Raw genomic sequence first — 144,179 nt, forward strand, 5'->3', positions numbered from 1 at the left:
GACAGTCAGAGAGCTATCAGCTCTCACCCCGGCCAGCAACTTCGACAATGCAGTGGCTGTGGAACAAAGATAGAAAATAACCCTAGAAAGAACATACTAGTCAGGAGACAGGCTATGAGGAAAAAAGAAATCAAACTGTTACACATGTATCTTTCCCACTACTGATTCAATAAATGCTACAAGTTTCCCTGTTGATAGTACAGTAATAAGTAAACTATGGACACTTTTCATAGATAGTTTTGACACATAGTATCATACTTGCTCACACAAGATTAGGGAAACTGCAAGAAGCAGAGGTATTACAATCCTGAGGCTCAAAAATGCAAGCTAATTCTAAAAAGAGAGATATAAAATTAGTGCTGCCATTCTGTAACAAGCATAATCTTTTTTTGTTTTTGTACAAAAACATGGTCTTCTGTGTTGAAGTTTAAAGAAAAATACTAAAATATTTGGTGCTGTTTTCAAAGCACTTATAAGAGTACACAAGACCCTCTAAATCTGGGTTTCTAAAGTTATGTCAGAGGCAAACACAAGAAGAGATTCAGGTAAAACCTTAAATTCTTCAGCTCCTGTTTTCATATTCTCAAATTCAAGCTTCTCATTGATGACTGAATTATGACTACTACCCCTATTCTTACAAATAGGTGTTTTCTCATTGACTTCAGAAAAAAAAAATAGTTCCTATGTGATTTCATCTTAAATATTTTAGGGGCTATCTGAAATAGGCCAAGTATTTAATTTCTGGTCTGCTACAGGTAATTCTTCTGTAAATGTGTTATCATTCCATAGAAAGGGTTCACTTCAAAGTGTATTTTCAACTGTTTCAAAGTTTAGGAATCCTACTTTACAAATTCACTGTATGTGGTGAGGATTATGTAGAGTTCATCCCTTCCTTTTCACAAAGAGTTTTGAATTGTATTAGCTTTCAGATAAAAGGTAGGCAGGAGAATTAAGTGAGATGCTGGCAGTTTGCATGAGCAGCTCGTTAAACATCTGATAATGGAACAGTCTCTCCGTGTCACTTACAAAGCCTTCCTCATTAACTCTGTAAGCCAGGCTGATGCTTCCAATAAGCACCTAGTTTTGCATTTTCTACATTTACTTCTAAGAACTCGTAGACAAAGAAAACATATATAATTATAGGGCTAGACATTTACACAGTGGCTCACATTTTATTACCTGCTATATTTTCTTCAATTTTCCTTGCTAATGCTATGATTTGCATCTCAACATCCATGTACATACCCATTACAGACAGAAAATATGCTGTACTTCTCTTAATTAACCAGCAGTCCAATAAACCTACAGAGGCTGGTATTATTTCAGTGTTTTGGAGGAATACAGATTAATCAGTAGCCAAGAATAGAAGAGCCCAGCCCATGCAAAACTGGAAGTAAATCATTGGGCAATGTTTTTTGCATCACCTGATCCTTCAAAACGTTTGATGATAGATGTCTCAGAGACGCCTGTGAACTTTGGCAGAAAAGATTGTTAAGGAATTACACTAAGAGGTAGCACTGTGTCCATACAAGACTCTCCTCATACTGCAATGAATCCAGGCTGTCTTAAGAAATCTTTATCCATGGGAATTTGATTTCCAGAAAGTGTACCGACAGAGTCACCGACAAGTTCTGACAGCTCCAGCCTATGATGAGCATTTCCTCTTGTGGAGTAAGAATCATCTGGCGTTGCCTGCCTCACACATACCGGCAGTCCACTATCTCATTAATTACTTCAGTGTTGAGTCATGCCAAACGACACTCCTAAGGGTAATATGGTAGCAGGAACTCAGCTGTCAGCAACATCACTGCATCACTTGTGATGCATCGATTATTCTTCAGATGACTGTCAGTAATGTATCTGGTGAGGCACAACATCCAGACAAATCCTGAAACCCCCAATTAGTCATACATATCATTTACACTCAGCTCAATACACTACAGGCACTGTGGTATTTTTATTTCCACTCTTTTGACATTTATAAACACAAATTCATTATTATTAGTGAAAGAAGAGGTAGGAAGCTTTCAAAATCTCAATTAAAAACTCTAAAAATCATTCCATTTGTGTGACTCCCCTGAGGATGTTCTCAAAAATCTCTTTGACGGCTATCGATCTCAAGGGTCCTACCCCTGCATAATACTCTGTTCAACAAGTTTTTCACAAAAAAGGAAAAAAAATACAAACCCTTGACATTCAGACAGTCTTTAAAAAAAACAATAGCTTAATGCAGTTCCAAATATATTCTAACTTCAGTCAAAATTAAACAAGAAAATTACAATTGTTCCTTTTATTCCTGTTACAAGTGTCTGTAGTAAAAATTCCTTTTCCCTTGCAAAGCTGCAGTTTTGTAAGCTGACTCACAATCACCAAGTTACATGGTGTTGCAGAAATAATTTCCAGCAGTATATCCTTTAGCCACAGTCACAGCCAAAGACAGAACACTTGCCAGAATCAAAAACTGGACTAACACCACCAGCAAGCCACCACTGCAGCTGTGCTCACCCACAGCAAAGTTTCATCAGCTCTAGTACCAATTGTGAACAGAGCATCACAAGTGTGACATGAAGACTTCACAGCACTTTCCCTAATGTTCGTGTGTTGTTACACATCGCTCATCTGCGTCACTCTGCTCACCCCTGGTACTGACAGGTTGTGTCACCACTATGAGAGTTCTTCGCCTTATTTTCTCATTATACAGCTCTTGCCAGTTCCATAGCATGTTTTCCTATCATTCCAGGATTTCCTCTCACCTTTCAACAGAGGACTAGGCCATTATAAATGTTTCCAAGTGGAAGAAAATTTCCCGTATGTATGTCACTTTCAAAAGTCAAGTTCACTTTTAGTGACAGGCGTGGTTTCCCTTTCAGAAAGACCCTTTCTGAAGCTAAATCCAGATTACTTATTAACTTCCCTCTATCCACCTCCCTACATGGTCATCTGCAGTGTGTGCCTGGGATATTTCTTGTTTACTCTGCCCTTGTTGACGTCAACTGGCAGGACAACAGATGTGACACAAAGTCAGATGTCACTGCTGTCCTGTTGGGAGAACTGATCTGTGAGTGAAACATGACCTTCAGATCCACACTTCTGAACACACCCAATAACCTCCTTTTCCGCCACTAACCACCTCTTGGTGTTTTCCAGCTTCACAGGACAAGCATGGGGTGCCTATCTGCACCCAAAGGATTAAGTTTCATACTTCCTTCATTCCAGGGCAGGGATGGGTAACAATTCAGAGCTGAATTTCCGCACAGTGCATTTGAAAAAACATAGTTTGAGAATCAAACCTTTCCATGCTCACTACTGCAAATCAGGCAAAGCACCAAAGCAGATGTAGAATAGCATATTGTCCCAGGTTAATGAATATATATGCTGTCAGTTAAAATGCAGAGAGGAAGATGACAGTAGAGAAGAAATCAAACCAAAGACAGTCACTGCAAATTCAGTTAAATTCTTTGCACAACTTAATCTGCATTGGAATAGAAACTGGGGAGTAACTCTATAAGCATCACTTCACTACACAAGTGTTTCCGTATCAGAGAAAACCACATCACATCTGGAGTCAAAAGAAAGTGTGAGACCAGTTATGAGAAATTCTAAATAGTCTGCAGGCTTTTTTCTTTACAAAACTTTGGTAGTAACAAGGTCACAAATCTATAATATATACTTATATGTGGTAAATAAGCATGAACTGCACTGGTGATAGCATTTATGCACTTGTTTCTTTTTTGTTGGGAGAAAAACCAACAAAACCCCCAGGAATGAGGGTAAGGTCCCATTTGGAAACTCACTGACACAATGTTTCAAGTTCTTCCTTCAGAAAACCGTAACAGCTGGTTTAGCTCTTCCTTTTTATGACAAGCTTGTGTTGATCCCAGATTTTCATGTAGATTTCCAAGCAGTAATAATATTGCTGATACAATATTGGTTTTTGAACAATTACACAATGAGGCTTTATTCCAGAAAAACAAGAAGTTGTTACATGTATGCAATAAATAACTGTGCTTACAGATAAGCATAAAGATTCGCTCTTAATACATAAAAATATTTATTAATACAAATCCCCAACAAGCAGCATCATACACAATGCCAACATTTACATACAAGGATATCAAATCATGTTTTGGAGCAGTTAAAGGCATATATTGGTTTACTATATTTTATTGCATATAAACTCTTGTATAAACATAACATTCTAGATCTCTGTTGCTTCAAAATTCATACTTTTAAATCGTTCTTCAAGCACATCAGAATCTTCATCACTGTCTGCACTACGGAAATTGGTATCAAAATCCAGCTCATCCTTCAATCTACTGCTCTCTTGGCCATTTTTAGTAGTCTCAGTGCTGTCTTGTCCTTTATCAATCCTGTAGAAAGCAAGGGGGATGTTATCACCACCCACTTCTGGAATGTAAACAAGAATGGGATGGAGAATAGAACATTCTCCCAACACTCCATCTCAATATAGGATGGAAGATGGCGGGAGGTGGGAAGAAGGAGGAGAGGGACAATAAAAGTTGCAACTTCCCTGAAAGTTGCTTTCACACCGAATAGGAAGGATATAAAACACAGTAAAGTATGCATTAAAAAAGTATTTAGTACAGAAAAAACTGTAAAGAAAGAAAAATAGATATTTGAACAGCTTGACCAACAAAGCAACTGCTGGGCAGTTGTCACGAACCAGTAAATAGATGCTTATCATTATCATTTATCATTATCATTTATTAAGCATGATACATTTATCATGTATCATCTTAATAAAGACAGAACTCTAGTAAAAGAAAAAAAAAAGCCAAAAGCCTGCTAAATATACTGTGGTAACTGTGCTCAGTATCAGTCCTTGTTTAGTTCTTCTGTTCACTAGTAACTGAATCATCAAGTGGCAGACAAAACGCAAACAGTAAATTGGCTTAGGCATATTTTATGATGCTTTACACCAAAATCCATTTTGAAGTGCTTAGTTCTTAAGGAACATATATAATGTACCCTATGGTGTTAAAGTGTCTTATCCAAGTAGGACTTCTTTTGGCTCAGTCCCAAAAACATCAACAAGCATTTCACCCCTAGTTTCATCTGAATAAAGGGAGGAAAATTACTCCCACTGATTCCTGTTGGGATTACTGAGAATATGACATAAAGTACAACAGCTTCTTGGCCGTTTCCAAACAAGGGTTATTAAAAAGGGAATGAACAGGGCAGGACTAAAACTGTGTACCCTATGAGCTACTTACGGAATTACTATTTCTTCTTCTTTCCCACATTTAGCACAAATTTCTAGTTTACCAGCACATGGTCGACAAATAATATGATAAGGATCTTTTACAGTCTTTTGGAGGCACTTCACACTGTGAAGAGGAAAAAAACATTATTGAAATAGTATTGTGGACACTTATTAAATATTCTGTGTTCAAATATAATATAGACACACCCTACAAAAGGAACAACATGCTTTAGGCTCGTTTAAAATTAAAAACTTGGTGTTTTAACAAGTAGCACTATCAAAATCATTGCTATTCACCCCCCAACCCTTATCTTTTTCAGGAACTTATTAAAACAAGTACTGAAAAAGAAACATTAAATCAGGATTTTTATATTACAGTTGACAAAAGAAAGGTTTCCATTCATTTTTGCAGGCAGTTTTTACTTTAAAAGTTGTAAAACTTCTGGTTTAATAATAAAAGTATATGGTATAAAAAAGAACATGGATTTTTGCAAATAAAACGCCTTCAGTTCAAAAACTGCAATGACTTCCTCTTGAAATTCTCAGAGTATAAACCGAGTCAGTGCTAGAATTTGTTTTCTATGAACACAAGCCTGTATGGAACAGTATTCTCAACACACCAAACCTAATTATGTAGACAGCTTGGGCTACTGTTTTTCAAAATATGACAAAATCCTGTGGATTTAGCAATTTCCAAAATGCTGCAGCTTAACATTCAGCTGACATTACTAAAGCCCTGTAACTATCTGCAGAACATAGCCCAGAACAATATACCCCATGTAATGCTGCTGTCTTAAAAGTAATTTTCTTGGTTCTAATGCCCTCAAAAGCTCTTCCCAGACACATCATACCAAACAGGGGCACTACCAATGCAAGGCAGATTTACATTTTTTAAAAAATAGTTTAATTTCTAATAATTAAATACTTAAAATAGAAGTAGGGTGAACTTGTGCTTGTACTAACACTTGCAATTTTAAAGATGTTAAAAAACTAAAAATAAGTTGAGGTACAGAGAAGTCCTTCATTCCCAAGTTTTGCAACAGAAAGAATTAATTTTTTAAAAAATTGTCACATTTTTAATGTCTATTATGCTTTTACTTCACCCAGAAACTTCATCTGTTGAAAATTTTCAGTGTCTTATCCTTTCAGAACAGTGGCTCACCCAGCCATTGTACTGCTGGTCTAGAAATCATCACCTGTAAAGCTAGAATGCTCTGAAGCACAACTTCCTTGTTCAAAAATATGACAGAGAAGATCACATATTCTGTTATAAGCAGCTGTTCTACAATGTCACTTTTTCTATTTCCAACGCATCCCTTATTTACATGGGGTTTTTGCCTGCCTTCTTCCCTTTAGGGAAAAAAAGCCAGGATGCACATAGTTATTTGAGTAAGAGTTAAAAAACCACAAAACCCAACTTCACCCATGGTGCAGAGAACCCAGAATTTTTTTATTCAGCAAGCCTCCTACCTAATAATTTATATTTTGCATGAAAGGGTGAAACTGATTACTAAAACCAAAATACTTGTTGCACATATGTTTGCATTTTAAAAAGTGAAACTTCACACAAGTGGGGGATGTAGTATGAATAAACATTTCTTCCCTTTTGGTCTACTGAAAATTAAAATAAAATACACCATCAACTCGGGGAGCTGCACACAGACATTTGCAGAAGCTCTTCAATCAGTTTCTGAGTACTTCAGAAGTTTGTAACTGAGAGAAACACACAGATGCTGAGCGAGCTACTGCAATAAACCTGGCTGTATTGTGCACCACAGCCCAGCTGTGGTTTCTCTGAGTTCAGTGTCTCGTTGCTGAAACACTGTCTGTGTCTGCTAACACAGGAGGTAAGGACCTCTGCAACTGAGCAAATAAGAGGGAAGCAGACAGCATCTCCTTCAGAAAATCAAAATAATTTGTAAGTTTGTGACAGGTTAAAATATTCATCATCTTTGTTATAACAAAGATTTGTTATTCTGTATAATACAAATTCTGTTATTCTGTATAATACAAATTCTGTATTACTTTTGTATATACTTATGCAAAAGTAATACAGAATTGTATGCAAACAATGCCAACATTTACTACTTAGGATTATAGTTTCTTACAGAAAAGGAGCAAACATGCTAAGAGGTAATGAAATGCTGGTATTGCAAACATCTGTGAAGTACAAGAGATGTGCAGATTCCTCTAATACAGACTTGAAGGGAGGACACACTGGCAGTCTTGAAAACTTACAGCTCGACACTTCAACAATTTTTAACAGCAAAGAGAGAAGCTGTTGCTTTCCCTCTCTGTCTTCTCTTCAAAAGTTTAAGATAAAAGACTTATGAATTAGAAACTTAAAATCATCTATATATTGTCATAGCAGACTCCAAATATGATAGATGTTACATAATAGCAGCTTCTTCTTGTGAGTTTCCAAAGCCAGAATATTTTCCAAAAGCTCACAAACTACACAATCAACAATTAACACAAAGTATCTTAACTCACCATTTTTTAGGTTTTGTCAGTAGTTTGTACTTTCTGAATTTTACTCGCCACTCCAAGATACCTTTGCAATGCTGACACACTCCATCATGAAGTTTAGCATTTATTTTCTGAAAAAATAAATGAAAATAAAAACACATTAATGATTTCCTACTGTAATGAGTATAATCTTGCTTAGAAAGCATCTTTGCCCATCATATGTTTGCTTGACATTAACATTAAGCATTTCCTATACATTTATGTCTAGCAATTTTCTTCAATGGAAAGAGTACCTTGAAGTTAAAGACTACTTTACTAATTATTATTATATTCTAAATAGTTATACTTATGTTTTAATATTATTGATAATATATTACTATATGTATTTCATTCTTTTCATCTCCAGAAATTTTACAAAAGTGATTTAAGAAGAAATGAGCCCTGAAGTACACAGTTTTTGTCCGAAGAAGACAGCTTATAATACTTAACATTTAACTTACTGTTGCTCACACAGTCACCGTAACACATAGTTTAAATGTCTCAGGATTTTTCTCAAATAACAATAAAGTAGAATCCACACACTATTCGCAGTCAAATTATTCAATCTCTCTCTAATCCTAGCCTTCCTTTATGAAAAACATTTTTGCTCTCTCATACCTAAGATAAAATCCTTAAAATGGTAATTTAAACCACGGTATATTTTTAAGACAATGCAAAATTTACCTTAATATATCCTACAACATTTTGTGTTTAGCTTTCTCAGAAGCACAAAATATCAACTGGCCAGTCATATTTGCACAAGAGAAGTTATTCTGCGATGGCAAAAGGTACCAAAGCACATTCTTACCTTACATAACAAGCAACATCCTTGTGTACTCAAACTAATTTTATTTCTTCTCTAAGAATGCCAGCAGTATTCAGTTCACATTCATTCAGATGTTCATATTCATTCAGAAATTTAAAAATAGAAATTTCACAATTAAAAAATGTGAAATTTTTAATTTCAAAATTAAAAATTAATAAAAAACCATATTTTTAAGATCATTTAAAAATGGCTACCATATCGACACTGCATTATTAAAATAGTTTAAACTACATCTACTTCTTAGCATACCTAAAAGGAGTGATTCTGTATTAATCTGGATTACAGTTTATGTTATTCTTTCACAAATAAACTGAAAAGAAGTTATTCTATGAATACAGCATCTTCTGAAGTAATTTCTTGCTTTTGTGACCCACAAGAGTTTCTTGCTACTCCAGAAAGGGCTACTTCAACATACAAGACAAAAACACAAGCCAAGCTTTACTCATTCTATTCCAAAAAACATATGTTGCAACAGAAACACTACTTTTAACTGAAACAATACACTGGAACTTGTGTTTCATTGTCTCCTTTTTCATTAAACTTCCACCATTCAGTATGAGTTTTCCCATGGTGTGGTTAACTGAAGGCATAGTGCTTTCTGCCCGTTTCAGTTAGAAGAAAATTATTTTCTAAATGATCAAATTGAGACTTGGCATATTAAGAAACCAACCAAACAAGGTTTTGCATACTGCTTGAGTAATGAATATAGAAAGCTGTGGTTCTAATGCATTACGAATATATTTTCCAAGCAATACAAGCAATTAGTTAATGTGCAAAATTTCTGAGAGAAGAAAATCACTGGTAAGTTCTCAGCAGATATCTGTTAAAGGCAATTTGATATCTCACAATTCAGTATCTTGAAATTCAAACTGCTGTGAGCAGTGCCTGTGCTCTGTCTTTTAAAAATCAAGCAGTTCAAAGCTAAGCATTCTTTTCAGTGCTTGACCAGCACAAATTAAATCTCCAAGCAGCACAGCCCAAGTAAGCTTATAACAACCTGCAAATTAACCTGAACTTCCCAGTTCTCCTCCTCACTCGCCTGACTTGCATTGATTAGTAATGCAGGACGGGAGTAAGACACAAACACTGTAATTTGTATTTCCAGGTGGGAATACATCTGTTGTTACCAGCTATTTTTAATTGTACTAAGGCAGAGCCCAATGACCGTCGAAAGACTGCAGTAGCTCAAGCTGAAGACAGGTGGTTGTCTCTCCAAAGAAGCAGTTAGCTTCCTAGATAAAAACCACCTCGTTTCCTTTACCACGGGCAGGGTCGAGTGACGCAGGGACAGGCTCAGCAATGCCTAAGGCACTTGGGATGCAAGAGCCCTTGCTCAGGACTGCATGTGGCATACCCAGCGTAGAAGAATGAAACAGAAACTACTTCAGAAATATCTCATTTCAAGCAAATCCAAAGTTCATCAAACAGGCAGCCTATTACAGATTCTGCTAAGTATTTGCTATGGAACAAAGAAATACGCCTAGTTATTATTAATGAAGCTTTATAAAGCTCTTCCCCATCCCAATATGATTATCATCTGGCTCCACAATAGACAACAATCACACAGTGATGCATTTATTTTTTTCTTTTTTTTAATCAAACTGAAACGCTGACCATCACAAACGCCAAAAATGCCAAAGATGAAGAGGCAGTGCAACAGGGCATAGGTAATTCAGGAGGCTCCCAGCATACACTGATGACAAACAACTGCCTCCTCCAAGTGATAGAAGAGCCAACAAGCAGAGACGCTGTGCTGGACATTTTTTTCACCAAAAATGAGGAGCTGGTGAATGTGAAGCTCAAGGGGCTGCAGTGACATGAAGCAGTGGAGTTTAAGATCATTGGAGCAGTGAGGAGTGCGGGATGATCACTGCCCTTCAGGACTTCAGGAAGGCAGATTTTGGCATCTTCAAGGATCTCCTCAGTAGACTGCCATGAGACAGAACCTTGGAGGGAAGGACAGGCCCAACAGACCTGGATGACATTGAAGGGCTATCTCCTTCAAGTTCAAGAACAATGCATTCCTACAAAGAGGAGACGAATAAAGAAAACCAGGAGACCTGCATGGATGAACGAAGAGCTTCTGGGGAAACTTAAACACAAACAGGTAGCTTGCAGGGGGTGGAAGCAGGGAAAAGTAGCTATTCCTCCTGGGAGGAATACAAAGAAATTGCACAAAAGGAGATGGTTAGGAAAGCTACAGTACTGGTACAAATAAATCTGGCTAAAGACATCAAGGGTAACAAAAGAAAGGCTCTTTAGGTACGTCAGTGATAAAACACAGACTCAGGAAAATGTGGGTCCTCTCAGGAAGAATACAGGATACAGAAGACCTGGTTATCCAGGACATGGAGAAGGCATTTAGACTGTGGAACTGACAGCAAGTTTGCCAATGACAGCAAACCTGAATAATGTGGTCAACACACTGGAGGGAAGCGATGCTGTACAAAGGGACCTGAACAGGTTTGAGAGGTTGACCTGTACAAATCTCATTAAGTTCAACAAAGCCAAGTGAAAGGTCCTGCACCTGGGTTGTGGCAATCCCAAGCACAAATGCAGGGTGGGTGGAGAATGGACAGAGAGCACTCTGAGGAGAAGACCTTTGTAGGTGTTGGTGGTTGAGAAGCTCAATGTGAGCTGGCAGTGTGTGCCATAAAGCTGGCCCGTAAAGCTGGCCAGCAGGGCAAGGGAGGGGATTCTGCCCCTTCACACTGCTCTTGTGAGACACCACATAAGCATTCAGCTCTGGGACCCCCAACGTAAGAAAGACATGGACATGTTGGAACAAGCCAAAGGAGGGCCACTAAATAGATCACAGGACTAGAGCACCTCTCCTATGAAGGCAGCCTGAGACTTGGGGTTGTTCAGCCTGGAAAAGAGAAAGACCTTAGAGCACCTCCCAGTACCTAAAGAGGGCTACAAGAGAGCTGGAGAGGGACTTTTTACAAGAGGACGAAAGAGTGTAGGTTTAGATCAGGTCTCAGAAAAAGATATTTTACTGTGATGGTGTTGAGATACTAGAATAGGTTGCCCAGAGAAGCTGTGGAGGCCCCAGCCCTGGCAGCATTTATCACCAGGCTGGATGGGGCTCTGAGCAACCTGTTCTAGTGCAAAATGTCCCTGCTCATGACAGGGAGATTGGAACTAGATGGTCTGTAAGGTCCCTTTCAACCCAAACCATTATATGATTCTCACAACCACATCGATGTGTGTCAAAAACCACATTTAGCATCTAATCCAGGCATAAAGATGCCTAAACTTTTCAACATAGTAGGACCACAGATCTTACACAGCTACTCAAAGAAATCACATTGCATCTACTCAGGAGGTCACAAACTGGAAGAAAGACAATAGCTTTGAAGCTCTAATTCTTTCCTTCTAAGAGGCACACATACAGCATCTTCCTCCCCTTCAGCAACTTCCTGTCCTTTTTACTCAATTTTCATACTTCAAATATGGGGAGGTGTTGTTAATCATTGGCTCAGCACATCTCTATGGCTCTACAACCAGCCTGTTGTTTTAAAATGTCAACAGAGAATGACACAAGCAGTTACAGAGTTTGTATTTGTCTTTTAGATTTATTTTGCTCAGAAAAAAAGCATATTTAAATGCTACTGTTACTAAAATAAGTTGCTAGTTTACTGATTTTTACACTAAATTCAACATTTCCTCTGACCAAAAAAACCCATAACATACCACTTCCAAAAGCCATGCAGACTTGAAGGGTGTAAATAAAGCTGTCCCTAAAGAAAGATTTGAATAATCCATTATTTAAGATTTCTGAAATTGCTAAAAAACATGTGAGAGAAGTTCTTCTAAGAAACTGGAAGACAAACTTTTCTTGTTTCTCAGTTCCCAATTAGCATGGGGAAGTCACTAGTAAAATCAAATAAACCCCTTCTGGTACTTACTTTTCCTACCAATATTTACTTTCTAATATATTATGTTTATTGTTTAAACTTTCACGTACTCATATTTTCTTCCTTTTGCCCATTTAATAGCTTTCTCTTAAGGGTACAAAAAAAACCTCAACAACCCACAAAAACACCTGAACAAGGCTTGTAAACTTCATTACTCTCCACCAACTTTTCTACCCAGCTTTTATGCACACAGTCAGCCCTCACAGACAGGAGGTAGCACTTATGTCTTGGATTGATGATAAATCCAAGAAATTTATCTTGTGACCTGAAATTAATTTCTTGGTGTGAAAACCACTCCAGTATGTTAGATTATGTTTCTGTCCCAACAGTTTCTCTGGGGTTTTCTTTATGCTTATTTCCCTGTTTTAGTCAATAGCTCTCTCTTTTCTTCAGCATACTTTTCTCCAAGGACAAGTGCATTTCATGCAGTGCTTACAGTACGTCTACACATTCTCCATGGAAATTAGTTATGCAATACAGATATACCTAAACAGTCTTAAAGCATGAAGCCACAGAATATTTCATGTGCACACTATGCAGTCAGTTGTACATTAACGAACCAATGTCCTCTGCTCATGTAACCTAATATTAAGTCACCTAACAACCTGCCAAAAGCAGTTCAGAACATATTAAAGTAAACGAATGCACCTACACCTACTAACTTGGCACACAAAATAATCCCTAGCTAAAACTAGCATTAAAGCACCCACAGGCAAGAGGTAATGACAGGGCTTCAAAGAAGCTTCACCATCTGTTTGTAAGCTTCTAATTATGTGTGAACCCATGGGTATTTTGATTTCCTCTATTGAAAGCAGATTCCTGCTACTGAGTACATATCAGTGGTCTATTCTGCTGTAAATGAGTGTAATGTTAATGCCACCCATAAACTTCCTTGTCAGAAAAACAGGTGACACTGCTTCAGTCAGCAAGGATGAAGGCAGCACATGGATGAATGCAGCAATTCTGAGCAACTGCACCTCTCTGAAAAACAAAACTCCACAGCATCTCCAGCACATGACTGTGAAGCAGTTAGAGTAGGTCAGTGAAGACTGACAAATGTGAAACTGAGCTACCAGATACCAGATTTCAGGCATTTCACATTACACTGAAATTGTAAGCTGAAATTGTAGGCTAAAATTGTCCCCCCACAGAGCTTCATTTGCTCACATATTGTATCAGTATTACTTGAAATTCCTTTTTCTACAGGTATTTTCTCATCAGTTGTATTTCAAAAGTTAAACAGCATATGGATATAGCATTTAAGAGAGCTCTAGAAGGAGTCTCACCATCTCCTTCAGAAAGAATGGAAAATACACAAAGATACATACACACACACACACACACATATATCAGACACACCTCCTGCACCTACCCACACATTCTTTCTCTTACTCTCTGCCCCACCTCAGCTGGGTTAGAGTCCAGAGCAGATGTTTTATTTGCTCCTATTCTCCCTACACAAAAGACTACAACCCAAGTCTGAACGCACTTCTGAACCCAGATTAACAGGAGTGGCTAGAGAGTAGACTTCAGCCTACCAAGCTACTCTATGTTGCAGCAAGAACATAATCTAAAAAAACTGCAATACGGTTATCTAGCAATTCCAGTCAGCCACTGGCTTATCTCTATCTCCCTTCTGTGCTTCAAAACATTATCACTGACTCAGCACTTAAGCTCTACATTCAGCTGTTCTGTACCTAGTGCTTTCCCATGCTCAACCAGTGTTTCCACTGAAACAAGTGATTTATCCACGCACCCAGCTAAAAAGTAACTGACATCAACACTGTGGTAAAGCTGAGGTTCAGAGTTAATAACCCCTGAAATTTAGGGAAATGTGGATTATCATCTTGGGCGTACTTAATGAAAGGAAAGAAATGGAGAAACAAATCAGTCATTTAAGTGTAAATATGAATCACTTTGTGGTTTACCATCTTACTACAATGGAATTCTAAATATTCTCATTGAATGATATTTGCTTTCATTTCTAGAACTACTGTAGCTTCCAAGATGACTTATGTAATGTACTTCATGTAAAATGTATATTCATATAACATAATGTATATTCCTCAGCTCGGTGCTGCACAGAGGTGCTCTGGAATAGACCATGTAATGCAAATACCATAAACAAATTCTAAGATTCAATAACTAACAAGACAGTGTCTTACCCTGCCCTGGCTATTCCTTCTTCAGATCATCCTAAGATGCAAACCCTTTCAGCACTGCTGCAGGTAGGCTTTTTCCCAAATACAGCAGAAAGGGAGTATACTTTTTTGCTACCTATGGCCTTTAAGATTAGAAAACGGACCACATAGCCAGTGTCAGACAAGGAGCATAAAACATTAAAAAACCAACTGAATAACAACTTCCAGCAGAGAAAAGTCAAAATACTATTAGATCAATTTCCTTTGCAGCTACTGCTTCACTGAGAGAAGCAGCAATAACACCATAATTAACTACCTCAACTCCACCCACTGTACAACCTGAAGCTACTGTAGTAAATATTCAACATGGCTAATGCAGTGAGCAATTGCAGCAGGATTCAAATTTTAAGTTGGTAAGAATTTTGCAGCCTTTCTAGACAGTATTACATTGGACAGTGCACAACAGTAGACTGGCCATATACAAAAAACCCCCATATCTTTTAACAGCGATTTGCAGGAGATCCACTCTCAGGAGCTTTAAGCATTCCTCTGATCTACTGAGCTAATGAGAGGCAGAAAGGAAGGAAGCCTCACTCCTGTATCAGTCCCTGTGATCAAATTTCTATGATTTCTTCCTTTTTCTCATCACACCATGACCATCCAGGACTACACAAGACAGAGATGCATTCAGCATAGTCTGTATCTAAACTGTGACATTAAGCACCACTTTGCTAGTCTAACTTCTTTGCAAATTTCACAAACAGCAGCAATGGAGCTAGTAATCACTACAATGACCCCTGTGTATCCCTGTCCTGGTTCTGGCCAAGAGAAGGTTAATTTTTCCAGTAGTCAGTAGCGGCATGGCTTGGACACTGAGGTTTTTCTATACCACCTCACATCATTTTCCAAGAGGGGTGCCTTCCAGGTGACATGGCATGGTGTGGTCTGGTATTGCCATGGCTCCCTCACAGTGAGCACTTGTGTGAACCATCCCTTCTACACTGTTATCAATATTATTGCTGTTACTGGTTGTTTTCTTATCGCATCTGCTGTTTCCACCAAATTGTCCTCATCTCAATCTGTGATCTTTGCCTTTTGTGCCTCCAATTCTCTCCAGGGCTATGCAGGGAGAGAGGCAGGGAGAGGGGGAGTGAGTGAGTGAGTGGTGCATGGTTTAGTGTTTCAGTGGGAACAATAAACTGGGGAATATCCTAAGATATGACAATATCTTATGACTTGTACTTGTACATGACAGTATGCCAAAAGAAAAAGGAAGGCATCCTTTCCCCTTACCACACATTATCTAACCACAGAACAGGAAGCACATTCTTCAGGATGCTTCTTCCACATGCTCAGCCCCTTCCATGAACTGCCAGGCATAGAGAGAAAAGAAATTATTTGCTTGTAATGAAAAGTAAAAAGAGACAAGTTGACGTCCATAGCAAACCTTGGCTATATCAAAAAACTAGATTTATTTGTGTGCATGGTATTGTGTAGCCAGGTCTACAGGGATATAAACTATTTTTAAAGGAAAGAAAAACAGCCACGTGAGTATTGAAGTGATTATTTCAACTACAAAACGGATCCCAGTTTCTCTTTGAAGACTTCTCTGATAGACCAACTCTCTAGGATACTTCCCTGTGTGTGTGTGTTTGTATCCAGATAGGAAAACACTCTTGTATCAGAGATCATGCAGTGACTCACACAACAAACAATACTGTCACTGCTTAGAATCCTAGGAAAGCAGCCTGTTCAGCTCGCAGAACCAGTCCTACAACATCTAAAAAACCAACCAAAACAAACTCACAAAACCCCCAAACCTCCCTCTTTGGCATCATGGCTTTAACTTACTACTTTGCTCCCCTCCTCCCAGCTCTTTTTGGCAACCCAGTCAGGTTCAGCTAAAGGGATACTGAGATGACAGCAATAGCACCAGATAAACTCTACTAGATTGTTCATCCTCTGTTTTGTTCTATCCACCTTCTCAGTTTAGCCTGCAAGATGAAATGTCTCACTTCGTTGGTGTTACTGCTCAGGCACTCTGTGTGCTCTTCAGCCCCTCCCATGCATTATGTTACCAAAACTACAAGCACAGGGTGAGTTTCAAGAATATATTGTGGACCATTTCTGTTTCCTTGCTTAGAATCAAAAGACAAAACAGTCTTCTGAAACAACAGAGTGAAGATAACAACGTCTGTAGCAAAAGTGCTGATAGAATAGTGAAGACACCTTTCTATCTAACTAATCAGAAAAGCCCCTTAAAAAAATAAAATTAAAGCACACATGAGTCTTTTAAAAGTTGTCTCAGAAGTATGCAAATTGAAGCTAGATATTTATATGTCTGACGGCGGGAAGCTGTTCACACTAAACTCTCAAAGCATCAGGATGTCTGAGTTATGACCACATAGCCAAATACTCGAGAGGACCAAACACCTTTCAAGAAGTCACATGGATAGCGCACCATGGAGGATTTAATTACTGCACTCACTGCACAACTGTAAGTACTTTATTTCAGCACGCCTCTCAATAATTCTTTAGTTTAACTAGGTCCTTTCATGCCATAAATGCAACCCAAGTTTCACGTTGGCGTACTTCAGTCAGTGACAGCTGACTGAAATGTCCTGTTGCGCTGCTCCCTCAGCAGCACTGTCCCTGGTGCGGGCTGACCGGCCCAAAGGCATCTCCACCACCGAAACCAAGCCTCGGCAGCCACTGCCGCCTCTGCGACCCCGAAGCCTTTCAGGACCGGGCACCAGACCTCACTGGGACAGGGCTTGGCTTCAGAGGCCGCAGAGGGACCTGTCCATGCTGCAGGAAACCCCTCCCACCGCTCCGGCCCCATCGCCCCATCGCCCCCGGCGGGGCAGCTTCTGGCGGCGGGACAACCCCGGGCCCGCCCCCGCCTACCTTGCGCCGGGCGCTGGTGTCGTACTTGTCGTTCTGGAAGGCGCGCACGTTCTGGTGGCGCTGCGGCCGCGTGCGCGACACGTTCCCCCGCTCGGAGCTCATGCCGGCCGGCGCCCCGTGCCCCGGAACCGCTCGGCGCTGGGCGGGGCGCCGCGGCTGCTCCCATCGGCCCCGGCCCCGCCCCCGGCCGCCCCCGGCCGCCCGGCAGCCGCCGCGCGGTGCAGTCTGCGGGCGAGGCGAGGCCGGCGCCGCTCCCGAGGCTGCGCGGGGCGGGCTCAGCGCTGCCAGGGCCGCGCGTTCTGCGGCCGGGGCCGGGGAGCCGAGCCGCCTGCCGCCGCGCCGTTACTCAGCACAGCCGGCGTCCGCACAGCCCGCCGACCCGGCGGTCGGGAGAGCGCGGGGCCGCCGAGCGGAGCGCCTGGTGCAGGTATGGGCTGCCCTCCCGGGCTCTGCGGGTATGGGCGGTGTGCGGCTGACCCGCTGGGGCAGTGTGTGGGCGAGTTGTTTCCTCCTCGCGGGTCCGTCCGCGTCTCTCGCCCCGCTCGGACCCGCGGCCCGTCGTGCGGCGGCCCCGGGGCGAGCGGAAAGGCCCGCGGCAGCTCCGGCGTGCCCTCAGAGAGGCGGGCGGCGGGGCTCCGGGCTCCGGTACAGCCGGGCGGGGAGCTGCCGGGCCCGGCCACCCTCCCGCCCGCCAGCCTGTGTCGCTGGGCTCGGGGGACTCTGCGGGTGTCGTGTGCCTCAGGGGCTGGGGTGCTGTGGGCGGTCAGTCCCGGCGCTTCAGTCTCCGTGGTCCTGCCCTGGGCGCCTTTGTTGGAAATGGGCGCCCTGACTCCTGAAGCGCTTGTTAAAGTCTGGCGTTTCGCGGCTCCAAACAGTGCCGTTGAGTCACTGCTGTGGACTTCGGTGCAGCCCTTCCCAGATGCAGACACCTGAGGACTTAATTTAGTTCCCGCCAGCCTGGCTAAATGTATTCCTTCAGCTTCTGCTGTCGAGGGTGGGAGTGACGCTGGCCTCCACATTGCTCTCAGGTATTATTAATTTAAAAATTCCAAGTATTTGCTTAGAAATGTGCCCGGAAAGTTCACGACTGCGGAAATGGGAAGCGAGCCCCCTGACCGCAGAGCGGGGTTAAGGGCGGAGCTCCGTGCCGTGGCCGGCCGCTCTGCGCGCTGGGACACGGGCTGGGCGGCTGAGGCACAGCGGGGCTTCAGCGGAGCTCCGCCGGGCTGCTGAGTCTTGCTGCGAGCTTGCAAGGCATTATGTAATCCACTTAATCCCGCAGTTGTCTATCTGGAGCCTTTAGAGGGTTAGTTTGTTCTTCAGGTGATAAGGAATGTCTGGATTTCTCAGTTGGTGTTTCCTGTATTCCCTTTGTTCTTGCAACTGTGCCATTAGTTTTTGATGCCTGCGAAGTAACCAACAGAGGACAAATAATGTCTCTGTATGCAAGTTAAGATAGAATTTGTGAGACTAGCAGAGCTGTTTATTTTTTTATAATGAAATAACCAAGATGAGGTTTTAGTTCCGTCAGGCTTCTCTGTTTCCATGTGGGATGCTTTTTTCTGTGGAAACTACCTTAAATAATTACTTCACAGTGTTTCTTGGTTTGGCTTTTTCATAATTGAGTAACTTCCCTTGTGTTGTTTTCTGGACTTACTGTGTGTTCTTTTTTAATATTCTTTTAATCTTTCTGTGTGATACTTAATCAGACACTAGTACCTTCTTTCTCACTACGCATTTGTTGCTTCAACTATTGAACTAGTTAAAGGATGTTCACATCCTTCTGTTCCATTTTTAATATAACACAGATGTTGAAATAAATACGTGTACTTCAGCTATGGCTTGAACTCAGGTTTTCATTGCATTGTGTTCAATGACCGTGTGAAGGAAAATGCTTTAGAATTTCTTGTTTCAGCAGTATATAATGACACAAACAACAAACCCACAACTGAAACATACACACAAACAGCAACTGAACAAAAAACCCCAACAATTTTAATATCTTGCCCGTTATGGTTAGAAAAACACTTACATTTCCAAACCAGCAGCAATATTTATTGACTTTGTTCTTGTGAATAGTTTGTATGAAATAGGCAATTTAATTTTAAATGTAAAATTAGAATAATTTATATTTAATGTAAATATAAGATTTCTAGATAAGCATTTACAAGGGTTGGGCTGCTTTTGAGACTAATGCATAGTGAAGTACTCCAAGATGTGAATAATAGATTCCATGTTCTTGTTATGATTTACTTAGATAGGAGGATAGGAATAATTGCTTATATGAGAAAACTACATTTATGTTATCCTAGGAATCACAAGATAAATACTTGAGGCATTCTTTAAGATTAAATAGATATTTCCCCCCTTCTTCTGTCAGCCTTTATGAGAAGGCTAATTGCAAAGAATGAACTGAAATTACTGCCTGTGGGCAATTTTACATTTGTAATTTTATATGTTAGTTCTTTATTCATAAGAGAATTAAAGAGATAAAATTGATAAAATGCTCTGACCTTTGTTTTGAAAGCTATCCCAGAAGGGATAAGTGATACTGTGTTATTTCTTAGCCTCTATTGCTGCAATAGCAAGGTTCTCTGCAGTTTCTTGCACAGAATTTTTGTGCTTAATTACTATGAAAAACGCAGTATAATTTTAAAGGGGATGTATATTTCTTTATTGTGTACTTTCATTGTTAGTGTATTTTACCAGCAGTAGGAACTATGTTTGCAGAACAGCACTGGCATTTTTATTGCTACTGAAATGTCCAGTAGAAGGTGAGATAGTTGTGTTGTTGGGATGTGTTGATCTCTGAATCTGATGATGCTGTAATGAGCACAGAGATTTACATCATGCATGCTCAGAAGTCATTAGACTGTACCTTAGGTATTCCCAACATATCTTAGTCAAATGAGTCCCATTTAAGTTACTCATCTGTACTTGTGGAACCATGTGCTTAAGGTAATCTGTGGTCAGAGTTGTTTTTACCTCAGCTTCACTAAGAGCCCAGATAAAGCACACATCCAGAGCATTCACACACTCATGTGAATACAATCCATCACAGTGAATGACAAACCAGTTCTAGTATAATAGAAACATTGTTTGCATTTAGTTGGAACTGTTCTCCTGTGTAAATTTAGGTGTTTTGTGTCAAGTTGGTTCAGTTTGTGACCTGCTGTTTTTCTTGGGTCTTGTGAGTGAAAAAAGTAGCACATATTTGTTTTAAAGAAAAGAATTGTTCTTATGATTTAGTTGGAAAATGACCCTGGAATCAGAATCTTTAGTTTCAGTAGACATATTTTCCATTAGATTAAAAGATCAATATATAAAGCCTGCATTAGTCTAGCACAGGGGAGAAATAATACTTCATCTGTGGTCTTCAGCATGTTGTTTGCCATATCTGGTGACAGCCCATTTTTAGCACATTTAAGCTATCTTGGGGGACAGTGCCACCATATGAGCTGATTAACTGTGGTTTACTGCAGTGCTGCCCTGTGTGTGGATCCCACAGGCCAGCTTTCAGTCTTCTGAAATTACTTTGACAAATAGCAAATATTTTCTGAGTGAGATCATATTCGTAGTGTTGCTGGGCTGTTGATACATACAAATAATGTAAACTCTTGTCCTAATTATTTCTGACAAGTGTATTGGGAAGAAATATGAAATTCTGTAGCTATCGTGGTATGCGGGTATAGAGTGCAATCTGATGTTCCTGGGCAGAACAAGCTATTTATATCTCACTTTTGGAGGTAGATATTATTTTAATTTTTTCACAAAAGAATAATAAACACCCTCTTAAATAAAGTAAAATATCCCTACTTTGCCTTCAGCTTTTCTGAAAAGGTGGGAAAACACACTCGGAACAGATCTATTTAATACTTTCTGATGGAAATGTAAGTAGTTTTGTGTATTAGGTCATGAGTACTTGGAAAAAAAGCATGTTGAGGCATCACAGGACTCTGGACTGTGAACATGAACTTACTAAGTAGTGGTGAAAGAAGTTGCTTCTTTGGTGCTCAAACCTGTAAGAGAAGCAAAGAAGGAACAAAAAAAACCCACCCCAAAACAATAGAGTTTTTACTGTACATAAGACAACCCAAACCTTTTGCTAATACCTAGACTTCTTCCATAGACTCCTTCCTTATCCTGATTTGTGGGTGTAAATCAAACTTAATGTTCACATAATCTCATTTGACAGGGATAAGTTGTTGCAAATATGAGTGACTAATTATGCTGATTACAGAGATACGTGAGATTGTTACATTTAGCTGGCAAGAATATGGTCTTTTATTCAGGATCTTCTTTAGGAGCCTATCTACCTTCTTATGGGAGCTGATCAGTACTTCCTGCCATCTCCTCTAAACTGGTAATGTTGATCTGCCATATCTAAGCATCTGTGGTTTCCCTCTTTTGAAGAAAAATAGAGACCTGGGGTGAAAATCTTTAGCTGCAGCAGTCTCCTTTTTTGTGTTCTTTTTCTTTGTAGTATTCCAAGAGTGCTCGTGCTGTTTGTCAGACTGTCTCACTGTGCCTGTTTTTGCTGCTCCAAAAGTATGCCCCATGTAACATTGTGTGCAATATGCATTCATACTCTACCATCAGGAAAAGAGCCTTCACGCATCCAAAATATGGATAGTTGTTCTGTGATATATGTTAAAGTGTTTTTGCAGCAGTGTCCTTTAAGCTTTCTTAGAAAGAAATTTATGCATGAACACTATGCTTCTCTACAAATTAAAGGACAAAATTTGAAATATGATCTAAATTTTGTAAGGTATCACAGTCGGAAGTAAGATTTTATTGTTGGATGACCCTAATATTTCTGGAACAGCATGGTACTGTAGACAACTGAAATCTGCTTGTTTTGTAGCTTGAATCAAAACTGGTATGTGAAACTGTGAAAGTGTTTACATTCACAGGGAGCTGTTAGGAGACGAGCTTGAGACCTGTAGATAGATTTGGTGTGAAAAAGTTGTTTAAATTCAGGTGAAATGTCAGATGCCCTAACACAAGAAAAGTAGTGTAAATGCTTATTGTAGGTGAGATGTTTTCCAGCATGGTACTTGTCAGATTTTTATCTCTGAGAAAAAGTATTTCCACAAGGATTTTTCTCCCCCCGTCTCTCTGAATTAAGAAGACACCATGTCTGCTTTAAGGGCAACTGTGTCTTTACATAGCTTGCTTTGGGTATAGGTCCCTTTAGTTTTTTCTTCTCCCCCCACTCTTAAAACCCATGCTTTGAATTGGTACTATAGATAATATTCTGTTAACAAATATCTGTGGTAGAGCATTTAGTTCAGGATGTTTGTCTTAAAGCATGAAAAACCTTCCCAGTTGTGTCATTAATACAAACCCAATTCTTGTGTGCTAAGAATTTCTTTGAAGGCTTTGGAAATATTTATGTCAGCAAGTATGTGGAGCAAAGGTAAGTTTTTGGCTACATTTTAGCAGTACCAAAGCTGTACAGTGTTTGCTAAGCCAGAAGCATCATCCTGTCTTCCAAGTTTTGACCTTCACACACCTTTCGTACTTCTGATAGTGCTTGCAGGGGCCCATACCTCGTGATTGCAACACATATGCTCTGTATTTAGGAAATGATGTAGTGATCTTTGGCTGCAGAAATCTGCATACCCTTAGTATACTGCCACTCTGCAATATATTTTAATCGTTTGTAACATATGCGTTTGTCAATGGGAAGAACACTTTTCTTATTGTCTTAAGATGACGAACTTTATTTCATCCAAAGAAACTCCAAAACTCACGCTTATTCCTTCCCTGGGTAATCATGTTTTACTTTTGCTGTCTGGTGCTTTAGAGTTATTACTCCTCCTTAATTATATGCTCACTGTGAAGTAACTAATAATATCAAATTAGATATTAGATGGAAATGTACATATATTTACTTAAAGCTGTATTTTGTTAAACGTTCAAAAATTATGCATTGTTTTCTAGAGATGTTGTGTTTATATTTTTTATTAAGTTCGGGTTTTTTTAATGTAGGATTGTACCTGGAAACTGATACCATTCTTTCTTCCTGTTTCAGACTAGAAGATGAATAATCTTTCCTTTAGTGAACTGTGTTGCCTGTTCTGTTGTCCACCATGCCCAGGGAAAATTGCCTCCAAGCTGGCATTCTTACCTCCTGATCCCACATACACACTGATGTGTGATGAGAGTGGTAGTCGCTGGACTTTACATCTCTCAGAGCGAGCAGACTGGCAGTATTCTTCCAGAGAAAAAGATGCCATTGAGTGCTTCATGACTAGAACATGTAAAGGCAACAGGATTGCCTGCATGTTTGTGCGTTGCTCACCTAACGCCAAGTACACTTTACTCTTCTCACATGGAAATGCTGTTGACCTGGGTCAGATGAGCAGCTTTTATATAGGACTGGGTTCACGGATTAATTGCAACATATTCTCCTATGATTATTCTGGATATGGTGCAAGTTCTGGGAAGCCAACAGAGAAGAATCTGTACGCTGACATTGATGCTGCTTGGGTGGCTCTTAGAACAAGGTAAGGAATTAGTTGCCATTTTTCTTTCACAGTATGCTTGTCAAATGGTTTTACTTCGTGTGTATCAGTAGTTTAAACAGCGGTGCTGTGTTTTAGAATTAGTGAATTCATATCCAAGCTGAGTGGTGGTGCCTTGTGCTGAAGGCATTGTCAGTGTTAATCAGGATCAGTGTATACTACTTATATACTGGGAAAATTGAAATGGACTTAAATTTATAAGCTGTGGTTTAGTCTTGAATAATTAGAGGATAATCTTTATTGTCACAGTTTGGAATCTTCTCAGCTGCAAAAACTGAAAAGGTGGGAAAAATCTATAATAATTGATTCCCCAGTAACTGACCCACTGTTGTGATGTGGATGTGAGAAATTGCGGGTTGTTTTTTCAGATAATTTCCATCACCTTCTTTTATTGTAGGGAGGGACAGTGTAAAAGCTGGTACAAGAGAATTTGGTGAAACTCTGTATTTCTGTGTGGTGTTGAGATCACCTTTGTTTCAGAATACCAGCTAGCAGCTACAGCATTTCCAAAGAGAGAAACATCTTTTTGCTTTATATAGAAAGCTATCTTCACAAAATATAATGTGCAGGAGAGGTGGTAATGGATCTGTGTAGATACATTACGGAGATAAAAGAAAAGAGGAATTTGGAGCAGTGGTGTTAACTCAAGTAGAATAAAAAGGGACAAGAAAAGATGGAAATGGAAGGACGTTATTTCATCACTTTGTGTGTTTTAAGCCTGTGGGTTTGTGGGTGATAAAATAGTAGAACGCATTCATTGAAACAGGCAACAATCCTGCACCAAATAAATGCAGTTTCTCTAACCTGAGAGCATTTTTCACTGTAATTTGTTCCATTTAGGTCAATATTCTTCTCATGTTGCAAATACCCACACTACAAAGACTATTTTTTTAAATAGTATGCAATCATAAGACTAGCTGCTCACCAAAAAAATCCCAATACATTGTGTATTTTACACCAAAAAGATGTAAAACCATTAAGGGTTTTGTTATGGCTTGATCATTGCAACTGAAGCATCCTGTGTAATAATTATAGTATCAGGGGTATGACTTAGTGTAAGGACATGTTGACTCTAAATCCTGGAGCCTGGTAGTTGTCACAGCGAGTTTAGAACTTCATCAATATAGTATTGAGTGGATTATCCCTTTTCACTGTTTTAAATACACACACTGTCTCACATTTCTTTTATATTATAACAGCAGTATGATACTGCTTTTCAAAGACGCATGTTTTATTCATGTATTAAAGTTGGGGAAAAGCTTATTATCATAAACCTCATTCAACCGCAGGGGACAGGTTTTCAGCCTCATCTATTCAAAAATGCATACTATGTAGTTAGATTAGGTTTTGATGTTTATTTTTATTACAGTGGAAAGGTGACCTATGACTTTTCCATAAGAGAAGAGCTGCAATAGGTGCAGTGCTGACTATAGTTTGTAGGTGGTAGGTAATGTGTAAGTTAGCTACTTGGTGAAATACTCAGTAACATTTACCAGAGGTGGTTTGTGAACAATATAGAAGACAATCTGAATTATTTAAATGTAACAGAAAATGGAAGATAACTAGGAAGTGAAACATGCTATTTTATGTCAGTTTACAGGCTCTGTTTTATAAACTAATTTGTAATTATTGTCTCTTCCTCCTCATAATGAATGTTTGAGCAGAAAACCTACAAGGAAATGTAATTGCAGTTTGAATTCTCACCTCAATTCTTAAACAATGTAGTGTACTTTCTCTAAACAACTTGTTCATAATTCACAGGACATGGGCTAATGGCTTTAAAGTAAAAGAGGATAGATTGAGATTAGAAATAAGAAAGAAATTCTTTTCTGTGAGGGTGATGAGGCACTGGAACAGATTGCCCAGAGAAGTTGCCAAGAAAATAGGTTGCTCAGACAAATTGTGAGCAGCTCCCCCATCCCTGGAAGTGTTCAAGGCCAGATTGAATGGAACTTTCAGCAAATTTGTTTAGTGGAAGGTATCCCTGCCCATGTAGGGAAGGTGGAATTACAGGATCTTTAAAGGTCCCTTCCAACCCAAACTGTTCTACGATCGTAATGCCCTATCTAAGCATGCTCTTTTTTGAGTGCATGAGGGGCCTCTAAATATATCTTACATCTATGAAATATTCTTACATTCAAGAATGACCTCACCTCAGTCCCTTTTTTTTGTCTGCCTTTTTTGGTATCTTCATGACCTATAGAAATTAGGAGTTCTGTAGAGTGTATAAAGTTTGCGTTGGTCTGCCTATCTTGTGGATTTCCCAAATGTGAACTGAATTTGGTCTACTGCTGAAAAGAGATTGGTGTTACTAGTTACACCTGTAGTACTTAGAACAGCCTTCCAATTGGCAGACCTGGTCTCATCCTTGCATCTGAATGCTGGATGTTCAGCACATGACTCTGGATATACTGTCTCACAGTTTGGTTATCCATCCATGCTATTCTCTTGAGCCCTGAGACAGTGCTCTGCTGTATTAAAATACTGTATTAATATCTGGACCAGAATGGAGCCCTTGAGCATTTGCTGCAGCCTTGATTCACTTTCACAGTTATAGCCTATTCTGTCAGTGTCACACTGGCACCATCTTTAACTAATATAACTAATTCTGCAAAAACAAATTAATTCAATGGATTGTTTTCAGGATAAATGTAAGTATAGTTGTAACTCCTTGGAAATTCTTGTTGATGAGATGATATAAGAGAGAGACCCTAGAGTTTTAAACTGTGCCTCACAGTTTGTGACAGGATGAAGAGTGGAGAAGTTACCTTTCAAAGTTGATCACAGTTGCCCATAGCTCCCTGCATTCCTTGTCCTGGAAAATGGGATCTCAGAACCCAGCAATAAAAGGCGTTTCTGGGGTAATTGAACTGCTGATGTGGACTTAATTCTATAGTCAACGAAACTGCTTGTGGTGAAGCCTTGCTAGCATCTTAAGTTTTGTATCTTGAAAGGACAATCTGCTTACTCACCTGTAAATCAGCACAGCTATCCAGTGGGGACTGGACACCCGGGGTCAAATACCCTGGAACTCATATTGAGGGTGATGATGAGATTTTGCTGTGAATATTAGCATTCATGTAAGTGAATACAGAAAGTTAGTTTGGCAGCCCATCAGAAGAGGTAAACAGCAGAAGCTGAGTTGTGTCCCTATTCTTTACCTTCTTTGAGTATTTTAATAGGAAGCAGTTGCTACAGTAGCTGCCTGTGTGGATGATGGCCATGAAAGAAGGCAGTGTGATTCAATGCCTTCAGGAGGTTTGGAAAAGTTGTACATTATTGTATATTCATGTGCATGGGGCAATTTAAAAGCTGCAAGTGAGGACATTCTTTTTCTGACTGTCATAGCTACCAAGTGTTGAAATACCAGAAGTCATTTTGGGATACGCCTGTTCTCTGCTGTTCTGGTCTCTGAAAGCCTTTGATGACACCCTAGCAAGGGTGGAAAGGTTTAACCAGCCCCAGGCAAATACAGGGCAAGTGGCACTCATTCAGAAACCTCTGAAGACTTGCCAGAATTGCTTCATGACCAGATTTACCTGTAAGAAGCCAAACAGTCCTTTCATTATTGTTTATCATGGACAGTAAATAATTGAAAAATTGAGGGGTAAATCTCACCATCAGATGATGTGTCAAAGTGGACAAAATGTCCATAATTTGAACGGCCAGGAATAGGAATAGTATTGAATCTGTTGGGATGTTGTCTAGAAGTGTTCATTTGACAATTCACAAATTACTTTTTTTTCATTCCGAAGTGGCAGGGGTGGAGGGTTCAGCTAGGAGTTGAGGTACTGTAACTTTGTACTTCTGGAGAGAAATTGAGCTTTTATTTAAATTGATGGGAAAAAGTAGCTCAATTATCATGGAAGAGAAATCCTGACAATAGAACAAGTATATTTTAAAGCATTTCAAAGTTGGCATTTTAAAGTTTAGAAAAGGCCAAACTGTCATGAGAGAGTCAGAGAAAGTGCAGTTTGTTGATTACTATGTGGACAATGGGCTTGCCTCGCATAAAACATAGCTCCATTTTTCTTCTCCCAATGTAAAATATTGTGTACACAAGGAGGGGAGTGTGCACATCAGTTGAGGAAGAGCTGTGTGCTCCTGATTTTTATTCATGGCCTGGAATGTTGATAGTTAAAAAGGTGTGGATAATGTTCATGCCTTTCATGTTCTGCAACTTGCAGCTGTAATTTCATGTGTTATGCCCATAATGACAAGAGATTCTGAAGGTGCATTGAAAATTCCCTCAGGATGTCTCCCTTTTTCCACGTGCCCCAAGTGCTACGTCAGTTTTCTAAATGGGTGTGTTGCAATAGCTTCACAAACGGTAGCTTCTCTAGAGCATCTAGTGACTCTTCATTAGTGCAAGCCTGAAAAGGTACCATGAAAAATGTACCTGTTTAAAGTTGACTTTATCGATACTTTATTTCATTATTGTAAAGCAATTGAGTCTTCTAGATCAAGAGCAGTAGCTCAGAAGTAAAAAATAAATTACTTTGTGTCCCTTAGGTATATCCAGATAATAGCAGGTATTTTTTAAGAGCCCAAAGTGTAGCATGGTAATTTCTGCTGGTATTTGTTTCTTAAAGGTAACTGAAGTTAAAAAAAAAGGAAAAAACCAAAGAAACAAAAAACTCTACCTAGCTTGTTACAGCCAGACATGCATTTTATAGTTTGCATATTGCACGTCATAGTAATGTGGTATATATCCAACGAAAATATGAAATAAAGTGAATATCCAATGTAAGTGATGTATATCCAGTTAAAATGTTCAAGGAAAGGTCAGACAGCACTTTGAGCAACTTGGTTTAGTGGAATATTCCCTCCCTACAACAGGGGCCTGGACTATATCATATTCCAATTCAAACTGTTCTTTGATTACATGAAGAGAAAAAAAGAGAATGGAGTGGTAGAGAAAAGGTGGACCACCACTAAGATAAGTGTTTAGCAAAGGGCATTTCTTGTAATATCTAACATCAAAGGAATTGAAATATCAATTGCTCTGGGAAAGAGAAGGATGTTGCAGTCAGCCTTTAAACTGCAGAAAATATCTATCAATTTTTGTACCAGATTCTGCCCAGAACAGCTTGTGCCTGAAAGAGTGCATTCTCTAAAAAGGTATATCTATGCATAGCTACTTTTCAAGATTTTGTTCCAAGGTCCTTTTTGGTAATTATGGCATAAAAAAAAGAAATCCCCAAACCTAAAAACACCCGCCATTACCATCACCTCAAACTGAAGGCATGTCTGTGCTGACAGAAGTTATCTAAGATTACTTAAGTGGACAACAGTGTTTGCATTAGTCCTATTATCAACGTAGCGAGCTTTCAAAGATAGCAACAGTTTTTACAACATGTCTTTGACCCCTTGTAACCAGAAGAACTACTTAAAGCATGTGGCTCTGTAAATGTCACATTCCTCTTCCCCGGAATAGCCTGTAGTTATAAGGCACTGATTAAGAGAACAACGTTACTGCCACTTTTTCTCTTGATACTCCTCCTTTGAGAGACCAAGTGTGTAGTCAACTGCTAATTTGATATAAAACTTCTTGGAGTTTAACAGGCATTTATGAGTCAATCAAAAGGAGTAGACAAATATTATCAATAGGAAACTTAACAATAGTTATCTTTTCAAGAATTTTTCTGTTTCACGTTATAAAGTGATACTTTTGAGAGATAGCAACAGAGAAACAGTTGGGCTCTTTCTTATTCCCAACCGTTTCAGAAGCCTGTTGTATTGGGCTTGCATGGCCAGGCTTTTTAGCAGGGGGCCTACAAGGGCAATTTCTGTGAGAACTTGCCAGAGGTTCTGGCAGAGCCAGTCTCTGCCAGCTCCAAAGATGGATGTGCTGCTGGCCACAGCTGGGCCAGTTAGAAAGGGTGGTAGTGCCTCTGTGACAACGTATTTAAGAAGAAGAGGAAAAAACCAAAATCATTGTGCAGTTATTGCAGCCAGAGAAGAGTGAAGTGAGAACATGTGAGAGTAACAACTCTGCAGACACCAAGGTCAGTGGAGAAGGAGGAGCAGGAGGTGCTCCAGGCTTTGGAGCAGAGATTCCCCTGCAGCCCATGGTGCAGCAGCTGTTTCCCTGCAGCCCTTGGAGGTCCATGGGGATGCACAGATCCACCTGCAGCTTGTGGGGGAGCCCCATACCAGGGCAGACTTACGCCTGAGAGGGGTCTGTGACCCCATGGGAGGCCTGTGGAGGGAGGAGCCCACACTGGATCAGCCTGTCCTTGGAGGACTGCACCCTGTGGTAGAGTGACCCCCACTGCAGACATTTGAGGGATGCTGGTACCTGTGGGATGGGCTCAGGATGAGAAGTTAATGGAGAACTGTCTCCCATGGGAGGGACCCCATGGTGCAGCAGGGGCATGACTCTTCTCCCTCAGCAGTGTAAGTAAGACCATGTGATGAACTGACCAGAATTTCCATTCCCTGTCTCCCTGTGCTGCAGGGGAGGAGGTGGAACTGGGAAGGAGAGGATGTGGGGAGAAGATGTTTTTGAAGTCTGTTTTACTTCTCATTATCCTGCTCTGATTTTGTTAGTAATAAATTCAATTAATATCTCTAATTCTAGCTGGTTTTGCCCATGAAGGTATTTGATGAGGCATATCTCCCAGTCCTTATCTCAACCCATGAACCCTTTGTAAGATTTTCTCTCTCCTGTCCAGCTGTGGAGTGAGAGAAGTGCTTTGGTGGGTGCCTGGCATCCAGTCAGGGTCAGCCCACTACACCTGTTCAAGAGAAGAGGGAAGACTGGAAGCAGCAGATGGTGGTCTCTGTTTTCCAAGCTGCTTGGAGTTTGTTATTTGGGAGGAGGGGGGTTGAATTTTTAGGTTTTTTTTTTTCCTCTTCAAGCCAGAATATTCAGCAGTTTACTTTGAACCACCACTTCTGGTTATTGACCTCATTATTTTAGTTTACAGATTGCAAAACATATAGTTTCTGATGGGCACTGTGAGACCATCTACTTGACTGTGATGGAGAGAGGATTACTTTAATCCAGATATCGTAAATGTTTTTCTTGGCTTATTATTTTGTAGCCATCATTTATCTCTCTTTAGGCTGAAGGAATTTGATCAAAAAATAGGGGAAAGAATAATGAGAGGAGAATATATGTTCCCAAGTATAATTTTAAGTTGTGATTTAAATTCCTGTTCAATGGCCTGTATCTTGTAAAGCTCAAAATCCATAGAAATGCAAGTGAGATAATTGGCAAGGTTAATTATTTGAAAACTGTGTTAAGCTTATTATTTGAAAACTGTGTTATATCATAATGTGCTGTGGAAACAGTATGCCGTACTAATAATGCAAAGTGTCAGGTGTTAATGCAAGTTTTGTTCAGATTATATGGGAAGGTGGGAAGGCCATACTTTCAGAATGGACAACTGTGATGTGACTTGGGAGATTAATTTTAAAAGGATAGGTGCTAAGCTGTTCTCAGGTGTTTCAGAGGAGATGCAGAAACAGTGAAGGCAGCAGATTTCTTTTTGTTTCAAAGCTTTAATTTATTGTGGTTTTGTGTGTAGGAGTTTTGAGAAAATCTTTTTAATGCTTGAAATTGCTTATTCCTTGAGAGCTATTGTGAGGTGGAGGACCTGCTAGTAGTTCCACACTGATAATTGAAACTCAGTGTTTTAGGTGTCCTAATTTGATCATGTTCTAATTATGGCTAGAAACTCTTTCTAGGAAACTCTGGTAGTAATTAAGTAGTCATGATACAGCAAGATTCCTGTGTCAGAGGCTGTCTCTGTGCTAATACTTTAAAAGCTTTTACGTTTTGCTCTGTCAGAACCCAATTTAAATAAAAAGGTGAATATTAAATAGAGTGTTTGATGTGAACAGTGGATTTGAAACCAAATTTAGCAAGTTGTTGGCATGCCTAATGAGTTCTGTTACTGATATGTAACATTTGAGTAATACTACAATCTTGAAATCTTCCTAGATGTATTTTTTTTTTTTATTAACTGTGTATTATATACTGATGCAACTTAGGGGATGTTTTTTAGCTTATTGAAAAGTGCTTGTGGACTTGGGGGGAGCTGTTTTGTTGGTTGGTACACGTGAAACATCCTTTTTCCTTATGTTCCTGATTTTGAGTCTTTTAGACTCTATTGATTTTAGTGTTTGGTTACCTGAACAGTTACTATACATTTATTTACCCATGTTTATAAGGTATTGGAGAATTTTTCATTGCTTCTGGTCCCCTGATAACTGTACTGGAGGTATGCAAAGTACACTAATTTGATAACTTCTGTTTGGGTATGGGTGTTGTTACATAGTGTTCACAGAAAATGTGAATGCATTTATTGTAGATGAGGTAACAGGTGCACTTTCCTACACTTGATTTTTATTTCTTTTTAGTGTTATAGTGGCAAACATCAAACTTACCTCATGCTGTTCTGTTGTGGTTTGGAGGATGTTATAGCAGACCTTGCCTGAGAGCTAGGCTGCTCTTACTTAAAAATTTGAACAGATTTTTGATAATGCATGAGAACAATGGTTTAGGTTTGGGGGTTTTGGCTTAGTTTTGGGGTTTGGGGCTTTTTTTCATGGTTTGTTTGGTGGGTTTTGTGGGTATTTGGGGAGGGCGGTTGTTGTTGGGTTTGCAGGTTTTTGTGTATGGAGTTTTCTTGGTTTTATTTTTAATGCAATGTCGTATCCCTTCCAATTCAAGATACTTTGTGTTCCAAGGAATACACTGTTGCAGTCTGATCTGTGCTAAGAGTACCTGGTTAGTACAGGGCAATGTATCAGCAGCTTATTTCTGTTGCAGGCACTGTTCTGGCCACATTGCTGTTCTCCTTACAGTCTTTTTCCATGTTATTTGGGTAGCAGTTGCTCTTTGTATTCACACTAATGCAGAAAAATACATTAAATATGACTTGTATAACTGTTAACTGGATATGTCTTTTGTTTACCCCTGTTGATTGCTTCTTACTAGGAGGGAAGCTCTGACTTCAATTCTGACAGGAATTCAAATCTGACAGGAATTCTGTATTCCCTGTTGGGCTGTCTTGCTTATGGATTAGGTTGATAAGAACAAGCATCTTGGCTATTGCATGGAATGCACAGTATTATTATACTGACCACACTGAATATGGGCATGCTTTAAGTCTCCCTAAATTTATAAACTATGTTACCAGCTTGCAGGTTTTATCAGGTATCAGAAGAGTAAAGCTGACCAAATTTTTGCAGGCTTGGTTATGCTTCATTTGGTGATAATCAAAGAGCTATTAAGGTTCTAATCAGTTTTGTGTTGTAGGTTCACTGGACTTAGTAGTAAAGACTTTCAACTAGTGTGCAAGTCACCCTGCATTCACAAATCCGTATTTTAAAAAATTAAATCATTATTTCAATATCATTCAGGCATAAGGAACAGAATTACTGCAGAGGGTAAAAAATTGTGTGTTTTATTCAGGAGTGTCATAGAGCAGACTTGCTTGTTCTTCAACCAGCTCCTGTTTCATAGTTGATACCCTTCTGAAAATTTGCATCTTCAGAAATGCTTTTTTTTGCCTTGCTCTGTAGGTTTTGTTTGTTTCACTTTATATGCTACTTTTTAAAACATTTTTTATTTTCTAGGTATGGAATTCGCCCTGAAAATGTGATTATATATGGCCAGAGTATAGGAACCGTACCATCTGTGGATCTTGCTGCTAGGTATGAAAGTGCTGCTGTAATTCTTCATTCTCCATTGACCTCAGGAATGCGAGTAGCTTTTCCTGATACGAAGAAGACGTACTGCTTTGATGCATTCCCAAAGTAAGTTGTAGGATTTTTTTTTAAATTCAACGTGCATTTTTCACTACTGCAGAAGTTTTCAACTAGAAAAAAAGGTAGTTTGGAAAATTCTCCAGAATTTTTTTCTAAGGTTTAATAAAATATCTAGAGAAAAATCAGTGAATAATATCAAAGAGGAACATTTGATTTGAAGAAGTTTACACAACTTTGTAAACCTTCTAGGCACTTCACGTCCCTAATCATTTTAGTGGGTATCTGTAAAGAAGTAATTAATTTTCCTATACATGACACATAAATCCCTAGTTCTAACAAGTAGTTCTATCCAGTGAATTGTTAGTATGGATAACTGTGAACAAAGTCTTTTACAATATGTTTCTGTAAGATGGGAAACCTGAAGAAAATTGCTGCCATGTATTTCAGAGCTATGCCATTGTTTTCATAGATACAATCTTTTTCTTACAGCATTGACAAAATTTCTAAAATAACATCTCCTGTCTTAATAATCCATGGAACTGAAGATGAAGTAATTGACTTTTCACATGGCCTAGCATTATTTGAGCGTTGCCAGAGACCTGTAGAACCACTGTGGGTAGAAGGAGCTGGCCATAATGATGTGGAACTCTATGGACAGTACCTTGAAAGATTAAAAAGGTTTGTGTCACAGGAACTAAAGAACTTGTAACTTTCCTTGTATATTTACATGTTTTTTTCATTTCACTGCAGAACTGCACACTTTGATAAATATGTAACTTAAAACCTGAATGTTGTGTTTTCAAATCATCTTGGTTGCCTTCATTAAATGTACAGGTAATGATTTGTTAACATAATTAATGAAGGTTTTAATGCCAGCGTTATAAACTGGAATTACATGATCATGCATTCAGACTTGGCAGTTCATATTTCTTTGTGTGAGATTTTTTTCTTCCTAGATGTAAAGAAAAAAAATCACAAGGAGTACTGTAAGAAAATTTAATTATATAAAACCAAATGCTGTAAAAGTGTTGCCAAGTGCTTTAGCATATCAAAACCAAGTTTATAAATATTTTTTAAACATCTCAAAGTGTACTGTGACTTACTCTGTTGCACAGGTGTAATTAAAAAACAGACTTCTAAGCAGCTGTTCTGTAAAAATGTAATAGCCATGAAGTTTGAGCATATACTAATGTATGTAATAAGAATACATAGTCACTGGAAATGACTCATGCCCAGTTACAGGGCGAGGGGGATAAAATAGATATCTTTTAATGTATTTTTCATTTCTTTTGCGCTTAGTTTTATTTTAGTTACTTTGTACTCATGTTGTCCCTTAGCTTTCAGGATGATAAAATGTACACACTCGTGTTCTCAGGAGTCCTAATCTTGCCAAAATAATGCCATAAGTTATTGTTGTAATGCAAGTATCACTCACATCATTGCTACTGAGGGCACAAAATACCTCTTTGAAACCAGTAAGACTTTTAAAATGTAGAAGACTTCTTGAACCATGTAGTTTTAAACACTGATTGTCTAGAGACGCAATGTGTCATTAAGAAGAACCTTGAAGTTTATTCAACTTTGTAATAAACAGTTTGCAAGTTTGCAGTTGTCTGATCAAGTTTAATTTTGGATGTTTAGTGTAAAAGCTTATTGTTTTTTGAGTATTGTATGGAAATTTTACTAATCAGGCCTGGGTGGGGTGGGAGCAGTTGTAAGAGGAGAATATTGACATTTTTCTATTAACTCATAATAAAATAAATTAAAGTTGCATTTCCCTTGAATGCATTTTTCCATGAATAAAACTATGAAAGATAAACTTAATTACATGAAGCCTAATTGTAAACAAAATATTCCAACAATACACACTGTGCTTCTAAGGCCTTATGTTGTTTAATTGTTCTGCTTGTTTTTTGTGATTGAGACTATTGTATACTTAAATGTAGCTTCGAGTATTGTGAAAACTTTGGTTAAGATGTGTTGATTAACAGTAAACAATATTCCACAATCTTGGAGTTCTTCCTTTGTTTTTATTTTTGTTCGAAGAAATACAACAATTGCTTGCACTATCAAGAGACTTAGCAACTTCCCATTTATTCTAGGAAATCTGACATCTAAAGCAGTAACCCACTGTTATGAATTGCCAGCACATTTCTTTATCAGCAGCTACTGTTCTGATCACCCTCCCACCCCCATGCCTCACTTTACTGCTATTTGCCATTCAGCATGCAGGCTTTCTGCTGCAAAGCTAATTATAAACTTTTTTCTGTGATGAATTCTATTATTGCCTTCTTTGAAATTAAAAGGATTTGTCTTGTGCACTTTAGTGAATTAATTGAGAAAAAAGAAATTTGTTTTCAAGCAACTGGGTTCTCGTTTGTTTTTTTGATCAAGTATGCTTCAGTGAGTTCTGAAATTCAGAGTATATTCAGGAACAATAACATTAGACTTAAGGATTTTCATCCTAATCCAAGACTTTTGGATACAAGTGTGTAACTCAGCTTTATTACATCATATTTAGTACATAGTTTGATTTCCATCTCTTACTATCTTCAAGTCTCCATCTCTGTTTTAGATGGAAATCATTACAATTTAATGTTTAAGTGCTTTCTCTGTGATGGGTGAAGCCTGTTTTGAGACTCCACTTCATGAATTCACAAATTGCGAGTGTAGAAGTGCAATGTTAAGTGATACGGATTGGCTATTGTTTGGTTTCCTGCAATTTGCAGGCAAATGATCAACTGTCATCACAAGAACCTATCTGATTGTGCCAGGGAATATTATGGCACCCTGTAATTGAAAAAGACAGAAAAGGTGTCATAGCAGTTTTGCTGCTTTTGTTTCTGTGTTTTGTTGAAGCGGAACAAAAGATCTGACTAACAGTGTTTTGTCTTCAGTGTATGCAGCTGTGCTGGATTACACTGGTGAGTCGAGGTTCTGGTCTCTTTTGCACCATTTATGCATGATTAATTATTGCCAGTTTGTTCTGGTTTATGTTTTACACCTGTATTTTTTCAGATGAGTTGTATACTTGAAGGAATTAAAACAGGTTTTAGGCACAGCCTAGCTTGTATTGCAGATTGTAGTATGGCAGAAAACTTGCTACTGACAGAAAGTAGCTCTGAGCTGTTGCAGCGATGAGGAAAACATTTGACATCCTGATTGTTTTATCCTTATACCATCGTTGTGGTGAAATTGACAATGGACTGTTGTTTAATGTTATAGATGCAATTGTCTTCTGGTAAATAAGAGTTTATTCAGCATTCATTGAAAAGACAATGTCTGTATTTTAGACAAAAAGAAAAGAGTGATTTATGAATCTCGTGGTGTCATTCCTAGTTTGTTTTTCTTTCTTTAAGAGATGTATTTGACAGTAAACTGTCTTGATTTCAGTTCTGGGAACCTTGGCAGATCAGCTTTGAAAACAACTTTGTGTATGTAAAATATGAGATTACCTTCTAAAGGTGGGGTCTGTTTGGGACATGTTTTGCTGTTACATCCATGGCTACATGAAACTCCTGTCTCTTTTCTCTCCACTTCTGGTAGCAAAGAATTCAAGTGTATGTGGTTAGCTACTCTTATTGATTGATTTAAAACTTCCTTTCCTTTCAAGACTTTTTTTGATTGGGTAAAAATATTACATGTTTATTTTTGATCTCCTTTAGTTAGGTGACATTGGCCAACAATATACCTCTCATATAGAGCATTCCAGGTCCTACAGATCCTACAGATCCTAATTTTTCTTGCTGTACAGTAGGCATTGTTGATATCTAAAAGTCAGGAAAAAGGCAAATAGTGTAAGGAGTGGGCTGATTGGTTGAAAACTGCAGAAAAGGAGTTGGGGACCCTGGTGGACTGCAAGCAGCCCATGAGCCAGCAGTGCACCCATACACCAGAGGTGACCAACAGCATTCCAGGCTCAATAGGCAGAGATTTGCCATCAGGTCAGGGGACATGATCCTGCCCTCTGCTCTGCACTGTGAGTGAAATGCTGGGTCTAGGTCTGGGTTCTTCCATAAGGAAAATATGGATGTACTGGAGCGAGTCCAGTGCAAGGCTACAGCTATGGCAGAAGGACTGGAGCACCCATCATAGGAGGAGATGCTGACAGAGCTGGGGGTGTTCATCCTGGGGAAGAAAAGGTTTGGCAGGATATTGATACATCTGTATCTTAGGGAGGGAGTGGAGAGAGCTGGACATTCCCCTGTACTGCCCGGTGAGAGGGCAATCTGAAATTAGAAAGCAACTTTTTTTTTTCCCTATGAGGAAGATCAAACAGTGGGACTGACTGTGGAGTTCTCATCTTTACACATAGCCAGAACTCAGCTAAACACAGCTCTAGGCAAACCTGCTGTAGCTGATCCTGCTCTGAGCTCACAAGCCAGAGTAGATAGTCTCAAGGGATTCCTTTCAGCCTGTGTCACCAGCTCAGAAGTGGAGACTGTTTAGTTAAAAGAATTGCCTTCATTTGGTGTTCCCTACTTTTGATGCTTTATTTTTAAGCAACAGGAAGCAACAAGATCTCTATAGGAAGAGCTCATTTTCTTGTAGTCTTGAGACCATCACTATTTGATGCACTGCTGCTGAGGCAGACTAATACCAATTTTTATACCACAACTTTTATATCGGGTTGCTAAAGGTCCTTCTAAAAGGAAGGTTGAAAAGCTAGAAGCAAAGTATAAGCATGCTATCTGGAAAAAAGTACTTGAAAGATATCTTAAACATTGTCAAAGATGGAAATGTTGCTTTCACAACTACTATTATGTTATGAAGTTGGCAAGCAGCAGAGGAGACTGAATGGAGATAGGGTTGTTTTGGGTTATTTCAATTTAATTAGTTAATAAAGTTGGTTCTACAAAAATGAAAAATTGTTTGTGGGGAAGTTTGTCATGAGCTAGTAACTGTGCCAGGTTTGTTGCCCATCACTTACAGAGTTCAAATAATTCTGATTGTTAAAAGTTAGCATGAAAATGCATTCAGATTAAGTACCACCAGATCGAAAGGTCAGCATGATATAACCTTAGAACTGTTGACATATGGAACTTCATAACCAATTTGAGTTGTGAGATTATTAATTGTAAAATAGCCATACAAAGGAGTAATGTTTCCCTAATAAATTCTATTGTATGATGATAATAATTTCTACACTGTATCCTCTTCCCTTTTTTATTTCTGAGTTAAGGTGTCTTCTTTCTGTGAAAGGAAATAAAATCCTAGCAAACTTCTGGTGAAATGGTAAGGAAAATGTGTTAAGAAAGAGGACAATGTAAAAGAAATGGTCTTAAAAACAGATTACTCTTCTAGTGAGGAAGGGCCAACAATAAAAAATTATCTCAGCATCAGCTTTTGCCCAGAGGCATTAGTAAGGTGTCTTAGTCTAATAATATATTTCAAAATAATGAGAAAACCTCAAAACAGTTTTGTTGCTTAGAAGAGGTTTTGTGGTTGGTAAAGCAGACATCATAGAAACAGTTATTTTAATGTTTAATTTTCAATTTCTTTTGCTTAAAGAGGGCAAGTAGCTTTCTAACCTTCAATAAGCACTGTAGAAAAGACATGAAAGAGACGTTGATGAGATAGTTAATATACCTTCATGTTATGCTAGAGGCTGTGTGTGCCTCAAGTAAGTAAGTGTGCCTTGTCTCCTAGAGCACTGGGTATATCCATGTGAACGTAATGAGGCTGTCATGTATTTTTAATTTCCAAAGCCACAGAGGTTTTTGCCTGAAGTTTTCTTCTGGAATCAGGTAAATGGTAGATTGACTAAAATTCTAAAACTGAACTATACCAAAGATCCAAATGAGTCTGAAGCTAGAACAGCATTTCAGGCCATTTGATCAGTAACTCATCTAGTAGCTCAAGGGCACATAATGGCACTGCAAGTCTTTCTCCAGCACCTTAAGTATTGCAAAGGTGCGTGGTTGGGCAACTCATCTGCTTTTAAAGGTCATACAGTCTAAATATGCTTTAAATGTAAATGTTGCAAGTCGTTCTAAGGAGAACAAGGAGTGTGAGTGTGTGGATAAAAATCACCAGCAGCGTTTTGAGAGCATCACAGATTGGGAGATGCATATGATGCATTCTGATTTTGCCCCAAGTATTTATTAAAATAAGTTTGCTAGGTCCATTTGATAGATACTGCTTACCCTTCTGAGCAGGAACAGAACTATCTGGTCTCTGGTTTAAAATGGCCTCCCAGGATGGTGCTGTTTTGTTTTAATTCATTACAAACACATTCACAAAATATTTGAGTGGTAATATCTAAGTGCTGGTGAGGCACTGTGAGTTTCAGACCTTTCTGCTACTCAAGATGGTACTAATAAAATATAGAGTTTACTCCTTTATTTTGTATTTGGACAAGCCTTGTGTAGTGCACTGCACAGAGAAAGGCCAAGTATTGCATGCCTTACCAGAATTCTGTTTGTGTTGTAGTGTTATTTATAGTTAGCAACAAGCTTTAATAAAAGTTGCCCTCTCTCATAGGTTTTGTGGCTTCCGAAGTGGTGGAACACAAACCACCTGCTTGGAGCCAGAACAGAAGGGCAGACAGAATGCTGTCTTGAAAAAATGTATGAGTTCCTGTTCTGCTGTATTTGTAGAGCCCATCATAGCAGGTGTGTAAAAGATAATGTGTCATTTATTACTTATGATTCCTAAACAAAAAGAACGTGTGTCTTGGTTTAAGACAATTTGAAGGAGAACACTCTGGAATGAGTTGCCTCCCTTTGCAGGTTCAGCCAATCCCTTTCCACCAATAAAGAATGAATACAAGTAGATGTAAGTGAAAAAGTAACAGTTTACTAAAAGTAAGTACAGCAACAATCAAAAACTAACAGCAAATAACCACTAGATCCAAAACTGCTTAACCTTGTAGACTCCGCAGAACAGAGAGACCAAAAATACTGGAGACACCCCTCAGGATGATGCTCCACAGCCGAGAGCATGATTCGAAGGACAAAGGGCAAGGTGGTGTCAGTCTTCCCCCACCGTCCCCCTCTGCTCTGCTTTTCTTCAGATGAAGCTCCGGCTGGTGTTCTGCGGATCAAGGGCTAGAAACCCGCGGAGGGACTTCACCCTTCTCTCGGCAGGAGATGGCAGGAGGAGTCAAGGCAAGGTAGCTGCGCTGGGGCGACTCCCTAGTCTCCTCTCCTGGAGCGGGGATGGATGGATCTGGACCAGCTTGCTGGAGTGGGGCTGCCCCCGCTCGGTGCAGCAGCGACAGGCAATTTGTGGAATTTGCCTGCATGGCAGCTCAAAAATGCCAGCTGCAGACTCTGCCAGACGAGGGGAAAAAAGCCAAAAGAGAACCCTGAAAAGAAAGGACTCTGTGTAAGCAAAGACCAGGAAGCCAGCGAGCCAAAAAATCACGTGGCAAAAGGGGATGAGCTTCCAATGAGAGCCAACTTTAAAAGTGCTCACGATAGCATCCCCTGCCCTCACCTCCCCAGCTGCAGGGGCTGAAAGAGACAGCAACAATTTTGGGCACACGTACATACGGAATACAATAACATTTTGGGTTACCAACAACAGTTTGAGTAATGCTTGAAGTTAGGATGATATATAGGCTGTATTTTATGTGTTTCTCTGTAGTCACAAAATCTTGAGGGTTCTGTTTCAAGGCAAAGTTGAGATTCACTTGTCAATAACTAGAACTCTTCAGAGACATGAGATATCACAAGGCTTGATAAAACCGCAAGGACTAGCAAATCTGAGTATGTGGTTCTGGAGGAAACTCCAGAAAACTGTGGATAAGGTAAGCATTAAATTTAAGCCATGGTCATTTCAGACAGTGCTACAATGCATTATTGTCTTGCCATGTTTTCACTTTCTAATGTAAAGAAAAGGATTTTGTGCAAGGCATTGTTCATACATTACAAAATCACATTGTGTTTTCCCATGCGTGCCTGATCTGTGATATTTATGTTTGTTTTCTGCAGAACTTAGCATCAATAGGTTTTTTTACATGGTTTAGTCCCTCCTTATAAGCAGAAAGTGATAGGAAAAGGGAAAATAGCCTCACATTGCACTAGGGTGGGTTTGAATTGGATATTAGCAAAAATTTCCTCTCTGAAGAGGGAAAGGGATTGGAGGGATTGGAGCAGGCAGCATTTAGGGACATGGCTTAGTGGTAGGCCTAGCAGTGCTGTTTTAGTGGTTGGCCTTGATAACCTTAAAGGTCTTTTCCAATCTTAACAATTCTATGAATTCTATGGGGAGTAGCTATTTTAAAAAACAATTATATATAAACAATAGTGTTCATGTGTGAACAAAGCATTATTATTCATTTCTGATTATTGCTTTGTCAGTGTTCAACAGCTATTCTGAGTCAAATTGTCTCTGTTTGTGGCATGACAGGATGTGGCCATGAGAATGTGTGTGTTTAATGGTAATTTTTTTGTCCCTTTTTTAAAGTTTATCACTTGTTCTGAATTGTAATTAGTACAGTATGACTTCAGTAAATAATGAAATAAGTAACCAGGAATCACTAAGGTGTGTTTGTTTAAGTACTTAATTACTGTTTTGAAATATACATTATATCATTTCCATATATCATTACTCTGTTAGACATACAGCTATTGAATAATTGTATAATTTCATTGTAGTCAATCGTGATCATTTATGATAGCCAAAATTTGGATTCTTACTATTAGTGAATCATTCAGCTGGCTGCAGGGCTTTTGTATGCTTCCCTTTTATGGTTCATAGGAGTTTTTTTCCTGTTACAAGGTCTAATTAAATAACCAATTTGGTTATGATGATGGAGGTGATCTACTGCATTAAGCTTACTGGAGACATAGACATATGTTTCCACATCTAAGTTTTACATTGTTGCAGCTTTCTGCACTATATAAACTGCATGTAGAGCAGGGATAGGGGTGTGCAATAATGTTTTTACTTAAGTAAGCATAGGAATTTCTTATATATCAGTTTTCCTGCAATAACCCTGTGACCCATAATAAATTCATGATTACTTATGCTTTAATTGTATCACGTTTGCACATGGCTTAGAACATGCAAACAGGTTAGCAACTAATGCAAAGTAAATGCTTTTCTTACAGTAAATGCTCTTTAAAAGGGCCATAATGTGTCAAGTAAGCTGTCTATCTGTCCTAGTGCTCTGTCAGAGGTGCTAGTGAGAGATGTGATTTAGGAAGAGCTTGTAGACTGGGTACTCTCTGTTGTTGGATTTTTTGTGCTCCACTGGCATCCTAAATTAGAGAACTAGAAACGTAAGGCTACATCCACACCTATGCCCTTTAAAATCATTAGTGTATGGTTGTGTTTATTGCCTTTTTGAACTTCTTGATACTGTTGTCCAATGGCTACAAATCCAACAATTTCATCACTGTAAAAGAAGTACTTTCTTTCCTTTATTTTATAATCAGTCTCCTAAAATTTTCACTCCTAAGTGAATGTCCTCCATTTTGTGTTTGAAGAATTTGATGAACAGTTCTGCTGTCATCTTGCCCAGCTATTCCCTGGTAGATTTCATTATTTTTCTTGATAAAGGATGTGCTCCCTCTCTTTAATCATTTAGTTGTCCTATGCTATGTCCTGTTTGAGAAGTAGTGCACATTTCATGTGCACTAAGAAACTGCATTACTGAAAATATGTGCTCGTGCTTTCAAATAATCTGATAGAGACACAGTATGTATTATATAGAGACTAACATGGTGTATAAATATGTAATTTAGCTGTTGTTATACATTATGGATCAGTATTTCTCTAGAGATTTTTTAATTGACTTTTGAGACCATTAGTTTAGAAAAGGACATGGTATTTATGGGATGCAGGTGCTGGTACTGTTTCTGTGATAAAATATTTTTTAAAAAAACACATTATTAGAAGAAATTACATCTCCAAAGGACTTAGTTGTTTTTTTTTTTTTGGCATAGTTAAAGCAGTGAAGCTATGTACCAGCAAATACTTCAAGAGCTAATTAAAATGGTCACCTTTAACTTGTTAGTGAAGTATCTGATATATGGTATAATACATTGCTGTGATTTTTTTGACAGGAAATGTGCATATAAGTTGATAATTTCTGTAGTGATCCTTTCTTTTAACTCTAAGAGCTTTTCGAAGAGAAAAAACTTTAAGTGTCATAGGTATCTACATTACCTTTTTGGATTATGCTTCACTGTGGTAATTTCTTATGCCATTGTATGTCTTGAAACACCTAGGTTAATAATTTTTTGAGAAGTGCTGCAGCAAATAAGCAACTAAATTAATAATGTCAGACTTCAAAGACTCTTGATCATTAAGTCACACATTGCCAGATTGCTTGTTGTGAAGTTTGCTGCTGTAGGAGTGCTCAGACTGAAGCAATTGCCACATGCTGATGTGCCCAGTCTCCCTTGAGTTTAGATTGTCTTCTTCCTTAGCTACACACACCCATTACCTGCTGCAGGCTCCTTGTTGTCCCTTGCACTCTAGCTCTCCCCATCCTCCTCTCCGTGCTTCCCAAGCCCATACGGCATTTCAGAAATCTGCCAACTTGCTGCCAGAAGTGGCTCCATGAGGCTCCATGGACTGCATGCCACATTCTGCCTGTCAGTGGTGTGGAGGAGTGCAGACAAGAAGGGGCTTGCTGCAGCAAATGTTCAGCTATTCCTGATTTCGTCAGGGGAGGATTGTTGCCAAGTAGCCGGAAGGCCAGAGGAAACAGAGCACTGCAAAAGCATGTCTCTGCTCATAAGTATTTCCCTTCCATCTTGTTGTGGAAAAAGAAAATAACAGGAAAGAGAGGATGTGGAAAACAGGAAGTTCCACTGGGGGGAAAGAAAAAAGGTTAAGGTAAAGGTTTAGCCTGGTGAAGGCCCAAAGATGGATCTGCAGATCAGATGAAAGGAGTTTGTGGTTAGGTAGTGGAGGCCAAAACCAGCAGAATAAGACAGAAAGAGGGGAGATGCTGGGAGAAATAAGAGTTTTTGACTAGGCAAAATGAGTAAAAGGAGAAAGGAAAAGAAAAATACAGAAGGGGCTTAAAGCTTTTGTCCTTATCATAGAAACCATTTTTTGAAAGAAAAATGTGGCTAATCCAAATGGGAATGGAGAAATTAATAGATGGAGAAGTGAGTGGCACATATAATGAAAAACAGAGAGGAAGAAGGAAAATGGAAAAATAAAAGGAAGTGGAAAGGGGGGAAACACCCTACATTACTTCTTGTTTTCCAATTCCTTTGTTTTGTCATACGTCCTTGGGAAATCAGTTTATTGTGATAAAAGAATTTATGTCTAACAATGGCATATCCTCTGCTTTTATTCACTGATACTATTACTGTACTAGGGCTAGACCAGTGGCCTCAAAACATTTTTGATCATGTATCTCTATCTCAGACCTTTTTGAGCATGTGCCCCTAATAGAGGCAAATATATTTGTTTATAAATTGTATACATGTACTATTCTATTTATGTATTATGTACATGATAAAGCTTTTACAAAAATAGAAATTAAATCAGTGTGAGATAAAGATAAAAAAATACTGTTTTGAACAATTTATTTTTTTTTATTTATTTTGTTTTATTTTATTTTGTTTTAATTTTATTTTGTTTTAATTTTATTTGTTAATGCTAAAACCCATATTCCTTCACTACAGTGAATTGTCTGGCACACATCCTGGGGTGTGATTTTCCATGCCACACACATACTTTGGAGGGCACTGGACTAGACCCTAATGCAAAGTCTAAAGCTTTGTGATGAGGTCTTTCCAACTCTATTGTTTACATTTCTGATGGCCTTGGTGAGGAGATAAGGAAGTGGCTTCCTTATCACAAGATGCAGAGCTCCCTCAGCTCTTTGTAAGTGTTTTACAGTACTGCACAGAAACAGATTCTGAAATAGCTGCTTAGGACAGTCAAAATTGCTGATAAAAATGATCATTCACCTGACCACACTTGAATTTTCCAGGTTCTGTTGTCCTATATTACCAGCTACAGTGAAAAAAATCACAGTTTTCAAAAAATATGCACAACTTACTGAAAGCAGTGGCCATGACTTTAGAAGTTTCCAGTCCAGTTACAGCCAAAGTAGACCTAAAACTGTTTGATAAAGACATTGAGAATTTTATTTAGTCTTTTGTATTTTTCTAAGTTCCTTCTCAAAGCAGGATCAGTAAATTGCATTGTGCATGTCCTTTGAATTAGATCTGCAATTGTGCTTTTGCTTGCACAGATAAGATTAGACACACTGCTTCAGGCATAACTTTATTTACATATGTTGACTCTTGGTTTTCAAATGTGTTTAATGTAGCACATTTGAAAGTAGTGTGACATTCAAAACTTTGTTAATAAGTTATATCGGGTTTTCTTGAGAAAGGTAAGTCCACAAGCACCTGTTTTTGTTTTGCTATTTTCCCATGTGCTTTCCTGTGGAAAATCATACATTGGGAAAGTAAAGTCATATATTGGGAAAATCATATTGGGAAAGTAAGAGCTGTAGGAATATAAGCATAGACTTGTATTTAAAGAATTTTTCTTTATATCTGTTTAACAACATTTATACTTAATGTTTGTATAATTAATTTTCTTATACCTAGAAGCAGCAATTTGAAGCACTAACAAAAGGCAAATGTTGATAGTGAGAAAAAACTATGATAAAACAGTGGATTATTTAAAGATATTTTCAGATTAGATTACATTTGAAAACTTTCTGACATTCTTTTTGCCCTCTGCTGACATATATCTGAATTACCAGTACATTTAACATGCTAACCTAAAACATATTTGTTACCAGGACATTATCTAATACAATCTACAGTTCAACAGAAAGACTCTGGGTTTGAGTGCTCTTGAAATGTAGAAATTTGTGCTAGCACAAAGCGTGGAAAATTATATTAACCCATTTTGACGAACTCATGCTTGCATTTCAAATATGTAATTTGATTTTAGTGTTTGGGGGGAGGTTTCTAGCTTTACATGTTTCCTTTGTAAGAATCTGTCTGTGGTATTGACCAGGGATATTAACGACTTAAGGACCAGCATGGGTAGTCCCCAAAAAGATGTATTTAATCTTCCTAGGATTGACCTTTCTGGTGGAAATAGTAGAAAAGACAGTAATGGTTACAAAACAGACACCAGTTTGCATTGAATTGGACTGAGAAGATTGCTTGTCTTCGGTATGCTTCCCCATGGTGGCATCAGGCAATTCCTCTGTACTTTGTTTTCATCTCACTTTATAAACACAAATCCATCATTCTTTTAATCTGCTGGAGTGCTGGTTGAAGTTGACTTGAAGATAAAAGGGTCTGTATCCTGTTGGGTCTCTGCTGTCCTTTGAGTAGTATTTAATGACGGCACTGTTTGTGAGACAATACTGGCAGAGTTGTAGGAAGACCGTACTGCATTGTGAGCTAGATCATTATCAGTCAGATAAACTTAAAAATCAAAAAGAGGCCTACAGAGCTGGTTTTTAGATTTAGTTGTAAATAGAATGCATTCTATGAAGTTTTGTACAAGATCTCTTTTACAGAGGATGTTTATGAGCCTTCTCAAGAAGGAAGGGCCAGTAAACTCTTTAATATACCAGTCCAGTATATTGAAGACATATGTTGGATCACAAGAAGTCTTGAGTTTATCCCTCTCCCACGACACAAACTAACCCAAGTCCTTTTAATTTACCTCCTGTGTTTTGAACCTTCAATGGACACACAAGTTACATCGTCAAACTCCAGCTTCAAAACAGAAGCTAAAGTACTTTATTTTAAAAAGAAAGCTTAGATTCTGATGTAGGTGTAGTATTCTAAAGAGAATAAGAGATCTAGAGACTGAAAGGCAAATGTAATTAAACTTCAAGCTAATGGAAGAATCATGGGAGCTGACAACACCAAATGTGCTTGGGTTTTCACATTGACTTGTGAGCTGCTACTTGCAGGGCCAGCTCTGAGATTCTGCATGCTGGGCCTCGAGGCTGTCAAGGACAGGTACCTGAGGTTGGTGTATATAACACGGGAGATCACAGTTTTGGCCTCTATCCACAGCTTCTCTAAGTGTAACCCATTTGTATTTCAGAAGAGATTAAAGATTAAATGTATTTGTGTCAGCCCGACATCAAATGTAGCAGTCTCCTGCTTTAGACTTACCCAGTCCACGGTAAGATGCAGCTTTTACATTGCTAGTGTTATCTAAATATTTAGGAGAGCCTTAAGCCATGGAGAATTTTGTCCTAAGTTCTGTCCCTTCTAGTTCCTGTGCAAAGTCTAGGAATCATCTCTTTCAGTGCTCTCTTATTCCGTGGCTGTGTTCATATCCAAGAAAGCGGCATTCACTTGGCAGTTCTATTCAGATCTTAACCACTTCTCTAACTTGAGTTCTAGCTCAAGACTAGTTCAAAGAAAGGAACAGGCATCCTGTTTTGGGCACATGGAAAAGTCAGCACGTTATTCACAAAATAAGAAAGTGAAAGGTTGTAGCTATTTGTCTGCCTCATTGAGGGAACATTTGAAATTATGGCTAGTGAAAAGGACAGCCTGTATACCAGGATGAAAGTGAAATTCCTTTAAAGGGAGGAAGAGACTCCATTACCCTGTCAAGCAATTCCAGTTAGCAAGTAAATATTCTACTCCAGGTTTGAATTACCATAAGTCACTAACCAATAGTGGTGAGGATTTACCAGCCACACTAACATTTTCTTCTCCTATTAGTAACAAAGTAATTACTAATATTTCCCTTTAAAACATGATTACTGAATTTCAGGATTAGCGCCCATGAGACCTACAGGAGCCGCTCACATCTTATGTCTTTTTTTTGTACCAGTCAGCAATCTCTGTTATCAAGTTGATATGCATACTTTGAAACTTAATTGTAGATCTGCAGGCTTTCCAAGGCAGATATTAAGATTGTTTGAATATATTTGTATAGTATCTCACAATAAACTTAGACACAGAAATGTAAATTCATCAGATAAAATAGGATTTTTTTTTGAGTAGATGAGAGACAAATAGTCAACCAAAGCTTAAACTCTGAAGGCCAAATAAAACCATGCATTAAAAACAAAAAAAGTCATTACTACAGAATAATCATTTAGATTTGTATATAGCAACAAAATACATCCTAAGTATTTGCTACAAAAGATAAATGGATCAGATAATACTGCTTCAAATTCAACAATATTCTGTGAGAAGAGATCCAAAATAACAGCATGTAAAGGTATTTGTGTCCATTCATGTCTGATTTTAATTAATTATCTGTACACAAAGTCAATGTTTTGCACTGGGGAATAGGTTTTAAAGTGAATGTGATTTCTGGCTTTCAGACAATTTATGATTTATTGTCACATTTCTCTGATTCTGAAAAAGTGTCTTCTTTCCCTGGTTATGTGTGAGAGACTTATGAAGCCAACCAAAGGTAAGCTGTTATCAAAAACACAGAAGAAACAGGCAGAAGCCTCTTTTAAAGCCTTTCTGTTAAAATGACACACCACAAAGATTAAGTTCATACCTAACTGTGGTGGGTTGACCTTGGCTGGATGTCAGGTGTCCACCCAGCCACTCTATCCCACCCCTCCTCAGCTGACATGAGGGTGTCCCAGCACAGGCTTCCCACAGCCTGCTTCAGGCATGCCCCTGCTCCAGCCTGGGGCTCCTCACGGGCTGCATGTACATCTCTACATCCCCATGGACCTCCGAGGGCTGCAGGGGCACAGCTGCCTTGCCATGGTCTGCACCATGGGCTGCAGGGGAATCTCTGCCCCAGCACCTGGAGCACCTCCTGCCCCTCCTTCTGCAGGTCTGTTTATCTCACATCCTCACTCCTCCCCAGAGCAATAATTTACATAAATTATTTGATTTTTATCTCCTGAAAGGTGTATGACTTGAAACAGTAATGTCAAAAGTTACATTATTACATTATTTGCATAACAAATGAAGTAAAATAACAATCTATAACTGTAAATTAGTCCTTTCTTCTTAGCAAGAGATTTGATTTAAAGCATCCTTAGCTTTAAATGAAATGCCTGTGTCCCACTCTGTCTTTTTGATTAGCCAGAATGTTAGTGTCTAAGAATTTATGTCCAGTTGTTGAGTGCTTCAAGGAGAGGACACAAATTTTCCCACTCTCATACAGCTTTTTGTTCTGACCAGTCTGATCAGCATGAATCTGGTGCTTGTACAGGTGGAGGATCAGTCCAAAGCCTGTGTGAAGCTCAGCCCTGCAGCAGGGGCTGATGAAAGCTGCTGCATCACTTTGGCCTCATCTGAATTTTCATCTGAACCCATGAAAAGGTCTAATAATTGTATTAGCTTAGCACCATTGGTGATTCATTATGCCTGTAGAATGTGTAAATATATGGTGGGAAACACCAGGCTTTATGGAAAATATTGTCCAAATAAGTCTTGTAGACAAGCTCTGTCATTCCTAAAGCCAGCAAGACCTTCTCTGTGCAGTCATTACCTCTGATTCTCTAGAGGCTTGGTTGTGAGGTTTTTCTTGTAGACACCCCCCCCAAGTGGAGCATTGTTTTCTTCCAGGAGTTGACTTCATTTAAATTTCTCATCTCCGTTCAGTCTGTGCTCTGTCTAATTCATAAACGGAGAAAATTCCTTGGACAGATTATTATACTTTCACTACGCTCAGCTTGAAGTTTCAGCTGAGAAATCATTGTCTAAGATATCTTTGCTGTCTGAGTTTTGGATGCATTATGCTCAAACATGAAGTATGTTTCTAGCTCTAGTCTTCTTTTTTTTTTTCCTGCTGTGCTCTCTTTTCCATGCAGCTTGCTTCATGGAATTTTGCAGAGGTAGGGCTTAACTATAAAATGTTGGTTTCAGTCCAACATGTACATATGCCTGGCTTAGTAAATATGCTTCTACTGCAAAAAAATAGGAAATAAGCTGAGGGAGTGGAACCAAAAAGCAAGAGAGAAAGATAATATTGGTAGCAAGAGAACTTGAAGTAAAATTAAAGGGTCAGCAGAAAAGAACTTCCCTGACTGAGTAGCCTTATGTGTACAAAGAATGGGAAGCTCGCATTGTCTTGCCTTCAGCATGTTAGATATTTTATTGGGTATTTTTTCCTGTCTTTTTTTTCTCCTCATTGCTTACCTAAAATTAAATGACAGTATTTGAGGGGACAATAGGGAACTGATGGCCTGTATTCTTCAAAGGGCTAGTTTATGGCAAAGGTTATCATTTTTGTGTGGCTCCTATTTTGCAATTGACAGAGAACAGGAACTTGCTATTCAGAGCAGAAAATGAACAATCTGAAACACAGCTCCTTCTTTAAAGCTTACTGATGTGATTGTGATAGCATATGGTACTTACAAGTTGTTGGGAAATCCAAAGTTTATGTACACAATTACAGGCTCTAAACAGTTGCTGTTCAGAAATACTACTAAGGAAGCATCAGCTCCATATTCAGCGGTGACCAACAGAGCAAAAAAAAAAAACTCGAGAGATGATTCAGGGAGAAAGGAGAATGAAAAGAAAGCACTTTTTTAAATCTAAGGTGCCCATATTCTGGAGCATATTGCAATTGTCTTTCTGTCTAAATACACGGACAGCAATGCTGGCAAAAGAAAAATAAAGATGCTGAGGTATGAAACAGTTCATGAAAGAGACAAAGAAATATGTTCTGTTAATACATTTATTATTATTTCAAAAGAGACGGGCATGAGAGAACATTCCTTTGCAGACTGTAATGGAAAAGGTGAATCAGGACTATCTTTCTTTCAACATAAGAACTATGGGTATCATATGAAATGAGTTAAGTGGAACCTTCAAAACCAAGAGAAAGAGATATTTCTTGTTACAAGAAGCAGTTCTGCTACAGAGTTCCTTGTCACAGGACATCACAAATGCTAGGAATGTACGTAGTTCAGAAAGCAACAGATTCTTTATAGAAGCTGGTAAAAAGAAGAATATCAACAGTGACACAGAGCTGCAAATCACTGGAAGAATGAGTAGTGATCTACAAAATTTTGATGTATATTTACTTAACTTTTTTTAATATATTCTTGTACTCTTTTGTCATCAGCTGTTGGAAGGAGCCTACTTTGCTAGATGAACCTCTGCTTTAGTATAGAGAGTCCTGTTTTAATAGAATTTTATGGTTTTTGTAAAGAAACAGATCAGCAAAATCAGTAAGGATCATGGTGCTTTCACCTCAAGCTCTTGTTTAAAGAACTGACTTTAAAACAGTAGCATAATTTTTAGGATTATTGAATATCTCAACCTGAACCGGATGTTTAAGGTCAATATTCTGCAGGACTGCAAATGTGTCTCTGAGAATCAAAGTATTCATTCCTGTTGGGCAAGGAAGTACTTCTTGTTTTTACATTTGGCTGTCAATCATGTGAGACACTTCAGTTCCTGGGGTTTTTTTGTGAAAAACAAAAGGTCAGGATGATATCCTATGCACGGAATCCAACAGATAACTTTTTCCTGTAACTGTAATTCGCCTTTTTATTTGTTCTTCCAAAAAGGAAAAAGGTTCAGTCAGTCATTTGGTGACACACTGTGTTGGCAGAAAACTTAAAACTTACTGAAACCCCCCTGATTTTACATACACAAGTGATTGCTTTGTTACAAAACAAGGTAAGCATAACTGCCTTATTCTACAATGTTACTTAAACATGTGTCAAATGTGCTTCTGCTGAATTTCACAGAAGTTTTTATAAAAAAAATGAAATTTTGAGGACTATGGTCTCAATGTGAATTGAGAAGCCCAAAGTTTTGTAAGAAGATTTGAATTAGCAAATCATCATATACAAGAAATGTATCTTGTTACAATTGATGGACAGTTCGGTTTTGAACTTGGTTTTAATGCTGTGGAAATCAATGTTATCGTGGTGTCCTAATGTTGCAGTTTGCCTTTTAGATTTTCAGATACACAAAAAGTGTTCCTACCTACGTATGTTTCTTCTGGGACAAAACCTGCAAATACAGGTTTTCAAAAACTTTCCATATCTGTTTTTTGTGCTAATTTAGAAGTGTTATTGCTTTGTTCTTTTTCCTAAGGTTTTAATGCTTTTTTAATACATAATTGTTCCTGAACATTTCACCTTGTGAAAATATTTATATTTTCTCTTCCATCAGATACGTAATAGATAACCATAAGAGCAGACCACTTAAAATGCATTTCTCTATAGTGGAAGTCAGACTCTCTGTCTTTTTCAAAGATTAAAAGAACACAATTTTTTCATGTTTCTGGGTCACTCATATGTATTTAGGAACGTGAATGCAGATCAGAAATCTGTGCTTTAAGCTCTGCTCTTCTTCTTGTAAAATTCACCAAGTTTGAACCAAAATCATTCTCTGTTAAGGTAAAAACAAAACAAAAAATTCAGGACTTAAATTTATCACATAGAAACGTGCATTATTTAAAAGCAATTGCACCAGGAACATGAGATGAAACACAAATCATCATAGATACTTCAAATAGTTTCAACTAAAGTCAAGCAGGCAGTTTGTAGGAAATTAAGCGTTTGACAATTTTTAGTTTGCCTTATGGATTGTGGAATGTCTCGAAATCAAAAATTTCTGACAGATGTTAAAAGGTCTGTAGACTGTGGCTCATAGAACTCCAAATTCAAATCTTGTGGATCTGCCTAGCCTAACAGTGTATCTGCTTAAATATTGCTTATGTTTCTTGACCAAACAAGGAACTAGAACCAATAGTCCTTATGGTTGTGTTTCTGATAACTCATTTACCAATCAGTTTCCATCAATATTTACCTTAAATGCAAGGCAAATCCACTCTTGTGCTTAGCTTGTGAAATTGGCATAAGAGTCAACCCAATTCACATTAAAATGAACATTGAAGTGACTTGGAAGGTGGACACTTGCAGCGAGAAGCTTTCCCAAGGAAAAATCTTTTAAATACAGAAAACAATCACAATCACATGTTTTTAATAACATTGAACTAAAATCCTAGCAAAATGAGAAAGTTGCATCTGTTTCTTAATGTGAATGGATTAATTCATTTGGTAGGGAATTGTGAGTGACTTTTATTCAGACGATATTTAAAATTAATGCAATATGGCTTTGTTGCATTTTGTCTCATCAAACTACACTTTAGAAGTGTAAAACACAAAATACGGTTTTCTTGTACTCATATCTGCTTTGTGGTTTTGTTGGGGTTTTTTTCTTTTTTCCTTTTGTCTCAATTATGTACTTCACTTCATGTGTTCTATCTATGTCTATCTATCTTCTTCTTCCTCTCATTCTTATTTGTTCTTTATGCTTATTTTCAACTGTTCTTTTAAAAACCCTATTTATTAATTATCCTTTCACCCTTCAGTGCAACCTATACTCCATTAACAGAAGTTTTAAAATTGTTTTGCAGATTCACTATCAACATTTGTTTACAGAGGAGGAAATCTGAAAACCACTAAAAGCATATCAGCTTTTGTTGCTGGGTTTCGACAGTTTCTCCTCTTTATATGACCTAGAATCTTGAAATTCTGACAAGTTTCTCCACTGTAAAATTTTTGGCAACAGACAAAGTGAGGGAGGAGAATGACAGGTAGGATTTAGAGAACTTAGAAATAGATCACACTATTTTGTACACCTGCAAAAATTAAATGAGTTGCATATGGGTTGTTTTGACATACAGAAAGAAAAAGGTGTTGGCTCTTCAGTGAGCAGGGGAAGATGGTGCATTGAAACTGCTCCTTACTAAATTTGGTTAAAAATTACCTCTACATTCCCCCAATATGCATTTTACACTCTTGTCTTCTCCCTTAAACTGTTGCATTTTGTTAACTGCTGTTACCATTGATTGAAGCACGGTATGTCAAAGTAAGATCAAGATTTTACTGAGAAAAGCTTCCTGCAGCCTAGGCAGCCTTCATATTATTTCATTAATTTAACATTTATTTTGCCACACATGCCAAACTCCCAGAGAGTTAATTAAAAATCGGTGCTTTTTATGATAATTTGAAACATGGCTACTATATGGGAAAGGTATTACAACAGAGTACCTGGGACATATACCAGAAAGGCTTAAGTAAGGAAAGAAATATGTACGTTTGCTCTCTTATCTCAACAGACAAACACCAATATTTTCTAAGGATCTGCATGGGAATTGAGAGAATAGGGCACAATTTTAACTAGTAACTGCCTATACTTACTTACTCCCTCATGTTGCTTCCTTACTTGGACTCTCCTCACTCCTAGTACCTCCTTTTATTCAGAAGGACAAAAGCTGCTTCCTCCTTGCTTATTTTGAAATCCTTAGACCATAGTGATGGCATCAGTCATCTCTTTCAAGCCCATCTTTTTCCATTTTAAACTTTGGTTTATACACTTTACCAACCTTTTGTCTGCTGAAACCCAAAGCAACATGAAGGAGGAAGTCACACCATGTGGAAATGCACTAATGCTTTAATGCACCATTTGGATTTGATACAGAGATTTCAAACACACTGGTAATTTCAAAGTCCAGTATTTTGCATACTCACAGGGTTTAAGGATTGTTTTGTTCAAATGTATCCATCACTTAAAAACATTATAGTTGTTTGGTGATAATTCCATTTTATAAGAGATATACAACTACCTGAAAGGAAGTTGTAGTGAGATGGTGTCAGTCTTTTTTCCTGGGTAACAAGTGACAGGATGAGAGGAAATGGTCTCAAGTTGTACCAGGAGAGGTTTAGATTAGACATTTGATTTTTTTTTCCACAGAAAAGGTTTTAAAGTGTTGAAACAGATTGTTCAGGGAAATTGTGGAGTCACCATCTGTGGAAGTGTTAAAAAAACCTGTGGGTATGGCACTTGAGGACATGGTTTAATGGTGAACATGGTGGTGGTGTTGGGTTGACGGTTGGACTTAATCATCTTAAAAGTATTTTCCAGCCTTATTTTTTCTATGGTCCTGTGATCTAGTGCTTTTACAGCTCACAGGTATTTGTGACTTGCCTGAGACTGAGAAGTACATGTTATGTGGGTTGTCTAAAACATACACCCATGTGCACTCCTACACACACACATAATGCAATATATTTAGTTTTAGACTACTTAAAGTATGTAGAAATGTTCTACTTTATGCCCCTATATAGTAGTACTGGCAAAAACATCTACATGGGTATCACTGAAATGAGCTTTCTTTCAGGCTTCTGGCTGAGAATGTTGATCAGCAGCCTGTATTTCTTCTTTCTTTACATAAGTATATTAAAAAGCAAATATTTTCTGTTCCTGGAGTGATACCTTTCCAGTGGATAAGCAGGCCTTAACTTCAATTTAATTTCAGCCAAAGTGATTGGCAAATATAAGTACTCAGTTTGCATATGTTTGTTGAAAAGAGGCAAGATTTTACAATTACGTGTGCTAGAATGATTGTGTTCCTGGGCTAACAAAGAAAGAATAGAAACACAGAGACACTATAAAGCCAAGATGAAACCATGTTATTCGTACACCTAAGGGCTTTCCTCTCTGTGGTTTAGGGACAAGGGCAAGTTAGGAACTGTCTCAACCCCTTTTGTGTCTACACAGGCAAATCTCTGTCTTGAGTCAATTACTGCTGTAAATCTCAGGCCTGAAAGCCATAGCCTGAAGCTCAAGCTGTGCAGCAGGGCTGCAGTCACAGTCCCCTCCTGAGTTAGTGCAGCTGCTCGTTCCACCGCAGTCCCTGCCCATGGCAGCTGTTACTGTGCGGTGCGACGGTTTGCAGTAAATCCGCTCTGCACCCCGCAGTCCTGGTGAAATATTGCAAGCAATGGATCTGAGTCTGATCTCCAAGATTTCAGGCTAATTAAGCTGATTTGCAGTGTTTTATGTAGGCACTAGATGTCTCCATATGCTATTAGCACACATGGGCTGTGCTTACCCGTAAACAAAGAGGAAATCGCAAGAACCAAAGTTAGCAGGGCAGTATTCATAGACATCAAGTGGGTTATCACTTTGTTTTCATCTGTTTGGAATATGCCCAAGAAAATAACTATGTTGGGAAACACTTGTATTTCCCGAAGCATTTCATTGAAACATCTCAAATGTTTCATCTCAAATGAGATCAGGGGGCATTTTTTTTTTTTCTTTCTGATTAGTAACGAGTTTGGCCCAACCTCAGTGCACGGAAACGGTGGGAGGTCCCAAGCTTAAGAGAAGCCTGTTGTCAGATTTACATCAAAGCTGACAGGCTGAGAGGCTGAGGTGCCCTGAAGCTTCACAGTCCCTCTGAATGTCTATACCAATTGATGCTCTTTGCTGTGTAACAGCTACAGGCAGGGGTTCCCTGAAAGTCAGAACGTTTTCTGGGTTTTGTTCGATTTTACCCAAAAAACAACAAAAACCCCCTACAAAACCAACCCCCCCCCAAAAAATCCAGAAAGGGGTATCAGATTTTCCAGTCAGCTCTTCAGCTCTTTCCCCTGGTCAGACTGCCCGGACTACAGCTGCCGTAAGTAACTTTGTTCGCTATTCCCGCTTAGCTGGGCCAGCCCGCGTGTCCCACAGCCGCCGTGTGTCTCTGCTCTCTGCTACTGTCGCGTCCCGTGCGCTCCGGGTGTCCCTCCATCCCTCCCCGCCGCCCTCCGGAGACAGAACACTGTCTTCCCCCGCTGCCGCTTGGCTCTTCAGCTGCTCTCGTATCTCACGGAAGTTTCACAGCGCCCCGGCAGCACCTGCGCGTTTGCACTGTGGAGGATTATAATTTATTATTATTATTATCATTATCATCATCATTATTATTATTATTATTACTACTGCTACTACTACTACTACTACTTTAACTCGGACATCGGCATCAAAAGCCGTGTCCAGTATTTGAGCTGCAAATCTTCTGCACTGTGCCGGAGAAGAGCCGCGGGTCAGGGCAGGGATGCGAGGTTCCCCCCGACTGCTCTTGCCCCAGGCCGGGTGCTGCAGGAGGCGGCCCCTGGTGCCCCGCAGCCGCGGGAGGGCCGGGGCGATGCAGCTCCGCGGGGAAGCCGCCCGGCCGGGGCGGGCAGGGCAGCGCGGCAGAGCGCGGGGCGGAGGTGCGGCCGGGCGAGGGGCGGTGCGGGCGGTGAGGGCGGGACGGCCCCGCTCCTCCCCCGGCGCGGGGGCGGGGAGCGCGGGAGGCGGGGCCGCGGCGGCGGGGCGCAGCCGCCTCCGCTCGGGGCCCGCGGTCTGGGTCGCCCCGCGGGGGTTGCGGCCGCTGCCAATTGCGTAAGGGCGGCAGCCGAGGCGGGGAGCGGCGGAGCTAGCGAGCAGCCGGCGGCCTCCCGCCGTGTCCGGGGCGGGGAGCGCTATGCCGCCGCCCTGAGCGCGCCGCCGCCCCGAGCGCGCCGCCGCGCCGGGCCCAGGTGAGAGCGCGCCCAGCGCGGCCGGGGCCGGGGCTGCCGGGACGCGGGCCGCGCCGCCGCGCCTGCCCGGCCGGGCTCCGCAGCGCCGGCCTCTTTTGTTCCCGGGGCCGGCGGGAGGGGAGGGAAGGAGGGAGCAGAAGGAGGAAAGGAGGGAGCGGGGGCGGCAGCAGCAGCCGCCGGCGGCGGGGCGGGGAGGGCCGGGCGGCAGCCGGCGGCGGGCGCGGCCGCGCTCAGGAGCCGCGGGGGGTTCGCGCGTGCCCGGCAGGTGTGGGCCGCGCGTGCCCGCGGCAGGTGCGGCGGCGGGGCGCGCTCCCGGGCCGCGGCTTTGTTGGCGCGCCCGGTCGGATGCTGCCCGGAGCGCGGTGGAGAGCGGCCGGGCTCAGGTCCGCACCGCGGCGGGACTGCGCTGCAACTTGTTAGAGGCATCCCGAGTGCTCGGGCTGTCGAGGAATGCCTTCCTTGTGACTGATAACCGGCAGCTGCTGTACTTGCCCAGAGGCATGGAAGAAACAGTGAGAGTTGAACATCATCGCAACCGCTCTAAGACGGCGTTTAGTGATTAATGCGCTGCATTTGTGCTGTATCACAGTTTAGATGAGGGCTGCGTGCTGAAGATAGTACTCTAGTTTATATTTTACATGTGTATTGGTGACACGGTTTCCCTAAAAGGGAAGAGATTTTATGTTTCTGAGTAGTTCTAAAAACGAAATAGAAGCTGGGGCTTGACAAATACAATGTAATAAGGACCATGAAGTAGTATGTCGTATTTTTGTGTGGCATTAGTCTGTTTTGGTGAACCACATAAAAAGATTCGCAGCAGCTTAGCTACTAATGTGAAGTGGCCCATGGGTAGCAGTAAGGAGGAGGGAGGTTCATCTTTGTTCTTGGGAGTCTATAGCCGTTCGAGGTGCTTTGTCTACACGGATCCTGCGCACTGCCTGCATGGATGGGAAATGTTCTGCCGGATCAACTTTGTTGGGCCTGCTCCTCCTGCTCTCTCGCTACTAATACAGCATCCAGCAGACTTTTTGCCAGAGACTTGAGCTAGGCAAAATGGCCAGAGAAATAACTTTTATGTAAAGCATAAGTAATGCCCCCAGTGACAAAGGGATTCAAGAAGAGAAAAGGGAGTGTGGAGGCAAAGAGGACAAAGACAAGGGGTCTTGAGAGGCCGTGCTAAAATGAGAGTGTCTCCTGAAATTCAGCATATGATTTCAACAGGAGCTGTGGTGTGTGCTATTTCGAGATGTGATAGATGTTTTTCAGGGACAGACTGTAGGTGTTTTTAATTATGAATATTAACACATTAGCTCCACAGTGTTTTGTGGGGAAAGTGGCGGTGAGGGTTGACTAGAAGCTTTTAGCGACTTCACCTGACTTGTTGCTAGTTGCTGGAGACACTAACTAGTAGAAGATAATGGCTCCTGTGAGTAAAACCCGTAGTTTCCAGAAGGGCCCATGAAATCCACTGGAAGTTTCCCAGCTGTAACAGGTCCTGTGACTGGAAGAGTTACATTTTGGTGGCACAGTTCACATTTCTTCCAAGCTGACACACCAGGGGAACAAAAAAGGTTGTTTTTCCTCTAAGGCATGAGTATAAAATTAAGTAGAGCACAACCTGTGGGACTATATTGCTTATTTTGCCGCTTTTTTTTAAATTATATTTTTAATAGAGTTGATACGTGTTTGAGGATCTTGTACTTGAAAGGAAGTTAAGAGGTTTTCTTTCCTTCAGTAATGATAGGGTGCAGTGTGACAGGTGCTTTTCAGTCTGATTTAAATACTTCAAAACAACATTCTTACCACCCAAGAGGCAAATAAATGTCTGCATGCCTTGGACAGCCAGGACTAGAAATTTTTTTAATTCCAGATAACCCTTATAATGGGCTTTAAATATGAAGCACAGTAATTTACTTCCTTTATTAGATGTCCAGCATGTTTCAGGAAAGTTTTATTAAACAGTCTTAACATATTGTTTCTGAGTGTTTTGAGGTAAGTCTGTTCAGTTTCTTGATGTGGAAGTCTTGTTTGCAGAAAACCAGCATTGACTCAGTTTTGTTTATTGTACCAGTTGAACAGGAGGGAGTAATTTGCTTCTTTACCTGTGGGAAGGCTCTGACTACTCTCTGTGCTAGCAGTGGAGCTCCATCTCCTCTTAGTTCTGCCTTGCACAGGAGCTGGGGAGGAGAGGGAGCCTGGTGAGACTGTGTGCTGGAAGCTGATGCTGCAGCCTCCGCAGCTGTAAGGGCACAGCACAGCCCTGCTGCGCCTGCCCTGCAGCGAAAGGAGCTCTTGGCTGATGGGTCACATCATGCAGGACTTCAGGGAAGCTTGTCCTGCAGGGCTTCCCATGACACTGTTCTTCGCCTTCTGTGTGTTTACACGAGGGATTTAAAAACATCAGACAGAAATTAGTTGGAAAAATATCACCTAGTAAATCTCACTTTCTATATATTAAAAAAAATCAAATCATCGGAGTGTAGTCTGAAGTATAGTAGTAAAGTTCATGCTTTGCATTAGTTAGACTGTTCTGTAGAATCACCTGAAGTGTGCACCAACACATGGTTAAAGTCTGTATAGTAAATTGCAGTTGCTTGTTAGGAATCAAATCATGATTAGACTTGATTCATTCTGTGCTGACTTTTACAAAAAGGGATTTATTTCACTGTCAGTTTAATGGAGGTATTTTTGGCAAGACAAATGGGAATGAATTGTTTGTAGATGTGGGTGTAGAAATCCACAGAAATATTTTCTTGGAAGAGTAGTACTGAGAAAGAAAATAGGAGTAGAAAAGTTGAGCAAAGATGTGAGGGAGAAAAGTGATGTATTTGCCAATATGGAAAGGAAATACTGAAGGCATTAAAGAATACGTACTTTAGAACTTGCAGCTGATTTTATTGCTTTGCTGTGAAGTAGGTTAATGAAAGGGAGTGTGGTAGTAGCACATCTATCTTTTTGGCACATGGGATTAAGAAGAACATGATAAAAGGAGTAGTGTAGTCATGCAAGATGACTAGCTATACCTGGCAGAATGTTGCAGTACTTGGCCATTGGGTGTGGAGTTCTTGGAGTTTCCTAGAGTGGAATTTGCCACAGTAAGCCAAAATACAAGTGTAGCCACCAGCTCAGCAAAATGCATGCTTAATGGTTCATTACAGGGCTTTGTTTTGCTGTTTGAAGGTTGAGATTTTGCTGTTTCGAGATATCCCAAGCATGCTGTTTGCATTTTTTATGAAAGGGAAATTGTAGAAAACGTTTTTTTCTTTTATGAAGTTGTACAAATGTTTCATGTTGTGTAAGTTAAGTCACTGTTCATTATTCATCAGGCTCCCAACTCACATAGTTGTCAGTTCTGTGATTTCTTGGTATTCAGATATACAGTCAAGTTGTTCTTCATTAGTTTCTCAGTAGAAACTCTTTTTACAAGACTCTTAAGGTTTTGTGCCCTCATTTATTTAGCTGGTATATGCTGTGCCCTGCTGCTGGATTGCCACCATTCCTACAGCAAAATGAAAACTGTGCCTATGTTGCAGCTACTGTGTATCAGTTTGGCATGTTAATGTAAGCGATCAGGTAAAAGTGTACTTTGTGCGGCTGATGTCAGCAGGCAGTTGCAGTGGCTGAGTTGAGGGGAATTTGGTCCTTAGAGGAGGAGAGGTGATTTTGGAAAAGTGAAGGCAGAGGCTGTTAAATGAGGTCTTAAAGCATAGTAGAAAAGTGACCACATCACATTAGGCACAGTGTCCGTCCAGGCAATTACCCAGTGTCTGACAGTGGTGAGTAATAGTCGTCTGGTGAAGCTACTACATAGTGGTGCTACTGCTTCCAGCCTCATCAGCTTGTGTTTCAAGGGCTTACTAAACTCTAGTCAGTGTTATTTATCCAGTAATCCTCAGCTGACTTCTCTTCTGCAACCTTGTTCTCTGAACATGTGTAAATTCTTGAAGTCCAAAGCATAAAGTACTGAATGAGGTTCAGAGACTTCATAGTGTCAGCTTTTTTCATTCTTCCTTGGCAGGGGCATGAAATGTCATTTGCATTCTACCAGCTCCTGCTGACTCTGTGGACGTGTGTCATATGGCCTCTCTCAGTCAACCATCACCAGGATGAAGAATCCTTTGGGGGTTCAAAGAGCTAAGAGCTGCTGAAGTCACAGCTGTGCTCTCACTGCATGTGATTTGGAGCTCTTAATTATTTTTTAATGCAGACTCATTTAACTTGGCTCATACAAATGCAAGACAAAAGAATGTGGGTGTGCAGCTGCAACAGTTGAGCTTTTCAAGCAGCATTGTTTTTTGTGGCTGATGCATGGTGAAAATCTGCAGAGATGGTCTTTCAAGTATGCAGAATAAGGGTAACATCATTAACTGAAGCTTGAATTGGAGTGAAGAAAAAATTCTAAGAACTTAGCAGCTTTGCCTCAGAAAGTAAGAAATCCACATGCTGACATGGAAGAGAGTCTGTTCTGGTACTGATTTGTGTTTTAAATATAACTTAAACATGACAACCCTTTGATGATCAAGTGATTATGAGTACACTCAAGGGTATTTTTACATATGTCGGTTTACCAAAGCTAAATATCCTATCTGACTCTTTCCTCCACTGCCTTTTATATTCTCTACTTTCATAGATGCTTATAGTCTATTTATAAGAGCTTTTATAATTTAATAATAGATATGCAATCTTACTTTCCTTCTCTTCTCTTTAGAGGAGGATTGTAGGCCTGAACTCTGTTTTGTCAGTGATTAATGGTAGTGCCAAAACTTGACTTTACCTCTCCGAAGTGTATTACCATTACACAGAAAATTTTCTGCTTTGAAGTCATAAGCTGTGGCTGTTTTGGATGGGATTTGCATTTTTCTAGAGATTGCAGATGTATGTATACCACTTCTTATTGTCAATATAAGAAATAGTTTAAGTGTGTTTCCGTGGTTTTCATTTGTTTTTTTCCCCTACCGTCTTATTCGGGTTCTCTAAGGTGAATGTGGCAAAACTGTCACTTTTGAGTGAAAGTTGTTGACTTAAGTGTAGCTATTTATTTGCTTAAAAGTAGGCTTGTACTCAGATGCATCACTGAGCGAGACCAAAGTGTTCTCTAAACTAACCCTCACAATGTCCCTGTGAGGCTGGTGACCACTTTTTTTTTCTCATGTTACGGGCTTGGGGCCCAAATAAGCTGTGATTCATGCAGCAAGCTAATGGCAGATTAAAATGCCAGTTTCTACTCTTGATGTCTTCACGAATTATAAAACATTTCATTTCTGAAAATGGAACAGTAAAAATTATTCCATTCATTTCGCCTAATTCAGCACGGGCCATATTTCCTAGTGTGGTCTTGGACATGCTGTATTTAAGTTGCTGATCAAGTCACTTGTTTCTTCATGATTTGTTCCGGCAGAATGTGCAGTGAGTGAAAGATAGACTAGAGCTCCTCAGTTTGTAAGTAATTTATAAAAATTAACTGTGTCAAAAAGAAACAAAGGGAGGAAAAATAAAATCCCTGGAAATGTCAGATACCATTTTAAATACCCTGACCACGGTTTGGTGTGGCTTCTGGCTTATGTTTCTTTGTTTCAATGAGCAAGATCTGAAGCTACTGCAGTTGTATTTGATCACACTGAAAATTGCAGTGTCTTCTTGTCAGTTAAGAATTCTTGAAAACTTAAACGATAATGTTTGGTGTCTAGAATTGGAAAAAAAACATGTCCCTGCAGTTTCTGCAGTAAGATGCATCTCTGCAGAACTACAAAAATCCCTACATTTTGTATGTGAACTTTCTGCAAAATCAGGTACTTCATCTGCTACATCAAATGCTGGGTCAGTGAAACCAAGTGAGTGCTGCAGAGCTTGTTCACACAAACGGTGAAGGACAAAATCTCAGTTGTCATTAGAGCAGGGAACCATTTTTCTTATACAAATATCCTCTGATCTTTCAGTTTCATCCTTAATAGTGATCTGCCAAACACCCACACAAGAGGGTAGGAATGAAATTCATGGCTCTCCTGTATGCTGTCAGCCATGGACCTGAGAGTGGTTTTATTTGACCATAATTTCATGCTTGTCCCCACAGACAAACTCTATTCCAGAGTGTCTGTTTACCTGTCTAGTTCCCTTGGGATGCGATCTTCTTACCATCCTCTCCCCCTCACTTCATCATCCTTTCTAATCCATGGATAGTAGCTTAATTGTTTTGCATGTCACCTAAATATAGGTAGTTCAACTTTCCCTACTTGTATATATACAAGTTTGAAATTTGCTTCTGCCCTGGAGAGAGAGTTGTGTGCTCCAAGATTTCATTAGACCAGCTGACGATGATTATTTCTATCTGTTGGCCTTCTCTTATACCATAAGTATAATGCATGCTTTCACTCCTGTCTCTTGATGTGTGGTACTGAAGTGATTCTGTGATTCTTGTATTTGGAAAGATTTGCTTTAGGAAATGTGGACCTTGGCTCAAATGGTTGTGTATCATGCAATTTTGCATGTTTTCTATGTGCCAGGAAATTTACTAAAAGTTAACAGTTGCTACACAGGAAATTCAGGAAATCTAGTGCAACAGAGCTTACATTTTAAGTTTTGTAACTTTTACCATCCTTGTATCTCTGTTTTTTGCTGATTTTTGCTCTGATTTTCTTTTGAACATCCTGGGTAAGGGAGAAGACCTGGTAGTGGCATGCAGAAAACAGCATATATGTCTAGATGTCAGTAGAAGTTTTACATTTCTGTTTTTTAATTCAGCTGAGATTTTTCAGGCTGCTTTAAATATTTTTGTGATTTCCAGCAGATACCTAACTGTGTCAATGCATTTTACTGCACACATATTCTTTCCAGCTCTTGTATTCGGGTGGAAAAGTAGGTTCCTTCAAATACACCGTCTCTTATCTTAGTGCATAAGTGTAATTTTGGAATGAGGCAGTAGGAGAAAATGTGGAACCAGAAAGGAAAGCATGTGGGCAGCCTGTTTGGAACCATTCTTACTGGTGAGGTTGAGATTTGTTGAACTGGGGACTTCCAAAGTGCTTGAAGCATTGAAATTTGTATCTCTATTGTAGTTGACCAGCTTGAAGGTCTGTAAAGGTGTTCATGTCATACTTACAAGCTTGCTTTACATTACTTTCTGTTCAGTAATTGTAGCTACTTAGAAGCTTTTTAATGCTGAGATCTTGTCCCTTTCACTTTTCTTGGGTTTCTCACTGCCCTTTGTTTTCATACCAGACAAGTGCCTCTACCGGGAAAGCTGTAATAACTGTTGTAGTGCTGTGTTGCGTGGAGAAATATTTTTGTGTGTGTGTGTTGTTTTCCTCCACCCCTTGGTCAGTCTTTTCCTTAACAGGAATTCTATACTCTTGTACTAGATGGTGTGGCCATAGGTCAGCAGTAGAGCTAGTTGTGTTTGATAGCCCATATCAACAGAAGTGTGTAATTTCTTCTCGTTTCTCTTCTATTTTAAGATCTGTTATCCTCAAAACATGCTTTAAGAGAAGCATTAATTTCTTTGCACTGTGTGAAGTAAGCAAACTTTCTTCACGAAGTTTTCAGATGGGGTAGGGGTGTGGGAGTTTTTTAGCATGTTTGACACATTTTATTACACTTAGCATTTGACAGCACAGAAGCATGTAATATCTTGGTAATTTTCTCACTTGTTGGGTGATGTCAGGTGATGTTTTGAATTATCTGGTAAAAGAAGCCAATTTCTTTCCAGGAAACCAGCCCCAAAATGAGTAATGGATAAGCACGCCGCTTGCTTCCGAGCACACAGTCACGTCTCAGGAGGTTCAGATGTTATCCCTTGGTTGCACAGTGCATATGTTTCCAGTTTCAGACCGTGTGGAACAATGTGGGCTTGCATGAGTGCGTGGTAGTGGCACAAGTTGAAAGTGGTGAAGGAATACTTGAGGAGACTGGAGGTGTTGCAGCCTGTTCAGCAGCTCACTGCAGTCTGCCTGCTGGGGTTTGCTGTCCACACAGCTCAGATGCTCTGCAGACAGTTCCAGGCTTGCAGGTGTTCATTGCTTGCAGGTATTCTCTGTTTTCACTTGGAAGCTGTGCAAAACTAAAATGCTAATTTTTTTTTAACTTAAAGTGGTTTCAGTTGCGTTGGTTGATGTGACCAGTATAAGAAATACTTGTTTGCTTGCTCACGCTGTAGGAAGGGCTGCATGAGCAGAAATCTGGATCGTGTGGAGTAGCTCTACTCTTGCAAAAGAGTGATATGCAAATAGTGCAGTTGTCCAGCAGATGGGTGGCAATGAAATATCTGAGATACTCCAGACACATCGTGGGCTGAGGCATCTGAGACACTCCAGCTGAGTCTGTGCTTTGAAAGCTTCCCTCATACTGATGGGCTGGAAGCACATGCTTAAGTATGGCCCTGACTAAAAGCTGTGTTGAATAATGGATTTAAAATCTTGCATAATACTGTTGAAAGCTGACGTGCAAAAGTTTAGGAATACTGAGACAGCAGCATGTGTAAATGGCATGACAAGTAACACATTTGTACAGACTGAGCTCTGTATCAATGTTAGGTAACTGGTTGTATATGGTGCGAGAACTTGACTATTACTGAAAACACTCTGAAGCAAGCTGCAAAGTAAAATACTGCATCATTCTGTGTACCACAGTACAATTGTAAAAGTGGGTGGTGTTCTTGTCTGACCATCAGAAAGAGATGTCCATATCATGAGAACCTTTAGGAGACCACGGCGTAGGCGCAGCTTAAAGGGAAATGTGGAAAAATTCAGGTGCATAGGAACTTGCAAGCAAATGTAGTATTTAAATAGTTCAACAGTTCAGGTATTTTGTCCTGTATTTTACTCTGTAAATGCATTTATAGAGTAAAATTTGTATTTGTGCTGTATTTTTGACACACAGACTGTATTCATGCAACCAAATAATTGCATTCTCTGAGGCATAACTGGCCATACAGCCAGTTATTGCACATGCCTTTATATGGTGCTCTGTGAAGACTTCCACAGAGTGGAAATAAACAAACCAATAACTTGAATCACATTATGAGTCTGTCTTTTTAAAAAAGCCAGTAGCTGCTCTACAGGATAGATCATTTTTCAGCTAGAGAATTTCAAATAACACATGAATAGGGAAGGAAGTATTGCAGTAGTTATTCCTACTGTAATGGAAAACTATATGATGAGTCTTTAGAATGTGCTATGTATCTCCTTATGGCTTAGTTTCATTATATTTATTATGTAATGAGTAAGACAGCGGTTCTACTGTCTCTTTCCCACCCATTCTTGGGGTGACCTATGTTTTCACTTGAGGAGGATAGTTGAAAACTTTTTATGGTTGCCAAAATGAGGTTTGCAAACAAAGCAGAATGCTTTGTGCAACACAAAATATGCTTGAAAAACGACACGAGTGTTTTCAATGTCTGCTGTAATGAATGTCCTTTTTTTTTTTCTTTTTTATTTCTTTAGAGGTCTGGCAGTACTTTAAGAGGCCTTGGTGGGCAAAATTGTGGTAAAACTATTTTGTAAAACTATGTTAAGTCTTGCATAGCCAATCTGGATTTAGTTGATATAGCTGAGTAATTAACAAACTTGTTAACTGTTGATATTACACTATAATGAACACTGTAGTAATTTCCTCAATATCATAGATAAATGCCATAACTGAAAACTTTTTAACCAAGTTTAAGGAGTTGGGGTTTCAAACCATTGACAAAAAACCCTCAGTGCTGGATTAGATTTCTTAAAAAGTTTAATTAAGAAGCTCGTTCAGGATTTGTTTAGCTAGACAAATACTGTCTTTGAAGTAGCTGAAAAGGTCCATCTCTGCTCAGCTTTTAATACCACATCTAAAACACAGAAATGATTTTCACTGCTGAGAGATAACAAATTGACTGTAAGAGCACATGAGGTTAAAGCAAACTGTTCCACAGTGAACATAACACGTTGGGCAGTTAAGTGAGAGCAGATGATTAGGCTTGGGAAATAGTTTGTCAAAGAACAGAAAGGAGAATGCTGAAAATCAATTTGTTTTAATGGACAGGCATGAGATGCACTTCTGGAGGACTTGGAATAATTTTTGCACTCTGGGATAGCTACTCCAGTTAATGTTTCAGTGCCTTCATTGTCATTGTGCATACATCTGGAGATGCATTGTCTTCCATGAGAATGTAATCCAGCCTGTTCAATAGTAACAGCTCTTTTTCCTTTAAACAGTGAAGTATCAGATTCTGCAGCATGTGGGACAAAAAGCTCCTTTGCCACTTCTCAGAATAAGATTACAGTTGTCACATTTCTCCTTCATCAGGGTGCCTGACACTTCAGAGTATGGCTCAGACTTCCCTTTGTTAATGGAACAGAAAGAGGATCTTTATATTCTTCCATTAGCAGTAGTTTTTATTTCCCCTAAACTCTGCTGTTTAGTACACATGATTTATGCTTAAATCCCCTTCAGGATTTAGTTTTAAAAGTTAGGTTTGAGTTAACTGAAATGTGAGCATCCTTCTCAAAAATTTTCATCTAAAAGAAATGTTAATCATAGTGAGAAAAAAATTCTCAGCTTTGTGAATACTCTGTAGAACACTATTGACTGAAAAAACAGAAAACAGTCAAATGCAGGTTTGTCTCTTAGACTAGACAAGTGTGGTGAGTTAGAACTGCTTTTGAGGATGGGCCAGGCAGTGATGGTATGCTTTCCTCTTGACATGCTTCAGAAGAAAGGTGGAAACAATGCTAGTAACTGAAATAAAAGCAGCACCCACTTCTGGGTCATAGGTACACAGATCTGGAGCAGTCATGTTGCTTCTAGGCTTTGTGTCCAAACCCAGGCTTCTCAGCAGTGAGAAAAACCACAAGGTTTGCTGAATAAGATGTAGGTGACTTCCTTACAGAACCTTTCCTGATGCACCTTCACTAGCAATTTAATCCTGCTGTGACTATATTAAAAATTTTCTGGCTCTATGCAGCTCAGCTTGTTAAAAGTGTTGACTAAGTTGCATCAGCAAGACTAGAAATAAAATATTATTTGCTATTTTTTATATAAAATTTAAATGGCTTTTAGGGCTTCCAGTGTAGAAGGGAGGCTTGTCTTTTTCAGCTTCTTTTCCGTAAGGGAAAGTGAGGAGGTTGTTTAGCTTCTGTGTACAGAAAAAATACATTTAGACATTATTTGCATAACTGTGGGGAAGCAGGGGTTGCTAGCTTTCTCATTGTTCATCTGATTTCTTAATCTCATAAGTTAACTGTGAAAATAGTCTGTGAAAAATACACACTGGAACTATGAAGAAATGGTCTGTGCTGTTCTAGGTTCCCATACCACGTGCTTTTGAGTTTAATTTTGTTGATTGTTCCATGCAGTTATACCATGGCAAGTGACCAGTAGCAGCTGAATGACTGATGCTTTGTAAGTAGTCACAGCTTCAGTGGCTGTTCTCTTTGACGCACGTGGTTTAAAATTGCTTCATGTTGTTGTTTCTTTTTTTTGTTTTATGCATTTTGATCTGTACTCTGAAATCCTGTCTCTTATTTTTTCCCTCTGTGTGTGTGTGCGTGTTCCAGTGACTTTATAACATGCAAGGCACTGATACCAGGGGGAGCTCCCCTGCATTCCTCCGTCCTCAGAACGGGAGCAGTCACAGGTCTTCGGGGTACGTCCCGGGAAGAATTGCCCCTCTCCGTCCCCCGCCGCCTTCGCAGAGCCATGCTGCAGCAGAATTTACCTCGGCGAGACAAGAAGCCCAGACAAGACTCCCGTCCTTACCAGTGGAGCAGCACCGCAGACAGGCAGAAGCCAACAGGCATAAAAATACTCTTATTTGCTCTGCCATTTCTAGCCTTTCACTTTTTGTTGCACTGGGGATTTTTTTGGGAATAGCTTCAAAATACGCTCCAGATGGTAAGTTCTATTGCAAAGAAAATCATCCTAGAAGTTATCCTACGTGTGAACATAATTCAATAATTCAGCATCAGGATTAATGTTGAAAGTTAAGTGCAAAAAGGACACTTACTGCAGTTTTAGCATTGAAGGAGGCAGAGCTTGGGGGCAAGGATCAGCTCCTTTTTTTGTTATCAGTGTTGTTTTTATTATGCATGGTTTGATTTACTTACATGAAACAGAAAGGCATAGCAGTAAATGAAGATTACTGGTGAGAGGGAAAGAGGCACAATTATTTTTGTCTGCAGAAGCTGTTTCACAGGTTCACAAATTGTAGACAAAACAGAATTGTGTCTGTTTAAGAAGTAACTGAGGAAGATAGTAAAAAAATGTTAAAGTAAAATAATTTAAAAGTCTCTGAGAATCTATACTAATAGCATGTGTTTGTTTTGTTAATATGCAAATTGCACGGGGACCTTTTTTGATCTATTAGCCCTGATTGTTTGTTTTCAGTTCATTTTGGAAAACTGGGCAACTTTTGTGGAATTTGGAGAATCTCTGAAATGTCAGTGGTTGTAAAGCATCAACAGGTGATGTGATTAACTGCTGATCACAAAGTGTACATGCCTCTAGCCACTTACTCCTAGAAGATGCTATGAGGTGCAGTTGCTAAATGTTGGTAGTATAGTTTGGAGTATGGGTTGTTTTGGTGAGTTTGTTAGGAATTTTTTTGTGTTTTTTAAGGTTTCTAAAAGCTAGACTGAATTGAAACTGTTTGCTATTGTAATAACAGACTTCTTAGTGGCTTTTGACATAGTAATTAAAAAGATACTGTTTCCAAAGTCAGTGCAACACAGGCTGAACAACTCAGATAACCAATTGACGCTTTCAGATGACAGTACAAAATGAGTCCACACATCCAACTGGAGTGCTCTCGGTGGTGGCTTGCTGAGATCTCTTTGGGTGAAGTTCCTGAGTTTTCCTTGTAGTTGTGAAGGAAAACAACAAAACCTTAGGGACTAGTAAATGACAGGTCATTCCTGTATTGTGATCCGAATCACTGGTAATGGGTATGTATGCCATAAGTTCTTTAGTTACAAGTTCCGGAGGGTGACTTACCCAACTGACTCTGAAATACTTTGGGTGGAGCCGGGCTCTTGGTGGTGCTGAGCAATCAGACAAGAGTTAGCAGGAAGTTCCACTTTAGTATGAGGAAGAATTTCTTTACTGTGTGGGTGACCATGCACTGGAACAGGTTGCCCAGAGAGGCTGTGGAGTCTCTCTCACTGGAGATGCTCCAGAACTGTCTGGGCACAATATTGTGCCATGTGCTCTGGGTGACCCTGCACATGGGTCCATCTGTCCATCTGTCTGGACCAGATCACCCACTCTGGTCTCTTTCAGCCTTACTCATTCTGTGATACTGTGAAACCCTGATACAAGGGAAACTCCTACAGGCACCAAGGAAAGCCTGGCTGATCTTTTAATCTTGCAGTATGGTTGTTGCAGCCACTCCCCAAAAGTTCCCCAGCAGGTTGAAATGTTAAGGCATTTAGCTCCAACCCAAGCACCTGTAGTACTGCAGTGAACAACACCAGTTCCAGTTAAGTGTGCTTTTCTTCAGGGCTAATTGGAAATCCATATTGTCAGATAACTTTAAAAGACAGGGGAGGGAATGTGACATTTGGAAGTAAATGCACGTTAATTCTAAACCTCCGTCATACTTTCCCCAAAGGGAAGATGTTTCTTGTCTGCATTACTGTTCCTGCTTGTCAGCTGGTTTCTTTTTCCGTATTGCTTCTGTATTCCTGTCATCTACTGCTGACTTATCTAAGGAATCCTGAAAATCAGGGTGAGCAATGGAAATGCAATTTCCTCCCCCGTTTGCCTGGGCTTGTGATACAGGGTCAGAATGATAGGCTGGGGTGATTTCAGGGAAAAGTTCTTCACTCTTGCAGCTCTCAGCTGGACCTTGCCCAGGGTAAACAGGATCCTTAGAAAATTTAGCTTCCAAACTCTGATAACTTTCCACTGAACATAATGTAACACTGATAACTTTTCCCCAGAGGCCTTAAAAGCTCCAGACTTGGTGTCTGAACAGGTAGAAAGTAACTGTTTAGCCACATCTCCGGAACTGTTTCCTGCTTCACTTTTCTCCTTGTCAAATTTCATATGCTTGCTCCATGAAACATTCTAGCTTTGGTATTTTTTTTGTCAGGATGTTTTCTAGTGGGTGGGACGGTATACTTTTTCTCCACTCTTTGTAGAAATTTTACTTCTCCCCCCAGCTCTAACAGAAGTGACTAAACCTTAAGGAAAGCTGACCCATTGTTACAGAAATGCTCTGAAGCAGAGGTTTGAGTGGAAACATTTTCAACATGAGTGGCTAAATTTGGCAAGGTCATCACTATCTAATAGTTTATGGTCTGTGCTTCTGTTTTCATTTAACTTTAGCTCTGAAGGCAATAACTGTCATCTGTAAAATCTAATTGGTAATTTTGGAGATAACATATGGTGAAGTTCAAAATATTTGATGTTTTCATGCAGCCCACTGCAATTGCTAAGGGAAAACTTAAAAATACTTCTGCTAAACACATCTGATCTGCTTGCCAAAAAGTTGACCCACTGTGCTCCAAAATCATGTTTGCGTTAGAGGAGTGCCTGTTTCTGATTCTGATGGCTTTCTTGCTGGATTGTAATGTATGCTGAATTTAAAAATTATCGATATATTTTTTTTAGTTACTGTTCTATACCTCTTCTTTCTGATTCAACAGAAAAATGTATGATCACTAGATATGCTCTTCTGTGAATCACAGTAAGCAGAAGTCATCAGGTTGCTGACTCATGGTTTCCTCACACTGCCCTTTGCTACCAGCCAGGAAATAAGTGTTTCTTCACAGTGCTTGTGTGTGTAGTGTCTGGGGAAAAGGGATTAGGGACTCTGCATGAGTCAGACAGTAGACTTGCCTTTATCTGGTGTGTGCTCAGCAGTCTTGCTGATTGCAGTTCTCCTTGCTTTTCAGCTTTCCCTCGTGTTGAATTACATTTTCTAAAAGCTGTCTTCATGGGATCCTTCCAAAAGATTTTATTTTGTTTTTATTTTTATAACACCACTTGTATGCCTTTTGCCCTTTCTCAAGTTTGCTAATTTTTCCCCACTGCTAGTCAAATCTTGGTTTATGTGGGTTTCCTGAGTTGGGAGGGATTTGAAATGTGGGGAGTTAATACCAAAGGAAAAACATTTCTGTCAGCAAAACTAAGGCTGGCTTATATTAAACTTGTGGATAGGTTTTGGTTTCTTTGGATAGTGCAGGAATGAACTATTGCTGGTAACTTTTTTCCTCTGAAGTAGCACTTCTGAAGTATGGGTGTATTTCTGCAGAAGATAGGATGTGCAAAGGCTTTTTCAGCTGTTACCCTCAGCTGGCCTGCTAACATATTTATTTTGACACCTTTTTGATTGTCTTTTGCATAAAGAAAATACTAATATTTTAATTTTTTAATACTTATTTTTAGTTTTGGTAAGATAATCCAAGGAATATACTTTCTGGTTTTTGTAGTATGTCTATGCTTCCTTTTTACTCAGATGCTTTATTTGCTAAAGAGGTGCATGGTATAAACACTACACTGCTGTAACTTCATCTGAAATCACACAAGCCTGTCATTTCTTGCTGCTGCCTCTCCATCTTTGCCCTTGTAACTCAGTGTTACTGCCTGTGTAGTGCCAGGAGTTTCAGCAAGGATCGTGTGTGTCTCTGCTCTTCTGTAGTTTGTAGTTGGCTAATGAAACTGACTTCCTAAGGGATACAAATGTTTAAGTTTAGACCCAAAAGTTGTGTCTCCTAAGAAACTGCTCTAGCTTTTTAGGTTTTACCCTAAATGTATTAAGGGTGTCTTATCCCTCCTGAGAACTTCCACTGAAAGAATGATTTGGGTGTTTAAAAGTACGAAGGCATCAAACTTTCTGAGCCAGGGATGAGAGCCTGAGGAGGTGAGATACTTAGATGCTTTACAGACATGTTAGCATGGTTAGCTGGCCTAAGAGTTCCAGCACTCACCGTGATTGCTCTGTATCTGAGTGCATTCTGCTTATCTCTTATCTACTACAAGTGATCTAGCAAATAAGAAAAATATCAGTTGGGGTTCAAAAGTATCTGTGGTCATCAGTAGTTTAATTCAGTGTAAGAATGGCTTCCTACCCCTGAGACTTTAGCTATTTTTCAGGTGTCTTTTTGGCTGTTCAGATACAAATAGTAGCATCAATGACTGCAGTATTGAACCATAGAAGGCAGTGGGAATCCTTTGTGGGTGACTGATTCACTCTTACTTGTGTTGATCCTAATGCTGCCTTGATTGATGTGGTGATGTTTGTTTTTTAAAAGCTGAATTTCATATTGTGTTGCAGAAAATTGTCCTGATCAGAATCCTCGCCTTAAAAACTGGAGCCCTGGAAAAGATCCTGAAAAACGAGTTATTATCAAAAAAGGGGATTTGTTTCGTCTGAACTCAGACGCTACAGTACACTCTATAGTTATACAGGACGGAGGTATGAAACAGCAAAATGAACATCTTGCTTCAGTGTTCTGCATATTTTTTACTTCAGTGGTTACATAAAAATATGTTGAAACTTTGTCTTGCAGCATATTGACCAGTTCCTGTGCTTTTTATTTTTCAGCCTACTTCCAGGTCAGGTATATAACTGAAAAGAGGAATGACCATTGTAGTATCTTTTCAGTGCAGCATTGTTGTAGTTTTCTGTGTGATAGAGTAAAATAAGGTTAGTTAGTAGCCTTTGTGGTACTAAATCTGTTTGTCCTCCAATGGTAACTGTTACATATTAGTAATCCTACCAAAACTGGAGAAGAAAAACAGGAATAAACCAGCAAATTCTTAGAAAGATGAATCACATCTGATAGCAGTTACTTTCCAAACATTCTTAAATATATGTAAGAATGTAACAGCTTAATTCATGGGTGTGAAAAATAAATCAGTATATTTTTTGTTGTTCTTATTGCAGAGCTTGGTTATTTGAGTCTTTCTGAATTTTTCTTTGATGTACTGAAATACTTTTTTTCCTTTAGGCATGCTTGTTTTTGGTGACGATAAAGAAGGTTCTAAAAATATTACCTTGAGAACTCGATTTATCCTGATAAAGGATGGTGGAATGCTTCATGTTGGAGCAGAGAAATGCCGCTATAAATCCAAAGCAACTGTTATTTTATATGGGAAGTCAAACGAAGGTGCTGATGTGCCAGAATTTGGCAAAAAATTTATCGGCGTGGGCCCTGAAGGAACGCTGGAGTTGCACGGGCACCAGAAGGTATCATGGACTCTTCTGTCAAAGACTATGTATTTCTCAGGGCTGGCCTATGGTCAATACACATTTAAAAAGAATTTTTCCCGAGGACTAAATGTCAGAGTGATCAATCAGGATACAGCAGAGGTTTTGGAAGTGCTGAAGTTTGATACTCATGAATTTGCAGAAGAAAGCTTGAAGCTCCAGAATTTACTGAAAAATGGACATCCTGGTCGCATTATTGCTATTGCTGTAGGAGATTCAGCTGCTAAAAATCTATTGGAGGAAACCAGAGTGACTATTCAAAATCTTCTGGGAAGTAAGTTTGTCAGAGGATTAAGTTACAGGTAAATAATATTTTTTCCCTTTTTGTGCTGAGTAAAGATGAGATGCAGATTATGCCAGGAGGGGATTTGTTAGACTTTGACGGTTCATGAAGTTTTCAGGGAATTCTTGGTGTTGTACACAGTGCTGTATTAATAGTTTTCAGTTAGTGATGCAGTGCAGCAACCCATAGTTACAGGTATCTGTGTGACAGACATTATTACATATTTGTAATTGCTCAGTTTCTCTGTTCTTTACAGAAATTACAACCAGGTGCAGCAAGGGGTTTTTTCTCGTTCTAAGACAAAATAGCTAACAGTTGCTAGGTGAAGCTTTTAATGTGTATGACTTCGGAGAAGCAAGGAATGGAGCTAAATGATCTCTGAGATGCCTTCTAACCCAAAACAGTGTTTCTAAGGGATGCTAATCCCAGGTATCAAACATCTTATTCATACTCATGCACTGTTGAAATAAAAGTACAGTACTTCTCCACTGAGTCTTCAAAGGAACTGACCTGTAAAATGATTTTGTAATTGAAATGCAGTTACAAGGTGTTTGTATATCTTTCAGTCATTCTTTTCAGTTGGTCAGGATTTGGATGGTAAGTTAGTAGAAGAGGTATAACAGAAATTATTAAAGCATGAAGTTTGCGCTGCTGTGCTCTTCATTTAGTTGTTGCAAAAAAGCTTTTGGCAGTGCATGTTCTGAACTTGGTTTTGTGCTGCAGAAGGTTGTCCACACTGCTCTGGGCAGCACAAAGAAATGTGCCCAGGTGGCCAAGAAGGCAAATGGCATCCTGGCTTGTAAAAGCAATAGTGTGGCCAGCAAGACCAGGGCAGTGCTGGTGAGGCTGCACCTTGAGTCCTGTGTCTGGTTCTGGGCCCCTCACTGCAGTAAAGACTTTGATGTGGTGGAGCATGTCCAGAGAAGGGCAGCAGAGCTGGTGAAGGGGTCTAGAGTGTAACTCATGAGGAGCTGCTGAGGGAGCTGCGAGTGTTTAGCCTGGAGAAGGACCATGTTGCTCTCTACAGCTGCCTGAAAGGGGTCTGTAGCCTGGTGGGGGTCAGCCTTTTCTCCTAAGCAGCCAGTCACAGCACAAGAAGACATAACCTCAAGTTGCATCAGGGGAGGTTTACAGTTGGACACAGGAGGAATTTCATCATGGAAAGGGTTGTTAAGCACTGGAACAGACTGCCCAGGGAGATGGTGAGTCATCATCCCTGGAGGTGTCCAAGAAATGACTAGGCGTGGCACTTGGTGCTGTGGTCTAGTTGACAAGGTGGTCACTGGTCAAAGGTTAGACTTGATGGTCTTAGAGGTATATTCCAGCCTAAATGATTCTGTGATTCTGTGTTGGCAATACAAGTGAAAAGTACGCCCAGTCTTTTGACTGCCTGTCAGTCTGTTCTTCATCTTCTGCTGAGATGGTGTTGTATAACCTCTTTGTATTGTCCAGTGTTTTCCAGGAAATTGGTCATTTAGTTTTTCTGTTCTATTCTTACCTCTCACTATTGCCTGACATCTGGATTCCAGTTAATTTCCTCCCTGAGCTTTGGCAGAGGCAGGCTGGTGTGTCAGTCAGGATGCTGTGTTCTGACCTCAATTCCTGTCAGGAGTACATTTGTGTCACTGCCTGTGTAAGCACAGGGGTGTGGGATGGAAAGCACTTGCCTTTGAAGCAGTTTGGCCAAAAGTGCCAAGACCTGGATGTCCTGTAGTGGAATACCAGTTCCTGAAAGCAGTGAAGCCTGTGTGGCTTCAGATTGCCCAGGCTGGGGTGCAGCCAGCTCAACTGGTCCTGAGAGGTGTAGGTTTCTGGGGTTTGTCTCTGCCCATGACCTCCTCACCAGTTGGTCTGAAGTGAAGAACTTCTTTAGCCTGCAGGTGGGAAGCAACAGCCTTTTTTCCTTCTCTGCTGAACTGATTCTTGTCTGCTTTCCTTAGTCAGTAAAGGCTCTGTAAGCACATAAAACCGTTTTCTTCTGCAGTGGATGACAGGTAAGAAGCTCTCCCCTGTGGCTTTGTTAGGAAAACATTTTGTTAAACCTGTAAAGCTAGTGAAAAAGTTATCAGCATGGAGGTGAATACTCCACTACATCCCTCTCCCATTCTACCTCTTCCTGCAAAATATGGAATGGAAAACATGCATCAAAATACCTTCATTTTGAGTGTTGGTATGCAAAATGTTCAGCTTGTTTGCTGCTGCTACTTAAAAGCTGGCCCAGTACATATTGTTCCTGTGAACATGTTAATGCTAAAGTTTCATTTGACCTTTTGATCCCAATCAACAAAAACATCAAGAAGGGTTGAAATAAAGGCAACTGGATTGAAGTTGGGTTTAATATCTGCCCTTGAATCAACCATTAGTAACAGACTGCAGTCCAGCTTGCTGACACTGTTTTCACTTGGGGTGAATGATTCAACTTTAATGATGCAAAATTGTCTGGCTTTTTAATAGATGATCTTGACTGCTTCCTTTGCACACATGGTTCTAGAATTACAGAGCAGTAAAGGACAGCAAAATAAACTTGTTTTTTTGAACTTGCTGGCAGCTTTCTGTGGCATGTGGTTTGCTTTTAATTTCCAAACACACACACATCGGTGATATCTTGTACAAAGATTTTGTAACAGCATGCATTTCCTTTTCTGGGTCTGAGCATCCTGAAAGATTCCCTTAGTGCCTGTCCAGCACAGGGGCAAGTGCCAATGGCCATTGCTGGCTGTGTCCATCCCTCCTGGCCTGATGAACATGTGGTCCCCTGGGGTCCTGACTGCTCCTTTAGGGTGTTGCTGGCTGATGGCAGGGGGCCATGGCAAGAACATTGGCACTGACTCCAGCTCCTTCTGTGCCCTGCTAAAGCTGTTTGGGAATAGGATCCTGTGTGGCTTTTGTCCCTCATCTCTAGTGATACACTTTTTTCCAAAAGCATATCTTGTTGAATGTTTTACTGAAAATGTATATTAAATTCTTCTCCAGTAAGAGCGCTGGTATTTACCAATTCATGTATAGGACACTCAGTTATTTTAAACAATTTTTCTCTGCAATTAGGTCTGCCCATTTTCTTCTACGTTTTGAAGTTTCATTTTAAAATTAATTTGGAAGAGCAAGAAAAGGGTTTTTTATGACTTCTATGCTCCTTGTCTTTTCCTGGTTTTGTAAAGAATTTTTTAAGAGCCATTATATTTAAACATTTACTTTTGATTTTCACAGGCAAGCCTGGGCTTTAGTTGGTGTCATAGGTGGTGGAAATTCTTCCTGTAATGAATCAGTGAGAAACTATGAAAACCACAGCACTGGTGGAAAAGCTCTTGCTCAGAAAGAGTTTTTCACAGTGGATGGTCAGAAGTTTGTTGTGAGAGCTTACAGCGAATGGAATGATGGTAGGAAAGTGTTTTGTGAAATCCTATGGCTGGGGGAAAAGAAAAAATACTTTATTTGCTTTTTTTTTGCTAGAACTGTTAGTTGCAATTTAAATTTTTGAGTGCTGCTGTAAGTTGTTGTTTCTTGCTGTGGATGAAATAGAGCACAGTTCTTCAGTACTACCTATTTTCTCACTCTGTATACAGTATGTGAGCAGCATAATATTGAGTCTTAATTTGTGGTATGTTTAGATGGAGATAGGACTCTTATAAGTGCTGGCACTTTTTAATTTTATTTTAGTAATTTGGCAGTCATGTATATTTTAAATCTAAGCTTCTTAAATGGTTACGGTACTAAAAAAGAAAAAACATAGTAGAAGCCAAAAGAAGTGCTTTATTCTTCTTACAATTTTCTGTTGCTGTTAGAATGCTGAACTTTAGACATCTTTTCTTATACAAAGTTGAATCTGTGGTATAAAAAGCTGGAAGACCTACCACTTGCTTGGTTTTATTCTTTATTAATTTTTTAAAGTTTAAGATATCTTTGATCTGAGTTTTTATGGGTAATTTCTTTCTGGTTTTGGAATTACTAAACACTGTTGTATTTTCCTCAAAAATTTTTTGTGGTAGTCATGTATTTGTTTGTTATACAATTGAGCTATTTCATATTACCCCTTAACTGTTCATTGCAGCCCCATGAAAATGTACAGACTTATGTTTTTTAAAAAAATAAATACCAAAATACCTATTTTGCTTACTGGTGCTGCAGAATCAGGTTAAAGAGTTATCAAAAGCAGCTGAACTTATGCAAATTCATCATAAGCAAATAAAATTTTACGTGAGTACAGTTCAGTCTGCCAAACGGTTCTATAAGTTGTGCTTAAAAGAGGAAGTCCTCTACTTTGTTTTCCAGGTCCTTGATTGCATCTGTACAGTTTGAAATGGAAAAAAAATGTCATTTGAAACAAGCAGAGGTAGCTGGACCTACTAATTATTGCCATATGATATTAGGGTTTTTTGGAAAAAAAAAAAAAAAAGCTTATTCCTGTCATCATTAGTTTTGCCTTTTCCTTTTTTTTTTTTTTTTTTGTGATCCAATAAGTAAACAGGCTGTAAAGGCATCTCACACTTGCATGTTTGAGGTCAGAGTTGTACTTTAGAGGATTTTGGAGCCTTTCGAAATCTCATGCGTATTTTATTAGTATTGTCTTGGTAATTGTTTCACTTAAAGGTGAATGTAATATTATTTTTGTTCCCTTTTATTTTTCTTTAATTAGGGGTCCCAATATCAGGGTTCCAGGTGGAAGCGGTGGGTGGAGTAATACTGAATCTTCTGGATGATGTTAGTAGTTGGGAGCCTGGAGACAGAATTGTGGTTGCGAGCACAGACTATTCAATGTATCAGACAGAGGAATTCACCCTCCTTCCCTGCCCGGAGTGTACCAAGCATCAGGTTAAAGTTAAAGGTATGAGAGCAGTCTCCTGTTGAAGATCTGTGTGAAATATGTATTTGCTCCTGGGCAGTCCCTTGCAGTGGAAGCAGTAAAGAGCAGCCTTTTCTTCAGTCTTTGTGTGGCTTTGTTGCTATATACACAAATGTGTAATTCTCTTTGCTGTAAAATGACTCTATATGTCAGGTCTGCCTCACAGCTCACTGTGCTAACTTTTCTTTCTCATTTCTTCCCAGGCTCATTTGAATGCCCAATTTTTTTTTTTCCCAGTAGAGTTAGGCTTGTTTTCTCTCCTTGTCTGCTGTCTGTCTTTCCACAAGTTTTCTTTATACATGCTTGAATAGCTGTTGTGGTCATTACTGTTTCCTTTGCCTTTAGTATCATTCTTATCTTTTAAACTGTTACTATGGTAATTTTTTCTATTGTTATTAAACAAGTAAAAATAGAAAACAGGAAGAAAAAAGAAAATTGCAATTTTTGAACCTTTTTTTTCCCTTGTCATGAGTCTCCTTTCCATCTCCCTCCCCAAAAAAATGGTTATTTAAGAAGTGGCCCTTCCAAGATTCTGCTCTCACAGGATATCCCTGAGTCTTTGCAATCTGTTTTTCCTTTGGGTCTGATGCACAAGTAAATGATCATGCATGTTGTTGACCATTTCCTTTTTATTATCTGAGTCATTCTGCTTGACATCACAAGAGCCTCCCCGGGGACTGGCACGCCAGCTATGCTGGCATCTCTGTTTTCCTTCTGCTGCTCCACACCTGCTCCATGCTGCTGCCTTCCTCCTTGATGTCTCCAGCTTCTGGTCTGGAGCCCCCCTGCTCGCTGCTGGTGGGCTGCAGCATCAGTCCTAGATTATAAATTAAGGAATATAGAAATAAATAAAGAAAAAGAGCACTAACTAATGAGTGTCGTTTTGCAGTGTAAGCTTGCAGCTGCTCGTGGGTGCTCTTCTGGACCTGGCTTTTTCCCATTAATTTCTGCACACTCCAACTTCCTCTTCTTCAAACTGCTCTTCATTTTCTTAATTCTTGGAATTTTCTGTGAACACCCTCAAACTTCCCTGTCCACCTGTGCCTTAAGGGACTGCCTGTCTCTATGTCCCTCTTACACTGAAATTTGCTTCTCACACATTTGTTAGCGTGGGTAACATGTTTTACTGCACTGAGAATTCTCAGGTATGAAAAAAGCATATCCACATTTACCTTATTGCACATCAGAGAATACCAGGTTGAGTGAAGCTGCAGAGCTAACTTCATGCTATTGATCATGGTATTTCCTGGGCTTTGTTTGTAAGTGTGATATTGTGTGTTTTATTAAGCACAGTGTTTTAGAGAGCAGACTTGAAGGTTGCACTATGAAGTTTATAGTCACCACTGAATTGTGTGTGTGTAGACTCTTTTGTCTTGGAAATCATGTGCTGTGAAAAAGCAACTGCTTTTAAAGGTTTTAAAACGGTTTTCACAAGATTTACAATAGGGCATAAGATGTAAAATCTTGGTTTTTTTTTTAAGTAAATCGTAGCTAAACTATTAAAATATATTAAAGGAGGTCAACTTGCAGTCAACTAGCCCCCTTTTAGGGTTTTTTGCCACCCTCAATATAGTTTTTTTTGTCATAGTAATGTATACAGTTTTAAAAAATCTCCATACCACCCTACATATTCATTCAACAAAGAATGGATTTTCTGGTAAGATGTTATGGTAAACTTGACATGCTGAAGAATGTACTATCTTTTGAAATTATTTCTTGCATTGTTTTGCTAGGTTTTTAGCTGGTTTCACCTTTTTGTAGTAGGAAAGCTAAAAGGTATTGTGGTGTAGGAGCCCTAGTTGCTCTTTCTTCACTTGATATATTGACTTGCTAGTCAAATACAAGGGAGAAACAAGAGGTAAGCCTTTGGGGAGAGGAGTGCAGTCCCATTTACAGACATTTCTTGTCTTTTGAAATCCTCAGCTGCAGATACAGAGTTAATATCACTCTTAGTTCAGCTTCGTGTTGTGGTAGTTTAGGCTTATATCCTTTTTTAAGCCTTGAAGGGATAGTGATAGTCTGTTTTCGGGGTATCAATAAATGCATAAATGCATTTTTTAAGGCTTACAGAACCAGATTACATTCTCAGTTTAAATAAGAAATTGATTGGGTTTTGGAAGAAGAGTGTAAAACCAGAGTGTCTTCTCTTCACTGATTTTGAGTTTATGCATCTTTGGAATAGCTACCGAAGAGAGAGGAAATTTAAATTAATCCAATGTATCAAACTTTTAGTGAAACACAGATGCAGACTTGCTTTAAAAGAAAGAAAGAGGCTGGCTGCTTACTCTGTTTCAAAGACAAATTAAGAACTGAAAGTGAGGCTAAAATGTTGGAAAATACTGTATTTAACCTTTCTTGAAAGAAAAAAGGAGGTGCTTTTTTAAAACAACAAAAAATTTAGTTGCTTTCCTAACTGAACTCTTTTTTGGGTTTTTTTTTTCCATTCTCTTCACAAACTATTGGACTGAAACGAAGATGCATTTGCTTGGCATTTGTTGACGTTTCATATTAAAATGAGAGATGCATCTACTGTAAGAAAAGCTAAGAGAGAGCAGCATGTTAAGGGAGAGGCACACATGGGTTTTGTTGCTGCAGTAATCTTGCTTATTAATATAAGTTGAATCTGATTTTAATCAGTGGCAAATTTTTTTCTTCCCCCCCCACCCCCCATCAAATCTTGCTGTTGGACAGAAAACCCTCAGTTTCCTCATGTAGGAGAAGTAATTGATGGAGTGGACATGAGAGCAGAAGTTGGAGTTCTTACAAGAAACATCCTAATAAAGGGGGAGACGGAAAATACCTGCTATCTTGAAAAGGACTGTCAGTTCTTCAATTATGATACATTTGGTGGACATATCAAGGTTTGAAAAACATTTTAAAGTAACTTTCTGTCTCAAAAAGGCATGTTAAGGTCAAAAAGATTAGTGTTAAACTTCAAGGGATTTGAAAACGTAAAGCACATCAATTCATTCAATTGCTTTGTATGGAAACGACTTTGTTTTCATCTTTCCCCAAATTAGATTTAACTCCTTGAGACTCCTTAGTCTGCAGAATTGAAGGAAAGGATATAATGCACAAACTGGTCTTCAAATGTCCAGCAGCGTTGTAAAGTTTTATGGCAGGGATTAAACTGTACTAATGACATCCACATATATGCATCCTATAACATTACAGAACAAAGTTTGATCTCCCTTATATCTCTCTTCCTTCCTTTCACTGCCTTCCTGCCTCCTCAGGTAATGAGTATTGACTCCTAACAATCAGTCTCATCTGAATTTGGGCACTAGAGAGACATTGAGAGGGAAGAAACTGACTTGTACCAGAGGTTTTTATATGTAGTTTCTTAAAAATCTGAAAGTACTAAGGTTATGTAAAGGAAACTGCTTCTAAGTTCTTGTATTATAACATAAACAAAGCTGGGAGAAAGTAGTGTTATAGAAACCAGTATTTGAACTTACGTTCACTTACAATTTTAGATGAAAGATTTTAGCAGCAGTGCTTCACTGCTGCTAGAGAAGTTTGAGGCCTCAAATTGCAAATATATTTGTGCTCATAATGTGGTCATCACAGTTTAAGTCTTTTTAATGTATTTGGATACAGATTTTAATTTCAGAATGGTGGACATAGTAGTGGGAAAGAAAATAAGCCCTTTCCCTACTATGTGGCAGCTTTTGTTTGGTGGAAGAAAGTAGGTGGACTCAAGGCACCTTTTGTGTTCAAGATAATGTAATGAAAGAAGACAAGCTGTGAACCTTGCAAAGTGTGTCCTTAACTGCTACAAAAGCGTAAATACAGCAGACTTTCAGTTGTCTGAAAGGTAGAAGAGAAAACAAACATTTTGAGTCATCAAAGTTAAATTGTTCCCAGGAGACTGTTCAGAGTAGTGAGTGTCTGCTGCCAAACCTAGACTTCAGCACTGAAGGCATTTTGGGCTTGTGCTGATCTTACATCCTCGAGTGGTGGCATCCTAGACGGTAAGAAATTTAATAGTTTTTGATCATCCTGGATTTCCTACTGGTCACGGGCACAGTAGCATAAAGGAGGCCTAGTGGCAATGAGGAGAGGGATTGGTTTGCAGTTTTGCTTTTCAGTATTAAAAGACTGAGATTAGGGATGTCTTGTTTTGACCATTGCTCTGTATTTTATGCATGCAAACCCTAGGAGTTCAATCAGAGGAGGAGGAAAAAAAAATGGTACTGATTTTCCCAGAGGACAAAGTGCATACCAAAATTGGTATTTTTGATAAATACTCAGTACAGATCAGCTAATAAAACAAAGTTACAAAAAAAAGAAAAAAGTGGGGTTTGGTTTGGTTTCTGGTGTTTTTGGTTGGTTTTTCTTTCCGTCATGCTAGCTCCTTGCAGTTTAACTGTTGCACCTGGTTTATGCTTTCATAGCAGGTTAGGTGGAAGAAAATACTTTCTCTTTCCTGCATTACTGGAACAACCGCATTATGATTTTGTGTCATGCAACTTCACAGTAAAGTTACTGTGTATGATTGTGAGGGTAATTTCATATATTCCTGAAAAAGAAGTTTTCTGGAGTGCTGTGTCCAGTTTTGGGTTCCCATTGAAAAGAAAACATACATGTACTGTGGTGTATCCAGGAAAGGTGGTGTGTGGCACTATGTGATGAGGAGTGCCAGAGAGCTGAGAAGAGGGATCTTGTTGCTGTCTACAGGTACTGGTGGGAGTTCAGAATGGCCAGAGCAGTTCTTGGACTTGCACAGTGATAGGACAAGAGGCAATGGGACCAGGCTTAAAGCAATGCATGAAATAATGCTTTAATACTGGGAAAATGAAAGGGTAGAACCAGCTGACATCATGAGCATCTCTGTGGCTGGAGGTGTTCTCTGAGCAATGTGCTGAGCAGCTGTGTTGTGAAGCTGACCCAGCACTGAACTCTCAATTGGACTGGGTATCTCAATAGGGTCTTTTGCATCTGTATTACTCTGTGGTTTTTATTCAGCTGTCCCAGGTGGACTTTGCTGGTGCAGATTCACTGCAGATGCATCCAGATGTGGGTGACTTCTGTTTGGTTGGACATTACGTGTAAGAATATTTAACTAAATATTAAAGTAAAGACCAAACAGTGAAGTGTGGCAACATGTCTGGTGAAAATTCCTCTGTTTTAGCCATTGGAGATTTAACTTCTAAACGTATTTATGAAGGATACAGTTTTGTAAGGCATTGTATAGAGCAAGATAGTAATGTTTGTTCTAATTTCTATTGTGCTGGCCTGTGGCAGCTGTGTACATCTAGTTTCTGTACATCTAGTGTAGATGATGTATTACTTAAAATTTTCCTTGTTTAAAAAGTAAATAATTGGTTATTCACTCTGGGCTTCTTTTTTTTTTTTTAGATTATGAAAAATTTTACATCTGTTCATCTCTCCTATGTGGAACTGAAGCAAATGGGCCAGCAGCAGATTGGAAGTTACCCTGTTCACTTTCACCTTTGTGGGGATGTAGATGAAAAAGGAGGATATACTTTTAAAACTTATCTGGAAGGTCTTTCCATTCATCACTGTTTTTCCAGATGTGTGACTGTTCATGCAACTAATGGTTTGCTGGTAGGTGCAAGGAGAGTAAAACATACTATGTTGGAATAAATGTTATAGAGAGCATTTAGATGTCCAAATAATCCCATCCCTTCTACAAATTCAGTGCTCAGCAATGGTTTTCTTATTTCTAGAATAAATTAGTTACTGCAAAGAGTAATGTATTTTTAACAGTTCTCACCATTCTGGTTTTTTTTAGATTCTTACAGCAGCTAGCTGTTAGACAGCTGTAAGGAAACTAAGCTCTCCAGACATAGCAGTGTGTTTGTAAGGGATAAATAAAACTATGTGTTTGGATCATCTGAGCTGCTGATACTGAAACTTCACTGCAGCTGTGCTAAGACAGTAAAACTAGATGGTATTTGTCAAATAAATCTCAGTAAACGCTGTTATTGCTGACATAATGAACTTGTATTTCTGCAGATAAAGGACACCATTGGCTACGACACACTAGGTCACTGTTTCTTCATAGAAGATGGCATTGAGCAGAGGAATACTTTGTTCCACAATCTTGGGCTACTCACAAAACCAGGCACTCTTCTACCTACAGACAGAAATAGCAGCATGTGTGTGGGGATTAGGGATAAGGTGTATGGAAGTTACATCCCAGTGCCAGCCACAGACTGCATGTGAGTATGTCATGATGAAAAAAGTAAAACCTAGCCAGCTGCAGCAGTTAAACTGCTGATGATCCCTTGACAAAATACAGATGGGAACATTTTTGTCAATAATTTAATTAATGCAGGCACCTTAAATGTAGCTCACATAGTACTGGTATTTTAAAAATAGTAATAAAAATTAGCATTTAGTCTTTTATTAAAGAAAAAAATCGGTTTGTAGGAATATTGTTTCTTGTGATACTTGGGGCTTTAAAAGTCTATTGAACATCTTCACTACTACATAAATGTATGCATATTCCCAAGTTGTCACCACTGTTTTTTCTGGATACTACTTATCTCTCATGAAAGCTTCTTAAAACACTTTATCATTGCATAGGGTATCTGCACAACATTAAATAGAATATTGTGCACTAAACTAAAAAAAAAGGTGTTTTTGACTTCTAGATGTGGGAGGTTTTGTGATTTTTATTTTGCATGTGAAGCAGTGACTTCATCAGTTTAGCTTTTTCTAATGTGCTTGTTGAAAAGTGGAGATATTTCCATTGGAGCTAGAGGTTTTCTGTAGTAACTTGTGTCTGAATAATATTTCAGGGCCGTTTCAACATTCTGGATTTCTCATCCCAACAATCATCTTATAAATAATGCAGCAGCAGGCTCACAGGTGAGGCATATAGGTGTAATTCATCATAAACTGGCATTTGTAAAATCTGTAATGTTTACACTGATATACATGTACTTTTTTATGTATGAATCTTTTTGTGTTTGGCAGTGTATTACCACTGACAGTGCAAGGTGTATCTAGGTTTGCTTTTAAGAGATGCCAAAAATCTTTGCTGTGGCTGGAACAGAGGAGATATTTTCTTTGTAGTTATTAGACCTGACAGTAGTGTCAATGTGTATATGTAGAAATCCTTTTATTTTCACGGAACTGGTGCATTTCATATTGTCTTCTGTATTTTCTGTAGGTTGTCATGAGTTTAGTGACAGCTCTGCAAGAGCTGTAGTCACTGGAATGAAAAATGACTACAAAAAGGTGTTCATTGTATAAGAAACAGCTAAAACACTTATTTTCTGTCAGTGGTTAGTCAGTTGTTTCCAGCCAGTGACTGCTGGTATGGTTTTGCTTGTTCTGAGTCTTGTATTAGTGGAAATACTTTGTCACAGTTGCCTGTAAAGTAAAGCTCTCTGCATATTGTGGAGGAGGGGGCTGGAGTGTGTTGTACATTGGATGAGAGGCTGAGATATGTAAGGTTTTTAATGGGTATTTCTGAAGCGATCAGCGGGAATGGAAAATAGGAGAGGTTGTTGATTGTTTTTACAAAGACTCTAATATTGGAAGAATATGAGTGTGTGTATTCTTAGCCACAGCTAATGTCATAAACTGGTACCAATAAATAGAATAGGATTCAAAATAGTTAACTGAGTTGAAGTATCTAAAGTATGAAAAAAAAACCTGAAAATTTTGTTCTGCTTTGGTGTGGTCTAATTTGTGTCAGTTTTGTTGTTGTGGGTTTGTTTTTGTTTGTTTTTACAAACTTTTCTATTTGACTGTCTACCACTAGGAAATGTCTGGGTGCACCAAATTAAACCAGTTCTTTTCTGACCAACGCAATGTCTTTCCATTTTGCTTGCTTTATGTAATCAATACCTAGTTTAGGCATTGCTGGCTAAGTTAAACAGCTTCTTTGATCTGGTGCTTAAGTACTAAAGGGTCTTTTTCTGCCTGTGTAGCTCATCCCAGTGGATGTCCCTTCCTTTTGTTGGCAGGATGTGCCTGAGTGGAGCAAGCATTTGTGTCTGTTACAAAGTTTAGCCACTCTGATGCACCTCCCGTGCACGGGTGTAAACACATCAGTGTAAAGGGACCACAGCTTGCTGTGTTTCAGAAACAATACTTCAACTGTGTCCATACAAACCCTGCACCATAGAGCTTTTGCTGGTATAGACTAGAGCAATTTACATAATTCCATTGTTCCCCCCAGCTCCTGTATTATGCAATGAAGCCTCTTGTAAGTGTATAGGCAATAGATGTTTCTTTTGTTTTGGCTGTGTATGAGAGAGAAGAGGAAAAAAAAATTCATATTTCTGAATGCTTGCAGATGCTTAACAAGCTCCTTAGTTTGTCTAAGTCTATTTTTCAAGCATCAGGGTGTGTTTTGGGTAAAATTTACTTGAGTCTGCCAAGCACAGAGCTGGACTTAATTATATGTGAGGTAAGATTTTGGTATTTTTATTAATGGAACATCCATATTTGCTTTATAATAATGACCAGAAATGTCAGTGCGTCATCATTACACACTGGGATGGGAGCGTTACTGTACAGTAGAATTTCCAGCACTGTTTGGAAAATTAGTATATTCTTGGAATGAAATGCATGAAATCTTTTAAGCCAGGGTGAATCAGCTTTATCCATGTTTCTTGAGAAGGATGATGACTATTCTTCATGAGATGAAGCACTCAGTGTTTCTTTAGCTACTGTAACCCTTTAATGTGCCTTGTGTGGTGATTTTTTTAAATTTTTTTAAGGGCACATGGCCTATTGTCAGGAAAAGGTTTTCATGTATATAGGTGTCTGCTATGCAGGTGTTGTCATGATGCCACCTCTTGTGAATGCAGATGTGGTTGAAAGGGAAATTTTGTGGGTCTCATTTAGCAGATAAATCCAGCTTCTATAAGAGCAGAGATGTTGAAGAATTATAGGAAATGAGCAGGTACTAAAATTATTACTGCACGTTATTGGCACCGTGCTCTGAACTGGCAAGATTTCTTGATGTGGTTTTTTCCCCCCTCTCTTCTGAAAGCTCTTGTGGTTTTTTTTTTTGGCTGTGCTATTTAAACTTTGATGGGAGCAGGGATGACCCAACCTCAGTCAGACTGCAACAGTAAGGAGACGAGGAATGATTTGGAGTATCTTACTGTGAATAGTATTATCCACTAGTAAAGGAAAATAAAGTGTGTGGTACAACATATATCTGAACTGCAAAAGTTACATTAACTTGGACACTTTTCTGCTTTAAAATATTAGAACATCTTAAATATGTAGTGTTAAATGGCTTCACTGAGAAGCAAAACACTTCCTGTTGCACGTTGTCCACTAGAATATAGCCTTATTTGCAAAATCCCACTTTCACTGATCAAATAGTTGTTTGGAGACTTTATTTTAAAATACGTATTTCACTGGGTACGGTTGGTTTGAGCTATGTTTTTATTGGCTTCTTTACTTAAAATGCCCAAGTTCAACTTAGCAACACTTATTCTGTGAATAGATATATCAGCACCAGTACTAGTATCAGAATCACTTATAAGTAATGTTGTTTTCTCCTTATTTGCAGGATGCTGGAATATGGTATTTGTTCCACAGGGTTGCTACAGGAGATTCTCACAGTTTAGCCATTGAAACCAAGTCAGAACTTACACCCCTAGGAATCTTCTATAACAACAGGGTTCATTCTAATTTTAAGGTAATGTAGTATCTTAAAAAAAAAAGTGAAGTTCTTTATTTCTCAGTATTCTATATTAGAACTTGTCTGTTTACATTTTAAGCTGATTAGGAGATAGATTTTGTGCTGTTTGAACTGTACTGTAGAACAGTATATAATCAGGATGGATGTATTTTCTAGTCACATTTTGTGTATTCACTGTTCCATATCCTGTAAGACATAAACCACTAAAATCAATTAATACTTCTAATAAAACACTTTTTCTCAGAAGTAGCATTTCTTTATAGCTTTGTTTCCTACTCCAAAGAAAGCTTAGCCTTGAAGAATCAAAGTTTAATGTAGTAGTAGTGATTCATCTGATAGCTTGCTGCAGTAGCTTCAACTTATTTTTCTGAGTCCCCAGAGTGTAGTAACTCAGGTGTTTGCACATGGTGACACAGGCTCTGGCTAGAGATTAAGCTTCAGTGTTGCCTTCAGGAGCCCACTTACTTGCAACAGTTTTACTGGAGAGTTCTCAGCCTAGTCATTGTGAAGTTTTCTGTTAATATGACTTTCAAACCTTTTCCACATCTCAGCTAAAGTTCCACTTCAGCTGAAGTCCTAAAAGTCTAAAAGTATTTCATTTGGAATCTAGCTGCTGTGTATGTGTGTGTATGAATATAATGACATTTACAAAGCCACCTAACTCTAAAATACGTGTTTGTGTTTGGTCACTACAGGAGATTCTCATAGTTTAGCCAATGAAACCTCATAAAATCATTACTGGATTTTTTTTTTCAAGTGAAACTGATTTTACTTGATAGTTGGTTGTCTGTCACCAAGAAATGATGCAATATTTTATGGAAGTTGTGTTAACAGTGTGTTTGAGACTGTAGGGCATTTTCTTTGGATAGGAATTAAAACATACTGAATACAAAAGTGCATTGCGAGGAGAATATTTTCAACTGTATCATCAGCTAGTATCATCTTTAAACAGGGCTAGCAGTTTGTGTGCTAAAATTCCATGTTGAAAGAGAACTCCACTAGTAGGTCTGAGATTCTGCTTGTGTGTAAAACTCAATTGTAATCATAATTTGGATCAGAGGTGAAAGTAGTTGAAGGTATTTGTATGTAAGTCAGGTTGAAGAGCACAAATACTTCCTCATGCTTTTATTTTCTCAAGTAGTTTGTTTCAGACTGGATTCTTGAGTTTCAAGCTTATGACTCCTTGGTCCAAAATAACCTCTAGTGGTAAACATAGTTTGGTTTTAGAGTGAAATACAAAGGATTTTTCACAGTGGGTTTTGCGTTTTCTTTTCTTTCCTATTTGTGAGAATAATTTGAATTCACCACAAGATTGGCTTCCAGATTTTCTGGAAAGAAGTATTAAAACATCTAATGAAAAAATGTGAAAGAAATCTGAAGTGAACTTTTGATCATTTTCCATTATTACTTTCTTTTTTTCTTTTTTAAATCACAGATAATTCCTTTCATTTTACCACAGACTGGTTCATTATATTAATTAGATGGTTTTCCCTTAGACAATATACCAATTAAAGCCATACTGAAAGATCAAAGAGTTTCTAATATGTGTATGGAATGCAATGTTTAAATTTTAAAAATTTCATGTTTACTCTATCTTTAATTTGGATAGTATGAATTTTCTTTCCTTGCTTATTTCAGGCTGGTTTGTTCATTGATAAGGGTGTTAAAACAACTAATGCTAGTGCTGATGATCCCAGAGAATACCTTTGTTTGGACAACAATGCAAGGTAAAGGATATTTTCTTTCAAGTGAGTGAAAAATGGCAAAGTTTTGAGACTGCTCATTCACATGAGACATGTTTACATTCACATGAGGAAAAGCCCTTTTAAAACAATAAAATAGTTCATAAATTATAACCAAACAGTAAGTTTATATATGTTCTTTTCCCTCATTACTTCATCTGTTTTTGTGAACAATGTCTCTTTAAGGGTGTGGGTTTCTTCTGAGCTTTTGCTAAGGATAGTTTTCATCCATGTAGAAGACATTGTTTTAAACATGCTCTACTGTCATGCTTAAAATGTTTCCTGGAATTGCTGCTAATAGGAAAATGAAAATATTCCTCTAAAACCTGAATTTCTGATTTATGACTCAGTTTTAACTAATCATTAGAAAAAGGCTTCGGTAGTACATCTACTTGCCTTTCCTTCTGCTGAATGTTTCTGGTGTTCCTTCTAGACTTGGAAGTCACAGCTCAGTAGTACAGTTCTAGTGAAGGCTATTTGCAAAGGGGGTACAATCAACCACATTTTCTTTAGTTTACAAAGTGAGAGAAAAAGTAATGGAGAGTCTGGAAGAGTCCCAGGTTATACTGTGCCTGGTTAGTCTTATCCTGAACTTCAAATAAAATAGCCTGGGATGGTGATTAAATGACAATATTGGATAACTGTATCTGTCAACATTTTATTGTGACAACTAAGCATTGGGGCTGAAAATATGGGTCACTGAAAATATGGGGCTGAAAATATGGGTCAGGATTATCTTTATTTTCAATTCACCTGTGTTTAGGATGAGGACAGTTAAGCAGCTGCTGCAGATGCAAAGAGGAAAGTTGCTACTGTTGGTGATACTCAGTACTTCATAATTTGTAAATGAACGTGCTAGTTCCATGTTTTGACAGAAAGCCCATGTAACCCTTGTGGTTTACCTCAGTCATAACAGATAGTCATAAGAGGAGCATAAGAGGAACCTGAGAGGGGCAAAATGCCCTCTGAGAGCCTGTAGTCTGCTGAGGATGAAAGAAACATGGTGCATGAAATGGGGTTCGTGTTTCCCAGAAGAAAGAAAAGGAATGAAGCATTGTGTAACTATGTGAGGCCCCTCATTGTACATGGAACCAGACTGGAAGGGTTTAAACATTAATTGAGAAGACTGAGACTGTCAAAACCTAACATTACCTATTTTTTGCTTCCACCGTTGGATGGGGTGGAGCAGATCCAAATGGAAGAGTATCAGGTGATTGGGATAACAGACATAGATATCTGTACCTGCACAAAATGCCTGTTTGCAATTTGTTGAATGTATTCCTTTTTCTCTGCAATCCTGGGAATAATTAAGTGAAAATGTCACCAGTTCTTAATCAGGCCCTTTCCTCCTATTATTTAAACTATATTCCAGTAATAATTTGCTGTTGAAGACCATCTTGAAAAACAGTAAAAAAATATCTCAGGTATGCCTAAAGAAGAGCCACACCTCTGTGTCAGAAGAGTTTGAAAGATTTCAGGGACCAGTTAGACAAATGTCCAGACTGTTCTTGCATAGCTAATGTCAGCCCTGTGTGTCGTTTCAATGAGCTTTTAATTCCCTTCATCTACTTTTACATTAATGCTTCAGTACAACTGGGGAGGGCAACAAGAAAAAGGGGAGAAAAGGAGGTTAAAGGCAGCTAAAGAAACTTAGGGAGACTAAGCAAGAACATGTGAGAGTTACTGGGAAGGAGGAGTTTCATGTTCCTGCTTCATTATACCCAAGACTTTTCTAGTAATAGGGAGCCAGATGGGTACCTGCTTTTAGTTTCTTTCATTACAAACATGAAGGAGAGTGGAATTTGCCCATCAGATGAATGTTTATCTTTCAGGCTTACTCAGTGCAACATATATGACACATGTGAAATAAAAAGTTTTCTTGTACTGAGTGTTTATCTCTCCCAGGTTTCGACCTCATCAAGATGCAGACCCTGAAAAGCCCCGAGTTGCTGCCCTGATTGACAGACTAATCTCTTTCAAAAACAATGATCATGGGGCCTGGGTCAGGGGAGGGGATATCCTCATTCAAAACTCTGGGTAGGTATTCAGAAACAAACAGCTGCATGCTGTTAAGAAGTTTTCCCTGAAGCTTTGTTTATGAAAGTGCATTACAACAGGGTTATAAGAAAGGGTTGATGGTTAACTTGAGGAACTTCTCAATATCATGACCAGTTTTCATTCCATCCCACTACTTCAAATATATAAGTTTATATGTGATTAGATGAGAACCTGCCTTAAAGAGCAAAAAAAGAGCTGTACTAAAAAGAAGCCTAAGAGTTGATAGAGACAGTAAATTTAGACTGGGGTTTCTGTAGTCTCCCTGAAGCTCTGAAGTCGTACTTAAAATATGTAGAATATTATTTAATTCCTTTTTAACAGCAATACTTTTAGAAAAGTTAAGTGTGTGGTGGTCCTATGTTCCATTAATAGAAAAATTCAAACATTTTTCAGTGCATAGCAGGATGTGCTCTTACATTAGCCAGTTGTAGGATAATTCAGAAAGAAAAAACTGATGCTTTGAACTTTCTTGTAGGTTTGCAGACAATGGGATAGGTTTGACATTTGCTAGGTGAGTACTTTGTTAATAATTTCTGTGTTTTCTTGCCTAGAAGCTTAGAAAATCAACATGCATCTATTAAAATGAATAGGTATATTTTCATACGGCTGCAGTTTTGGTTTGGGGCCTGATTGTATTTCCAGTGGTGCAGATGATGTTTTAGAGGCTGTAAACTGGTATAGCTGTCAAAGTTTCTACTTTAATTCAACCTGTACTTGGTTTACACCACAGTTTTTTTGCCTCTTTACCAGAAAGGCTATATTTATTCTGGTATTCTTGGTATTGTGTGATTCCTTAGGCAGTATTTTATTTTCCTCCTGAACAGCTGAAAGTCACTAATGGAAAAGAACAGGGGTGAGCATTGAGCAGCGGTAGAGTCTCTTTCTTATGAAAAATATCAATTAACTTAGGTAGTGAGCTAAAATTGCTGCTATTTAGGTTAGGAGAAACTGGTTCTAGGTTTACAAAAGTGGGCTGTAAAAAGAAGTGCTGCGCTACAAAGGGAATTAGAAATTTTAATGTTCAGTTCTGGTGAACATTTCAGGGGGTTAGCCTCTATTACTGTCAATGAATAAACTTAGTGTTCTCTGTATTGTGCATGAAGTCTATACTGCTTTGCTTAAGGAGGACTGTTGTAAAAGTAGTATGCCTTGGTATAATCATCTGCTGGAGAGCCTTGGCTGAAGACTTATCTCTGATGTTGCTTTGATAGTGATGGGAGCTTCCCAAATGATGAAGGTGCCAGCCAGGAGGTATCAGAGTCATTGTTCATAGGTGAGAGCAAGAACTACGGGTTTCAAGGCGGACAGAATAAGTATGTGGGAACTGGAGGAATAGACAACAGGACACGCACCCTGCCTAGAAATAGGTAAGTATGTCATGAATGAAGGAAGTAGATATACAGGAAATATTCTCTGTATCATATATAAACACCCTTCTTGGTTGAGCTTTGAGACATTAAGGCACCATTGAAGGTGATCTTCTCTTTTTCTTTTTAATGCTATGTGTGCTGCTGTGTGTCACTCTCACCTTTTTGGTGAGGCAAGTTCATCTGATGCTTCCACAGGTTACTGTTCTGTAGCAATTTAAGTTATCCTACTTAAACGAAACTTCAGTCTTAAGAAACATTCAAGTCTGCAAGAAAGCTTTCAGGTAAAAAAATTTCAAAGGTCAGTTTGGGACTAGAGACAGCAATGTGTCTGCGACAAATCCCAGTCTGTGACCATGATCCTTTTCTCTTTGGCTTGCACTGATGCTTGTTTAACATAGTACCAAGTCCTACCCTTGCCTCAGAATAGGAAAGTTTTGGTTTAAGCCCAGCTGGAAATCAAGCCCCACATAGCCACTCCCCTTCCTCCACCTCCTCACATGAGGGAGACAAAAGACAGAGATCTTGAGCTGAGATAAGAACAGTTTACTGGAAACAATGAGATTAAGAAATTGAACAGTAACAGCAACAATATTAATAACAAAAGTATACAAAAAGGTGATTTACGTACAAAAAATACATGCACTGCTCGACATGGCACTGGGTGGCCTCCAAGACAAAGAATGAAATGGCCAGCAGATGATCAGCACCCCACAGCTTCCTTCTGGTGGACAAACCCTCTGGTCAGGACCAGTGTTACCCCACTGGTCCCCCGGAAAAAGGAACACCCTCCCTTCAGGAAACAAGAGAGTTGCTTTCCCCTGCCTCCCAGCTATGATGTAAGATAGTGTTGAGTAGCACAATGTGTTGGCCATGCCCACATGGCTCCAGGCTCTGTCCCCTCACATCTTTGGCCAAATCTAGGACAAAGGCTGAAGTGGGCCCAGGCTGTCCTAGTTTTTTGCTGTTTAGCCACTGAAAGGGGAAAAGTTAATGTGGTGGTGATATATGAGGTATTCAGTCTTATTGAGTGGAATCAGAACAGCTGAGGTTGGAAGGGGCCTCTGGAGTCATCTTGTCCAACTCCCCTGCTCAAGAAGTGTCACATAGTGCTCATGTTCCAGGACCACATTCAGATGTGTTTAGAATTAATCTCCAAGGATGGATTCTCCACAGCTTCCCTGGGTGACTTGTGCCAGTGCTTTGTCACCCTCTCAGTGATATAGTTTCCCCCCATGGACCTCCTGGTTTTTTTCTTGTGCCCATTGCTCCTGGTCTTGTCACTGGGAATAGCCTGGCTCCATCTTTGCACCCTCCTTTCAGGTGATACTATACATTGAGATTCCTGGCCAAGCCTTTTCTGCTGCTGGTTGAATATGTCTCCCAGTGTTTCTTCCCCTGAGAAATGCACCAGGGGTATAATCATCTTTGTGGCCCTTTATTGCACTCTCCAGTATCTCCATATCTATCTTACACTTCGGACAAGCACTCTAGGTGTTGCTTCACATGTGCTGAAAAAATGGGAAGTATCACTTCCCTCAGTTTGCTGGTAGCATTTCTCACAGTGCAGCCCTGGATACCTTTTGCCTCTTTGTGGCAAGGACACATTGTTTGGTTTATGGCCAGTTCGGTTTCCACCAGGATGCATACAAGGACTGGTACAAAAAGTTTTTCCTCCCAGTGTGCAAGACCTTTCATTTCCCTGTGTTAAACTTCATCAGGGTCTTCTCTGCCTGTTTCTCCAGCCTGTCAAGGTCTGTCTGGGTGGTGGCACAACCCTCTAGTGTATCAGCTGCTTCCCTCAGTTTTGTGCCCTCTGCAGACTTGGCCTATAGACTATTCTTGGCCTAATTATCTAGATCACTAAGGAACAAGACTGGGCTCAGTATTGACTCCTGGGATACATCACCAGTAATTGGTCTCCAAGTAGACTTCGTGCCATCACTTTCTCAGCCCAGCCATTCAGCTGTTTTTCAGTCCATCTCACTGTCCTCTCCTCCAGCCCATACTTCATGAGGATCTTATGGGACAGCATCAAAAGTCTTAACTGCAGTTTTGGTAGACCATGTCCACTGCTCTCCCCTCAGCAACTACGCCAGTCATTTCATCACAGAAGTTTGTAAGCTTCTCCTTAGTGAGTCCATGCTGACTATTCCTGATGACCTTCTAGTCCTTCAGGCACCTAGAAATGTTTTCTAGGATTAGTTGCTCCATCACCTTCCTGGGGGTCAAGCTAAGCCTTACCAGCCTGCCATTCTCTGGGTGTTCCTTCAAGTTGGAAGTGACATTTGCTTTCCTCCAGTCTACAGTCACTTCTAGCTGCCATGATCAGTCAAAGACGAGGTGGTATTATTTTCCTGCTGTATTTCTCATATTGGAAAAGGAGCACATTTGCAAATGGGCAGTGATAGCTCTTCTAACAGGAAAATTTAGGAGTGGGGGATTTTTTGACTCATTAGAGAAGCGCAGAAACCATATTTCCTTTACGAAAATCTACCTTGCGAGTCATTCTCTAATTGTTACTTTCTCTCAGAGGAAATGTATTTAACACACATTCAAGCATATCGTGGGTTTTGTTGCAGGATGGTATAAATATTTGCTTGCATCAACAGGACATTTCCCATCAGAGGCTTTCAGATTTATGATGGGCCTATTCACCTTACCAAGTGCACATTTAAGAACTTCATGGCAACTCCAGATAGATTTACCAGTGCAGTTGGATTCTTGATGAAAAATCCGTGGCAGATGACTCCAAAAAATAACATTTCTCTTGTGAAGTTTGGTCCAAATGTAAGTTTATTACAAGTTTTCCTTAAGTCTTGCAAATGGTTTTCTTTTCTTTTTGTATTTAACATATACAGATAAGAGCTGTAGGTCATCCTTTCTATGCATACCTGCTCCAGAGTTTATCTCCTGGCTGGAGGTCATCCAGAGTGTATCCTTTGTCTCCTGGGCAAAACACCAATATCCTAAGAGATGTAGGATATATTACAATAAATGATTCATGGCTTGTGGTAAAGCTGAAAAGAAATTTTTGTACAATTTTGTAAGGTTTGGTATATCCTTAGTAATGAACTTTCAGCAGCAAATACTAACAGTGTTCAGAAGCAAGAGCTGGCCTGAGCCTATTGCTAAAACCCAGCATGTCTGTTTTGCAAGGTTCTGCTGTCCTTTCTGTAAAGTTTTATAGTCAGCTTTGTCAAATTTTTGTTTCTGCACATGTGCAAATGTTAGTCTGTGTTTCACCTGGGGGAAGAAAAAATTTATTGTTGTTTTCAGGTTTCTTTGAAAGTCTTCTTTGGAAAGCCTGGTCCCTGGTTTGAAGAAGGAGATCTGGATGGTGACAAGAACTCAATATTTCACGATCTAGATGGTTCAGTGACTGACTACAGGGATACCTATGTGGGCCGAATGGATAATTACTTGATTCAACACCCCAAATGCATTAATATCACAGAATGGAGTGGAGTGGTTTGCAGTGGGAACTATGCACAGGTTAATATTTTTGGCATTCTATTTGGGGCAAATGTATCATATGAGCTACTTGTGGAGCTGGGTAGCATAAGAAATGCAAAATAACCTGTCTTTGCATTTCAAAATGTTTTGCTTTCATTCATGTTACACTTTTCAGCCAATTGTGTGTGTACCATGCTTCCTCTCAGCAGACTGAGGATACAGTACTAGGTGCTGCAGGATAAAACTTAACAGTTCTGTGTTGCAGCTGTATCTGCTAAAACATCTTTGCATTGAAGGTGTCTTCTTCCACTCAAGTTCTGTCTGCATTTTTTTCAAAGAGTGGATTTTAAGGGGTTTTCTCTGTTGATTTGTTTTCTGGACATGTGAAATACCACTTCTGAAATACAAGTCTTACAGGTTTGATTCCCATTCTGGTTCATTTTCTGCATGGCCAAGAATCATAGCTGATTTTGTTTTTTCTCTTCCCTACCCTTTTTTATCTGTAACAGTTTTTTAATAGGACTTTTATTCAGGAGAGATTTGTGTATTACATAACTCAGAACATCAAATGGCAGCATTTTGGTTAATAGTGTACTGACTGTGCTTTAGTATTTAATTTTCTTTTTCACGGAGACCAGCTCTTCCTCTTTTCACCCTCTTTAATATCATGTAGGTTTATGTCCAAACATGGAATGGACAGAATCTTTCCATGACTATCGTCCGAGATGAGTATCCAGCCAATCCCATGGTTCTTCGAGGCATTAACCAGAGAGCAGCTGCCTTTCAGCAATACCAGCCAGTAGTGATGCTCCAAAAGGGCTACACAATACATTGGAATGGAAAAGCTCCAAATGTCACCTATCTGTATCTCATTAACTTCAACAAGTATGTTTACTTTCTTTTGTGACTTTGATCCATAAGGCAATACTGAAGTTATGTCCTGCAGAATTACTGTGCCTGAGTTTGCAGCCATCCAGAAGACTAGAGCTTGGGCTTGGGTTTTTTTTTCATAATTACAAGTACTAAAGTATGAAAAGTAAGCAATCAAGGAATAGATCTGCGCCTGAAGTTAAACACTTGTCCGGTACACTGTCTTTAAAAAAAAACCTTTGGACAAGAAAATGTACAAATAGTGAAGTTGAGCAGAATTGGAGTTGAATAGTTTATCATACTTGATTTTGTTGGCAGATAAACTTATTAAATATCTCTAAAGTATATAATCAAATATATCCTGAGAGGATCAGAGTTACTCAAACATTGAATGAAAAACTGTGCAGATTTGATCATCTGGTTGAGGTGCTGGAGCTTTTTGTGTTCCTATTTCTTTTTTTTTTTGGAGTGAACTGTTTGCTTTGTACTGCCACATAAACTGTTCCTACCATATTTTGGTTTTAGGAATGACTGGATTCGTGTTGGTCTTTGTTACCAACCAAAGACAGATTTTGTTATAGTATTGGAAACCTTTCAAAGGCGGTCATCTGCTCTGTCTAGCAAGGTGGAGCGCTACATGCCTGTATCTTCCATGATGGAGCTCGAAAAGAATAGATCAGACAAGAGATTTTACTTTGACAACAGTACTGGGTAAGTTTTGTAATTTGACTCTACTAGAAGATGTTGTTTAACCTTAAAATGTCCAGTTTGATAGTGTCATAAACAACTGATTGAGACACCTGCATAAGAGGAGAGCTGTTGAGAAAGACCCCAAAACCTCTTTGAAAGAATGCTTATATGTATTTAAATCTCCAAAGTACCATGGTTGTTATTGAAGTACTTTTCAGGAGCACCACAGTTGCCAAAGCTATTTACTACCACGTCTGGGAAAAATCTAGTATCTGATGTGCTGCAGAGCAGTGACTTTCACGATTTAATTCCTTAGTCTTCAGAAATGTGTCTTCTTACTAAACTGAAAATTCTAGAAATTTCCAAGAAGCTTTCTCTTCCAACATTTAAAAATTATTTTTCTGCAAACCCTAGTCTGTTTTCAGCTGTCTTGAAAGAACTTAAAAATCATAGTTTCTTTTTCAAAATTACTTCTGAAAGAGGCCACTAAGATCCTTCTGAGAGGTTTAAGACATGGTCAGCTTTCAATAAATGAAGTCCTATGTAGATCACTTACATATTTTGTTGATCTTAGATTTATAATTTGTTCTCTTATTCTGTTCTGTTACCTGCTACTGTGCTTATTGTTGTAAATATGCAAATGAATGTAGTTTTTGAAAAGACATTGGTGTTGCTTTGTGTAAGAGCTACAGTCTAATCTGTAATAGAAGAACTAGCAGTCCTCTGTGATTATTATTGACTGCTACACCCTAAATTGCATTTCCAGGCATTTGAAGTAGCACAACTGCATTGTCCAGTGCTGGTGGGTGAAACTGAATATCCAAGCAGTTTCTGCTGCCTGCCTGCAAAGATCTGTGATGAAGGGAAAAACTCATGCTCTGCAATTAGGTTTTTGTTTCCTGCAAGCCACTGATCTGAGGACTGGTTCTCTTTTGCAAAGCATCTGCATTTATATTGATGTCTCCTTTAATTGTTGGGAATTTTAGATAAGTCATTAGACACTTCCTAACTCTAACAAAACTGTAAATACTTTGAAAAAGTTTGGATAGTGGTGTGGAAGTGAATATTGTCGTTTCTCTGCTTCTGAAAATCATGAAATACAGCTGTTAAGATTTAATATAGATGCCTGTATTTCACCAGTTAATTTAGATTATTTTTCCCCTTTTTGTGTAGATTACTGTTTTTATTTCTTCAAGCCAAATATAATAGGGATGGTCACAGTTATTGCTCATCTCAGGGATGTGAAAGGATCAAGATTGTGACCAAAGATTCATCAAAAGGGATAAGTAATTGCATGGCAAAAGCTTACCCAAAGTACTACCAAGTACCAACCATCATAAAGCAGATGCCAGGAAAAACTACTGTACCATGTACAAAATGTGGCACAACTCAGGTAAGATAAAATAAGCAAAAATTTTCATGAGGTGTGGAATTGGTGATGCTGTCTACTCAATTTAAGTCCAAATTTCAGTCTTTCAGCACAGGATACTGCACTTAGCAACTTGCAGTGGTCACCTTGTTAATCTTCTTGGACTCCTTGAAGGCTTGAGTCCTTTTTGTAGCACAAAGGTTTCAGGTTTTTTTCTTTTCTTCTTTGATTCAACTCTTGCTCCAAGTGCTACAGAAAAGGTACAGAGATAGAGTGTTGTCTTGCACTGCAGTATTGCCTGTGCTACATGGAGAGCTTTCCTGCAGAGACCTGCATGGCAAACCTTCTCTCTGTTTGGGTCTTTGCTTATTAATGTGAATGTGAAATTGTCTCAGCTATACAACTGAAAAAATATTGAAATTAAGGGATAGAGTAGGTTGCACTATGTATCATTACACTTATTAGAATTACTAGTACCATAAATAATGATGCTGACAAATGGATACTTTTGCTTTGGAGCATGGGCTGTCTGTTGGAAACTGGCATGATAAAGTGTTGAAGAAACATCAATGTGTTTAATTAACTGTTTTGTTTGATATGCAGGTGGTATTCACCAGTGATCCTCACAAAAACTACCTCCTTGTGCAGATTAATTCATCTGATGAAAAAGAGTCAAGCAGAGGTCAGCAAGCATTTATATATGTAAGTATTCTTTATGGTTTTCTTCTAAAATACCATTTTAGCAGTTTGTATTACAACAGTTGTACAGCTCTACATAACACTGACCTCAATTTCTAAGAAACAAACAGTCAAAAAGCTTATGTTTTAGTATCAGAAAGTGAGGCTTCAAAGCTCCATTTTGTATTTGAATCCTACCTGCTGAATAGAAAAGTTAGAGGTTAAAGTGTTCAGTTTCATGTCTATCTGTGTGGGTATATATTTAAGGCCGGTTTTGGAAATAAAGAAAGCACATAACCTAACAATTTGTTAGTTAAATCCATTTTGTTGAAATTGTCCTCATGCAAACAGATTAGCAAGTTAATGGGGTGGTCATGCAAGCCATTAAGCTTTGCTGAAGTCCTGTAAATAACAGTTACTAAAGAATCAGTAGATTTCTGTATTTGTTCTGATGTGGCCCAAATAAGCTCAGTGATGTGATACTGTGTAAAAAGTAGGTCAGTTGACTTTTCTGTTCATCTGCTGAAGTAGACTTACCCATGATGGTGAAATACCGTTTGCAGACACTCTCACACCACAGAGCTCAGTCTGCTCATGCCTTACATTCTGGAGTGTCAGTGTTGGTCTGGCTGAACCTTCAGTTATCCATGTAGACCAATGGCACATGAGCAGAATAACCTTTGGAGCTGCAAACTTCTCCAGGAATGTGTGTACCATATCCAAAACAGTAAGAGCACTCAGTAGGAAGAAACTGGGCTGGAACTGTATTATTGTCAAGAGGTCCAGCTGGTTCAGTACTTGAATTTTAGCTTCCCAAAGCAGCAGCAATGACTAAGGCAGGTAGTAAGTTACCAGGAATGTGCAATATTCCTATAGAAGCTACAGACCTAAAACTCCCATGCAATTTCAGAAGTCTCAGTAAGCAATGTGCTTTCAAAGGGAAAATGGAAGAGATGCTGGGGAGAAGCAAGTATTTATAAGGAAATTACAGTGTCTAAACTAGAATAAGATTGACACTGAGTGCAGTAGAATTGCTGTTTGATTCATACTAACTTCCTTTTCTCTCTCTTTTGCTTCCCTTTCAGGTCAATGACACCATGTTTTCCTTCAAGGATAATGGTATACTTATTGTTGTAGTAGATGCCTGCACTGGCACAGTGTTGGGAAACAAATTATTTTCTGGAGTAGACATTAGGCGCATAGATGTATATTTAAAATCTGGAATTCCACAAAGGTGTGTGCAATGACCACTCATTTCCAGTATGTCCTGTAGGCTGTAGCTCTGCTCTTTGACAGGGATTTAAATTATGATGAATAGATAATGATACAGGAGCAATGAAAGTGAGCAAAACATGTCTAAGTTGAGGTGAAAGGAGAAACATAGGAGTAATTTAATGGGAAGTTTAGCCTTATTTGAGAAAATGAAGCAAATCTGGAACACTTAAAATTGTCTGGTGTTGCCTGTCTTTTTCCTGAAAAATAGTTTTCTTTAACAAAACATCATATAATAACACTTCTTTGCTTAAAACAAGAATAACTTTTTGTTTAATAAGGACACTGGTAAGGACTGTGTGAAAGATGTCATACTGTTCTCTCCATTTAGGGAGAAAATTCTTAATCACTGAATAAAGACAAAGAGTGTCAAAAAAAATCAGTATTTTAATTTGCCAATTTTGGCTCAGTATCTAAACTTGGTTTTTTTAAATACAAAATATTACATTGTGTTTAAATAACACTTCCCAGTGATTTTTGAAGTTCAATTTAAAAGTGAGTTTAAAACCAAGAAATTCTAAGTACTGCTTTCAGAAACGGTTGACTATTTCCATGTCATAAGTACGCTTGAGGAATTGGACTGTGAGGGCAGCTAGCTGTAAAGGCGTGTAGCAGAATATTAAAAAAACATGTTTATAAGATTGCTGTCTCTCTGCTGTTCCCTCTGCAGGTCTATCATTCTGCTGAGCACAAGAGGTGATGTAGCAATTCCTAATAATTTAGCAGAAGCCTTAATGTCCCTGGGGACAGCAAAACCACCTTATCTTCAGAGCAACGGTTGGTGGAAATGTTGCACATTTCTTTGACACCACCCTGGTCTTTGTGTTTGTGTTGGCGTGGTGGGTTTCTCACGGGTTGTGTGAAAAGGATGCAGCTGGTGGAGGGTGGTTGCCAGTTTGCACTGGTGTGGCTGCTCTGTGTCAGCTTTTGCTGAGAGGGGAGGTGGGCAGCCCTTCAGCAGATGGGGCAGAAAACCCTTCCCTTTGCCCCATTGTGCGAAGCTTGTTGCCAACAGAGAGGTAACTAGCAGTTCTTTGTGCCTCTGGATTACACAAAAAGAGTCCTAGGCTTTTTTCCTAAAGCCTGTATTTTGTGACTCACCCAGCAAATCTATTTTTAAGCAATCTCCTGTGCCTGCCTAGTATTTCCCGTTCTAAAAAAACTTGAAGCTGGAAATGAGAAGTTATTCGTGTTTTGAGGGAGGATGAGTTTATATGCCACGTGGGGTGGCTCTCATCTGTTCAGAGTGATGGCACAAGTTGTGTCTGGGAAAGCAGGTTTTATAACTGTCCTGTTACCTGTGGTTTCAAATTAAGATTTCAGGGTATTTAATACTAAATATTGAAAAAGGAAATTGCAAATCATTGTTTTCTTGTGAGGGGCATGTGAAGTTGAGAGTGGACTAATGTCCTGAATAATGGGGAAGGCATTTTGGAGGAGCATGCCTTTTCCTACCAAACCAGTTCTGTGTTGTGCTGCAGTGAGCTTGGCTGGTTTGGTAATGCTGAGCTGTTTTTGTCACAGGAAGCTTGGCCTTTCTGGGCTTCAGAGGAAACATTAAGCCATCCTGGATTAAGCTGTTTACCAGTCCTGCTGGGCATGGGCTCGTTCAGATAGAAAAATATATCCCTTTGCAACTGGAAGAGTATGGCTGTGCCAGAGCAATCAAAAGCCGTCGGAAAGACCTCGAGCTTCTGAAGAAGGCTACACGATCTCATTAAAGACTAAGATGTACATAAAATCTGGGGAAAAAATGTGAACTAACTTATTTTTTAATTTATGGCATTTTAAACTATATTGTTATCCAAGTAAATCATGTTATTGTCTGACAGATGTTTGCCAGCATTGACTGCTTGAATGCCAATCTGTGCACCTTCTAGTTGTACAAAATATTAAAGAATTTATTAGTATTTGTATAAACAGGTTTCAGAGATTTTTCAGATGTTTGTATTTACTGTAAACAAATTCCTTCTGTTTAATACTCCTTTTGTATGTAAGAGGGTATTCATAAAAGCCTTAAGTTTTTAATAACAGGTGTTGGAGTGCATTTTGGGTTACTTGAAAGATTAACATTAATGCCTTCATAAACAGCTTGAATTGGTCATTATAACTTATGTATTTTTCCCTGAGCTGTTTAGGTGTTTCTTGGGAGTCTATTTATCAGTCAGCTCAGTTACATTCTCAGTTTTCTTTCTCATGTGTTAAAACCCAATTTCCCCTGTGCGTGCAGCTGACTCAAGGGATTTTAACTGCAGTAAAATTTTTTTCTTTCCTCTGTGAAAGATGGAGGGAGAAATTGAAAGATCCAGCCTGGGGCTGGGTGAGGATTGTGTACCATTCAGCAGAGTTTTACAAGGCTATGTGTACAATCATGGCATGCAGAGCAGGAAATTACTACTGTTCTTTAGGATCACTGTTTATTATTCCCTATAAATACACAGGTGTGTCTGTAAGAGTTACTATAATAAACAGTCCAGAAGTTGTGGCTGCAGTCTTGCATACAGCTTGACTTCAGCTTAGTCTTTTGAAGCTTTTAGCCAGACAGGCAAAGCTGAGATACTGTTACTTTCAATTAATTAGGAAATTAAGCTTCTACTCTTGCAGTGGGGTTTTTTGGGGGGTTCTCTTGGGTTTTTTTTTTTTTTTAATTATTTTTAAGGCTATCCCAGCTATAAATTCTAAGTAAATGGAAAGTGCTCTCAGTTCATTCAGTCATATCTTCTGCCTTAACTTTGGTTCTTTTAGTATACTCATGTTGTTAGTTCCTATTGACTTTATAGTAGGTCCATTTGATTTCATCTTGTTTTGTTGCAATTATTTGGGTGTTTCTGCCAATAGTGCAGAAATTATTTAGAACAGAGGCACAGCTGCCCTTTTTCACGATCCTTGTCTTTGAAATTAAATTTCAGGGACTGTAAAGATGCATTTCACAGTAGGGAACAATAGGTGCCACAGGGCTAAAATGTAACCCTAGTTCTAATAAAACTGACATATTTCCTTCTTCTTGTATATGTTTTCATTCATTTGAGCTGGTGTAATGTATCTACCATTCAGAGACGCTTTGTGCTTTGAATTCAAAATAGAGTGGCTGTTGGAAATGAACTATATGCCTGTCTTCTCCAAAGATGTTGAAAAACTGTGGGGATTTTTTTTTGTGCTTTAAAGGAGAGGAGGCACAATATCAAACCTATTATTCTGTTCAATTGAAATATGCTACCTCAGTGCTACAATTAAACTGCCTGGTCTAATGTAGTTTCCTAAGTGAGAATGGAGGGGTAAGGAGTACAACACAAGAATTGAAGTTAACAGATAGGTGACTGATACTATTTTTTATTGTTAAACCAAGCCAAATGGATGATGTGCGTATTTTGCAGTTGTTCTGATGCACAGTTCTCTTGTAATGTTAAAAAAAGTGTTGTTTTGTTAGGGGAATCTGTGATAAATCTTTAAGATTAGCTGTAATGTTTGATGTTCTTAATGCAGGGCAGTGTGATTTAAATGCTCTGAGTGCAGTAGTGATAGTGTTTGGGGATTAAAATGGCTTTAAGGCTTCCTCTATTCTGTGGGTTATGCTTAGCAGAGAAATAGTGATGAGGTAGTGACCCTCAGGCTTGTGAAGTTGGCCATTATTTATGATATTCTGCTGTTCTAAGCGTCTTGTAAAGTTTGTCCTTGGAAGTGTCAAGGGTATTCTCATGTAGAGCTTACTGATGAACAATTGGACCTGAATTTGAAGTGTTTGTGTAAATTTAAACACTTGATAAATAGTATCAATAAATTTTTTCATCCGACAAGGCAATAAAATTTTGGGTGTCTTCTGTTCTTGTATCAAGTAATTTTATAATGTTTGCTGTGTGAATAATACAAACTATTTCATTTCAAACACCAGCTTACTGGTGAAGTTTGTGGAGTATATCCTATTCTTCATTCAGAGACAAGTTACCAATTCTGAAAAGGAAACACTGATGGTGACTGAAGTTATGGGCCTGTCTTGAAAGTCAGGTATCTCAAAGCCTGTCTTGCTGAGTCTAGAGGAATTTCAGCTTGGGGGAGCAAGGAGTGCCATGTTGTTACAGACTCAGGGGCAGATGAAGCCTATTCTCAATGCTGCCCAGTGGCAGAGAAGAAGAGGCTGTGGGCACACTCTGAAATGCAGGCAATTCCACGAAAACAGAAGGGAAGTTTTTATTAAGTAGGTGGTCAAACACTGGAATTGATTGCCAGAGCACCTGTGGAGTGTTTTTCCATGGAGACAGCAAGTGTCCTGTGCCCTCTCCTGCAGTGACTGCCAGCCAGGTGATGCTGTGGTTGTGGGCAGTTAAAATCACTGATGTACCTAAACCTCTCTTTTCAATTGCACCAGCTGCCACAGCCTGGAAGGGCTGAGCCAGACACTTCTCATGTCTGAAACTTGGTGAGTCGCCAAAGCCCAGTCCAAAAGTCATTGTGATTGCTTCTTCATGCTCAGGCTTTGTATGCAGATAGATTTATTTCCATTCCTTGCTCAAATGATGTCATCCTGCAATAAAGAAATTACAAAAAAACCCAACAAAAATTAATACATTACTTGGAGCCAGTAGCAGATTAGGTGTACTATCAACATGACCCTCTTGCTGGCCAAAGGCACCACTTGAAATCTCCCATATGAGGGATGAGAGACCCATCCCCAAAGAACCAGGATGGTGGCAAGGACATGGTTAGGAAATACAGACTTAATTTTGTGTATTGTGGTATGGCAGTGACAGCTGAGGCCCCAGATAACTTCTGACCCGGGACATGAGTTTCCTGTTCAGGGCAAGTCCCATGATTTCCTCTGCTCCCCCTCAACTCCTTTTCACCTTAGGTAGGAATGATGTAGATCTAAGGATGGTCATCCAGCTCTGACTGAAAAGCCCAGTCCGCTGTGTTTGGTGCCATCTTGATCTGAATCTGCACTAGTCAGTGAGGGTCTTGAGAAGGTTTGTTGTGGTTATATTTGTTTGAGGTAATCCTCATGTCACCTTAGTGCCAGAATATTTACAAAAAGTAGTGACTTTTCAACTTCAAAATTGCATTTATGTGAGCTTTACCTAGTCATTATTTTTTCCATCTCTTCTGGTCATACTTGTTCTAGCACTTACAGGAAGGTTTCGTCCTTTCTTAGAGTTCACAAACATTTTTCTTTCCTAATGCCTTCTCTTTGTTCTGTGTCTTGGGCTGGTTAAAATTCTAAAAATTACTCATTATTTAAGTACATAAGGCCACCTTTGGCTTGAGAATATTTATGAGCATTTTTATTGTATGGCATGGGACTACTGCAATTTTGCAGATTAAATTTGCACTAACAATTGTAGCTTGCTAAATTAAAAAAAAAGGCTTGTCTGGCCATTGACTTGCATGACTGGGAGTGATTGGACTGGCAAGTCATAGAATTACCCTTCTACTTTTTTACATGATGAAATTCTGAAAGAAAAAAAAAAAAGGGTTTTGAATGTAACAGGAACAATTTTAGAGAGAGAAGACATTACTACCACCTCACAGAACCCGAAGGTACCGGATTTCTGGAGAAGGACCTTTTATTAAGGGCATGTAGTGACAGGACAAGGAGGAATGGCTTCAAACTGAAAAAGCACAGCTTTAGGTCAGATATTAGAAGTTCTTTACTGTGAAGGTGGTGAGACACTGGAACAGGTTGCCCAGAGAAGATGTGGATGCCTCATCCCTGGAAGGATGAGGCCAGGCTGGATGGGGCTCTGAGCAGCCTGGTCTAGTGGAAAGTGTCGCTGCCTATGGCAGGGGTGGTGGAACTGGATGATCTTTAAGGTTCCTTCCAACCTAAGCCATTTTATGAATTACGAATTTTGGGAGAGAGCAATCTTGGGGTCTCCTGAGATCAGCCTAGCCTTTTTGATACATCATCTTGTGCTCTTAACCCATAATGAAGAAATTCAGAGAGACTTTTGCTTTTCTTGAAAGGTTTGTAGCTGTCCAATTTTATATATTAGTGATAAATTGGTTTGGTAAGATCACAGAGAAATTTCAAAGTAATCTGTCTGTATAAACTGTCTCCTTAAAGGCCAACTTTTTAACTTTTTTGATTTCTATCGTAGTTACATGTGCAAAGCAGACTTACTTGCCTTTCTTGGAAAATGAATTCTTTGTTTCATCTTTTTCCAAGTCGAATAGGGTGACAGATGAATATTCTAATTCATCATCTTCTTGAATTGTTTATAGAACAAACAAAGGCCTGACTTGATACCTAATTTATTCTAAATGGAAAATAAAAATGAAGTAATATTTCAGGATAATTTTGGTGTGTGCAATTTTCTAAGTAATAACAATCTGCTAGAGCTGCTGTAAGCAGCTGTAAACACAACTGTCTCTTTCCATGCAGCATTTCCAGTGACATTTTTAACAGACACACTAAAGTCAGTTCAGGGTGTGTTTCATGTAATTGGTAGCTTTTGGGGATGGATCTCAGATGATATCATCTTTTTAATATCTGTGAAGTTCTTCGGCAGAAGAGGGTTTATTCCATTTGTAGGGTGTGCACTATGATCTAATCGTTTTCCTTCAACTCTGGTGCAAATGACTGGTGTATGTTCTCAGTAATAGACAGTACTATAGTTATCTGTGGTCTCATTTCTATTTCTGAAAAATTATTCTATGATGAGCATCACTCAGTAGTATATATTGCACATTTCTTGCTTTTTAATTTTTTTAATAGTATAATACAGATTTCCATATGAACCATGTTTTGGTTACATTCTTTTTTTAACATTCATCTATTGATTCCAGATTTTTCTGTCCTTCACTACAGTGAAATACAAATTCTTAGAAGATATGAGTATCTATAATCCCACAAATCATAGCAGCATGTACAATTGCCACTGGGTTGTTTCTGTTAGCTAGCAGACAAACCTAATGTAAAAACTCATCATCAGGATTTAACAGCTGTACATGAAAGAAAATAAAGAAAAAATGGTTTGCAGTCTCTTTTCCCTGTAGGACATTCTCTTTTTGCTTTGTAGGAACCCTCACCACAATTCTCTCAGTCCTTAAGGGGTGGGATGCTGCTTTTTTTAAGTATCTCATTCCCACAGAATTTTCTATTTCTGCTATTTCCAACATTTTGCTGCCTGCAAATTTTTCTGAATAACTGTCAGTCCTTCTTTTCCATTAAATCTATTTCCAGAGTATCTTAGTGGTTTGGACCTCTCCTGTTTTCCCACCCTTTTTTTGAGTTTCAGAATGTAATCTCACTCTTTGTGGTGCCACATCTCTCCTGCTGCCTCCTTGAGCTCCACTGATTTCAGAAATGCTCACTGGGCCTCAGGCTTGATGTGGGAAATCACTGTGACTAAAGCCAATTTTCTGGCGACCCTATAAACAGTGGCGCCAAGTGAGACCCTTTGAATTCCCCGGGACCATGGGGGCTGTGACCAGAGATCTCCCTTGGAGTGAACAATACCTGGGGATCACTGCTGGATGCTGACACCCCCTGCCTCAGGGTTCAACCCTTCACCCACTGAAAAGGCACAAAGGCATCCCATGTGAGTACTTCCCTGAACCTGGGGGGGATTTTTCACAGGTATATACCTAGAACTTACTCCTCTGGGTCTGTGTGCTGTGAATTTTGCTCTCCTGGATGCTTAGGTATTTCAGATTTGTAAGTAAGTTAGACCCATAAGTGAGTTACTGTTGTGCTTGTAGTAAATTCTATAGAATCTTCTGTTAAATTGTTTGTTGGGCTATTGATTGAATGCTTTTGAGTGCTGTTAAGTTAAAGTGATGTTAAACCCTTTAGGCCTAAACCTTTGGTCAACTCCAAGGCTCTTACTGAGTCACTCTGAACCTTGTGACTCAATAGTGGAGTCTCCCTTATTCCTTTTAATCCTTATCCTTTCCCATCCTTACCCTTTTCCCATCCCCAGCATCTATGTATATAATGTAAAATCTATTTGATTTTTAGACTGATTGATTCAGAGTTTAGTCTGATTTTTCTGTGTGCACTAACTATCCAGTAAATAATAGAGTGAACTTTGCCAACAAACTTTTTCATGCTTTCACTTGTATATTAAACCTGCTTTTTCTAGTACATTTGCCAGTGATTCCCTGAGCAACCTAATACACTCATTCATGACACTCTGTTAAGAATCATCTCTCAAAATATACTTATTTTGTAAAATTCTCTGCTCCTTTTGACTCTCATTATAGCAACATGTTCAAAACCAACGAGTTGCATAGAAATATCCTTGGTGAATAGGCATCAGGTGTGGAGACACTGCCCATGTCACAGAATCACAGTCACATTGGACCACAGTGGGTCATCTGGTCCAGCCTCCCTGCTCAGGCAGGGTCACTGCAGAGCACATGGCACAGGGCTATGTCCAGATGGTTCTGGCATATCTCCAGGGAGGGAGACCCCACAGCCTCTCACTGTGAAAGTGAAGGAATCAATACCTCAGAACTTGTGTAAAAATGTTGATTCCCACTCCCTATTTTTGTGTTGCTTGCTGAGCATCAAACAGTCCCTTTGTAATCTGTGAGTCAGGGTAGGTTTGAATTCTTCCATAGCCATCACATTGAATGAACTAGATTAAACACTTTGCAGTCCAGATTATGGATTTAGAATGAGTGTCAATATGAAGCTTAGAAATGTTGATATCCCCTCTTACTAGGAGTAATTGGTTGTGTTTTTTTCTTATGATACTTCATTACTTTTCATTACACTTAGGTCACTATGAACTCTTTAACCTCCACATGCTCTCACCCTGGGCAGTCCCACATAAATAACATCATGGTTAATAGTGACATTCAAACTCAGTTTCCAAAAGGAAGCTAATAAATAAAGTTCACACTAACAAGCATATGTTTAGTAGTTATTGATTATACAAGTAGAAAACAAGGGTCCTAAGTGAATTACAATTTCTAGACTTATGTATGTGTAATACATAAGTGTCGAAACAACTGTATTACTCTATTTTCCAAAGAAGGTCCTAAAAGTTACAAAAATATTTTTGTGTGCAAACAGTTCACCTCTTTGCCTGTGAAAGCGTTATGCTCAGAACCTGTGAAAGAGTAAAAGTTATTACTAATTGCCTAGAACTGAAGTTGTTAAGGAACATCACTGTTGGAGGGCCCCAGAGCATGAAGTCTCAATATGAAGCTTAACAGGGAAGCAAATGTTCTGCAAGGAGCACAGTGTATGGTAAATTTGAGTAAAAATCCCGTTTTCTCTCTCAGGTGACTACATACACCATAACCAGTATGTGAACCCACACCTGTTGTTAACCAAATTCTGGTCACAGACTTAAAAGACAAAACACTCTGTATCTTGATTGTAAACATTAAGAATTCTCAGAAATGTTATGCAAAAGTAATGAAGTTGAACAGAGACATGTCATTTTCTAGAATATACCTGCAAAGGAAAGTACAAAGTGAGATGAAGTTTTTCACTAGGCAGAGATGCAACAATATTGGTACAGGCAAATCCTTAATCTCTAAAGACAGTAATTACCCTGGACATCTTTGTAATTTTTTTTAAAGTTGTCATCCAGAAAATGCTTGACTTGTGAACAATCAGCTATGTGAGCTTAAGGTCATAGAAACAAATGTTTGAATGCAAGTGTGGGGTTTTTTTCATAATTTTTGCAGAAATAATTTGGCAACTGGTACCTAAAGTGAGTATTTAATTCTGCTTTTCTTTTTGTAGTCTGTTAACTCTTGCTTTAAATTCTACTGCTTTTAAAGCAAGTTCTTATGTTAGACCTGTGAACTTTCTTCATAAACAATTAATGAACCCAATTGCATGCAGAGGACCCATCAGGTGAAATTTAGAGAAAAAGTAGTAAACAAACCCCCCCTTTCTCCATGTAACAGTGGGTAATGGGGTATGGGGGGTTTGTGTTCATGTGTTTTCACTGACTTTGGCAGATTTTGCTGCCTCTTCCTGTCCATTGATACATTGGTTGTAACACAGCCTATTTTTCATGTTACAGGTAAGTTAGAGGAACAGCATTGCACATAATCTTTTGGAAGACAGGGAGCCAATTACAGTGGTATCCAGAATACACAGTCCATATAATAATCCACCAGGAATGGGATATCCAGATCTTCAGGTCTGATTTTGAAATCCAATGCAATAGTTTTATATAGAAATATTTTAATTTCCAGCAAAGTCACCAAAGTTCATCCAGAAAGCTTCTTTTATTGGAGGTGTAGACACTATCCCACAGAAAATGTGGGGGGATCACAGAATAGAGGGGATTGATTCATCATGGAAGACAGTTTAGGAAAGAAATGTCTGTAAATGTTGGCATGATTTTTCTTTTTCAGATAAAGCATGTCACAAACAGGAATAGGTCTCTGTGCAGGAAACAGCTCTTCTGTAAAAGGGGCCAGGGAACAGAGCATATTAGGCCAAGACAGTGGCAGAGCAAGCAAAACAAATACAGTGGCTATTGATCTCCTTCCTCTGTCATGCATAATTCATCGCAGAACTGCAGAGGAGAGAATGCTCCAGCTTTCAGCACAGCTATCACATCTGAATCAGGTACAGTAACACATGCTCTCATACTCAGATTCTTAGATCAAAGGGTAACAGGTATGAAAAAACAAATGCAGGCAGATGAACACATTTGCCAGCAAATTAATTTTCTCGGGAATATTACCAGAAAAAGAAAGTTTTCTTCTGAAGGAAAATGTTCAAGGAAAGATTGCATCAGGCTATGGACTGCTTTTGCCAGAATTTACATGTTTGTGCCTCCAGCAAGGTAATCTTGTGAAGCAAGACGTGCTATGATGTGCAAAACCAAGATTTACTCCTACTGATTTTACAAGCACTGCTGTCAACTGCAGAAAAAAAACCCCCATGCATACTGTGGTCTCATACTCAGAGAAAACATACACAAACTCACAGAAGAGAAGTAGAGGTGTCTGTCACACCTGCCTGGCTGGAGCCAGCAGAGAGAGAAAAGATATGGCTGAGCAGTTCAGAAACTCAAAAGAATCTGTAGCCAAATCATTCTGGAGCGAAACGTTTTGGAGTGAGGCTTCTTTGAAACACAACTTTTCTTGAGCCTTTCAGGAACATTAGCTAGTTCAGGGTATCTCAGACCCAGGGAGGCTTGTGCTTGTTTGCCAAAGGTGCATTTGGTGTGTCTCAGCCACAGCCTGCAATGGTGAGGGGTCTCTGGGAGGAGCCTGGCTGTGGAGGGGTCACTCACTGGGATATTGGCAGCTCCAGTGTGCTCGGAGCCAGAAGAGGCAGTGCCAAATGGCAGGGATTGTGGATTGCTTTACCCCTTGGCCCCTGTCCAGCAGATATTGCAATTTCAGGAGATCTCCCTGCCAGGCAAAGCAACAAAGAAAGGCTTGCCACCACATTAACTGGTTAAGATGAATTTGCTGTAATAAAAAAAAGGTCACTTTAATTGATGGTTTAGTGTGAGCCTCTAAATTGAAATCTTGATGGAGGGAATTAGAATAACCTTTGAGTGAACTCAGTTTGAGCTATCATTTGAGGATCACAATAAGAAACAAAAGCTTGCATAGTCATGGGCACAGATTAAAGAATGCCTTGGATGGGTGCACTGGGGAAATGAAGGAAGAATTTAAAGAGACAGTGCAAATTATTGAAGAAGAGATTTTTCTTGCCTCTTAGCTCCCACTCCAACTTGAGCACTAAACTGCAGATGTTACTCACAGAAAATCTCCAACACATGACCATCTTCAAACACAAACCTGAGAGTAGGCTGTTGAGTAAAATCTGAGGCTGAGGCTCAGCATGACAGAGGATCATGGTCAACCAGCAGAGATGTTCTCAGACAGCTCTGGCATAGCTTTCGTGCCATTTTATATGGTAATTTAAAAACACAGCAACAAAACCTCAGAAGCTGTTGTCTCTTGTATAAAATATGGCAACAACACACTGGTCATTGTCCCAGTCTCCTTGGCTGGGAGGTAGGAGTCTGGTTTTCTCAGCTAGGTAGTTAGGTTTTTTCTTTCAAATCTATGCTTTCATCAAACATTAGTGTGTGGACTCTGAAGAGCAGATAAGCATGGCAATAAAGATAGATTTTGCCTCAGCAACAGATTGAAAGGTACAGATGGAGACAAAGGACAGCAACTGCACTGGGATATTTGGTGCCAGCTAAGAATTGCAACAGCAGCCTGCTCCAAACTTGCTTGTAGCTGAGCCTATGGAGGTGTTCGATCCTCACCCACTGCCTATACATCCTTTCTAAATACAGTGCAGGGTCTCAGGCCCCATGCATTTCCCAGCACACCATATCAGGAGGGGCATCTGAATCCTTTCTTCCTTGCCTGTAACTGAGTTCTTCCTTCCAGATCTGTTTCTTTTAGCAAATGTCAAATGCGTAAAGATCATTTGTTGACATTAGTTCAGACTTTAATATCTATTAGGATATTCTTCTCTCTCCTGTTCTTAGCCATCATTTTCTTCCTCAACCACTAAGAAAAAAGGTTCAAGACCCCTCAAGGAAACCTGGGCTAACCCTGTGAGAATGTGAAGGAGTCAGGTGGGGATCTGTCAGATCACTGGGGTGGCTGCTCTGAAGGGGTTTTGGTCCCAGCAGTGACAGTCTCTGGTGGTGGGAGTGTGACTACCAGAGTCTCACAAATGCTCAGGCTGGGAAAGTTCCTTAACAAAGCTTTCTGTGGGTTTTGTGGTGAGTTATGCCACACAGATTTCATAGTGGAGCAACAAGGCCAGAAACACAATGTTTCCCAACAACATTGCTGTGAAGGGAAAGCCTAAGGTCCCAAATAGCTTTTCAAAACTATTTTTGTCATTCATATTTGAATAGGAATTATGCTATCCTTATGCTTATTTGGGTTTTTTACTGTTTATTTTTTCATGTTGGCCTTTATATTTCACCAGAGGGCACTGTGACCATACTTAGAATTCAATCCATTGACTGGGTCACTTGAAAATGGAAAAATATTATCCTGTTTTTCCTCAGCATCAGACCTCAAATCAATGTGCTGTACATGTAGGATTTACTTGCTGGCTGTTTTAATCACTGCTGCTTCATCATAGCTAAAAGAAGGGAAGCAAGTGGGCAAAAACACATTTTAAATTAATATACTTAAAAATAAAATAATCTCCTCAGTTTTCTGTGGGGAAAGCTCAACTAAATAAAAGCCTGTACTTTTTTCCTCTAGGGCACCAGAGTTTCCCACAGTACAAGGATGTACTAAGAAGGCATTTTAACAGTAAAATGTAGGCATTTTAACAAAGAATTTCCAGCAGCTGCTGTATCAGAGGATATGAACACAAAGGGCAAAACCAGCAAAGCCAGCTCTGTCTCCCTGCTCTAGCCCAAGGTACGCTGGCCACTGCATCTCCAGCATCTCCTGCATCTTCAGCTTCTCCAGCATCTCCAGCTGCCAGGCTGCCCCTGCTTTGTCAAGTGCTGTGAGCTGAACAACTTCTGTGTGAAGAGGAAGTAACGGTGTTGCTCTCAGCTGCACTTTGATTCTATTCATTCAGTGGCCACACAGAAAATGCCAGTAAAAGGGTAGCAGTGCAGATCTTTCATATGAGGCAGTTTAGATAACTAATAATATTCCCTAAGAGATAAGTAATTTGGTCTTTCAGGAGTGTATGTGTATATTTGTGTGGAAAAATGAGGTCAGGATAGTGAAAATAAAATAATATAGGCTAGTATCACCATCCTTTAAATCTTCTGCATTGAGTCACTTATATCCAGAACTTGTGTTTATTTAATGCTGTTTTAACCAAGAGTGGTATTTGTGTTTCTCACAGATCATACATGACTTGGCAGGACAGGAAAGCTTATTCAAGGTAAGTTTTGATGGCAGCATATGTCTGAAGAAAAACGATTTATTTTTTAAGAATGACTCTCTTTTTTCCCTTGCTCTCTGGGATTAAACTTGTTTTTGCAAAACAGAAACATGAGCACCTTGTGTTTCAGACATCAGGACTGTGATCCTGGGCTCTACAGGGTGCTGTGCTGCTAGACACCTATTATTTCCTATGATGTGTGATCCACTCCATATGGTTGTCCTGCTGGTGTTGGTTCTGATCCATTACCCAGGGCTTGTACAAAAAGACCTTGGGAACACGAGGCTCTTTGTGGTTTACAGGTATCAAATGCCAGTACTGGGCACAGGTAATACAAAAAGGGGACTTTCCTGTGGGCTATGTGGTAGAGTCCTGCCCTGCTGGAGTCATATGTCCTGAGACATTTCTAGCTCCACAGGTATGCAACATACCTGACAAACACAATAGTTTTGCACTGGCTTTAGCCAAAACTCTATGGCATATTTGCCCACCACCTTGTTGAAGGCTGCCTTAACAAGAAGCTGTCAGCAAGATCTCTCTAATGAGACAACTTTATTTCTCCAAAATGTACTAAACAACGAATCTACTTGTTTGTAGAAGTCACACAACAGTGACCTTTATCTAATTATTGTTCCTATTCCACCCACAGGAAGAGTTGCAGTAGTTCAATTTGTCTGAAATTTTTTATGTCTTTGATTTTAAGGTAAACATGACAGCTGAGGCAAAAAAGGTTCCTCTGTGACAATGTGAGAACAATGCCTCTTTTTTTCACTTGTGCTTTTCATTTGATATGTTACCACCCTTATTGTTTTCAGAAGATTGATGGGTCTTACTGTGTAACCCCATTCATCCCCCACTGTCCCCTAGAAATAACTTTTGTGGCCATTCTAGCCTGGGTGGCCAAAACCAGCAATTTAAAAAGTATACTTACCCCTGTTTTTGATTCTAAATTATGCAATTCCTATTGTGTTTAAAAGCCTCTCTCTGGTGTCTGCTTGAAAGTCTGTAGGTAGAGCAGGTCTTTAAGAAAGTGGTGTTGCCTTTGTACACTGACACTTACAATGCATCTGCCACTTAGTATTCATTCTTTGTCTTGTAAAATACAAAAAGAAATCCTATACAGACTTTTACTTGTCACCCTGAGGCTTGTATAGAATGGGAAGTATGGAAAATAAGGTTAGATGTTTAACTTTTTCAGAAGTTTGTACATGATTTAACATTATGGTGAGAAGAAGGAGGAAAAGAGATACACTGTGCCTTTGTACTGGCTTGAAAAGAAACAAGTGGTGACCAGAGTGATGAGAATAAACTGTGGCATGACTGGCATAAACACTTCATGTTGTCATTTATATCTATGGATTTAAAAAAAAAACCAAAAACCAAACCAAACCAACAAAAAAAGAAAACCAAAACCAAACAAATATTTTAAATTATATTCTAATAATTTGTAGCACATCCATTGCAACAGCAATGAGTTAGAACTCCAGTCTGCCAGTGCAAATAGCATTTCAGTCATGTAAGGTCATCCTCTTGTATTTCTTGTGGATAAAATTGCAAATTGCCCCTATGAAATCTAAGCTCTGCCCTGTCAGGCTTCAGCAGACTGCAGAAAAAATGAGTTTGCTGTAATTGCATTTTGTGGAGGTGTGTTGTAGATGAAGAGCTGGCATGAGATGGGGACAGTATAGAAGATGAGAAGCTGTGATGCAGAGCAGGTACTCGAGACATGGGAAACATGTGTGCAGGTTTGAGTGGCCCCAATTGCCACAGCACCAACTGTGGGCCATGAACAGGGATGGGGAAACACAGCAGGTCTCAGTGGCCACAGGCAACTGGCTGGCAGTGGAACTGGCTCTCCCAGAGCCCGGGCAGGATGTTCAGGTGTCCCCAGGGTAGGAGAACCCTGTGGCAAAGCAGATTTCTGAGAGCTACCCTCATCTGCACACTCGTGGCACACTCCTGCTATGACCATTGGTAGAGAAAGGAGACCCTGCCGGGCAGAAGAGAGGGTGGGGAGAGTAAGATGGGGATGTCAGGAAAGAGAAATATGATCTGGTTCCCCATTTGTTCCCCATCAGCTCCTTTGCTCTGCCCTTTGCCTTAGTTTCCTTACATACTCCTCCTTGCAGAGGAGGCCTCTCTCCCTGAGTCCATATCAATCACTCTAGTTACACTGATGACTCTGGATAAACCGTGTAATTTACACCATCCATTGTATTTGACTCTTGTCTTGCAAATGGTTTAAATGGCTCTTTTCTGAGCTTAATGCTCTTCCCTTCAGAAATAGTGCAGCCTCTCTGAGCATGGCCAGGTTTTGATTTAAAATTGATACCAGTCTGTTACTAAACTGTAATTATTCATTTGATAATAACTTTTACCTAATTTAGGTCTGATACATGGGAAGATGATTTCTCACCTCACATTTAAGGTTGGCTGTGGTATCTCAATTTTATTTGTGCACAAATCCAGAAATTTTTGCTGATTTCCTTCTGGTCTTCTCCATCTTCCAATCCCTAATGCATATTTCTTGTTAGCCCACTCAGCACTGTTTTTTGGTGCAAATTTTTGTATCATCTGCCACTGCATGTACCCACCTAGTCTAGTTATTAGAAACTCTCTGGATGACAACAAATACATTTCACTGTGTCATAAAAAAGGAGGTAGCTGAAAATTGCATACCTGTTTTCTTAGTGGTCAGGTGCTAGTAAATGTTTTTAGGTTCTGGATGTTGTGATTGAATATGACTTGATTCTCCAAGAAGGCATTTGCTTCTCTCACTCTAAGCTCATTACACGGCGATCAAATCTTAATGAAAATTTATTGAGATGGATATTGGTTAAAGAAAAGAATTGGTTTTGTGCTCAGGCTTGGAAACTTTGACCTGAAAAGAGTGGCATGGTAAGGAGAGTAAAACCTTGAGTCAGCCCAACAACAGCTGCTTATAAAAGTATGTCATTCAAACCCACCAGCTTACAATCTAAGCACATGTTTAGCCCAGCAGGCAACACTGTATCACAAACACTCTCAAACGCACTTCAGAGCCAAGAGCAGCAGACGATGTTTGCCTCAAGACCTGGCTTTGTTACCCTGCGATGCTGATGGCATGAAGATCTCCAGGCATATGCACAGGGAATCATGGAATCTCAGAACACCTTAGACTGCAAGAGACCCCTAAGGCCACTGAGCCCCACTCCCCATTCCTCTGGGGACTACCTGCACCTACACCATACACCTCAGAGCTCCCAGAGCTCTGTCAGGCTCGGGCTGTGCCCAGCTCCCTGGCAAGCCTGATCCAGTGACCCTCTTTAGCACTACCAGAATCTGATGAAGTGATCACAGTTTGAGAAAACCTTTTGGTGGAAAAGGTGTCCGTTTTGACACATACTGCTTTGCAATAGCTTTCTTTCTCAGTCAGTTGTTCTTGCTTTGCAACTGGTGTTTTTATATTGCAGCAAGAGTTTTGGTGGTTACTTTTACCAGGGGAAAACTATTAGACAAGTAGTTACTACAATACAAATATTTTAAAACTTACTATTTTCTGCAGTTCAGGTACTGAGATACAATCCATAGGATGCAGTAAAAATATACACGAATGGGTAGATATTTAAAGATAGAAACACTTGGCAGGATTCTTGGCAGGTGGTAACTTTGGCTCTCAGTCCTTACATTCAGCATGTACCACAGTGGCTCTTTTGGGCCCTCATTTGTTCTATTTTAAGTATCATTAGAGTCATGAAATTATCTCCCATACATGGGAGATAATTAGATGAAAGGTTTTGTATCTGAACTCCAATTTCGATTTTTTGTTGGTGCAGAAGTTTCTTCTCAATCAGTTGAGAAGGCTCTTCTCAATCTTTGATTGTTTAGCTCAGTCCTTGTGTATGACATATCATGTTGAAAACTTCCTTTCCTGAAAATAAATTTTTCTGTCACATCACTCTCCATCGAGTAAATAATTCTTGAATGGAAATTTTGGGGAAAAATGTTTTGAACCAAGATTTATTTTTCGTCAACTATGTTCAAGCTAGTCAAGTTAACCAAACATATCACTATTGCATTGCCTCTGCTTATGTTGGACTTCATAAGTAACTGAATTTTCTTGTGATTTATTTCTGGGGAACTTATGGAACAATTTTTTTTTTCCTTTTTCTCTCCTTTGTTATTTGATTCTTGTCTCTCATTTTAATTTTATTTTTCTCCTGTTCTTCCTTTCTCCTTGTTTGCAAAAGTGATGCAAAATAGACTTATACAGAAGAGTGCCTTCTGTATCCTAAAAGCTGGCCTACCAATAAAATTATTAGATTACAAACTGTGCTGTGGGGACACGGCTTCCCAGAGCCTCCAGTGCAGGATTTTGCCTGCACTGCTGCCATACTGCTGTTGTTAGTCTGTGGGGCTCATGGCCCTGCCCTGTGCTGTTGTTACAGCAGATTCTCCTGGGAAGTGGTTGCCAATGGGGTGAGAATCATTCCTCTATTCCCCCACCCTTCAACTGCTGCTCTGGCTTTCATTTGGAGATGCAGGAGATCCAGTAACACACCAGCACAAAGCTCAGCAGAGCTCTGCCAAATGTCCTTGTGGCCGTAAATTCTGCATTCTTTGTGCCCAGTGTGATTGATACATCCTTCTTCCTAAGCTGTGTTAACTCCCACCCAGGTCTGAGATCACTGAAGCATGTCAAGCCCTAAACCTTAACAAGGAAATTCTACCAACAAGTAATTTATCTTTTGAGCACTTGGACATCAAAAGCACCACCAGCCAGCAGAGACTTCAAACAGGTCCTGATGAAAACCCGTTGTGTCAGGATGGGGACGTGCTTTGAGGTAAATCATCTGCTGCATGAGGGAGGAAGGACACCTGCACTTGGGGGGATGTTCCTCTGATGACACCACGGAACTTTTTCTCCCTGCCCCCTCTCCTTTTTTTGCCTGATATTCCTCTGAAAGTAACTTTGACAATTAGAGTAATTTAATGCCACCAGCTACAGACCCTGCCAACATGGTTTTGTGTATAGAAATCTGTCTGAAGACATTTTGTGTAGCAACTTTCTCCCACTATTGTGAATTGTCGCGAAGTGTATTTGTGAGAGGCTTTATTAAACTTTATAAGAATTATAAATATACCATATTTGTATGGCATGTTTAGCAGTCCTGTGCCTGCAAAAGAAATAGATTTTTGATGCAAAATAAGTTGCATCCATTGGAAATCTGTCCCATTCAAACTTGTTATCTAGCTAAATGGCATGCTGGGCTGCTGCCCCCAATGGGGGAATTAAACAGGCTGGCTTTGTAGCAATGCTTCTGCTCTTTGTCCTATGAGGTGCAGCTATCTTATCCATTTCTATCTGTTACTTTCTGTCTGGTAGAGTGCTTTAATAATTAGTACTTTAATTTGTACAAGTGAAACCTTTTGCAATTCAATAATCAAAAGAGTAATTTTGTTTAAATTTTGGTAAGTTAATTGGTTGCAGCGTAGCAGCCTGTTTTTACAGAGGGAAATGTACACACAGAAAAATACATATATATTTCTGACTCTTCAGGGTTTTTCCTCATGTATATGTCTCAAAAATTTTGCAGTGCAGCTACCCAAACCCTTTGAAAATTGATCAGAAATTAGTGAACTATCATTCTCAATAATCTGAACGTGCTGATATTACAGAATGCTTGACTATACAGCTCATCACAGTCTTCTGGCTCAGTTTGAGACAACTTTTAGAAGCTAATAGTATAATTTGAGGTCTTGGGTGAAGACAGAAGTGTAACATATACATGATAGTCTCCATTTGGTCTGACTTGAAGGTAGACTTAAAACTTTACCTCAGGAAGAACATCAGGCAGCAGGAACATGGATGGATTCAAAGACAGAAGCATAAATCAAAATTTCCCAATTTTTTTCTAGTAGTTTTTAAATATCAGGAATTCCTACCTTGTACATTTTAGAACTTTTGCCTCTAATTAAAGTCATGAGGTTTTTAGGTATCACTGATTTTTATGTGGACCCAAACCTTAAGTATGGGGTGTAAGATTCCTACATAAATGTTTCATGTATAAGCATTAAATCAGAGCTATATTGGCAATCCAGTTCCCCATGAACAAACTTTCTTTGTTTTGGCTTATTTTTCTCTCTTTTAAAGTAATTTTACAACATATGGAAAGCTGCATGTACTATTTCACAATCAGCATCCACTGTCTTGTCCTAATTTTACCATAGTGTACTGATAATCACAGCTACATATTATGCACAAGAAAATTTGGGGTTTCTGAAGATATCAACTATAAGAAAGAAAACAGTGGAAGTGAAGCAGCCATAATAATCTAGGTATGGGAGTGAGACAAAGTTTGTGGAGACTGGTGAATGGTTTTGGGGGAGACAGAACATAAACTTTGAGGAGTACAGCCACTTTGGGAGTCAAGCTGAGAGCAAAAAGTGTTTGCTGTATTTCAAGAAAGCTTTGGTTACCTGGAAATGGAAATTTCTCCTCCTCCAGAGGTATTCTTTGAATAGAAAATCATGTACTTAATGTCTGCTTGGGAGGGAATGTGAGGCCTTATTGTGCAGTCTGCACATCCTCACACTGCACCCCTTCCCTCCCATCACTTTGCTCACACCTTCTCATGAGCATTTCTTTTCTGTACAGCTCCAGAGGTTGAATCTGACTTCCTAGTCTGGTTTTCCACGTGCCATGCATATTTCAATTTTTAAGCTCTGTTTGAATGTTACATTAGTCATCTTAAATCATTGTATGGATGGCAGGAGAAGGGATCTACAGTTGTTGCGGGGAAAAAAAAGTGGCAGTCTGAAAATAAATGAAGTATAAAATAAAAACATCTGAAGACAAATGTCTGATACATTTCTTTATGCATTTATGCATGTATTTCTTTAAAACATGTCCAGATTGATGGTATTTTTATATAGAACACTCTGTTAGGGGACCCTTATTGTGGATCCAACTGTTTGTCTTTTTCTGTCAGCTGATTTTTGATGCAAATTACCTGTATTTTCAACAGCATGGTCTAGTTTTCTCTCTTGGGGTTTTATTCTGCAATAGCTGCAGTGCCAGAAGCACCCTCTATCCTGTGACTAGATGCTGGAGAAGGCCAAACCATTTCCAATCTGTAATTAGACCTCACTTCTCGTTGATAATTTAATCAGCAGAATCCACAAATGCAAAAGAAATTATGTTAATATTTGTATGCATAGCACAGTCATGACACAGTTGATCTCTCATCATGCTAGTAAAGTACAAGTAGAGGGAACAAAAATGAGAGAGATCTAGCACGGGATTCACAGAATTCACACATTCTGGCATGCTGTTAAATAACAGGCAGTGATCTTTGTGACCTTTATTGCATGTATGCAGGGTGATTCGAATACCTTCTGCTCAATGACTGTCTTTTCCAAGTCCTCTACAGTCATAAAGTAGTGGCAGGGAAGGTCCTTAAAAAGATACAAAAATCATTGACTCTGTACAGAAATAGGCAAGTACCTGTAATTAGTGTGCAGAATGATGTTGAAATGTTATTAAATAGTTTTAAAAAACTCATTCTGATCTTGTTAAGTGACAAACTGAATAGTAGCCTAATTTTTAAATGAATCTATTATCAAGTAGTTCCATTCAATATTTACAGTTGTTCCATCCATCTCCAACTATTATTCGGTTGAAGCTCAAATGAAAAACTCCATTAATATTTTGTCTGTGTCCTCTTACGATATTGAGAAACATTTCTCTGAAAACAGATAAGCAATAAGACATGTGCAATGTGGGATTTCTTGAGGGATGCATCCCCAATAATGCCAGCCCCTCTTGCAGATTTCCTGAGGTGGGTTAGGACAGCTGTTTTCCTTGTCTCAGCTATGGACAGTAGTCTCCTTTTGCCACTGAACAGCAAACCAGAGAGTCTGAAAATGCTGTGATAACTTTCTGGAGGTCTGGATGTAAAACTCTGTATGTGAATGCCATTAAAAAACAGCATGCCAGCCAGCTGTCTCCTTAAATCTTGGTCCAGACTCATCTCTGCTTAAAGGACAAATTCTATGCATGTTAAAACAAGATGAAATGGACTTTGCAAATGAATTTCTGATTTTAAAATAATTGAAAAATCATGAGTGACTTACATTGCTTATCCAAGGGACTGTATTTCCTACTAGCTATGTAGTCAGAACAATTAAGTATTTGAGCAATACAGAACTCTGGCTCTGATCAGAAGTGAAAACGGAATTTAGGTTTCCAGGGTCAAAGGAGAGAGCAGCCCAGATAGGCTTTTTTGGCTAACACAAGCTATTTTGTTTTTTCTCTTTTAATATACACATTTTATTTGAAGAGTTTAAAATTACTTTATAAAGCAATGCTACTTCAATGCTAGTGCTGGGAAAAAAATTTTTAACTGCAGTCATAAAATCAGAAGCAGAGTCTGTTGTGTAGGTAGTACTTTTGCATTTCTTCTCCAGCTGAAAGCACTGAGAATCCACAGAGGTACTGTCATTAGGAAAAATATTAGCATAAGTGAAATTCAAAACTGCCTTGAGCAACTTATATTTTTTTAGAACAGTTATTAGAAAAATTATTTTTCCCTTTAAATATGATAAAATCCCAGTACAAAGGAAACACACAGCTTTCCTCACTATTGGCTCAAGACACCTAATACCTTTAATCTCATTTTGAAAGTGTTTTGTGTTATGGACCATCCACAAGACTATTATGTTGATAATTGTATTAACAAATTTATTCCTTTGATTATTTTGATTGCTTACTCTGATCATATTAGAATCAGCTAATGTCCAGACAACATTTGGTGGCAAGGAAGGGGAATTCATATATGATGTTGAGATACAAAGGGTGGCTATGCATGTAGTATAAATCATTGGTTCAGATCTCTTAATTCTATGGGGAACAGTTTGTGCAACAGGTGCCTTTTAATGCTTTTATACCTCAAGTGCCTTTGAAGTATATTGAGTGGCTTAATTTCTTCAGAATGTGTGCTCTGTTCTGCATGTTTACAAATGGACCAGACATAACAATCTTTAGGACATATCTTATATACAATTCAGTACACAAATAGCTAAATCTTAATCCACCCTTTGTAAATTTACATTTTTTTCTAGCCTTCACTTTATCAGTGGAGAACTGGAAGCAGAGAGGTGTGCAATGGTTTTCTCCTTAAAACACAAGCTCATGTTGGTCACAGCCTGGAGATGGCTGAATCCCAGGCCCCGGGGTCTCCAGCAGCACACCCTCCCTGTATCTCCAGACCAGTGATGCTGCACTAACAGAGACTCACAGACTGGAATAATGCTCTGAGAAGAGGCCTAGAGGTTTCTGGAATGTCACCATAACCTCTGTGGGACACACAACATGCACAGATGGCATTCTGTTCCCATATGAATTCCCGTATGAACGTCTCCCTGGAGAGGTGGCTCAGCTGTCAGGAGTGAAGGAAGAAGCCAACCCCTGTGGCTGAGGAGGGTGGCTGGTGCCTTGCTGCAGTGCACCCCAGCTCTGCTCTGATCTTTCACACTCACCCGTGGCTCTGAGCACAACCAGCCTTGGGCAAGCCTCCCAGGAAAATAGAGGGAACGCCTGTCGGCTGGTCTACACACAGATTTGGGGATATGTTTATGTTGATTTAGAAAGGTTTGTAGCTCTTTGGTTTGCATCAGTGAATTTATATTATCATCATGTGGCTTTCTAACACAATGGGTGATTGTTAAGATTCTCTGCTGGAAAATAAAATATGGAACATTGGCTAGCTAAAGAATTCCTCCTGCCTGCTGTTCTTCTGTTTGCCTAAGATTGCTGCAATTTTTTATGAGAAAGGACACACCTTTAAAGTAAATCCCAGCTGGAATATTTTCACTAACTTTAAAGAAAGGAAGGGACAGGGTAGCAGCCTGGACTTTTCACTGAGACTAATACAAGTGCAAGCTCACGTTGAGGGAAAGGCAGCTTAGGGCCATGTGAGGAAGAAGTATTTACCATTTAATGGATATGTCAGCTTCTCCCACAGAGGTCAGAAAAAGATTCAATAATGCATTTTGCTTTGCCATAGTTACGTATTTTTGAATGAGAAGAGCTTGCAAGCTAGAACAAATGTCAAGGACTCCTTGTTTGGATAGCTGAGAAAATTGGTGTACCTTAATGGTGACCAGAAAAGCATTCATTTCCCTGATGTCAGGGTAGGTGAAACAGCTCAACAGCAAGAATGCAGTGCTGGTTATTAAAACCATAATAAAGCCTTGATCTTTCAGTACATCTGTTTGCATCTTCTTCATGTCATCTTTAAGAGTTCAGAGTTAGTTAGAGAGCTCTTTCCCTCCTGGTGCAGAGCGAGCTAGGCAGGGGCTGTGTGATGGCCTGATGAAATGGCTTGACAGCCTCAAGCCGAAGATAAAGGGATGGGGAAAGGCATGTGTCAATATTGATATGATTTTCTTTGAACTTGAGAAATCAAACTGTCAAGCTGAGACAATCTAAGTGTAAAAAACCTTCAAAAATCCTTCTCATTTTTCTGTCAACAACATGATCACCACCTTTGCAGTCCCCAGGAAGACTGGTGTGTTGTAGCTTTTATAAAATTGTATTACTGTACAACAGCAAACATATCCCCCTGAATGTTGGGAGGTTTTTTGCTTTGGGAGTTTTTTTGTTTTTGGTCTTGGGTTTTTTTTAAACTTTTTTATTATTCACTCAAGATTCAACATGAGGATGTCCCTGTTTCATTTTGAACTTCTCCAAACTTAGTGGCAATTTTATGTCTCAGCTCTCTACTCAGCCTTGTCTCCATAAAAGCCTGCTTATTTTCATTCTTTTAAAATAACGAGGATTCAAATTTTGCCTCATCTTCAGAGTGGAACTACAGTACCTTATCTAAACACTCAGCCCTGGTTTTTCTCTGTGTACCTATATTGAGCAGACAGCTGGAAATGCTGTAATGCGTTTAACTTAGGAAATAAAATAGATTTCAGCTTAATTATTTTCTATTTACTTTTCTTGTCAAGTCTTAAATGTCAAAAGATAGAATCTTTTGGCCCAGAGCCTGACCAGGCTTTGCCTTCATGACCTACCTGCTTTTAGAACATTAAAGTTAAAAGAAGAGACAAGGATATTCATCACATCTAAATTAATTTCTGCTTCACTGGCATGTAATTTAAATGTGCTCTCCTGTTACAGGGGTTTTGCTTGTTGATTTTCATTATAGATATGAGCTGTATGCTAATTTCAGTGTTTTAGATCTGTGTGTCTGTCAGAAACAGAGATATGACATGGAAGTAGATGTTTCTGGACAGTAAGTATTGTTTTAGCCTTCTGGCTCTGTAAGAAGAACTTACACCATATTTAAAACTGTCTTAAATGAAAGGTATTTACTCTGCTTAACCTATAACATTGTGTGAATCCACACATAGAGGTAACCAAGGGCAACATCAAATCACAGCCAAAATGCTAAAAGCAGATTTATGTCATTACCTTGCTAACAATGCTGGAAGTGGACACGGGCTCTTGTTCCCTGGGGATACAGCCTCTTATTCCCTGGGAACACAGGCTCCCTGTTCCCTGGGCACATAGGCTCCCTGATCTCTGGGGACACAGGCTCCTGTTCCCTGGGCACACAGACTGCCTGCTCCCTGGGGTCACAGGCTCCCTGCAGGCAGAGGACGAACAACATTAGGCATAATAAATGGCATTTTTCATACCGACATTTTTAACATTCCCAGCTGAAAGGTCACTTTGAGCTAAACTGTTCCCTCCTCCTCACAAAATCTGTATTTAGCCCTTTTCCCCCAACAAACATTAAAACTTCTCTTCATTCTTTTTAGTAGTACCTGAAATTGCCAACTATCCTTATTACATTTAACTCACAAAAACATGTTTTTATTTGTAATCATACTTTCATGCAGAATTAAATTACTTTTACCTTGAATTGTTTTGACCAAATTGGTTCTTAGAATGGTTACAATATCTGGTATTTTGCTACATACTACATCTGATACATATCAGAACTTGGCTGTATGGGGGAGAAAATGAAATGTAAATGTTGAAACTTCCCAGGAGCAACAGCAAAGCCAAAAGCCCATGTATCCTTTGTATCTTTTGAGGCCTGAAGGAAAAACTGGCTTTTCAGAATTGGCAAGACAAGTCAACATGTGGGCAACAAAATGCAGTGTGAACAAACAGCTTCCATTTGCTTCTCTTTACTCACATTTATCTTCCAGCAAGCTCAAAGGGTCTGTGGAAATTCTCCTTGTGTCATATATAGCTGTGTGTTCAGCTCCTGTTTTACCATAATCCAGGAGCTTGTAAACACTCAAGTATCTCCAGAAGCTTCAGTCTTTTAATATTGAAGCTATTTTTACACCCTAATTTATTTTCCTTGTCTGGAAATGATCCTGGCCTTAGTTGTTTTCCTTGTTTTGTTTTCCTTTTCAAATGTGTTGAGAGTTGATGAAATTGATTATAATTGAGTTAATCAGAGCTTCAAATCACACCCAAGGGTTGGATTAAACCCCATATTGTCCATATGTCACAGACTCCTTACCAGAAGCTGGGTTTTGATGTCTGACTCAGCAGAAGCAGCCACAAGAGATTCCAATGTGCAAGCTGTTTACTCAAGGAACCACAGCATGTTAAATATTAAACAAAGAAGTTAGGCAGAAGACGCAGATTCAAATGGAGCTATTGATAAAAATAGCTGAACTGCAGACAAGATACAGCACTAGAGTGGAATCAAATCCAAGCAAACAGGTGGACTTGTGCTCTGGGTGTGCTTGAATTTCATCTGTGAGCAGCAGCAGGGCTGTTTGGTAACTACTGCCAGTAGTGTGATACCAGTGAATATTGCAATCCCAAACAGTCCCAGTGTGTCTGTGCTGCAAACTGCAGTAGAGTGCTGCTGGCTCCCCTCCCAAGCTGTGCTATGCTGTGCTGGATCTTTTGGGCAGAAAAGATACCTGAAAAATCTCTCTTTTTGGAATCCAGGAGTGCGAAGTCTTCAGCAGCTACACAGGAAATTCATTACTTTCAACATGTTGCTGCAGCTAATGAATATGCACAGAGAGAATAGAAGAAAAAAAAAAGGCAGGCATGACAAGTGTTGTGTTTGCAACAAGTAAGAAAGTCTCCACAATTTTGTTTTAGTGTCACGATAAGCAGAAAAATGTGCAGACTAATGGTCTGGTTTGAGATGAGGAAAAGGAGCTCAAAATTGCTTATTTCAGAAACTAGGCAGAACAAAACAAATTTGCATTGGTATCTATGGGTCCTGCTGAGAGTCAGTTAAAATAGTTGATGTCCTTTTCCAAGCAAAAATTTATTTCTTAGAAAATGTACTCTGACTTCCCACCTTCTTACCTTGACCCTTTTTCTTATAAAACCTCTCTTGAATGTCTCTTTCCTGCATCTCTTAATGTTCCTGCCAGACTTTGAGGGAGAGAAGGTAAATTTCAGGTGAAAGTGCCTTCCTGATTTTTCCACCATGCTTATACCCAGAGGGGAACATATTTACCTTCCAAGGAGGAAAGAAAATGCCAAGAAATATGAAGACTGATTTTGTTTTTTAGATTAGATCAGGAAAAGTGTGACAGTACAATTACTTTTCAAGGCTGTAGTACATCCAGTGGGTCCTTCCCTTTGGAAAGGCTCACCATGGACTCTGGGCTTGGCAGAACTTAATTTGGAGGCTCAAATCCTTCTTTGAATGCCCCTCTCTCGTGACAGAATGCAATTTCAACAGTTTAGATACCTCCAGCTGTGAAGCTGTGTATTTCATAGAATCACAGAATGACCAGGGCAGGAAAGCACCTTAAAGATCAGTTGCAAACCTCTGCCTTGAGGGCTTCAGGTAGCAACCTGTTTGCAGATTTGTTTGCTGGCCCTTTTGGTTATTCCTGTTCACACCCATCCTTTCTGCCCCTGTGTGGCTGATATTTATGTCCTGAAACCTTTTCTGCCCTCTTCTCTTGTGACTCCCACAAGTCTGCACTCACATCAGCCTTCTCTTGCCTTTGATGATGCCCCATCTCTCTCAGGCTGTGGTAACAAGTGTCCCTGTAATTGGTCAGTGTGCAAAGACCTCCCAGTGCCAAGGCAGAAACAAGGGGGTTAGTTTGTCCTGCAGCAATAAATTCATTGAACTATTTCCTTGGAAGCTAAGGAACAGGATGCAAGGAAGGAGGATGAGCTAGTGGTGGCAGGTTAAGCTCGTAGGGGGCAATTCATACATTTGCATTTTATTTCTGAGGTTCCAGTGATTCTGTCTTCATATGAACTATCAGATAGGATTAAAAAGAGAGAGGATAAATAATGCATGGTGTTATTCGCTGAAAAAATATTGCTCAAATTCACTTCAAACAGCATACTCTATTATATAGTCAGATTTTTCAGAGCCCTTCCATTAGTGCCCATCTAAACATGTAATATTTTCCAATTAAATGTGTTGGTAGGAATTATTCATTTTAATAATTAAAGCATTTCCAGAGCTCCCTGAAGAGCGTTACCATGGAGGATTGGACCCTCTGCTGGGAACACTCACAGCATGTTAGGGTACACTGTAGGCCAGCTGCTTAATGTCAGCCATGCCAGAAGCATGAAATCCAATCCTGAGGAGCATTAGCATTGGTTCCACAGTGCTGTCCTTCCTGTGGCTGTGCCAAAGTTAGATTTTTGATGCAGATTTTTAATTCTGGGGCTTATGAAGCACCTTCAGGTAGGCTGCAAATGTCTGTCTCCTGGCGTACATTTTGGTGATGGCTTCCTCATAGATTTGGTCATCTTAGATTGTTCATCAAGGCAGGAAGTGAAGGCTGTTATGTTCCAATTATTTGCCTTGTTTCACTTCTGGAAGACTTCTGGCCCAGACTATACAAGTTGGCAAGGCAAGTGGCAATTACCCCTGCTTCCACTAAATCATGTTCTTGGCATGGTCCTCTTCTTCAATGATCAGAAATTAAGACATCTGCTCCTCATGGGTACTGAAAATCCCGTGGCATACTCTGCAGAGGAGGGTTTGATGTGGCATTCCTGGCCAATATTCCCATTTGCCACTGCCTTGCAGCGCCGTGGTTGGCTACCAGTGGGCTTGTGTGGCTGTCACCCTCCCACTGGAGATGGCTGATGCTCTGTGTTTGTGTGTGGGCACATGAAATGAGACAGACAGACTGCAAAGTGCTTTAGAAACATGAGATGTGACACAAAATTAAGTTTTGCAACCATCAGAAGATCTCCATATTCAAAGACTTGAGTTAAACTGAAGGAAGCCTGACAAACAGCGACTGAAGATGGGAATCACAAAGTCCATGTATCCTTCAAATTTATTAAAACTGCTTCTGGTTTTGTTCTTTATAAATAAAGAAGGAAGAGGATTAGGGAACTGGTTAATATACTATGTTGCTTCAGGAAAGCATAGAAACCTGAAGGGAGTTTTTTTTTTAGCTAAACCAAACAACTAAAGAAAAAAATTAGAAGAGGCAAAGTGACAAAGAAAAATTGTCAACAAAATCATTTAATTGTTATTACAGATGTCTTTGCACACTCTCTATCTAGTTCCTTATCTACAGATAGAAAAAACAGATTAGTTAGAAATACTGATGCCCCTTAAAAACACATCAGCAATCCAGACCGCCTACACTGTCCTGGGAATCAATAATGCTGTGAAATATTCAAATGTTTTCTTGATCTGATTTTCAGTGTTTATTTCATACTCTTATATCCTTGGAATGCTTACAAACAAAATCACAGTTTGTGTTCTTCAGGCTGTGATTTGGAGATGTATGAAAATTTATCAGCAGTGAGGAAATTATCAGTGGTCAAAAATAAAATATTCTGAATAAGCTGGCATTGAAAGAAGCCTTAAACAAAGAGTTTTGAAATTAGGGAAATCCACTGGCAAGCTCAATTTTTCCTCTTGAAAATATCCACTAATTACATGAAACAAGCTAAAATCTAGACCAAACAGTCAGGGCAATTGTTTAGTCATCCCATTAACAACCAGCAGACAAACTCTTGTCTGAAGCTGGGACCGTCTCGTTTGAAAGGCTTGAAAGTTCACAAATAGGAGGATCATTTTCTACCCAATACCATACTTTGTACCCTATGTTTTTATTCACTCGAGGGTAAACGTAATAACAAAAAATCTTTTTGCTAGACAGACCTGCTTTACATGGACAAATAAATTTAATTGGTCCTTCTTTTCTGATGGCTCTTTTCTTTCCCTGTGAGAGTCAAAATACGGAATTGGATTAACTGTTTACTAGCGGGATTTGGAATGCTTAATCTCCTCCTGTATCATAACTGATTGCTAATGTGCATATTGTCAATAAGTGGAAGTGTGTGTCAGTAAGTGGAAGTGTCTGTCAATAAGTTTGTATCCAACAAGAGCCATTCTACAGTCAGTGCTAACACCAAATCTTGCCCTGTTTCTGCCCAGGTGTTGGCTGACAGGAATCACACAGTGCACCACTGCAGCAACCAAGGCAAATCAAGGCCTGGGCTGCACCAGCTGGGACACTGCTAGAGACAGAGACGGGATCATCCCAATCTGCTTGGTGCTTGTGGGGCTGCACCTGGAGCACTCCATCCCGTTCTGGGCCCCACAGCTCAAGACAGATGCAGGAAGACTGGAGACAGTCAAAGATGGCTTTGACGATGATCACAGGGCTGAGGAACATTCCCTGAGGAAAGACTGAAGGAGCTCTGTCTCTTCTTCCTGGAGAAGACACTGCTCATGGAGACCACATCACATTATTTCAATATTTGAAGGGTAGATACAAATAGGCTGGGAGGTCTCTTTAAAAGTACCCACATGGAGAAGGCATGAGGGAATGGGATTGCACTCAGAGAGATTTCATGTTGACATAAGAAAGAAATCATTCACAGCGAGAGCAACCCATCACTGGAACAACCTCCCCAGGCGTCTGGTGGAGTCCCCATTGCTGGAGGCTCTCAAGATGCCTTTGGACAGGGTGCTAGATAATCTCATAGCTTCCCTCTTCCACAAACATTGCACTGGGTAATCCTTTGAGGTCCTTACCAATCTGGAGTGTTCTGTGATTCCATGATCCCATGAAATCAGAGAAACACTAAACAGTCAAAAAAAATTGTTCAGATAAATCTACTCATGTTTTGTTTATTTTGTATGTATCAAACCCACAACTTCCTCTAGGATGTTATCTTCACATCATCACAAAGTTACTTGAGTGTGCAGAAATAACCATATATTTTTTACACAGCCTGGTGTCTGTGAGACACCAGACAAAGCCAGACTTATTCAAGTATATTTACTAAGGATAGCCAGGATATAGCCCTGGGTCTGCTCTTCTGTAGCCTGAATAAGTGCAGTCTGTATCTGATCCTTTCTTCAATGCTTCTGTGCCAAAGAAGTGACAGTCCATAATTCTGCATAAAAACTGTCTTTACCTGCAGTTCAACAGCACTTGGTAACTTTTACGAAACTAAATCTGGGAAGTGCTGGCACATAATTCTATGTTCTTTGTGTTCCTTAAGTTATCATTGACACTATCTGGTGAAAACAGGTTGAGCTTGAAAGTAACTGAATGAAGTAACAGACAGTAAAACTGGCTTAAAATATTTTTCACTTACAATTATCTGTATTGCTAAAATGATGTTGTCCTCCTTGACAGCAGTGCAAGCAGCTAATGTCACCTATGTACCTCAGTTTTAGCACTGAGCACTGATATACACAATCAATGTCCATCTTCAATCACCTGCCTAGCTATGCCATTTGTAGCTGGAAGCTCATTTAATACACATTAGTTAAACTGTGATGGAACTAGAAGTGAGTCAAAATAGGGGCAAAATAAGCAATTGATTTATAATATTTATAAAAGATACTCCATGAAACTCTTAATTTTATTTTCCCAACCACCTCCAGAAACAAGAACAGGATAATCAACCATCGGCCTCTTCAGAGTCCAGGGACTTACTCCTGCAACACACCCAAGACCAGGATGGCTAAATGTAAAATCAGATCCTTGTCTGCCCAGTGCTAGGAACCCCTGCTGCTATTGTCCCAGCTGTCAGCATTCAGTCTTCTGGCACTGCATCCTCTCCCTGTGCCTGTCATGACCACCATCAGCTTCCCCCCGTTCAACATGCTCTAGGGTGTCCCTGCAGCTGAGACAGGATGGATTTCAGTGTCTCTTGGCTCAGACATGAACAGGAAAGGCTCATTGGAAAGGCTGACAAGGTTAGTAATCCTCCAGCCTGTACCTGGAAAGATCAAACTGCTTGAGAAATTGTTCTTGAACATCTGATGTTAACAGCAGAATATATAAATGCAGACCAGCACTCATTTTACTATTCCTGCCTTAATCCATAATAGCATAAACTACAGCCAATGAGGAATGAATTTCCAAAAAGTTAAGTCCACAGGACCAGTTCTAATTCCACAGGAACTCCCTGTATCTAGTGCTGCTTTTGTAAGCCCAAAGCTTGCAAATCATATTATAATTAGATCTTCAGAAAACATAGAATGCATAAACTGTTACTTGGCTGAAACACAGACACTAAACAAGCTTAGTGGCTGATAACAAAGTCAAATATTTGGCAAAACCACGTATACTCCTACAAATATTTTGCTTATCTTAGGTCATCCACCACCCTTGGCCATGCTTTCCTTAAGGAGTCCAGGACCCCCAAGCCTACAAGGAGTTTCCTCTCAAATGTGCAGTCTCAGTTTCTCTTCTTAGCCCCTCACTTTCCAATACCTTTCTTTGTACAGTCAGCCACACCATTAAACAAGAGCTCTGTACTAGGAAAGCACCTTATATGCATTATCACTTCCTAGCTTGTGAGACTAGTAATCATATCTCAAGCTTTGCCTGACTTAAAAAACCCAAACATCATTTTGAACACCCTTTTTTCTTGAAATTCCACCTGTCCTGTTTACACAAGCTTCACCTCAGTGGGAGATTTTCAAGAAAAGTGTGAGTCTGCACCATCACAGCTTGCATGAATGCTGTTGTGTGGGAGAAGTTAAAGATGAAAAGTTTATGTTCTGACAGAATCAAACTTAAGGACCACCTGCATCAAAGAGAATTTTACAGTAGTCCAGTAAGATACCCTCAGTGCTACTGCACAGTTTAGTCTGTTTCTTTTACAAGCAGAGGGATGACAGTGGCATCACTTGTTGGCCAGTAAGGCCAACAAATACATGAAGTGCTTGTGGGGGGAAATGGGGAGAAGGGAGACAATCAAGGAAACTTGTCCTGCTTGCCAGCTTCTGGTCTCAAGCAAAAAATCTCTGAAGTGAAGTTTGGCTGTGAAGGCTTTGAATCAGGTTGTCAGGTTCTGCCAGAGCTGGTGAGAGGAGAGGAGAGGCTGAAGCAAGAGGTGTTGGTGATAGTGGAGAGCTGCAACACGTTTCTCTAATGCTCTTCTTGGTATCTTCCTGACAGCTAATGAGATAATTAGAATATATATATATATAGTCATTACTTACACCTTCCCCCAACTTTGTGGTGCAGATCTGACCTGTTTCTTCTCTACTCACCTCCCACTCCACCCACCTCCAAATGGCTACCAATCTGTGACATTTTTTGCTCATTTGTTAACAGTTGTGCAGGCCAGCCTTCCTGTGCATGGAAAAACAAAGTGGTTCATTTCCTCTCTGCATTTCTACCCCATATGCACAACATCAACAAGGGGCTGTCTTGAAAAATATTACTATAGCAACTGGTCTCAGGTGCCTCTCAGCAAAAGCATTCAATGCTATATAAAAGATATTTGGCTCAGCATATTAATCCACTGGACCTCATTGCCAGTTTTGCTCCTGAAAAAAAACCAAAAAGGCCTAAATTAGAGAATTAATTAAGTTGCTGAGTACCTGGTGACAAATACTCAGACACATACATGAATAAACAATCAAAAGTGAATTAGTATATTTTATTTTCAAACTCTTACTACACGTGAAGCGTTACACTTCAATTTTCAGTGTTCAGTAATCAGATTCTAGCAAACCTTTTCAAAGCTACTTTTTATTGGTAATAACTGTACAAGCTATGACAAGGAAGACTCAGCTTTATGAATTCTTGTGGGTTTTTTTAATTCTATGTCAAGTACTCAGCCTATCTCATGATATGTAGTTACATGATTGCAATGAATATTGCTTTGAGTACATGAGGATTACCAAAAAAAGATGTATTTTTAGATTCAAATCTAATATGTGACTTGGGGGAAAAACTTTCTTAATGTCCTTATTGTAAAGCAAATACTTCTAACTGTAGTTGAGTATCTAATAAGAGTATTTCAAGGTTTTGTACTAATTGCACTGGTGGATCAAAGGATTTTTCAGCTGGTGAAGGTCTCAAAAAAAGAATGTTGTATCAGACTTGAATGCATGCATGCACATTTATATACCAAGCATAATTTTTGAAAGAACAACATTGAACAAGAAAAGCACCAATTTGTAAGGATGGCAGTACAAAGAAGATTGCAACTTACTGCTATTTGCCCAAGCTGCCAGTGGGAACAAATCTGGGAACAGTAGCAAAGTCCAGAGATAAATACAGTCATGTCTGTGTCTGTTTGAAAAGGCAATTGATTCTTTTGTTAAAATTAAAAAAAAAAGTAATGGAATGAGTTTTATTACATGTTGTCTCCTTGTCCTAAATTACTTCTGCTGTGTTATGCTGCCACTGTATGTCACCCACAATAGCAGTGAGATTTTAGCAAGGTTTATGACATTCTGGTGGGGTTAGCCTGCTGCTTGCAGGGAAAAGCCAAATTAAAAGCAAAAGTAATTTTTGACAAGAGTAACTGTTCATAACATTATGTTATTGTAATTTAAATCCAGAAAACAGCCAGTGGCAGTCTGTGCTTTGTTTCTGGAGTTTACCATGTCATTTTCTTTCTCATTGAAATTTCAGTGGCTACACTACAGTTAAGCCTTTATCATTATTATCTTGTATTTCATATTCCGAACAATTTAGAAGTCAGTCCACCAAAAATTACAACCTTTTAAATGCTAAAATGCTTTTAAACCTTTTTTGCTGTGCTGTAGATATACATATATATCCACATGCATATAGATAAAAACGAAAACTATTTCTTAAATAGTAACATGCTTACAAAATGTTTAAAACCCAGATATTGCTGCATAACTGAAAGAGAACATCATAAATCATACCATTAATTTTCGTCCATTACTGTGAGCTAGAAAACTTTTAGTTTTAAAGAGCACACATTTTCTCTAAACAAATTCTTAGCATTGATTGACTTTAGACATATTTGAGGTGGGAGGGGTAATCTATATTTTTCTACTGTACGTTTTTAAGCTTGTACTGTAGCTTTACATGTTAATGAAAAATCTTTATTATATAATTTTTTTTTTTACCAATCCTCCAATCTTTTGTTTTAAGATAAACTAGATTGTAGTTGTTATTCTCTCCAGGATGAAATTCGGAGTAAGGTCTGACTCACACCTGCTGTTTTATCCACATGTTATCTTAGCTGTCAAAACCATTATTGGAAGAAAATAGTATGAGCGAGATGAAAAGGATAAAGAACCTTGAATGTCATCAAGCTAATGTCTTTGTCTGCTTTCTTTTTTTTTCAATAATAATGTAATTTAGAAATTTTTACTTTTTACTGCAAAGAAATGTAACTCTCTGCAAACAGACAAAAAATGAAGGCATTGACTTTCTTCAGTCTTTGGGAAAATGGGAAAGGGAAGGAGGAAGAGGAGAGGAGAGGAGAGGAGAGGAGAGGAGAGGAGAGGAGAGGAGAGGAGAGGAGAGGAGAGGAGAGGAGAGGAGAGGAGAGGAGAGGACAGGACAGGACAGGACAGGACAGGACAGGACAGGACAGGACAAAGAAAAAAGTAAAAGGAAGAGAAAAAAAGGAAAGAGGAAAGAGGAAAGAGGAAAGAGGAAAGAGGAAAGAGGAAAGAGGAAAGAGGAAAGAGGAAAGAGGAAAGAGGAAAGAGGAAAGGAAAGGAAAGGAAAGGAAAGGAAAGGAAAGGAAAGGAAAGGAAAGGAAAGGAAAGGAAAGGAAAGGAAAGGAAAGGAAAGGAAAGGAAAGGAAAGGAAAGGAAAGGAAAGGAAAGGAAAGGAAAGGAAAGGAAAGGGAAGGGAAGGGAAGGGAAGGGTCTGGATGTTTTGTATCTAGAAGACATTATTTTTCTTACCTGAAATACAATTTGGCATGAAAACTCTTTATGTATGGTACACCTTAGACCTTGGTTCAAAGTCAGTTCACATTGTACACCAAACGAACCCAGAACAGCAAACTAACCAAGAACAGCAAACTCACTCAGGAGAACAAACTAACCCAAAACAGTAAACTGACCCAGGACAGCAAACTAACTGGTAACAGCATTGCCTAAAGCTAGTCAGGAAGAAAATGCCCATATTAACAGGGGCTTTCATCAAACATTTCAAGTGCTACACTGAAAATTGCAGAGAGGTGTATATACATGCTCCAGAATAAGTTCTTGAATGGACCTGGTCCCAGTATTCTGCTTTTTAAGGCAAAACCCCAATATTACCTTATAAATGCAGAAAGTAGTGTTTGGGTCTAATTGTATGTAATAGTGTCTAGAATTTCCCTAAAACCAGAGAACAGTGGTTCATCTCCTTTCTGTGCTGTGGAGATGCACACATAGAAACCCAAATGTGTATGAATGTTGCCTGCCATGGGGTACAATCCAGTGGTAGGTGCCTGTGGCAATCCAGGGACATCCCAGTGGGAACAGACTGAGGAAATATTGAAGGTCTGCTGGGACAAGGGGGTGGTTTATAAGAACAGGAGTTATGCAGACAGGAAATTCTGCTCCCCATTTCTGGGATGCCTAGCAGCCACTGGAAAACAAATCATATTATAGCATATGTAGCAAGACTTCATCTGGGAGTGGGAATCTGTACCCCCTCTGGGACACCTGAGCTCACTGCTGCACTGAAGCACTGTCCTTGGTTTCTCTCAGTCCTGCATCCATCTTGACTCATGCACTGCAGTGAAGTGGTTAGGGTAGCAGCTGTGAGATGGGAGAGAAGTTTCAGATATGTACAAGCAGAGAGAGGAAAGGAATTTGGTTTTGTTATATAACAGGTGACGCTGCTTACTGATGGAGATGTTTTCCTCCTCGCAAGCTTTCAATGATAATTTTAAATGAGGGCATTTTGACTGTGTGTTCTGAATAGGCAGAGGTTCTTGTTAAAGGTATTTATACGCAGTCTGAAGTACGGGTTATTTAACAGAGGGCATTGCTATGGAAGCAGAGGCCAGAGTGCTTCTGACTCAATGTCACAGCTAGGTCAATGCACAAAACCTGTACCCAAGGCTCTTAGAGCTTCCTAGAATCGAGAAGGTTCTAAAGGTATCTAGAAAGTTAACATTAAAATGGAGGTATTTAAGGAATTTTGTCAAGTTTTGAAGAGTAACAGAGAAAAAAAACCACAGGTTTGGTTTTACTGAGTCACTGAAAGTTATAATATTTGATGAAGCAAAATTAAATGAAGTCACATATAATTTATTGTAAAAAATTTCTCATTCTTATTACTGCTTCTGCTCAGGGTATTTTTTTTTGTATTTGTACTTTTACAAGTCCATTCTTCAATATTCTGAGTTTTGTCCAAAGTCACAGTCAGGCAAGCTTCAAATTATTTTGCTCTTCTAACAGTGACTAGGAATTTCTCACTGCTCCTTCACCTGCTTACAAAGAGGTGGAATGATCTCATGAGTCTGTTGCAATAAACAATGCTTGAAAGCAGAGCTCAGGCTGTAGGGGTGCTTTATCTGGTAGCCTGTGACCCTCAACATGTTAGAAAACAGCATCTTCTCAGTCTCTCTGTGACACTGGCAGACCTGACTCAAGCCTTTATTTATACAGCCGTAAATAAATAAAGTGAATTGTTAAGTAACCACCAACTGTTTTATTGTAGTTTGCCGTTAGTGTGAAAGGTTTGCCAATTTATGCATCTAGCATAAAGTAATGATATCAACCAGGAAAAGAGGAAGCTCTTCTCACAGGGGAAAACTCCTGTCCCTTCCTGAATTCAACATGAAAATTAATCTATAAATAAACCCAATGAACTCATATGCCACAATGCCTTTCACACCAGTTTTAATAATCACAAACAGTGTCATTCATAGGTTAAGAACCAGCTGAGACAATTATCACTTGGCTTTGAATCCAGCGTTAGTGCTAGAATTAGGAAATTGATCATATTATCCCAGGTGACAGGTGGCAAAAATTCTTTCCTCCCCAGGTATTGATAAACCCCTGGGGCTTGCTGCAGGAGACAGCTCGAGGTGCTCAGTGATTAGCCTTCCTTTGCGCTCCCCAGCTCTACAGGCAGCAATGTCAGAGGAGGGGAGATCAGCTGAAGCCAGCCATAGGAACCTGTGGCAATAACAACATGCCAGAACTCTTAAACTGCTGTGAGGGCTGATTTTTCTCCCTCCACCCCTGCTTTTTTCGCCTCCCTGCTGTAGAAATGCACCAGTGTTGCACTCTGCTGATAGACTTGAACCTGTCACATCTCCTGCATCTCCTAGAATGAGGGAAAGGCAGCTGGATTCATAGCACCTCATCTGCAGAGAGCTGGCTGCCCAAATGAAGAATAAACAGGTGAATTTGGTGAGTTTCTTGTTCTATTTAAATATGTTGAAAAGAAGGAAAAGGTTTTTTCAAGAAGTTAATTTCAGATGTCGTGATTGCTCTTTCCTAAGTCTCTAGAGTGTGGCATGGCAAGGAAACTCTGGAAATTTACTTTAATAGTTCCCTCTGAGATCAGTTGCAGGCTGGAGTAGAATGACTATAAAGCCAAAAATGCCTGAATATATCACTCGTCTTGACTGATGCAGCATCAGGATACTAGAGACATTGTATCATACAGTAATTAGCTGTTTATAGATTCACTGCTCCAGAATGGGCAAACAAAGTAATCAATACAGAAAGGTCTCAAATGTCTTGAATAAATTGACACTGTCATGGGAGGGAAAAGATGAAGTTCAAAACTACCACCCACATTAATGTAGTATTATTTCATTAATTAATTCATAATGCTTTTAAATAATAAGGGCAAAATAAACAAATGTTACCTTTTTAAGTTATGTAGGAATATGAGTGTCTTGATTTGTCTGTTGTGATTGTTCAATGTTTAATTCTTGTACTGAGATTGTATACACAGAATGCCACTGTTTTGGTCTTTGTTACCTTTAGAATTTGCTTATTTTTTCAGCAGCATTTGTTGTATGGGGTAGGAAGTAGCCAGATGATTAAATGGCAGTTGATTTCTGCACCCTGTTCTGGTACCAATATGCAAATGCATTTCAAGGGCTGATACTTAACTCTGTTGAGAACTTTGACCGACCGGAATTGTTTTTTGGATGAGTGAGATGTTTTCATCTGGGGATTTGCTTAGTTTTTGCTTTGGACCTCACAGTTTAATTTTCCAAAGAGACAAGGGTTTCTTAGATGAACATATTTTCTGTGTTATTTAGGTGATAAGAACATAGAATTTTTCTTGGTCTGTTAAATGTGTTTTGCACAGAACATATCCTTGTATAACTAAAACTATACAAATAAAAGGAATTTCCCCGAAGAAGGCCAATTTGGAAAGGTGCTCCGACAATGGTAAGTGATCTTACTGCTTCCTAAAAGATTAACTGTGATGTAGTGAAATGTCTTGCTTCCTCTGCTTTCCATACTCTGGCTTTGGTTTAGAGGCATTCTTTGGTTTAGAGGTAAGTGCTGAGAGAGGTGTCTGACAGCAGTGGTATGGGTTGGGGCAAGGAGCTTCTTTGGACAGAGTAGGGTCTGGGCAAGTTTAAAAAAAAGCCTTTTATGGAACTGCCATCAGAGCCCTCTGGCACAGAAAAGTGGGGACCTACATTGTAGGTTTGTGGCTTGCTGTAAACATTCAAGCTGATTTATTGATGGCATTAAGACCTGTTATAGATAGCTGGAAATTATAACATTCTCATTACTGAGAAAAGGGACAGATGAAAAGTAAAATGGATTCTCTGGGTCTTTTCCACCACTATTCAGGTTTAGGATCACAAATATTTTGAGATGCAGGAGGAGAAAGTACCAGGTCTGTGTTGCCTGTGTACAGCTTCAGAGGCAGAGATGCAGAGGCTGTCATATTATAAAGCAAAAGAGCTGAAGACATCCAGGAGTATTTCCCCAACAAGTGAATAGCATATGATCTCAATGCTTCTGAAGGATTCTTAAAAATACATATTGTTTATGTTGTTAGCTATGCTAATTAAACATATACAGGGAAGAGGGCTTGGGGAGAAGTTAGGACTGGACATTCTGGTTTGGAGTTTCTGGATCCCAAGCATAGTTCTATGGCATGTTAAAATTACATATACAAATTATTTTGGAGATCTTATTTTTTATAACTCAGTGATAGAAAAAACTATTTTTCTAATCCCACCCTCTTCATGCAGTTAAAAATGTCAAAATACCCTTTGAAAGTCACTGGCTTTTCATGAAGTTGTGGAGATCTGATATGCTTTTTGTATATTTTTGTATTTCCCCTTTTAATGCAAAAAATTGCACAAACTTAAGGTATCTTGATTTTTAACATCCTATTCCTGCTGACTTCAGTGTTCTCCACAGCAATACTGTGATTGTTATGTCACAAACAGTGAAGGGAATACATACATAGAGTACAGTATTGCTAAAACAATAAACATAAGTTCACTTGAGAACAAAATAATATTAAAAAAGAAAAAAAATGAAAAACCAATGTTGTCCAATAGAAGGAATCCTTCTGAAGGGTGAGATTCCTTTCAGACAGGCATCAGTATGTTTTAAAATGGCTAGGAATGTAATTTGGAAGACATAATTTATAATAGAGATTAAAGGATTAATTGTTCACAGGTCTTGTTTCTAGACATTGAAAATGATAGGTCAGCTGTGTAATGGCATTCTTCCCAGCTTAAATGTCTTTATTGCAAAAAGAGCAGGTG

General features: G+C 39.3%; 3 protein-coding genes and 1 long non-coding RNA gene across 7 annotated transcripts; 3 read left to right on the plus strand and 1 right to left on the minus strand.

Moving 5' to 3' along the window:
- Positions 1–3,927: 3,927 nt before the first annotated feature.
- CZH9orf85 (chromosome Z C9orf85 homolog) lies at positions 3,928–17,685 on the minus strand. 2 transcript variants are annotated; one of them, XM_085043356.1, is made up of 5 exons: positions 17,527–17,683; positions 8,541–8,591; positions 7,718–7,824; positions 5,235–5,348; positions 3,928–4,370 (listed from the first exon to the last, which is right to left on the minus strand). In XM_085043356.1, exons 1-5 carry the CDS (start codon positions 17,626–17,628, stop codon positions 4,199–4,201), a joined length of 546 nt encoding a protein of 181 aa, XP_084899482.1. In that variant the 5' UTR covers positions 17,629–17,683; the 3' UTR covers positions 3,928–4,198. The 2 variants fall into 2 exon arrangements, with proteins under 2 accessions (XP_084899482.1, XP_084899483.1); XM_085043357.1 differs by lacking the exon at positions 8,541–8,591 and having other exon boundaries at positions 17,527–17,685.
- Positions 17,686–17,813: 128 nt separating this feature from the next.
- Positions 17,814–35,787, plus strand: ABHD17B (abhydrolase domain containing 17B, depalmitoylase). 2 transcript variants are annotated; one of them, XM_085043354.1, is made up of 4 exons: positions 17,814–17,953; positions 23,564–24,038; positions 33,648–33,827; positions 34,269–35,787. In XM_085043354.1, the coding sequence occupies exons 2-4, from the start codon at positions 23,572–23,574 to the stop codon at positions 34,486–34,488; spliced, it is 867 nt and encodes a 288-aa protein (XP_084899480.1). In that variant the 5' UTR covers positions 17,814–17,953; positions 23,564–23,571; the 3' UTR covers positions 34,489–35,787. The 2 variants fall into 2 exon arrangements, with proteins under 2 accessions (XP_084899480.1, XP_084899481.1); XM_085043355.1 differs by lacking the exon at positions 17,814–17,953 and adding an exon at positions 18,416–18,554.
- A 4,276-nt stretch (positions 35,788–40,063) lies between these two features.
- On the plus strand, positions 40,064–41,368 carry LOC146424448 (uncharacterized). Its single transcript, XR_014846856.1, has 2 exons — positions 40,064–40,393; positions 40,654–41,368. It is a non-coding gene; the product is annotated as an uncharacterized LOC146424448 (long non-coding RNA).
- A 15,400-nt stretch (positions 41,369–56,768) lies between these two features.
- Positions 56,769–107,244, plus strand: CEMIP2 (cell migration inducing hyaluronidase 2). 2 transcript variants are annotated; one of them, XM_085043476.1, is made up of 24 exons: positions 56,769–57,107; positions 69,516–69,852; positions 74,237–74,377; positions 74,913–75,474; positions 78,663–78,832; positions 80,089–80,277; positions 82,987–83,156; positions 85,657–85,866; positions 86,278–86,483; positions 87,066–87,135; positions 89,807–89,935; positions 91,577–91,665; positions 93,586–93,717; positions 94,214–94,249; positions 94,950–95,105; positions 97,718–97,895; positions 98,385–98,600; positions 99,235–99,446; positions 99,957–100,142; positions 101,295–101,514; positions 102,094–102,192; positions 103,254–103,402; positions 104,111–104,217; positions 104,965–107,244. In XM_085043476.1, the coding sequence occupies exons 2-24, from the start codon at positions 69,528–69,530 to the stop codon at positions 105,159–105,161; spliced, it is 4,149 nt and encodes a 1,382-aa protein (XP_084899602.1). In that variant the 5' UTR covers positions 56,769–57,107; positions 69,516–69,527; the 3' UTR covers positions 105,162–107,244. The 2 variants fall into 2 exon arrangements, with proteins under 2 accessions (XP_084899602.1, XP_084899601.1); XM_085043475.1 differs by lacking the exon at positions 56,769–57,107 and adding an exon at positions 57,803–57,993.
- Positions 107,245–144,179: the final 36,935 nt, after the last annotated feature.

The sequence above is a fragment of the Lichenostomus cassidix genome, chromosome Z (genome assembly GCF_008360975.1).
Source record: "Lichenostomus cassidix isolate B80296 chromosome Z, HeHo_3.0, whole genome shotgun sequence".
Lineage (NCBI taxonomy): Eukaryota > Metazoa > Chordata > Aves > Passeriformes > Meliphagidae > Lichenostomus > Lichenostomus cassidix.

Bases quoted from the DNA above. Each gene is read 5' to 3' on its own strand.
- CZH9orf85 (XM_085043356.1), bottom strand. From the start codon at position 17,628: ATGAGCTCCGAGCGGGGGAACGTGTCGCGCACGCGGCCGCAGCGCCAC. The intron at 8,592-17,526 runs GTAGGCGGGGGC...TGGCATTCTTAG, and splicing joins ACACCAGCGCCCGGCGCAAG to AGAAGAAATAAAATTAGTTT. The intron at 7,825-8,540 runs GTAAGAATGTGC...TTATTTTTTCAG, and splicing joins GATGTTGCTTGTTATGTAAG to AAAATAAATGCTAAACTTCA.
- ABHD17B (XM_085043354.1), top strand. From the start codon at position 23,572: ATGAATAATCTTTCCTTTAGTGAACTGTGTTGCCTGTTCTGTTGTCCA. The intron at 24,039-33,647 runs GTAAGGAATTAG...TTTATTTTCTAG, and splicing joins TGGGTGGCTCTTAGAACAAG to GTATGGAATTCGCCCTGAAA. The intron at 33,828-34,268 runs GTAAGTTGTAGG...TTTTTCTTACAG, and splicing joins TGCTTTGATGCATTCCCAAA to CATTGACAAAATTTCTAAAA.
- CEMIP2 (XM_085043476.1), top strand. From the start codon at position 69,528: ATGCAAGGCACTGATACCAGGGGGAGCTCCCCTGCATTCCTCCGTCCT. The intron at 74,378-74,912 runs GTATGAAACAGC...TTTTTCCTTTAG, and splicing joins TATAGTTATACAGGACGGAG to GCATGCTTGTTTTTGGTGAC. The intron at 98,601-99,234 runs GTTAATATTTTT...AATATCATGTAG, and splicing joins GCAGTGGGAACTATGCACAG to GTTTATGTCCAAACATGGAA.